The 141,020-nt window shown below is 47.0% G+C and overlaps 2 protein-coding genes and 1 long non-coding RNA gene across 6 annotated transcripts; 2 read left to right on the top strand and 1 right to left on the bottom strand.

The window, feature by feature from the left end:
• Window positions 1–61,106: 61,106 nt before the first annotated feature.
• Window positions 61,107–86,077, top strand: PSEN2 (presenilin 2). 4 transcript variants are annotated; one of them, XM_066546198.1, is made up of 12 exons: window positions 61,108–61,956; window positions 71,017–71,212; window positions 72,282–72,514; window positions 73,337–73,478; window positions 74,262–74,329; window positions 75,140–75,360; window positions 76,185–76,283; window positions 78,029–78,106; window positions 79,710–79,829; window positions 80,327–80,445; window positions 82,319–82,476; window positions 85,695–86,077. In XM_066546198.1, exons 2-11 carry the CDS (start codon window positions 71,069–71,071, stop codon window positions 82,472–82,474), a joined length of 1,380 nt encoding a protein of 459 aa, XP_066402295.1. In that variant the 5' UTR covers window positions 61,108–61,956; window positions 71,017–71,068; the 3' UTR covers window positions 82,475–82,476; window positions 85,695–86,077. The 4 variants fall into 4 exon arrangements, with proteins under 4 accessions (XP_066402296.1, XP_066402295.1, XP_066402293.1 ...); XM_066546199.1 differs by lacking the exon at window positions 85,695–86,077 and having other exon boundaries at window positions 61,107–61,956; window positions 72,285–72,514; window positions 82,319–84,741; XM_066546196.1 differs by lacking the exon at window positions 85,695–86,077 and having other exon boundaries at window positions 61,109–61,956; window positions 82,319–84,741.
• A 9,518-nt stretch (window positions 86,078–95,595) lies between these two features.
• On the bottom strand, window positions 95,596–96,453 carry LOC136555176 (uncharacterized). The gene is made up of 2 exons (XR_010783436.1): window positions 96,396–96,453; window positions 95,596–95,898 (listed from the first exon to the last, which is right to left on the bottom strand). It is a non-coding gene; the product is annotated as an uncharacterized lncRNA (long non-coding RNA).
• A 106-nt stretch (window positions 96,454–96,559) lies between these two features.
• Window positions 96,560–139,929, top strand: COQ8A (coenzyme Q8A). The gene is made up of 15 exons (XM_066547771.1): window positions 96,560–96,673; window positions 108,135–108,329; window positions 110,471–110,881; window positions 111,860–111,926; window positions 120,059–120,133; window positions 126,364–126,486; window positions 130,027–130,112; window positions 131,179–131,319; window positions 132,383–132,464; window positions 133,719–133,812; window positions 134,617–134,758; window positions 136,183–136,290; window positions 136,999–137,064; window positions 137,796–137,882; window positions 138,545–139,929. Exons 2-15 carry the CDS (start codon window positions 108,153–108,155, stop codon window positions 138,836–138,838), a joined length of 1,953 nt encoding a protein of 650 aa, XP_066403868.1. The 5' UTR covers window positions 96,560–96,673; window positions 108,135–108,152; the 3' UTR covers window positions 138,839–139,929.
• The last annotated feature ends 1,091 nt before the right edge of the window (window positions 139,930–141,020 follow it).

Genomic DNA, 141,020 nt, shown 5'->3' with positions numbered 1-141,020 from the left:
ACAGCTCATGTCCTCCATGCCCAGTTAATCACAAGGTCCAAGGTTGTGTGGGGATGAGCTACAGGTCTGAGTTGTGCCCATTTCTGTTTTGTTTCTGTCAATGAAGTCCCTTTAGTTTTGTGCATGCCAGAGGAAGCAATTGAGGTGCAGCAGGTCTCTCTGGCAGGAGCCAGGGGATGGTTTTGGCTCTTGCAAAGATGAATCTGTTCCCTTTAGGTGCCAATCCTTCCATCTAAACTGGAAGGATAACAATAGAAAAAAAATGCTTTGGAAGGATTTTTCCTTGCTAGTGAGTGAGTTTCTACTTTAAAGCAATCCAAAAGTGCCACCATCCCAGCAGAAGATGGAGGCCAAGAAGAAGAAGGAGAAAGGCTGGACATGGCCAGATTCCTCCATCTTGCCTCCTGAAGCCCCATGCTAAAAACTTCAACAATCTATTTTTCACCCCGTGATAAATTCACCATCATCCTACTTAAACTTTCATGGCTTGTCAATCCTCCTACAAGGTTGGTCATTTTTTCCATGGGTCAAGATCAAAGGCACAGGGGTCTTGGGCTCTGTGCCAAGGTCTCTGAGCCCCCTGGGCAGGTTCTGGAGCCCTCCGGGGCAGCCAGAGGAATTTCCTGGGTTCCCACAGGTGAGCCCCAGGCAGGGCTCAGCCCTTGGGCATGGTCAGCACAAAAGTGTTGCTGAAGATCACCATGGGCTGAGGGGAGCCTTGTGCTGCCAGCTCCTCTGTCCATGGGCAGGGTGGGAAGGGTGGGTTGGGCATGGCCAAGATTCAGTGACCGCCCACAGGAAAAATCTCAGCCTTGTTGTTCTCTGAATTTTCAGGAAGGAAAAAACCCTGCCTGTAGGTATGTAGGGGGATAGACTAGAAGAAAATAAAGATAGAGTAGAAAGTAATCTCAGCCCTAAGGAGTTGCAGCTGGGCCAATGATCAAAGATTGGGAGCAGGCCTGACATTACCAGGCCACGGCTGTAAGCAGTGAGAAGAAGATGCTCTAAAAGAGTGGCTGGGTGAGAAGGGCACTGGAGTCAGTTGGCTGCTTTGCGAGGAGAAAGAGGCAGTGCTCTGAGGAGCTGCCCATGCACAACAGCAGGAAGGTCTGGAACTTTTGTGATAAGGAGACAGCAGTATGGAACCCCTGCAATGAGATGGCAGCACAGGTCAGCTTTGGCTTTGGAGCTCCTCCTGGGGCAACTCAGGGAATTACTGGGATGGATTCAGGTCCAGAGCAAGCAGGGTTGATGCCAGCTTGCCTATTGCTGCAGTGTTTCGTGGGCAGATGTTAAAAAGGGCAATCACTTGTTTTTCAAATTTTTAAAAGTGTAATAGTAATCAAATGGTTATAAAAATAGTAATACAATTAGAGTAATAATAATTTGGACAAATTGAATTAGGACAATCTGAGACAATAGAGACAAAGAGTTAGGGACAGTCCGGGTACCTTTTTCTGGGCAGCAGGAGCCCGAAAAAGGACCCACGTTAACAGAGGATTAACCCTTAAAAGCAGCAGCCTGTTGCATATTCCTACACTTCATCCATGATGCATAAATTCCATTCAAACACGGGATTCTGTCTGGTCAGTGTCAACTTCTTCCTCTGAATCCTAACAGCGCCTTCGAGGCAGGAAGAAGTTGGTTTCTTCTGATAAGAGGGCAATCAATTCTTCTTCTCTGAAAGATTGAGGTGTCCTGTGGCTGCTATCTAGCTGCAAGTCCTTTCTTTTTAAAGAAAGAACCCTACGTGGCATCGTTTCTATTTTAACATTTATTATAACCTGCAACTATATTGAACACAGTACTTAAGAGAATTAATACAGCATTACGTTCTAACACAACATATATAATATTCATTTTAATCTTTGCAAAAAGCCACTCATAAAATACATGCATTTTTCACAGCAGAGTAGGCAGATAAGACGTCCTAAAAAGGAACAATTGGCCCAGCTGCCACCATCAGCGCTGAGAGCTTTGGCTGTCCTGCTCTCCCTGCCCCACTCGTGCTGTGTGGGCTCCTTGCTGCTCCTTCCCCCAGGCCCTTGGGAGGGAGGGACAGCTGAGGTTGCTGGCTGGCTCACGTGTCCTGGCGGGTGTTTTTATTTTTTTAATTTTATTTTTCAAATTTTGTTTTTATTTTTTTCATTTCTGTATTTTATTTTTGGAATTATTTACGTTTCCTTAAGGGTTTTTAGGGTTTCTTTACCGGGGCTCTACGCCGTTTGCGGAGGCTGCACGCCGACTGCGCAGGCGCGCGCCGTTTGCGCAGGTTCTACGCCGTTTGCGCAGGCTTTACGCCGATTGCGTAGGCTCTACGGCAAATGCTCAGCCGCTCGCCTGCTGCTCAGGCGCGCGCCGTTTGCGCATGCTCTACGCCGGTATCTTAGGCCCTACGGCAAATGCTCAGCCGGACGCCGACTGCGCAGGCCCACGCCGATTGCGGAGGCTGTACGCCGACTGTGCAGGCTCTACGCCGATCGCGCTGGCTGCACGCCAAATGCTCAGCCGCACGCCGACTGCGCAGGCGCACGCCGTTTGCGCAGGTTCTACGCCGTTTGCGCAGCCTCTACGCCGATTGAGCAGGCTGCACGCCGATTGCGAAGGCTCTATTCCAAATGCTCAGCCGCACGCCGACTGTGCGGGCTCTACGCCGTTTGCGCAGCCTCTACGCCGATTGCGCCGAACTTGGAACAATTTCCAGCACCTAAAGGGCTCCAGAAGAGCTGCAGAGGGACTTTTTACAGGCACGTGCAATTGTAGGACAAGGGGGAATGACTTTAAACTGACAAAGGAATGTTTTCAATTGGATAGTAGGCAGAAATTCTTCACTGTCAGGGTGCTGATGCTCTGGAGCATCTTGCTCAGGGAAGTCTGACCTTGGTCCCTGGTGTTCTTGCCTTCTTCTAGCCATTCAGTGGTGGCTGGGAGCTGGGATTAACTTCTTAAAACAATGGAAAAAACTTGAATCTATGAATTTGATGCGTATTGAATATTGGCCTTTAAAGCCTGCTTCTTTTTTCTTTTTTTTTTTTTTTAATAATAATATGTAGAGCCTCTTTGTCTGGTATTGACTTCCATCCTTCCATTCCTGGGACATCCATGCCAGAGGAGGTGACCCTTTGTCAAACACCTGTCCTTTTAGGGTCAGGTGTTCTTAGGAGCTCAAGATTAGACTTAATTTACTGCAGACTGCTCAGACCTTGCTGGGAGGTGGCAAGAGATCAGCCAAGAGTATCAGAATGATCCCCTCTGGCCTATTTGTATTTCTGTACAAGCAGTGATGGTCTTTCCTCTAAGCGCCTCTTGGCTTCAGGTGGGGCTGGAAAAAACAGAAATCTCCCAGACATCCAAGTGAATGAAATGAATAATGGATTGAAGAAGTAAAATTGCTTGACATAGGGTCAAGTGAGACAGTGTGGCACGTCCTGCTGGATGGGAGGGAGGGAGGGAGGCAGCGGGGGTGCTCTGACACTCCTGCCCAGGCAATGCCTGGCCACAAAAACTGCTCCGGTATTCCTGAAAGGCTCTGAAGTGTGTCCTGTCCACAGCTCATGTCCTCCATGCCCAGTTAATCACAAGGTCCAAGGTTGTGTGGGGATGAGCTACAGGTCTGAGTTGTGCCCATTTCTGTTTTGTTTCTGTCAATGAAGTCCCTTTAGTTTTGTGCATGCCAGAGGAAGCAATTGAGGTGCAGCAGGTCTCTCTGGCAGGAGCCAGGGGATGGTTTTGGCTCTTGCAAAGATGAATCTGTTCCCTTTAGGTGCCAATCCTTCCATCTAAACTGGAAGGATAACAATAGAAAAAAAATGCTTTGGAAGGATTTTTCCTTGCTAGTGAGTGAGTTTCTACTTTAAAGCAATCCAAAAGTGCCACCATCCCAGCAGAAGATGGAGGCCAAGAAGAAGAAGGAGAAAGGCTGGACATGGCCAGATTCCTCCATCTTGCCTCCTGAAGCCCCATGCTAAAAACTTCAACAATCTATTTTTCACCCCGTGATAAATTCACCATCATCCTACTTAAACTTTCATGGCTTGTCAATCCTCCTACAAGGTTGGTCATTTTTTCCATGGGTCAAGATCAAAGGCACAGGGGTCTTGGGCTCTGTGCCAAGGTCTCTGAGCCCCCTGGGCAGGTTCTGGAGCCCTCCGGGGCAGCCAGAGGAATTTCCTGGGTTCCCACAGGTGAGCCCCAGGCAGGGCTCAGCCCTTGGGCATGGTCAGCACAAAAGTGTTGCTGAAGATCACCATGGGCTGAGGGGAGCCTTGTGCTGCCAGCTCCTCTGTCCATGGGCAGGGTGGGAAGGGTGGGTTGGGCATGGCCAAGATTCAGTGACCGCCCACAGGAAAAATCTCAGCCTTGTTGTTCTCTGAATTTTCAGGAAGGAAAAAACCCTGCCTGTAGGTATGTAGGGGGATAGACTAGAAGAAAATAAAGATAGAGTAGAAAGTAATCTCAGCCCTAAGGAGTTGCAGCTGGGCCAATGATCAAAGATTGGGAGCAGGCCTGACATTACCAGGCCACGGCTGTAAGCAGTGAGAAGAAGATGCTCTAAAAGAGTGGCTGGGTGAGAAGGGCACTGGAGTCAGTTGGCTGCTTTGCGAGGAGAAAGAGGCAGTGCTCTGAGGAGCTGCCCATGCACAACAGCAGGAAGGTCTGGAACTTTTGTGATAAGGAGACAGCAGTATGGAACCCCTGCAATGAGATGGCAGCACAGGTCAGCTTTGGCTTTGGAGCTCCTCCTGGGGCAACTCAGGGAATTACTGGGATGGATTCAGGTCCAGAGCAAGCAGGGTTGATGCCAGCTTGCCTATTGCTGCAGTGTTTCGTGGGCAGATGTTAAAAAGGGCAATCACTTGTTTTTCAAATTTTTAAAAGTTTAATAGTAATCAAATGGTTATAAAAATAGTAATACAATTAGAGTAATAATAATTTGGACAAATTGAATTAGGACAATCTGAGACAATAGAGACAAAGAGTTAGGGACAGTCCGGGTACCTTTTTCTGGGCAGCAGGAGCCCGAAAAAGGACCCACGTTAACAGATGATTAACCCTTAAAAGCAGCAGCCTGTTGCATATTCCTACACTTCATCCATGATGCATAAATTCCATTCAAACACGGGATTCTGTCTGGTCAGTGTCAACTTCTTCCTCTGAATCCTAACAGCGCCTTCGAGGCAGGAAGAAGTTGGTTTCTTCTGATAAGAGGGCAATCAATTCTTCTTCTCTGAAAGATTGAGGTGTCCTGTGGCTGCTATCTAGCTGCAAGTCCTTTCTTTTTAAAAAAAGAACCCTACGTGGCATCGTTTCTATTTTAACATTTATTATAACCTGCAACTATATTGAACACAGTACTTAAGAGAATTAATACAGCATTACGTTCTAACACAACATATATAATATTCATTTTAATCTTTGCAAAAAGCCACTCATAAAATACATGCATTTTTCACAGCAGAGTAGGCAGATAAGACGTCCTAAAAAGGAACAATTGGCCCAGCTGCCACCATCAGCGCTGAGAGCTTTGGCTGTCCTGCTCTCCCTGCCCCACTCGTGCTGTGTGGGCTCCTTGCTGCTCCTTCCCCCAGGCCCTTGGGAGGGAGGGACAGCTGAGGTTGCTGGCTGGCTCACGTGTCCTGGCGGGTGTTTTTATTTTTTTAATTTTATTTTTCAAATTTTGTTTTTATTTTTTTCATTTCTGTATTTTATTTTTGGAATTATTTACGTTTCCTTAAGGGTTTTTAGGGTTTCTTTACCGGGGCTCTACGCCGTTTGCGGAGGCTGCACGCCGACTGCGCAGGCGCGCGCCGTTTGCGCAGGTTCTACGCCGTTTGCGCAGGCTTTACGCCGATTGCGTAGGCTCTACGGCAAATGCTCAGCCGCTCGCCTGCTGCTCAGGCGCGCGCCGTTTGCGCATGCTCTACGCCGGTATCTTAGGCCCTACGGCAAATGCTCAGCCGGACGCCGACTGCGCAGGCGCACGCCGATTGCGGAGGCTGTACGCCGACTGTGCAGGCTCTACGCCGATCGCGCTGGCTGCACGCCAAATGCTCAGCCGCACGCCGACTGCGCAGGCGCACGCCGATTGCGGAGGCTGTACGCCGACTGTGCAGGCTCTACGCCGATCGCGCTGGCTGCACGCCAAATGCTCAGCCGCACGCCGACTGCGCAGGCGCACGCCGTTTGCGCAGGTTCTACGCCGTTTGCGCAGCCTCTACGCCGATTGAGCAGGCTGCACGCCGATTGCGAAGGCTCTATTCCAAATGCTCAGCCGCACGCCGACTGTGCGGGCTCTACGCCGTTTGCGCAGCCTCTACGCCGATTGCGCCGAACTTGGAACAATTTCCAGCACCTAAAGGGCTCCAGAAGAGCTGCAGAGGGACTTTTTACAGGCACGTGCAATTGTAGGACAAGGGGGAATGACTTTAAACTGACAAAGGAATGTTTTCAATTGGATAGTAGGCAGAAATTCTTCACTGTCAGGGTGCTGATGCTCTGGAGCATCTTGCTCAGGGAAGTCTGACCTTGGTCCCTGGTGTTCTTGCCTTCTTCTAGCCATTCAGTGGTGGCTGGGAGCTGGGATTAACTTCTTAAAACAATGGAAAAAACTTGAATCTATGAATTTGATGCGTATTGAATATTGGCCTTTAAAGCCTGCTTCTTTTTTCTTTTTTTTTTTTTTTAATAATAATATGTAGAGCCTCTTTGTCTGGTATTGACTTCCATCCTTCCATTCCTGGGACATCCATGCCAGAGGAGGTGACCCTTTGTCAAACACCTGTCCTTTTAGGGTCAGGTGTTCTTAGGAGCTCAAGATTAGACTTAATTTACTGCAGACTGCTCAGACCTTGCTGGGAGGTGGCAAGAGATCAGCCAAGAGTATCAGAATGATCCCCTCTGGCCTATTTGTATTTCTGTACAAGCAGTGATGGTCTTTCCTCTAAGCGCCTCTTGGCTTCAGGTGGGGCTGGAAAAAACAGAAATCTCCCAGACATCCAAGTGAATGAAATGAATAATGGATTGAAGAAGTAAAATTGCTTGACATAGGGTCAAGTGAGACAGTGTGGCACGTCCTGCTGGATGGGAGGGAGGGAGGGAGGCAGCGGGGGTGCTCTGACACTCCTGCCCAGGCAATGCCTGGCCACAAAAACTGCTCCGGTATTCCTGAAAGGCTCTGAAGTGTGTCCTGTCCACAGCTCATGTCCTCCATGCCCAGTTAATCACAAGGTCCAAGGTTGTGTGGGGATGAGCTACAGGTCTGAGTTGTGCCCATTTCTGTTTTGTTTCTGTCAATGAAGTCCCTTTAGTTTTGTGCATGCCAGAGGAAGCAATTGAGGTGCAGCAGGTCTCTCTGGCAGGAGCCAGGGGATGGTTTTGGCTCTTGCAAAGATGAATCTGTTCCCTTTAGGTGCCAATCCTTCCATCTAAACTGGAAGGATAACAATAGAAAAAAAATGCTTTGGAAGGATTTTTCCTTGCTAGTGAGTGAGTTTCTACTTTAAAGCAATCCAAAAGTGCCACCATCCCAGCAGAAGATGGAGGCCAAGAAGAAGAAGGAGAAAGGCTGGACATGGCCAGATTCCTCCATCTTGCCTCCTGAAGCCCCATGCTAAAAACTTCAACAATCTATTTTTCACCCCGTGATAAATTCACCATCATCCTACTTAAACTTTCATGGCTTGTCAATCCTCCTACAAGGTTGGTCATTTTTTCCATGGGTCAAGATCAAAGGCACAGGGGTCTTGGGCTCTGTGCCAAGGTCTCTGAGCCCCCTGGGCAGGTTCTGGAGCCCTCCGGGGCAGCCAGAGGAATTTCCTGGGTTCCCACAGGTGAGCCCCAGGCAGGGCTCAGCCCTTGGGCATGGTCAGCACAAAAGTGTTGCTGAAGATCACCATGGGCTGAGGGGAGCCTTGTGCTGCCAGCTCCTCTGTCCATGGGCAGGGTGGGAAGGGTGGGTTGGGCATGGCCAAGATTCAGTGACCGCCCACAGGAAAAATCTCAGCCTTGTTGTTCTCTGAATTTTCAGGAAGGAAAAAACCCTGCCTGTAGGTATGTAGGGGGATAGACTAGAAGAAAATAAAGATAGAGTAGAAAGTAATCTCAGCCCTAAGGAGTTGCAGCTGGGCCAATGATCAAAGATTGGGAGCAGGCCTGACATTACCAGGCCACGGCTGTAAGCAGTGAGAAGAAGATGCTCTAAAAGAGTGGCTGGGTGAGAAGGGCACTGGAGTCAGTTGGCTGCTTTGCGAGGAGAAAGAGGCAGTGCTCTGAGGAGCTGCCCATGCACAACAGCAGGAAGGTCTGGAACTTTTGTGATAAGGAGACAGCAGTATGGAACCCCTGCAATGAGATGGCAGCACAGGTCAGCTTTGGCTTTGGAGCTCCTCCTGGGGCAACTCAGGGAATTACTGGGATGGATTCAGGTCCAGAGCAAGCAGGGTTGATGCCAGCTTGCCTATTGCTGCAGTGTTTCGTGGGCAGATGTTAAAAAGGGCAATCACTTGTTTTTCAAATTTTTAAAAGTGTAATAGTAATCAAATGGTTATAAAAATAGTAATACAATTAGAGTAATAATAATTTGGACAAATTGAATTAGGACAATCTGAGACAATAGAGACAAAGAGTTAGGGACAGTCCGGGTACCTTTTTCTGGGCAGCAGGAGCCCGAAAAAGGACCCACGTTAACAGAGGATTAACCCTTAAAAGCAGCAGCCTGTTGCATATTCCTACACTTCATCCATGATGCATAAATTCCATTCAAACACGGGATTCTGTCTGGTCAGTGTCAACTTCTTCCTCTGAATCCTAACAGCGCCTTCGAGGCAGGAAGAAGTTGGTTTCTTCTGATAAGAGGGCAATCAATTCTTCTTCTCTGAAAGATTGAGGTGTCCTGTGGCTGCTATCTAGCTGCAAGTCCTTTCTTTTTAAAGAAAGAACCCTACGTGGCATCGTTTCTATTTTAACATTTATTATAACCTGCAACTATATTGAACACAGTACTTAAGAGAATTAATACAGCATTACTTTCTAACACAACATATATAATATTCATTTTAATCTTTGCAAAAAGCCACTCATAAAATACATGCATTTTTCACAGCAGAGTAGGCAGATAAGACGTCCTAAAAAGGAACAATTGGCCCAGCTGCCACCATCAGCGCTGAGAGCTTTGGCTGTCCTGCTCTCCCTGCCCCACTCGTGCTGTGTGGGCTCCTTGCTGCTCCTTCCCCCAGGCCCTTGGGAGGGAGGGACAGCTGAGGTTGCTGGCTGGCTCACGTGTCCTGGCGGGTGTTTTTATTTTTTTAATTTTATTTTTCAAATTTTGTTTTTATTTTTTTCATTTCTGTATTTTATTTTTGGAATTATTTACGTTTCCTTAAGGGTTTTTAGGGTTTCTTTACCGGGGCTCTACGCCGTTTGCGGAGGCTGCACGCCGACTGCGCAGGCGCGCGCCGTTTGCGCAGGTTCTACGCCGTTTGCGCAGGCTTTACGCCGATTGCGTAGGCTCTACGGCAAATGCTCAGCCGCTCGCCTGCTGCTCAGGCGCGCGCCGTTTGCGCATGCTCTACGCCGGTATCTTAGGCCCTACGGCAAATGCTCAGCCGGACGCCGACTGCGCAGGCCCACGCCGATTGCGGAGGCTGTACGCCGACTGTGCAGGCTCTACGCCGATCGCGCTGGCTGCACGCCAAATGCTCAGCCGCACGCCGACTGCGCAGGCGCACGCCGTTTGCGCAGGTTCTACGCCGTTTGCGCAGCCTCTACGCCGATTGAGCAGGCTGCACGCCGATTGCGAAGGCTCTATTCCAAATGCTCAGCCGCACGCCGACTGTGCGGGCTCTACGCCGTTTGCGCAGCCTCTACGCCGATTGCGCCGAACTTGGAACAATTTCCAGCACCTAAAGGGCTCCAGAAGAGCTGCAGAGGGACTTTTTACAGGCACGTGCAATTGTAGGACAAGGGGGAATGACTTTAAACTGACAAAGGAATGTTTTCAATTGGATAGTAGGCAGAAATTCTTCACTGTCAGGGTGCTGATGCTCTGGAGCATCTTGCTCAGGGAAGTCTGACCTTGGTCCCTGGTGTTCTTGCCTTCTTCTAGCCATTCAGTGGTGGCTGGGAGCTGGGATTAACTTCTTAAAACAATGGAAAAAACTTGAATCTATGAATTTGATGCGTATTGAATATTGGCCTTTAAAGCCTGCTTCTTTTTTCTTTTTTTTTTTTTTTTAATAATAATATGTAGAGCCTCTTTGTCTGGTATTGACTTCCATCCTTCCATTCCTGGGACATCCATGCCAGAGGAGGTGACCCTTTGTCAAACACCTGTCCTTTTAGGGTCAGGTGTTCTTAGGAGCTCAAGATTAGACTTAATTTACTGCAGACTGCTCAGACCTTGCTGGGAGGTGGCAAGAGATCAGCCAAGAGTATCAGAATGATCCCCTCTGGCCTATTTGTATTTCTGTACAAGCAGTGATGGTCTTTCCTCTAAGCGCCTCTTGGCTTCAGGTGGGGCTGGAAAAAACAGAAATCTCCCAGACATCCAAGTGAATGAAATGAATAATGGATTGAAGAAGTAAAATTGCTTGACATAGGGTCAAGTGAGACAGTGTGGCACGTCCTGCTGGATGGGAGGGAGGGAGGGAGGCAGCGGGGGTGCTCTGACACTCCTGCCCAGGCAATGCCTGGCCACAAAAACTGCTCCGGTATTCCTGAAAGGCTCTGAAGTGTGTCCTGTCCACAGCTCATGTCCTCCATGCCCAGTTAATCACAAGGTCCAAGGTTGTGTGGGGATGAGCTACAGGTCTGAGTTGTGCCCATTTCTGTTTTGTTTCTGTCAATGAAGTCCCTTTAGTTTTGTGCATGCCAGAGGAAGCAATTGAGGTGCAGCAGGTCTCTCTGGCAGGAGCCAGGGGATGGTTTTGGCTCTTGCAAAGATGAATCTGTTCCCTTTAGGTGCCAATCCTTCCATCTAAACTGGAAGGATAACAATAGAAAAAAAATGCTTTGGAAGGATTTTTCCTTGCTAGTGAGTGAGTTTCTACTTTAAAGCAATCCAAAAGTGCCACCATCCCAGCAGAAGATGGAGGCCAAGAAGAAGAAGGAGAAAGGCTGGACATGGCCAGATTCCTCCATCTTGCCTCCTGAAGCCCCATGCTAAAAACTTCAACAATCTATTTTTCACCCCGTGATAAATTCACCATCATCCTACTTAAACTTTCATGGCTTGTCAATCCTCCTACAAGGTTGGTCATTTTTTCCATGGGTCAAGATCAAAGGCACAGGGGTCTTGGGCTCTGTGCCAAGGTCTCTGAGCCCCCTGGGCAGGTTCTGGAGCCCTCCGGGGCAGCCAGAGGAATTTCCTGGGTTCCCACAGGTGAGCCCCAGGCAGGGCTCAGCCCTTGGGCATGGTCAGCACAAAAGTGTTGCTGAAGATCACCATGGGCTGAGGGGAGCCTTGTGCTGCCAGCTCCTCTGTCCATGGGCAGGGTGGGAAGGGTGGGTTGGGCATGGCCAAGATTCAGTGACCGCCCACAGGAAAAATCTCAGCCTTGTTGTTCTCTGAATTTTCAGGAAGGAAAAAACCCTGCCTGTAGGTATGTAGGGGGATAGACTAGAAGAAAATAAAGATAGAGTAGAAAGTAATCTCAGCCCTAAGGAGTTGCAGCTGGGCCAATGATCAAAGATTGGGAGCAGGCCTGACATTACCAGGCCACGGCTGTAAGCAGTGAGAAGAAGATGCTCTAAAAGAGTGGCTGGGTGAGAAGGGCACTGGAGTCAGTTGGCTGCTTTGCGAGGAGAAAGAGGCAGTGCTCTGAGGAGCTGCCCATGCACAACAGCAGGAAGGTCTGGAACTTTTGTGATAAGGAGACAGCAGTATGGAACCCCTGCAATGAGATGGCAGCACAGGTCAGCTTTGGCTTTGGAGCTCCTCCTGGGGCAACTCAGGGAATTACTGGGATGGATTCAGGTCCAGAGCAAGCAGGGTTGATGCCAGCTTGCCTATTGCTGCAGTGTTTCGTGGGCAGATGTTAAAAAGGGCAATCACTTGTTTTTCAAATTTTTAAAAGTTTAATAGTAATCAAATGGTTATAAAAATAGTAATACAATTAGAGTAATAATAATTTGGACAAATTGAATTAGGACAATCTGAGACAATACAGACAAAGAGTTAGGGACAGTCCGGGTACCTTTTTCTGGGCAGCAGGAGCCCGAAAAAGGACCCACGTTAACAGATGATTAACCCTTAAAAGCAGCAGCCTGTTGCATATTCCTACACTTCATCCATGATGCATAAATTCCATTCAAACACGGGATTCTGTCTGGTCAGTGTCAACTTCTTCCTCTGAATCCTAACAGCGCCTTCGAGGCAGGAAGAAGTTGGTTTCTTCTGATAAGAGGGCAATCAATTCTTCTTCTCTGAAAGATTGAGGTGTCCTGTGGCTGCTATCTAGCTGCAAGTCCTTTCTTTTTAAAAAAAGAACCCTACGTGGCATCGTTTCTATTTTAACATTTATTATAACCTGCAACTATATTGAACACAGTACTTAAGAGAATTAATACAGCATTACGTTCTAACACAACATATATAATATTCATTTTAATCTTTGCAAAAAGCCACTCATAAAATACATGCATTTTTCACAGCAGAGTAGGCAGATAAGACGTCCTAAAAAGGAACAATTGGCCCAGCTGCCACCATCAGCGCTGAGAGCTTTGGCTGTCCTGCTCTCCCTGCCCCACTCGTGCTGTGTGGGCTCCTTGCTGCTCCTTCCCCCAGGCCCTTGGGAGGGAGGGACAGCTGAGGTTGCTGGCTGGCTCACGTGTCCTGGCGGGTGTTTTTATTTTTTTAATTTTATTTTTCAAATTTTGTTTTTATTTTTTTAATTTCTGTATTTTATTTTTGGAATTATTTACGTTTCCTTAAGGGTTTTTAGGGTTTCTTTACCGGGGCTCTACGCCGTTTGCGGAGGCTGCACGCCGACTGCGCAGGCGCGCGCCGTTTGCGCAGGTTCTACGCCGTTTGCGCAGGCTTTACGCCGATTGCGTAGGCTCTACGGCAAATGCTCAGCCGCTCGCCTGCTGCTCAGGCGCGCGCCGTTTGCGCATGCTCTACGCCGGTATCTTAGGCCCTACGGCAAATGCTCAGCCGGACGCCGACTGCGCAGGCGCACGCCGATTGCGGAGGCTGTACGCCGACTGTGCAGGCTCTACGCCGATCGCGCTGGCTGCACGCCAAATGCTCAGCCGCACGCCGACTGCGCAGGCGCACGCCGATTGCGGAGGCTGTACGCCGACTGTGCAGGCTCTACGCCGATCGCGCTGGCTGCACGCCAAATGCTCAGCCGCACGCCGACTGCGCAGGCGCACGCCGTTTGCGCAGGTTCTACGCCGTTTGCGCAGCCTCTACGCCGATTGAGCAGGCTGCACGCCGATTGCGAAGGCTCTATTCCAAATGCTCAGCCGCACGCCGACTGTGCGGGCTCTACGCCGTTTGCGCAGCCTCTACGCCGATTGCGCCGAACTTGGAACAATTTCCAGCACCTAAAGGGCTCCAGAAGAGCTGCAGAGGGACTTTTTACAGGCACGTGCAATTGTAGGACAAGGGGGAATGACTTTAAACTGACAAAGGAATGTTTTCAATTGGATAGTAGGCAGAAATTCTTCACTGTCAGGGTGCTGATGCTCTGGAGCATCTTGCTCAGGGAAGTCTGACCTTGGTCCCTGGTGTTCTTGCCTTCTTCTAGCCATTCAGTGGTGGCTGGGAGCTGGGATTAACTTCTTAAAACAATGGAAAAAACTTGAATCTATGAATTTGATGCGTATTGAATATTGGCCTTTAAAGCCTGCTTCTTTTTTCTTTTTTTTTTTTTTTAATAATAATATGTAGAGCCTCTTTGTCTGGTATTGACTTCCATCCTTCCATTCCTGGGACATCCATGCCAGAGGAGGTGACCCTTTGTCAAACACCTGTCCTTTTAGGGTCAGGTGTTCTTAGGAGCTCAAGATTAGACTTAATTTACTGCAGACTGCTCAGACCTTGCTGGGAGGTGGCAAGAGATCAGCCAAGAGTATCAGAATGATCCCCTCTGGCCTATTTGTATTTCTGTACAAGCAGTGATGGTCTTTCCTCTAAGCGCCTCTTGGCTTCAGGTGGGGCTGGAAAAAACAGAAATCTCCCAGACATCCAAGTGAATGAAATGAATAATGGATTGAAGAAGTAAAATTGCTTGACATAGGGTCAAGTGAGACAGTGTGGCACGTCCTGCTGGATGGGAGGGAGGGAGGGAGGCAGCGGGGGTGCTCTGACACTCCTGCCCAGGCAATGCCTGGCCACAAAAACTGCTCCGGTATTCCTGAAAGGCTCTGAAGTGTGTCCTGTCCACAGCTCATGTCCTCCATGCCCAGTTAATCACAAGGTCCAAGGTTGTGTGGGGATGAGCTACAGGTCTGAGTTGTGCCCATTTCTGTTTTGTTTCTGTCAATGAAGTCCCTTTAGTTTTGTGCATGCCAGAGGAAGCAATTGAGGTGCAGCAGGTCTCTCTGGCAGGAGCCAGGGGATGGTTTTGGCTCTTGCAAAGATGAATCTGTTCCCTTTAGGTGCCAATCCTTCCATCTAAACTGGAAGGATAACAATAGAAAAAAAATGCTTTGGAAGGATTTTTCCTTGCTAGTGAGTGAGTTTCTACTTTAAAGCAATCCAAAAGTGCCACCATCCCAGCAGAAGATGGAGGCCAAGAAGAAGAAGGAGAAAGGCTGGACATGGCCAGATTCCTCCATCTTGCCTCCTGAAGCCCCATGCTAAAAACTTCAACAATCTATTTTTCACCCCGTGATAAATTCACCATCATCCTACTTAAACTTTCATGGCTTGTCAATCCTCCTACAAGGTTGGTCATTTTTTCCATGGGTCAAGATCAAAGGCACAGGGGTCTTGGGCTCTGTGCCAAGGTCTCTGAGCCCCCTGGGCAGGTTCTGGAGCCCTCCGGGGCAGCCAGAGGAATTTCCTGGGTTCCCACAGGTGAGCCCCAGGCAGGGCTCAGCCCTTGGGCATGGTCAGCACAAAAGTGTTGCTGAAGATCACCATGGGCTGAGGGGAGCCTTGTGCTGCCAGCTCCTCTGTCCATGGGCAGGGTGGGAAGGGTGGGTTGGGCATGGCCAAGATTCAGTGACCGCCCACAGGAAAAATCTCAGCCTTGTTGTTCTCTGAATTTTCAGGAAGGAAAAAACCCTGCCTGTAGGTATGTAGGGGGATAGACTAGAAGAAAATAAAGATAGAGTAGAAAGTAATCTCAGCCCTAAGGAGTTGCAGCTGGGCCAATGATCAAAGATTGGGAGCAGGCCTGACATTACCAGGCCACGGCTGTAAGCAGTGAGAAGAAGATGCTCTAAAAGAGTGGCTGGGTGAGAAGGGCACTGGAGTCAGTTGGCTGCTTTGCGAGGAGAAAGAGGCAGTGCTCTGAGGAGCTGCCCATGCACAACAGCAGGAAGGTCTGGAACTTTTGTGATAAGGAGACAGCAGTATGGAACCCCTGCAATGAGATGGCAGCACAGGTCAGCTTTGGCTTTGGAGCTCCTCCTGGGGCAACTCAGGGAATTACTGGGATGGATTCAGGTCCAGAGCAAGCAGGGTTGATGCCAGCTTGCCTATTGCTGCAGTGTTTCGTGGGCAGATGTTAAAAAGGGCAATCACTTGTTTTTCAAATTTTTAAAAGTGTAATAGTAATCAAATGGTTATAAAAATAGTAATACAATTAGAGTAATAATAATTTGGACAAATTGAATTAGGACAATCTGAGACAATAGAGACAAAGAGTTAGGGACAGTCCGGGTACCTTTTTCTGGGCAGCAGGAGCCCGAAAAAGGACCCACGTTAACAGAGGATTAACCCTTAAAAGCAGCAGCCTGTTGCATATTCCTACACTTCATCCATGATGCATAAATTCCATTCAAACACGGGATTCTGTCTGGTCAGTGTCAACTTCTTCCTCTGAATCCTAACAGCGCCTTCGAGGCAGGAAGAAGTTGGTTTCTTCTGATAAGAGGGCAATCAATTCTTCTTCTCTGAAAGATTGAGGTGTCCTGTGGCTGCTATCTAGCTGCAAGTCCTTTCTTTTTAAAAAAAGAACCCTACGTGGCATCGTTTCTATTTTAACATTTATTATAACCTGCAACTATATTGAACACAGTACTTAAGAGAATTAATACAGCATTACTTTCTAACACAACATATATAATATTCATTTTAATCTTTGCAAAAAGCCACTCATAAAATACATGCATTTTTCACAGCAGAGTAGGCAGATAAGACGTCCTAAAAAGGAACAATTGGCCCAGCTGCCACCATCAGCGCTGAGAGCTTTGGCTGTCCTGCTCTCCCTGCCCCACTCGTGCTGTGTGGGCTCCTTGCTGCTCCTTCCCCCAGGCCCTTGGGAGGGAGGGACAGCTGAGGTTGCTGGCTGGCTCACGTGTCCTGGCGGGTGTTTTTATTTTTTTAATTTTATTTTTCAAATTTTGTTTTTATTTTTTTCATTTCTGTATTTTATTTTTGGAATTATTTACGTTTCCTTAAGGGTTTTTAGGGTTTCTTTACCGGGGCTCTACGCCGTTTGCGGAGGCTGCACGCCGACTGCGCAGGCGCGCGCCGTTTGCGCAGGTTCTACGCCGTTTGCGCAGGCTTTACGCCGATTGCGTAGGCTCTACGGCAAATGCTCAGCCGCTCGCCTGCTGCTCAGGCGCGCGCCGTTTGCGCATGCTCTACGCCGGTATCTTAGGCCCTACGGCAAATGCTCAGCCGGACGCCGACTGCGCAGGCCCACGCCGATTGCGGAGGCTGTACGCCGACTGTGCAGGCTCTACGCCGATCGCGCTGGCTGCACGCCAAATGCTCAGCCGCACGCCGACTGCGCAGGCGCACGCCGTTTGCGCAGGTTCTACGCCGTTTGCGCAGCCTCTACGCCGATTGAGCAGGCTGCACGCCGATTGCGAAGGCTCTATTCCAAATGCTCAGCCGCACGCCGACTGTGCGGGCTCTACGCCGTTTGCGCAGCCTCTACGCCGATTGCGCCGAACTTGGAACAATTTCCAGCACCTAAAGGGCTCCAGAAGAGCTGCAGAGGGACTTTTTACAGGCACGTGCAATTGTAGGACAAGGGGGAATGACTTTAAACTGACAAAGGAATGTTTTCAATTGGATAGTAGGCAGAAATTCTTCACTGTCAGGGTGCTGATGCTCTGGAGCATCTTGCTCAGGGAAGTCTGACCTTGGTCCCTGGTGTTCTTGCCTTCTTCTAGCCATTCAGTGGTTGCTGGGAGCTGGGATTAACTTCTTAAAACAATGGAAAAAACTTGAATCTATGAATTTGATGCGTATTGAATATTGGCCTTTAAAGCCTGCTTCTTTTTTCTTTTTTTTTTTTTTTAATAATAATATGTAGAGCCTCTTTGTCTGGTATTGACTTCCATCCTTCCATTCCTGGGACATCCATGCCAGAGGAGGTGACCCTTTGTCAAACACCTGTCCTTTTAGGGTCAGGTGTTCTTAGGAGCTCAAGATTAGACTTAATTTACTGCAGACTGCTCAGACCTTGCTGGGAGGTGGCAAGAGATCAGCCAAGAGTATCAGAATGATCCCCTCTGGCCTATTTGTATTTCTGTACAAGCAGTGATGGTCTTTCCTCTAAGCGCCTCTTGGCTTCAGGTGGGGCTGGAAAAAACAGAAATCTCCCAGACATCCAAGTGAATGAAATGAATAATGTATTGAAGAAGTAAAATTGCTTGACATAGGGTCAAGTGAGACAGTGTGGCACGTCCTGCTGGATGGGAGGGAGGGAGGGAGGCAGCGGGGGTGCTCTGACACTCCTGCCCAGGCAATGCCTGGCCACAAAAACTGCTCCGGTATTCCTGAAAGGCTCTGAAGTGTGTCCTGTCCACAGCTCATGTCCTCCATGCCCAGTTAATCACAAGGTCCAAGGTTGTGTGGGGATGAGCTACAGGTCTGAGTTGTGCCCATTTCTGTTTTGTTTCTGTCAATGAAGTCCCTTTAGTTTTGTGCATGCCAGAGGAAGCAATTGAGGTGCAGCAGGTCTCTCTGGCAGGAGCCAGGGGATGGTTTTGGCTCTTGCAAAGATGAATCTGTTCCCTTTAGGTGCCAATCCTTCCATCTAAACTGGAAGGATAACAATAGAAAAAAAATGCTTTGGAAGGATTTTTCCTTGCTAGTGAGTGAGTTTCTACTTTAAAGCAATCCAAAAGTGCCACCATCCCAGCAGAAGATGGAGGCCAAGAAGAAGAAGGAGAAAGGCTGGACATGGCCAGATTCCTCCATCTTGCCTCCTGAAGCCCCATGCTAAAAACTTCAACAATCTATTTTTCACCCCGTGATAAATTCACCATCATCCTACTTAAACTTTCATGGCTTGTCAATCCTCCTACAAGGTTGGTCATTTTTTCCATGGGTCAAGATCAAAGGCACAGGGGTCTTGGGCTCTGTGCCAAGGTCTCTGAGCCCCCTGGGCAGGTTCTGGAGCCCTCCGGGGCAGCCAGAGGAATTTCCTGGGTTCCCACAGGTGAGCCCCAGGCAGGGCTCAGCCCTTGGGCATGGTCAGCACAAAAGTGTTGCTGAAGATCACCATGGGCTGAGGGGAGCCTTGTGCTGCCAGCTCCTCTGTCCATGGGCAGGGTGGGAAGGGTGGGTTGGGCATGGCCAAGATTCAGTGACCGCCCACAGGAAAAATCTCAGCCTTGTTGTTCTCTGAATTTTCAGGAAGGAAAAAACCCTGCCTGTAGGTATGTAGGGGGATAGACTAGAAGAAAATAAAGATAGAGTAGAAAGTAATCTCAGCCCTAAGGAGTTGCAGCTGGGCCAATGATCAAAGATTGGGAGCAGGCCTGACATTACCAGGCCACGGCTGTAAGCAGTGAGAAGAAGATGCTCTAAAAGAGTGGCTGGGTGAGAAGGGCACTGGAGTCAGTTGGCTGCTTTGCGAGGAGAAAGAGGCAGTGCTCTGAGGAGCTGCCCATGCACAACAGCAGGAAGGTCTGGAACTTTTGTGATAAGGAGACAGCAGTATGGAACCCCTGCAATGAGATGGCAGCACAGGTCAGCTTTGGCTTTGGAGCTCCTCCTGGGGCAACTCAGGGAATTACTGGGATGGATTCAGGTCCAGAGCAAGCAGGGTTGATGCCAGCTTGCCTATTGCTGCAGTGTTTCGTGGGCAGATGTTAAAAAGGGCAATCACTTGTTTTTCAAATTTTTAAAAGTGTAATAGTAATCAAATGGTTATAAAAATAGTAATACAATTAGAGTAATAATAATTTGGACAAATTGAATTAGGACAATCTGAGACAATAGAGACAAAGAGTTAGGGACAGTCCGGGTACCTTTTTCTGGGCAGCAGGAGCCCGAAAAAGGACCCACGTTAACAGAGGATTAACCCTTAAAAGCAGCAGCCTGTTGCATATTCCTACACTTCATCCATGATGCATAAATTCCATTCAAACACGGGATTCTGTCTGGTCAGTGTCAACTTCTTCCTCTGAATCCTAACAGCGCCTTCGAGGCAGGAAGAAGTTGGTTTCTTCTGATAAGAGGGCAATCAATTCTTCTTCTCTGAAAGATTGAGGTGTCCTGTGGCTGCTATCTAGCTGCAAGTCCTTTCTTTTTAAAGAAAGAACCCTACGTGGCATCGTTTCTATTTTAACATTTATTATAACCTGCAACTATATTGAACACAGTACTTAAGAGAATTAATACAGCATTACGTTCTAACACAACATATATAATATTCATTTTAATCTTTGCAAAAAGCCACTCATAAAATACATGCATTTTTCACAGCAGAGTAGGCAGATAAGACGTCCTAAAAAGGAACAATTGGCCCAGCTGCCACCATCAGCGCTGAGAGCTTTGGCTGTCCTGCTCTCCCTGCCCCACTCGTGCTGTGTGGGCTCCTTGCTGCTCCTTCCCCCAGGCCCTTGGGAGGGAGGGACAGCTGAGGTTGCTGGCTGGCTCACGTGTCCTGGCGGGTGTTTTTATTTTTTTAATTTTATTTTTCAAATTTTGTTTTTATTTTTTTCATTTCTGTATTTTATTTTTGGAATTATTTACGTTTCCTTAAGGGTTTTTAGGGTTTCTTTACCGGGGCTCTACGCCGTTTGCGGAGGCTGCACGCCGACTGCGCAGGCGCGCGCCGTTTGCGCAGGTTCTACGCCGTTTGCGCAGGCTTTACGCCGATTGCGTAGGCTCTACGGCAAATGCTCAGCCGCTCGCCTGCTGCTCAGGCGCGCGCCGTTTGCGCATGCTCTACGCCGGTATCTTAGGCCCTACGGCAAATGCTCAGCCGGACGCCGACTGCGCAGGCCCACGCCGATTGCGGAGGCTGTACGCCGACTGTGCAGGCTCTACGCCGATCGCGCTGGCTGCACGCCAAATGCTCAGCCGCACGCCGACTGCGCAGGCGCACGCCGTTTGCGCAGGTTCTACGCCGTTTGCGCAGCCTCTACGCCGATTGAGCAGGCTGCACGCCGATTGCGAAGGCTCTATTCCAAATGCTCAGCCGCACGCCGACTGTGCGGGCTCTACGCCGTTTGCGCAGGCTCTACGCCGATTGCGCCGAACTTGGAACAATTTCCAGCACCTAAAGGGCTCCAGAAGAGCTGCAGAGGGACTTTTTACAGGCACGTGCAATTGTAGGACAAGGGGGAATGACTTTAAACTGACAAAGGAATGTTTTCAATTGGATAGTAGGCAGAAATTCTTCACTGTCAGGGTGCTGATGCTCTGGAGCATCTTGCTCAGGGAAGTCTGACCTTGGTCCCTGGTGTTCTTGCCTTCTTCTAGCCATTCAGTGGTGGCTGGGAGCTGGGATTAACTTCTTAAAACAATGGAAAAAACTTGAATCTATGAATTTGATGCGTATTGAATATTGGCCTTTAAAGCCTGCTTCTTTTTTCTTTTTTTTTTTTTTTAATAATAATATGTAGAGCCTCTTTGTCTGGTATTGACTTCCATCCTTCCATTCCTGGGACATCCATGCCAGAGGAGGTGACCCTTTGTCAAACACCTGTCCTTTTAGGGTCAGGTGTTCTTAGGAGCTCAAGATTAGACTTAATTTACTGCAGACTGCTCAGACCTTGCTGGGAGGTGGCAAGAGATCAGCCAAGAGTATCAGAATGATCCCCTCTGGCCTATTTGTATTTCTGTACAAGCAGTGATGGTCTTTCCTCTAAGCGCCTCTTGGCTTCAGGTGGGGCTGGAAAAAACAGAAATCTCCCAGACATCCAAGTGAATGAAATGAATAATGGATTGAAGAAGTAAAATTGCTTGACATAGGGTCAAGTGAGACAGTGTGGCACGTCCTGCTGGATGGGAGGGAGGGAGGGAGGCAGCGGGGGTGCTCTGACACTCCTGCCCAGGCAATGCCTGGCCACAAAAACTGCTCCGGTATTCCTGAAAGGCTCTGAAGTGTGTCCTGTCCACAGCTCATGTCCTCCATGCCCAGTTAATCACAAGGTCCAAGGTTGTGTGGGGATGAGCTACAGGTCTGAGTTGTGCCCATTTCTGTTTTGTTTCTGTCAATGAAGTCCCTTTAGTTTTGTGCATGCCAGAGGAAGCAATTGAGGTGCAGCAGGTCTCTCTGGCAGGAGCCAGGGGATGGTTTTGGCTCTTGCAAAGATGAATCTGTTCCCTTTAGGTGCCAATCCTTCCATCTAAACTGGAAGGATAACAATAGAAAAAAAATGCTTTGGAAGGATTTTTCCTTGCTAGTGAGTGAGTTTCTACTTTAAAGCAATCCAAAAGTGCCACCATCCCAGCAGAAGATGGAGGCCAAGAAGAAGAAGGAGAAAGGCTGGACATGGCCAGATTCCTCCATCTTGCCTCCTGAAGCCCCATGCTAAAAACTTCAACAATCTATTTTTCACCCCGTGATAAATTCACCATCATCCTACTTAAACTTTCATGGCTTGTCAATCCTCCTACAAGGTTGGTCATTTTTTCCATGGGTCAAGATCAAAGGCACAGGGGTCTTGGGCTCTGTGCCAAGGTCTCTGAGCCCCCTGGGCAGGTTCTGGAGCCCTCCGGGGCAGCCAGAGGAATTTCCTGGGTTCCCACAGGTGAGCCCCAGGCAGGGCTCAGCCCTTGGGCATGGTCAGCACAAAAGTGTTGCTGAAGATCACCATGGGCTGAGGGGAGCCTTGTGCTGCCAGCTCCTCTGTCCATGGGCAGGGTGGGAAGGGTGGGTTGGGCATGGCCAAGATTCAGTGACCGCCCACAGGAAAAATCTCAGCCTTGTTGTTCTCTGAATTTTCAGGAAGGAAAAAACCCTGCCTGTAGGTATGTAGGGGGATAGACTAGAAGAAAATAAAGATAGAGTAGAAAGTAATCTCAGCCCTAAGGAGTTGCAGCTGGGCCAATGATCAAAGATTGGGAGCAGGCCTGACATTACCAGGCCACGGCTGTAAGCAGTGAGAAGAAGATGCTCTAAAAGAGTGGCTGGGTGAGAAGGGCACTGGAGTCAGTTGGCTGCTTTGCGAGGAGAAAGAGGCAGTGCTCTGAGGAGCTGCCCATGCACAACAGCAGGAAGGTCTGGAACTTTTGTGATAAGGAGACAGCAGTATGGAACCCCTGCAATGAGATGGCAGCACAGGTCAGCTTTGGCTTTGGAGCTCCTCCTGGGGCAACTCAGGGAATTACTGGGATGGATTCAGGTCCAGAGCAAGCAGGGTTGATGCCAGCTTGCCTATTGCTGCAGTGTTTCGTGGGCAGATGTTAAAAACGGCAATCACTTGTTTTTCAAATTTTTAAAAGTGTAATAGTAATCAAATGGTTATAAAAATAGTAATACAATTAGAGTAATAATAATTTGGACAAATTGAATTAGGACAATCTGAGACAATAGAGACAAAGAGTTAGGGACAGTCCGGGTACCTTTTTCTGGGCAGCAGGAGCCCGAAAAAGGACCCACGTTAACAGAGGATTAACCCTTAAAAGCAGCAGCCTGTTGCATATTCCTACACTTCATCCATGATGCATAAATTCCATTCAAACACGGGATTCTGTCTGGTCAGTGTCAACTTCTTCCTCTGAATCCTAACAGCGCCTTCGAGGCAGGAAGAAGTTGGTTTCTTCTGATAAGAGGGCAATCAATTCTTCTTCTCTGAAAGATTGAGGTGTCCTGTGGCTGCTATCTAGCTGCAAGTCCTTTCTTTTTAAAGAAAGAACCCTACGTGGCATCGTTTCTATTTTAACATTTATTATAACCTGCAACTATATTGAACACAGTACTTAAGAGAATTAATACAGCATTACGTTCTAACACAACATATATAATATTCATTTTAATCTTTGCAAAAAGCCACTCATAAAATACATGCATTTTTCACAGCAGAGTAGGCAGATAAGACGTCCTAAAAAGGAACAATTGGCCCAGCTGCCACCATCAGCGCTGAGAGCTTTGGCTGTCCTGCTCTCCCTGCCCCACTCGTGCTGTGTGGGCTCCTTGCTGCTCCTTCCCCCAGGCCCTTGGGAGGGAGGGACAGCTGAGGTTGCTGGCTGGCTCACGTGTCCTGGCGGGTGTTTTTATTTTTTTAATTTTATTTTTCAAATTTTGTTTTTATTTTTTTCATTTCTGTATTTTATTTTTGGAATTATTTACGTTTCCTTAAGGGTTTTTAGGGTTTCTTTACCGGGGCTCTACGCCGTTTGCGGAGGCTGCACGCCGACTGCGCAGGCGCGCGCCGTTTGCGCAGGTTCTACGCCGTTTGCGCAGGCTTTACGCCGATTGCGTAGGCTCTACGGCAAATGCTCAGCCGCTCGCCTGCTGCTCAGGCGCGCGCCGTTTGCGCATGCTCTACGCCGGTATCTTAGGCCCTACGGCAAATGCTCAGCCGGACGCCGACTGCGCAGGCCCACGCCGATTGCGGAGGCTGTACGCCGACTGTGCAGGCTCTACGCCGATCGCGCTGGCTGCACGCCAAATGCTCAGCCGCACGCCGACTGCGCAGGCGCACGCCGTTTGCGCAGGTTCTACGCCGTTTGCGCAGCCTCTACGCCGATTGAGCAGGCTGCACGCCGATTGCGAAGGCTCTATTCCAAATGCTCAGCCGCACGCCGACTGTGCGGGCTCTACGCCGTTTGCGCAGCCTCTACGCCGATTGCGCCGAACTTGGAACAATTTCCAGCACCTAAAGGGCTCCAGAAGAGCTGCAGAGGGACTTTTTACAGGCACGTGCAATTGTAGGACAAGGGGGAATGACTTTAAACTGACAAAGGAATGTTTTCAATTGGATAGTAGGCAGAAATTCTTCACTGTCAGGGTGCTGATGCTCTGGAGCATCTTGCTCAGGGAAGTCTGACCTTGGTCCCTGGTGTTCTTGCCTTCTTCTAGCCATTCAGTGGTGGCTGGGAGCTGGGATTAACTTCTTAAAACAATGGAAAAAACTTGAATCTATGAATTTGATGCGTATTGAATATTGGCCTTTAAAGCCTGCTTCTTTTTTCTTTTTTTTTTTTTTTAATAATAATATGTAGAGCCTCTTTGTCTGGTATTGACTTCCATCCTTCCATTCCTGGGACATCCATGCCAGAGGAGGTGACCCTTTGTCAAACACCTGTCCTTTTAGGGTCAGGTGTTCTTAGGAGCTCAAGATTAGACTTAATTTACTGCAGACTGCTCAGACCTTGCTGGGAGGTGGCAAGAGATCAGCCAAGAGTATCAGAATGATCCCCTCTGGCCTATTTGTATTTCTGTACAAGCAGTGATGGTCTTTCCTCTAAGCGCCTCTTGGCTTCAGGTGGGGCTGGAAAAAACAGAAATCTCCCAGACATCCAAGTGAATGAAATGAATAATGGATTGAAGAAGTAAAATTGCTTGACATAGGGTCAAGTGAGACAGTGTGGCACGTCCTGCTGGATGGGAGGGAGGGAGGGAGGCAGCGGGGGTGCTCTGACACTCCTGCCCAGGCAATGCCTGGCCACAAAAACTGCTCCGGTATTCCTGAAAGGCTCTGAAGTGTGTCCTGTCCACAGCTCATGTCCTCCATGCCCAGTTAATCACAAGGTCCAAGGTTGTGTGGGGATGAGCTACAGGTCTGAGTTGTGCCCATTTCTGTTTTGTTTCTGTCAATGAAGTCCCTTTAGTTTTGTGCATGCCAGAGGAAGCAATTGAGGTGCAGCAGGTCTCTCTGGCAGGAGCCAGGGGATGGTTTTGGCTCTTGCAAAGATGAATCTGTTCCCTTTAGGTGCCAATCCTTCCATCTAAACTGGAAGGATAACAATAGAAAAAAAATGCTTTGGAAGGATTTTTCCTTGCTAGTGAGTGAGTTTCTACTTTAAAGCAATCCAAAAGTGCCACCATCCCAGCAGAAGATGGAGGCCAAGAAGAAGAAGGAGAAAGGCTGGACATGGCCAGATTCCTCCATCTTGCCTCCTGAAGCCCCATGCTAAAAACTTCAACAATCTATTTTTCACCCCGTGATAAATTCACCATCATCCTACTTAAACTTTCATGGCTTGTCAATCCTCCTACAAGGTTGGTCATTTTTTCCATGGGTCAAGATCAAAGGCACAGGGGTCTTGGGCTCTGTGCCAAGGTCTCTGAGCCCCCTGGGCAGGTTCTGGAGCCCTCCGGGGCAGCCAGAGGAATTTCCTGGGTTCCCACAGGTGAGCCCCAGGCAGGGCTCAGCCCTTGGGCATGGTCAGCACAAAAGTGTTGCTGAAGATCACCATGGGCTGAGGGGAGCCTTGTGCTGCCAGCTCCTCTGTCCATGGGCAGGGTGGGAAGGGTGGGTTGGGCATGGCCAAGATTCAGTGACCGCCCACAGGAAAAATCTCAGCCTTGTTGTTCTCTGAATTTTCAGGAAGGAAAAAACCCTGCCTGTAGGTATGTAGGGGGATAGACTAGAAGAAAATAAAGATAGAGTAGAAAGTAATCTCAGCCCTAAGGAGTTGCAGCTGGGCCAATGATCAAAGATTGGGAGCAGGCCTGACATTACCAGGCCACGGCTGTAAGCAGTGAGAAGAAGATGCTCTAAAAGAGTGGCTGGGTGAGAAGGGCACTGGAGTCAGTTGGCTGCTTTGCGAGGAGAAAGAGGCAGTGCTCTGAGGAGCTGCCCATGCACAACAGCAGGAAGGTCTGGAACTTTTGTGATAAGGAGACAGCAGTATGGAACCCCTGCAATGAGATGGCAGCACAGGTCAGCTTTGGCTTTGGAGCTCCTCCTGGGGCAACTCAGGGAATTACTGGGATGGATTCAGGTCCAGAGCAAGCAGGGTTGATGCCAGCTTGCCTATTGCTGCAGTGTTTCGTGGGCAGATGTTAAAAAGGGCAATCACTTGTTTTTCAAATTTTTAAAAGTGTAATAGTAATCAAATGGTTATAAAAATAGTAATACAATTAGAGTAATAATAATTTGGACAAATTGAATTAGGACAATCTGAGACAATAGAGACAAAGAGTTAGGGACAGTCCGGGTACCTTTTTCTGGGCAGCAGGAGCCCGAAAAAGGACCCACGTTAACAGAGGATTAACCCTTAAAAGCAGCAGCCTGTTGCATATTCCTACACTTCATCCATGATGCATAAATTCCATTCAAACACGGGATTCTGTCTGGTCAGTGTCAACTTCTTCCTCTGAATCCTAACAGCGCCTTCGAGGCAGGAAGAAGTTGGTTTCTTCTGATAAGAGGGCAATCAATTCTTCTTCTCTGAAAGATTGAGGTGTCCTGTGGCTGCTATCTAGCTGCAAGTCCTTTCTTTTTAAAGAAAGAACCCTACGTGGCATCGTTTCTATTTTAACATTTATTATAACCTGCAACTATATTGAACACAGTACTTAAGAGAATTAATACAGCATTACGTTCTAACACAACATATATAATATTCATTTTAATCTTTGCAAAAAGCCACTCATAAAATACATGCATTTTTCACAGCAGAGTAGGCAGATAAGACGTCCTAAAAAGGAACAATTGGCCCAGCTGCCACCATCAGCGCTGAGAGCTTTGGCTGTCCTGCTCTCCCTGCCCCACTCGTGCTGTGTGGGCTCCTTGCTGCTCCTTCCCCCAGGCCCTTGGGAGGGAGGGACAGCTGAGGTTGCTGGCTGGCTCACGTGTCCTGGCGGGTGTTTTTATTTTTTTAATTTTATTTTTCAAATTTTGTTTTTATTTTTTTCATTTCTGTATTTTATTTTTGGAATTATTTACGTTTCCTTAAGGGTTTTTAGGGTTTCTTTACCGGGGCTCTACGCCGTTTGCGGAGGCTGCACGCCGACTGCGCAGGCGCGCGCCGTTTGCGCAGGTTCTACGCCGTTTGCGCAGGCTTTACGCCGATTGCGTAGGCTCTACGGCAAATGCTCAGCCGCTCGCCTGCTGCTCAGGCGCGCGCCGTTTGCGCATGCTCTACGCCGGTATCTTAGGCCCTACGGCAAATGCTCAGCCGGACGCCGACTGCGCAGGCCCACGCCGATTGCGGAGGCTGTACGCCGACTGTGCAGGCTCTACGCCGATCGCGCTGGCTGCACGCCAAATGCTCAGCCGCACGCCGACTGCGCAGGCGCACGCCGTTTGCGCAGGTTCTACGCCGTTTGCGCAGCCTCTACGCCGATTGAGCAGGCTGCACGCCGATTGCGAAGGCTCTATTCCAAATGCTCAGCCGCACGCCGACTGTGCGGGCTCTACGCCGTTTGCGCAGGCTCTACGCCGATTGCGCCGAACTTGGAACAATTTCCAGCACCTAAAGGGCTCCAGAAGAGCTGCAGAGGGACTTTTTACAGGCACGTGCAATTGTAGGACAAGGGGGAATGACTTTAAACTGACAAAGGAATGTTTTCAATTGGATAGTAGGCAGAAATTCTTCACTGTCAGGGTGCTGATGCTCTGGAGCATCTTGCTCAGGGAAGTCTGACCTTGGTCCCTGGTGTTCTTGCCTTCTTCTAGCCATTCAGTGGTGGCTGGGAGCTGGGATTAACTTCTTAAAACAATGGAAAAAACTTGAATCTATGAATTTGATGCGTATTGAATATTGGCCTTTAAAGCCTGCTTCTTTTTTCTTTTTTTTTTTTTTTAATAATAATATGTAGAGCCTCTTTGTCTGGTATTGACTTCCATCCTTCCATTCCTGGGACATCCATGCCAGAGGAGGTGACCCTTTGTCAAACACCTGTCCTTTTAGGGTCAGGTGTTCTTAGGAGCTCAAGATTAGACTTAATTTACTGCAGACTGCTCAGACCTTGCTGGGAGGTGGCAAGAGATCAGCCAAGAGTATCAGAATGATCCCCTCTGGCCTATTTGTATTTCTGTACAAGCAGTGATGGTCTTTCCTCTAAGCGCCTCTTGGCTTCAGGTGGGGCTGGAAAAAACAGAAATCTCCCAGACATCCAAGTGAATGAAATGAATAATGGATTGAAGAAGTAAAATTGCTTGACATAGGGTCAAGTGAGACAGTGTGGCACGTCCTGCTGGATGGGAGGGAGGGAGGGAGGCAGCGGGGGTGCTCTGACACTCCTGCCCAGGCAATGCCTGGCCACAAAAACTGCTCCGGTATTCCTGAAAGGCTCTGAAGTGTGTCCTGTCCACAGCTCATGTCCTCCATGCCCAGTTAATCACAAGGTCCAAGGTTGTGTGGGGATGAGCTACAGGTCTGAGTTGTGCCCATTTCTGTTTTGTTTCTGTCAATGAAGTCCCTTTAGTTTTGTGCATGCCAGAGGAAGCAATTGAGGTGCAGCAGGTCTCTCTGGCAGGAGCCAGGGGATGGTTTTGGCTCTTGCAAAGATGAATCTGTTCCCTTTAGGTGCCAATCCTTCCATCTAAACTGGAAGGATAACAATAGAAAAAAAATGCTTTGGAAGGATTTTTCCTTGCTAGTGAGTGAGTTTCTACTTTAAAGCAATCCAAAAGTGCCACCATCCCAGCAGAAGATGGAGGCCAAGAAGAAGAAGGAGAAAGGCTGGACATGGCCAGATTCCTCCATCTTGCCTCCTGAAGCCCCATGCTAAAAACTTCAACAATCTATTTTTCACCCCGTGATAAATTCACCATCATCCTACTTAAACTTTCATGGCTTGTCAATCCTCCTACAAGGTTGGTCATTTTTTCCATGGGTCAAGATCAAAGGCACAGGGGTCTTGGGCTCTGTGCCAAGGTCTCTGAGCCCCCTGGGCAGGTTCTGGAGCCCTCCGGGGCAGCCAGAGGAATTTCCTGGGTTCCCACAGGTGAGCCCCAGGCAGGGCTCAGCCCTTGGGCATGGTCAGCACAAAAGTGTTGCTGAAGATCACCATGGGCTGAGGGGAGCCTTGTGCTGCCAGCTCCTCTGTCCATGGGCAGGGTGGGAAGGGCGGGTTGGGCATGGCCAAGATTCAGTGACCGCCCACAGGAAAAATCTCAGCCTTGTTGTTCTCTGAATTTTCAGGAAGGAAAAAACCCTGCCTGTAGGTATGTAGGGGGATAGACTAGAAGAAAATAAAGATAGAGTAGAAAGTAATCTCAGCCCTAAGGAGTTGCAGCTGGGCCAATGATCAAAGATTGGGAGCAGGCCTGACATTACCAGGCCACGGCTGTAAGCAGTGAGAAGAAGATGCTCTAAAAGAGTGGCTGGGTGAGAAGGGCACTGGAGTCAGTTGGCTGCTTTGCGAGGAGAAAGAGGCAGTGCTCTGAGGAGCTGCCCATGCACAACAGCAGGAAGGTCTGGAACTTTTGTGATAAGGAGACAGCAGTATGGAACCCCTGCAATGAGATGGCAGCACAGGTCAGCTTTGGCTTTGGAGCTCCTCCTGGGGCAACTCAGGGAATTACTGGGATGGATTCAGGTCCAGAGCAAGCAGGGTTGATGCCAGCTTGCCTATTGCTGCAGTGTTTCGTGGGCAGATGTTAAAAACGGCAATCACTTGTTTTTCAAATTTTTAAAAGTGTAATAGTAATCAAATGGTTATAAAAATAGTAATACAATTAGAGTAATAATAATTTGGACAAATTGAATTAGGACAATCTGAGACAATAGAGACAAAGAGTTAGGGACAGTCCGGGTACCTTTTTCTGGGCAGCAGGAGCCCGAAAAAGGACCCACGTTAACAGAGGATTAACCCTTAAAAGCAGCAGCCTGTTGCATATTCCTACACTTCATCCATGATGCATAAATTCCATTCAAACACGGGATTCTGTCTGGTCAGTGTCAACTTCTTCCTCTGAATCCTAACAGCGCCTTCGAGGCAGGAAGAAGTTGGTTTCTTCTGATAAGAGGGCAATCAATTCTTCTTCTCTGAAAGATTGAGGTGTCCTGTGGCTGCTATCTAGCTGCAAGTCCTTTCTTTTTAAAGAAAGAACCCTACGTGGCATCGTTTCTATTTTAACATTTATTATAACCTGCAACTATATTGAACACAGTACTTAAGAGAATTAATACAGCATTACGTTCTAACACAACATATATAATATTCATTTTAATCTTTGCAAAAAGCCACTCATAAAATACATGCATTTTTCACAGCAGAGTAGGCAGATAAGACGTCCTAAAAAGGAACAATTGGCCCAGCTGCCACCATCAGCGCTGAGAGCTTTGGCTGTCCTGCTCTCCCTGCCCCACTCGTGCTGTGTGGGCTCCTTGCTGCTCCTTCCCCCAGGCCCTTGGGAGGGAGGGACAGCTGAGGTTGCTGGCTGGCTCACGTGTCCTGGCGGGTGTTTTTATTTTTTTAATTTTATTTTTCAAATTTTGTTTTTATTTTTTTCATTTCTGTATTTTATTTTTGGAATTATTTACGTTTCCTTAAGGGTTTTTAGGGTTTCTTTACCGGGGCTCTACGCCGTTTGCGGAGGCTGCACGCCGACTGCGCAGGCGCGCGCCGTTTGCGCAGGTTCTACGCCGTTTGCGCAGGCTTTACGCCGATTGCGTAGGCTCTACGGCAAATGCTCAGCCGCTCGCCTGCTGCTCAGGCGCGCGCCGTTTGCGCATGCTCTACGCCGGTATCTTAGGCCCTACGGCAAATGCTCAGCCGGACGCCGACTGCGCAGGCCCACGCCGATTGCGGAGGCTGTACGCCGACTGTGCAGGCTCTACGCCGATCGCGCTGGCTGCACGCCAAATGCTCAGCCGCACGCCGACTGCGCAGGCGCACGCCGTTTGCGCAGGTTCTACGCCGTTTGCGCAGCCTCTACGCCGATTGAGCAGGCTGCACGCCGATTGCGAAGGCTCTATTCCAAATGCTCAGCCGCACGCCGACTGTGCGGGCTCTACGCCGTTTGCGCAGCCTCTACGCCGATTGCGCCGAACTTGGAACAATTTCCAGCACCTAAAGGGCTCCAGAAGAGCTGCAGAGGGACTTTTTACAGGCACGTGCAATTGTAGGACAAGGGGGAATGACTTTAAACTGACAAAGGAATGTTTTCAATTGGATAGTAGGCAGAAATTCTTCACTGTCAGGGTGCTGATGCTCTGGAGCATCTTGCTCAGGGAAGTCTGACCTTGGTCCCTGGTGTTCTTGCCTTCTTCTAGCCATTCAGTGGTGGCTGGGAGCTGGGATTAACTTCTTAAAACAATGGAAAAAACTTGAATCTATGAATTTGATGCGTATTGAATATTGGCCTTTAAAGCCTGCTTCTTTTTTCTTTTTTTTTTTTTTTAATAATAATATGTAGAGCCTCTTTGTCTGGTATTGACTTCCATCCTTCCATTCCTGGGACATCCATGCCAGAGGAGGTGACCCTTTGTCAAACACCTGTCCTTTTAGGGTCAGGTGTTCTTAGGAGCTCAAGATTAGACTTAATTTACTGCAGACTGCTCAGACCTTGCTGGGAGGTGGCAAGAGATCAGCCAAGAGTATCAGAATGATCCCCTCTGGCCTATTTGTATTTCTGTACAAGCAGTGATGGTCTTTCCTCTAAGCGCCTCTTGGCTTCAGGTGGGGCTGGAAAAAACAGAAATCTCCCAGACATCCAAGTGAATGAAATGAATAATGGATTGAAGAAGTAAAATTGCTTGACATAGGGTCAAGTGAGACAGTGTGGCACGTCCTGCTGGATGGGAGGGAGGGAGGGAGGCAGCGGGGGTGCTCTGACACTCCTGCCCAGGCAATGCCTGGCCACAAAAACTGCTCCGGTATTCCTGAAAGGCTCTGAAGTGTGTCCTGTCCACAGCTCATGTCCTCCATGCCCAGTTAATCACAAGGTCCAAGGTTGTGTGGGGATGAGCTACAGGTCTGAGTTGTGCCCATTTCTGTTTTGTTTCTGTCAATGAAGTCCCTTTAGTTTTGTGCATGCCAGAGGAAGCAATTGAGGTGCAGCAGGTCTCTCTGGCAGGAGCCAGGGGATGGTTTTGGCTCTTGCAAAGATGAATCTGTTCCCTTTAGGTGCCAATCCTTCCATCTAAACTGGAAGGATAACAATAGAAAAAAAATGCTTTGGAAGGATTTTTCCTTGCTAGTGAGTGAGTTTCTACTTTAAAGCAATCCAAAAGTGCCACCATCCCAGCAGAAGATGGAGGCCAAGAAGAAGAAGGAGAAAGGCTGGACATGGCCAGATTCCTCCATCTTGCCTCCTGAAGCCCCATGCTAAAAACTTCAACAATCTATTTTTCACCCCGTGATAAATTCACCATCATCCTACTTAAACTTTCATGGCTTGTCAATCCTCCTACAAGGTTGGTCATTTTTTCCATGGGTCAAGATCAAAGGCACAGGGGTCTTGGGCTCTGTGCCAAGGTCTCTGAGCCCCCTGGGCAGGTTCTGGAGCCCTCCGGGGCAGCCAGAGGAATTTCCTGGGTTCCCACAGGTGAGCCCCAGGCAGGGCTCAGCCCTTGGGCATGGTCAGCACAAAAGTGTTGCTGAAGATCACCATGGGCTGAGGGGAGCCTTGTGCTGCCAGCTCCTCTGTCCATGGGCAGGGTGGGAAGGGTGGGTTGGGCATGGCCAAGATTCAGTGACCGCCCACAGGAAAAATCTCAGCCTTGTTGTTCTCTGAATTTTCAGGAAGGAAAAAACCCTGCCTGTAGGTATGTAGGGGGATAGACTAGAAGAAAATAAAGATAGAGTAGAAAGTAATCTCAGCCCTAAGGAGTTGCAGCTGGGCCAATGATCAAAGATTGGGAGCAGGCCTGACATTACCAGGCCACGGCTGTAAGCAGTGAGAAGAAGATGCTCTAAAAGAGTGGCTGGGTGAGAAGGGCACTGGAGTCAGTTGGCTGCTTTGCGAGGAGAAAGAGGCAGTGCTCTGAGGAGCTGCCCATGCACAACAGCAGGAAGGTCTGGAACTTTTGTGATAAGGAGACAGCAGTATGGAACCCCTGCAATGAGATGGCAGCACAGGTCAGCTTTGGCTTTGGAGCTCCTCCTGGGGCAACTCAGGGAATTACTGGGATGGATTCAGGTCCAGAGCAAGCAGGGTTGATGCCAGCTTGCCTATTGCTGCAGTGTTTCGTGGGCAGATGTTAAAAACGGCAATCACTTGTTTTTCAAATTTTTAAAAGTGTAATAGTAATCAAATGGTTATAAAAATAGTAATACAATTAGAGTAATAATAATTTGGACAAATTGAATTAGGACAATCTGAGACAATAGAGACAAAGAGTTAGGGACAGTCCGGGTACCTTTTTCTGGGCAGCAGGAGCCCGAAAAAGGACCCACGTTAACAGAGGATTAACCCTTAAAAGCAGCAGCCTGTTGCATATTCCTACACTTCATCCATGATGCATAAATTCCATTCAAACACGGGATTCTGTCTGGTCAGTGTCAACTTCTTCCTCTGAATCCTAACAGCGCCTTCGAGGCAGGAAGAAGTTGGTTTCTTCTGATAAGAGGGCAATCAATTCTTCTTCTCTGAAAGATTGAGGTGTCCTGTGGCTGCTATCTAGCTGCAAGTCCTTTCTTTTTAAAGAAAGAACCCTACGTGGCATCGTTTCTATTTTAACATTTATTATAACCTGCAACTATATTGAACACAGTACTTAAGAGAATTAATACAGCATTACGTTCTAACACAACATATATAATATTCATTTTAATCTTTGCAAAAAGCCACTCATAAAATACATGCATTTTTCACAGCAGAGTAGGCAGATAAGACGTCCTAAAAAGGAACAATTGGCCCAGCTGCCACCATCAGCGCTGAGAGCTTTGGCTGTCCTGCTCTCCCTGCCCCACTCGTGCTGTGTGGGCTCCTTGCTGCTCCTTCCCCCAGGCCCTTGGGAGGGAGGGACAGCTGAGGTTGCTGGCTGGCTCACGTGTCCTGGCGGGTGTTTTTATTTTTTTAATTTTATTTTTCAAATTTTGTTTTTATTTTTTTCATTTCTGTATTTTATTTTTGGAATTATTTACGTTTCCTTAAGGGTTTTTAGGGTTTCTTTACCGGGGCTCTACGCCGTTTGCGGAGGCTGCACGCCGACTGCGCAGGCGCGCGCCGTTTGCGCAGGTTCTACGCCGTTTGCGCAGGCTTTACGCCGATTGCGTAGGCTCTACGGCAAATGCTCAGCCGCTCGCCTGCTGCTCAGGCGCGCGCCGTTTGCGCATGCTCTACGCCGGTATCTTAGGCCCTACGGCAAATGCTCAGCCGGACGCCGACTGCGCAGGCCCACGCCGATTGCGGAGGCTGTACGCCGACTGTGCAGGCTCTACGCCGATCGCGCTGGCTGCACGCCAAATGCTCAGCCGCACGCCGACTGCGCAGGCGCACGCCGTTTGCGCAGGTTCTACGCCGTTTGCGCAGCCTCTACGCCGATTGAGCAGGCTGCACGCCGATTGCGAAGGCTCTATTCCAAATGCTCAGCCGCACGCCGACTGTGCGGGCTCTACGCCGTTTGCGCAGCCTCTACGCCGATTGCGCCGAACTTGGAACAATTTCCAGCACCTAAAGGGCTCCAGAAGAGCTGCAGAGGGACTTTTTACAGGCACGTGCAATTGTAGGACAAGGGGGAATGACTTTAAACTGACAAAGGAATGTTTTCAATTGGATAGTAGGCAGAAATTCTTCACTGTCAGGGTGCTGATGCTCTGGAGCATCTTGCTCAGGGAAGTCTGACCTTGGTCCCTGGTGTTCTTGCCTTCTTCTAGCCATTCAGTGGTGGCTGGGAGCTGGGATTAACTTCTTAAAACAATGGAAAAAACTTGAATCTATGAATTTGATGCGTATTGAATATTGGCCTTTAAAGCCTGCTTCTTTTTTCTTTTTTTTTTTTTTTAATAATAATATGTAGAGCCTCTTTGTCTGGTATTGACTTCCATCCTTCCATTCCTGGGACATCCATGCCAGAGGAGGTGACCCTTTGTCAAACACCTGTCCTTTTAGGGTCAGGTGTTCTTAGGAGCTCAAGATTAGACTTAATTTACTGCAGACTGCTCAGACCTTGCTGGGAGGTGGCAAGAGATCAGCCAAGAGTATCAGAATGATCCCCTCTGGCCTATTTGTATTTCTGTACAAGCAGTGATGGTCTTTCCTCTAAGCGCCTCTTGGCTTCAGGTGGGGCTTGAAAAAACAGAAATCTCCCAGACATCCAAGTGAATGAAATGAATAATGGATTGAAGAAGTAAAATTGCTTGACATAGGGTCAAGTGAGACAGTGTGGCACGTCCTGCTGGATGGGAGGGAGGGAGGGAGGCAGCGGGGGTGCTCTGACACTCCTGCCCAGGCAATGCCTGGCCACAAAAACTGCTCCGGTATTCCTGAAAGGCTCTGAAGTGTGTCCTGTCCACAGCTCATGTCCTCCATGCCCAGTTAATCACAAGGTCCAAGGTTGTGTGGGGATGAGCTACAGGTCTGAGTTGTGCCCATTTCTGTTTTGTTTCTGTCAATGAAGTCCCTTTAGTTTTGTGCATGCCAGAGGAAGCAATTGAGGTGCAGCAGGTCTCTCTGGCAGGAGCCAGGGGATGGTTTTGGCTCTTGCAAAGATGAATCTGTTCCCTTTAGGTGCCAATCCTTCCATCTAAACTGGAAGGATAACAATAGAAAAAAAATGCTTTGGAAGGATTTTTCCTTGCTAGTGAGTGAGTTTCTACTTTAAAGCAATCCAAAAGTGCCACCATCCCAGCAGAAGATGGAGGCCAAGAAGAAGAAAGAGAAAGGCTGGACATGGCCAGATTCCTCCATCTTGCCTCCTGAAGCCCCATGCTAAAAACTTCAACAATCTATCTTTCACCCCGTGATAAATTCACTATCATCCTACTTAAACTTTCATGGCTTGTCAATCCTCCTACAAGGTTGGTCATTTTTTCCATGGGTCAAGATCAAAGGCACAGGGGTCTTGGGCTCTGTGCCAAGGTCTCTGAGCCCCCTGGGCAGGTTCTGGAGCCCTCCGGGGCAGCCAGAGGAATTTCCTGGGTTCCCACAGGTGAGCCCCAGGCAGGGCTCAGCCCTTGGGCATGGTCAGCACAAAAGTGTTGCTGAAGATCACCATGGGCTGAGGGGAGCCTTGTGCTGCCAGCTCCTCTGTCCATGGGCAGGGTGGGAAGGGCGGGTTGGGCATGGCCAAGATTCAGTGACCGCCCACAGGAAAAATCTCAGCCTTGTTGTTCTCTGAATTTTCAGGAAGGAAAAAACCCTGCCTGTAGGTATGTAGGGGGATAGAATAGAAGAAAATAAAGATAGAGTAGAAAGTAATCTCAGCCCTAAGGAGTTGCAGCTGGGCCAATGATCAAAGATTGGGAGCAGGCCTGACATTACCAGGCCACGGCTGTAAGCAGTGAGAAGAAGATGCTCTAAAAGAGTGGCTGGGGTGGCTGGGTGAGAAGGGCACTGGAGTCAGTTGGCTGCTTTGTGAGAAGAAAGAGGCAGTGCTCTGAGGAGCTGCCCATGCACAACAGCAGGAAGGTCTGGAACTTTTGTGATAAGGAGACAGCAGTATGGAACCCCTGCAATGAGATGGCAGCACAGGTCAGCTTTGGCTTTGGAGCTCCTCCTGGGGCAACTCAGGGAATTACTGGGATGGATTCAGGTCCAGAGCAAGCAGGGTTGATGCCAGCTTGCCTATTGCTGCAGTGTTTCGTGGGCAGATGTTAAAAAGGGCAATCACTTGTTTTTCAAATTTTTAAAAGTGTAATAGTAATCAAATGGTTATAAAAATAGTAATACAATTAGAGTAATAATAATTTGGACAAATTGAATTAGGACAATCTGAGACAATAGAGACAAAGAGTTAGGGACGGTCCGGGTACCTTTTTCTGGGCAGCAGGAGCCCGAAAAAGGACCCACGTTAACAGAGGATTAACCCTTAAAAGCAGCAGCCTGTTGCATATTCCTACACTTCATCCATGATGCATAAATTCCATTCAAACACGGGATTCTGTCTGGTCAGTGTCAACTTCTTCCTCTGAATCCTAACAGCGCCTTCGAGGCAGGAAGAAGTTGGTTTCTTCTGATAAGAGGGCAATCAATTCTTCTTCTCTGAAAGATTGAGGTGTCCTGTGGCTGCTATCTAGCTGCAAGTCCTTTCTTTTTAAAAAAAGAACCCTACGTGGCATCGTTTCTATTTTAACATTTATTATAACCTGCAACTATATTGAACACAGTACTTAAGAGAATTAATACAGCATTACTTTCTAACACAACATATATAATATTCATTTTAATCTTTGCAAAAAGCCACTCATAAAATACATGCATTTTTCACAGCAGAGTAGGCAGATAAGACGTCCTAAAAAGGAACAATTGGCCCAGCTGCCACCATCAGCGCTGAGAGCTTTGGCTGTCCTGCTCTCCCTGCCCCACTCGTGCTGTGTGGGCTCCTTGCTGCTCCTTCCCCCAGGCCCTTGGGAGGGAGGGACAGCTGAGGTTGCTGGCTGGCTCACGTGTCCTGGCGGGTGTTTTTATTTTTTAAATTTTATTTTTCAAATTTTGTTTTTATTTTTTTCATTTCTGTATTTTATTTTTGGAATTATTTACGTTTCCTTAAGGGTTTTTAGGGTTTCTTTACCGGGGCTCTACGCCGTTTGCGGAGGCTGCACGCCAAATGCTCAGCCTCACGCCGACTGCGCAGGCGCAAGCCGATTTCGCAGGCTGTACGCCAAGTGCTCAGCCGCACGCCTACTGCGCAGGCGCGCGCCGTTTGCGCAGGTTCTACGCCGTTTGCGCAGGCTTTACGCCGATTGCGTAGGCTCTACGGCAAATGCTCAGCCGCTCGCCTGCTGCTCAGGCGCGCGCCGTTTGCGCAGGCTCTACGCCGGTATCTTAGGCCCTACGGCAAATGCTCAGCCAGACGCCGACTGCGCAGGCCCACGCCGATTGCGGAGGCTGTACGCCGACTGTGCAGGCTCTACGCCGATCGCGCTGGCTGCACGCCAAATGCTCAGCCGCACGCCGACTGCGCAGGCGCACGCCGTTTGCGCAGGTTCTACGCCGTTTGCGCAGCCTCTACGCCGATTGAGCAGGCTGCACGCCGATTGCGAAGGCTCTATTCCAAATGCTCAGCCGCACGCCGACTGTGCGGGCTCTACGCCGTTTGCGCAGGCTCTACGCCGATTGCGCCGAACTTGGAACAATTTCCAGCACCTAAAGGGCTCCAGAAGAGCTGCAGAGGGACTTTTTACAGGCACGTGCAATTGTAGGACAAGGGGGAATGACTTTAAACTGACAAAGGAATGTTTTCAATTGGATAGTAGGCAGAAATTCTTCACTGTCAGGGTGCTGATGCTCTGGAGCATCTTGCTCAGGGAAGTCTGACCTTGGTCCCTGGTGTTCTTGCCTTCTTCTAGCCATTCAGTGGTGGCTGGGAGCTGGGATTAACTTCTTAAAACAATGGAAAAAACTTGAATCTATGAATTTGATGCGTATTGAATATTGGCCTTTAAAGCCTGCTTCTTTTTTCTTTTTTTTTTTTTTTAATAATAATATGTAGAGCCTCTTTGTCTGGTATTGACTTCCATCCTTCCATTCCTGGGACATCCATGCCAGAGGAGGTGACCCTTTGTCAAACACCTGTCCTTTTAGGGTCAGGTGTTCTTAGGAGCTTAAGATTAGACTCAATTTACTGCAGACTGCTCAGACCTTGCTGGGAGGTGGCAAGAGATCAGCCAAGAGTATCAGAATGATCCCCTCTGGCCTATTTGTATTTCTGTACAAGCAGTGATGGTCTTTCCTCTAAGCGCCTCTTGGCTTCAGGTGGGGCTTGAAAAAACAGAAATCTCCCAGACATCCAAGTGAATGAAATGAATAATGGATTGAAGAAGTAAAATTGCTTGACATAGGGTCAAGTGAGACAGTGTGGCACGTCCTGCTGGATGGGAGGGAGGGAGGGAGCGAGGCAGCGGGGGTGCTCTGACACTCCTGCCCAGGCAATGCCTGGCCACAAAAACTGCTCCGGTATTCCTGAAAGGCTCTGAAGTGTGTCCTGTCCACAGCTCATGTCCTCCATGCCCAGTTAATCACAAGGTCCAAGGTTGTGTGGGGATGAGCTACAGGTCTGAGTTGTGCCCATTTCTGTTTTGTTTCTGTCAATGAAGTCCCTTTAGTTTTGTGCATGCCAGAGGAAGCAATTGAGGTGCAGCAGGTCTCTCTGGCAGGAGCCAGGGGATGGTTTTGGCTCTTGCAAAGATGAATCTGTTCCCTTTAGGTGCCAATCCTTCCATCTAAACTGGAAGGATAACAATAGAAAAAAAAAATGCTTTGGAAGGATTTTTCCTTGCTAGTGAGTGAGTTTCTACTTTAAAGCAATCCAAAAGTGCCACCATCCCAGCAGAAGATGGAGGCCAAGAAGAAGAAAGAGAAAGGCTGGACATGGCCAGATTCCTCCATCTTGCCTCCTGAAGCCCCATGCTAAAAACTTCAACAATCTATTTTTCACCCCGTGATAAATTCACTATCATCCTACTTAAACTTTCATGGCTTGTCAATCCTCCTACAAGGTTGGTCATTTTTTCCATGGGTCAAGATCAAAGGCACAGGGGTCTTGGGCTCTGTGCCAAGGTCTCTGAGCCCCCTGGGCAGGTTCTGGAGCCCTCCGGGGCAGCCAGAGGAATTTCCTGGGTTCCCACAGGTGAGCCCCAGGCAGGGCTCAGCCCTTGGGCATGGTCAGCACAAAAGTGTTGCTGAAGATCACCATGGGCTGAGGGGAGCCTTGTGCTGCCAGCTCCTCTGTCCATGGGCAGGGTGGGAAGGGCGGGTTGGGCATGGCCAAGATTCAGTGACCGCCCACAGGAAAAATCTCAGCCTTGTTGTTCTCTGAATTTTCAGGAAGGAAAAAACCCTGCCTGTAGGTATGTAGGGGGATAGAATAGAAGAAAATAAAGATAGAGTAGAAAGTAATCTCAGCCCTAAGGAGTTGCAGCTGGGCCAATGATCAAAGATTGGGAGCAGGCCTGACATTACCAGGCCACGGCTGTAAGCAGTGAGAAGAAGATGCTCTAAAAGAGTGGCTGGGGTGGCTGGGTGAGAAGGGCACTGGAGTCAGTTGGCTGCTTTGTGAGAAGAAAGAGGCAGTGCTCTGAGGAGCTGCCCATGCACAACAGCAGGAAGGTCTGGAACTTTTGTGATAAGGAGACAGCAGTATGGAACCCCTGCAATGAGATGGCAGCACAGGTCAGCTTTGGCTTTGGAGCTCCTCCTGGGGCAACTCAGGGAATTACTGGGATGGATTCAGGTCCAGAGCAAGCAGGGTTGATGCCAGCTTGCCTATTGCTGCAGTGTTTCGTGGGCAGATGTTAAAAAGGGCAATCACTTGTTTTTCAAATTTTTAAAAGTGTAATAGTAATCAAATGGTTATAAAAATAGTAATACAATTAGAGTAATAATAATTTGGACAAATTGAATTAGGACAATCTGAGACAATAGAGACAAAGAGTTAGGGACGGTCCGGGTACCTTTTTCTGGGCAGCAGGAGCCCGAAAAAGGACCCACGTTAACAGAGGATTAACCCTTAAAAGCAGCAGCCTGTTGCATATTCCTACACTTCATCCATGATGCATAAATTCCATTCAAACACGGGATTCTGTCTGGTCAGTGTCAACTTCTTCCTCTGAATCCTAACAGTGCCTTCGAGGCAGGAAGAAGTTGGTTTCTTCTGATAAGAGGGCAATCAATTCTTCTTCTCTGAAAGATTGAGGTGTCCTGTGGCTGCTATCTAGCTGCAAGTCCTTTCTTTTTAAAGAAAGAACCCTACGTGGCATCGTTTCTATTTTAACATTTATTATAACCTGCAACTATATTGAACACAGTACTTAAGAGAATTAATACAGCATTACGTTCTAACACAACATATATAATATTCATTTTAATCTTTGCAAAAAGCCACTCATAAAATACATGCATTTTTCACAGCAGAGTAGGCAGATAAGACGTCCTAAAAAGGAACAATTGGCCCAGCTGCCACCATCAGCGCTGAGAGCTTTGGCTGTCCTGCTCTCCCTGCCCCACTCGTGCTGTGTGGGCTCCTTGCTGCTCCTTCCCCCAGGCCCTTGGGAGGGAGGGACAGCTGAGGTTGCTGGCTGGCTCACGTGTCCTGGCGGGTGTTTTTATTTTTTTAATTTTATTTTTCAAATTTTGTTTTTATTTTTTTCATTTCTGTATTTTATTTTTGGAATTATTTACGTTTCCTTAAGGGTTTTTAGGGTTTCTTTACCGGGGCTCTACGCCGTTTGCGGAGGCTGCACGCCGACTGCGCAGGCGCGCGCCGTTTGCGCAGGTTCTACGCCGTTTGCGCAGGCTTTACGCCGATTGCGTAGGCTCTACGGCAAATGCTCAGCCGCTCGCCTGCTGCTCAGGCGCGCGCCGTTTGCGCAGGCTCTACGCCGGTATCTTAGGCCCTACGGCAAATGCTCAGCCGGACGCCGACTGCGCAGGCCCACGCCGATTGCGGAGGCTGTACGCCGACTGTGCAGGCTCTACGCCGATCGCGCTGGCTGCACGCCAAATGCTCAGCCGCACGCCGACTGCGCAGGCGCACGCCGTTTGCGCAGGTTCTACGCCGTTTGCGCAGCCTCTACGCCGATTGCGCAGGCTGCACGCCGATTGCGAAGGCTCTATTCCAAATGCTCAGCCGCACGCCGACTGTGCGGGCTCTACGCCGTTTGCGCAGGCTCTACGCCGATTGCGCCGAACTTGGAACAATTTCCAGCACCTAAAGGGCTCCAGAAGAGCTGCAGAGGGACTTTTTACAGGCACGTGCAATTGTAGGACAAGGGGGAATGACTTTAAACTGACAAAGGAATGTTTTCAATTGGATAGTAGGCAGAAATTCTTCACTGTCAGGGTGCTGATGCTCTGGAGCATCTTGCTCAGGGAAGTCTGACCTTGGTCCCTGGTGTTCTTGCCTTCTTCTAGCCATTCAGTGGTGGCTGGGAGCTGGGATTAACTTCTTAAAACAATGGAAAAAACTTGAATCTATGAATTTGATGCGTATTGAATATTGGCCTTTAAAGCCTGCTTCTTTTTTCTTTTTTTTTAAATAATAATATGTAGAGCCTCTTTGTCTGGTATTGACTTCCATCCTTCCATTCCTGGGACATCCATGCCAGAGGAGGTGACCCTTTGTCAAACACCTGTCCTTTTAGGGTCAGGTGTTCTTAGGAGCTTAAGATTAGACTTAATTTACTGCAGACTGCTCAGACCTTGCTGGGAGGTGGCAAGAGATCAGCCAAGAGTATCAGAATGATCCCCTCTGGCCTATTTGTATTTCTGTACAAGCAGTGATGGTCTTTCCTCTAAGCGCCTCTTGGCTTCAGGTGGGGCTTGAAAAAACAGAAATCTCCCAGACATCCAAGTGAATGAAATGAATAATGGATTGAAGAAGTAAAATTGCTTGACATAGGGTCAAGTGAGACAGTGTGGCACGTCCTGCTGGATGGGAGGGAGGGAGGGAGGCAGCGGGGGTGCTCTGACACTCCTGCCCAGGCAATGCCTGGCCACAAAAACTGCTCCGGTATTCCTGAAAGGCTCTGAAGTGTGTCCTGTCCACAGCTCATGTCCTCCATGCCCAGTTAATCACAAGGTCCAAGGTTGTGTGGGGATGAGCTACAGGTCTGAGTTGTGCCCATTTCTGTTTTGTTTCTGTCAATGAAGTCCCTTTAGTTTTGTGCATGCCAGAGGAAGCAATTGAGGTGCAGCAGGTCTCTCTGGCAGGAGCCAGGGGATGGTTTTGGCTCTTGCAAAGATGAATCTGTTCCCTTTAGGTGCCAATCCTTCCATCTAAACTGGAAGGATAAAAATAGAAAAAAATGCTTTGGAAGGATTTTCCCTTGCTAGTGAGTGACTTTGTACCTGTAGGAGCATCGGGGGGTGGCACGGTCGGGACAGACGGAGACGAGAGATCTCTGAAGCCAGGTCATGGAACTTGGGGTTTATTGCCGAGGGCCTGGGTGCAGGGGCCTTTGGGAACTTGGGGTTTATTGCCAAGGGCCTGGGTGCAGGGACCTTTTGGAACTTGGGGTTTGTTGCAGAGGGAACTTGGGGTTTATTGCCAAGGGCCTGGGTGCAGGGGCCTTTGGGAACTTGGGGTTTATTGCAGAGGGAACTTGGGGTTTTTATTGCCAAGTGCCTGGGTGCAGGAGCCTTTGGGAACTTGGGGTTTATTGCCAAGGGCCTGGGTGCAGGGACCTTTGGGAACTTGGGGTTTATTGCCAAGGGTCTGGGTGCAGGGGCCTTTGGGAACTTGGGGTTTATTGCCAAGGGCCTGGGTGCGGGGGCTCTTCATCAGCAAAGAGAAGTGCTGCTAATAAATTTCATCTGGTTAATAAACAGTCATAAGACAGCATGTAGCTCCTGATTAGTGCCTTATGTAAAGCTGAGGCTCCAGGTTACTACGAAAGTTCTGCTCCTTGCTGATGCTCTTGGGAGTGTTGTGTAAGAGCTGAGCTTTCTGACAGGCAGCCAGTGTGTGAGGTGAATCTGTGTCTGGCCCCTGGCAAACAAACACTGAGCAGGGAGAAACCTCCTTTGTGGCAGGTAAGGTGTGCTGGTGGGAGAGGGCAAATAGAGGCAGCAAGTGTGGAAGCTGTGCTGAAGGAAAAGCAAGTTTCTTTAGTGCTGCATTGTGCTGATAGCTGTGCCTGCAGCAGTGCCAGTGACTTGAACTGAAGGGATTGTCATGGCTGGGTGAGGGCAGGATAAGTCTACTGTTGGGAGGAGATGGAGCCTCCCTGCTCTGAAATCTGCTGAGTCCTCTTCAGACTTTCAGTCCTTTGCAGTGTGGTGTTCACTGTTTTCTTCCCCCCTGCTCTGCTCATCCCCACAGCCTTGGGTGGTGCCTGGCTGTGCCCTCCTGAGCGCTCCCTTGGGCAGCGGCCATGATGGCGTTCATGAACAATTCGGACAGCGAGGAGGAGCCCTGCAATGAGAGAACATCCCTGATGTCTGCAGAGAGCCCTCCTGTTCCCTCCTACCAGCATGGCCTGCCAGCCTCAGAGGCAGGGCAAGCACAGGCACACAGGGTAGGTGTGTGGTGACAGAAGCAGTCCTGCTACCCCTCCATCCCTCCTGCCAGGCTGGATTCTAGGATTGGCTTTGGTGTTGTTTCACTGATGTCACACGCAGCCAGCAGCAGCACTGCCTGTTGCCACTTCCTCCACTCTGACTTTTCCCCATATGTATAGTCCTCCCTTTTCCTTCCTTTTGATCAAGATTCCAAATCAGGCTTTTCATCAGGACCTGATGCAGATAGGACTGTCGCAGGACATCCTTTGTAGCCTTCTTGTCTGCTCTGGTCAGATGCAGCTGATGGTAGAACAGAATCTAGTCCAGCTGCCAGCAAAGCAGCAGGATAAAGCAAGCACAGCATTGCTGAGAGAGGAGGAACAGGTCAAGCTTTTGTCACCTCAGGTGATATTTTTTTTCTGTCTGGTTCTGGGCATCTTGCCCTTCATGGCCATGTGTCTGTCTAGATATGTGTATTTGAAGAGCGTGGTGGTGTTCACAGGGGTCCCAGGACGAGGGAAGAGACGAGAATCTTGACTCCATGTTTCAGAAGGCTGATTGATTATTTGATGATATATTAAAGCTATACTAAAAGAATAGAAGAAAGGATTTCATCAGAAGGCTAGCAAGGAATAGAAAAGAATGGAATGATAATAAAATCTTGTGACTGACCAGAGAGTCTGAGACAGCTGGACTGTGATTGGCCATTAATTAAAAAAAGCCACATGAGCCCAATCACAGATGCACCTGTTGCTTTCCACAGCAGCAGATAATTATTGTTTACATTTCGCTTTTGAGGCCTCTCAGCTTCTCAGGAGAAAAGATCCTAACAAAAGGATTTTTCATAAAATATGTCTGTGACAGAAGAGGTCCTTAGGTATTCATGGCAATGGTTTAAAAACTCTTGCAACCTGTTTGCAATGGAACTGAATGGAGTTTGTAATTGTATTGTTCAGTTGGTACCTTTCTATTAGGACTCAGCTGTGATGCTGTGGTGGCCTACAGCAGCCTGGTGAGATATGATGGAATCAAGCTTTGAACACAAAGAAAAGAAGCATCTTACACATTTACAAATATTTCTTTTCAGAAGAGGCGAGCGGGCAGCAGCCGTGGCCCAACCACCAATATTGCCGGTGGAGAAACGTCGGGCTCGGGTGTTGCAGTGAGAGAAAGCATCCTGGAAAATGAAGAGGAGGAACTGACTCTGAAATATGGAGCAAAGCATGTAATCCTGCTCTTTGTGCCTGTCACCCTTTGTATGATTGTTGTCGTCGCCACCATCAAGGCGGTGCGCTTCTATACGGAGAAAAATGGGCAGCTGTAAGTGGGCTCTGATACAGCCTCAGCATGTGGGACCCCCTGCCCCACACACACGCTCTGTGCATGCAGAGCGCTTCCCTGGCAGGCTGGGAGAACCTTGGCACAGCTACAGGTGGCTGTAGGAACATACCCAGACCTTACTGAAGTACGCTGTGCTCACCTGTGTTAAGTTTTCCCCACAGCTGCATGGTACTGATGCCTGAGCAGTGTCATTTGGGCTGCCCTGAACGAGGCCTGTGAGCTGCATAATCATGAAGCTGCTTCATTCTGCAGCAGAAAAGGCCCAGGCTGAGCTCCTCGACTGTTCACTCACTAGCTGGCAGCAATGAGGGAATAGCAAAAATGTCACCAGTTATGATGAGGACAGTAGAGAAACCCAGGAGCAGAGTTCAGAGAGAAAAGGACGTAAGGTAAGGAGACCAAGCTAAGTCCAGTGTGGTGAATGTTCAGTTTATGTGCAATGGGAAGAGCTCTGAGACCTTTTCCTGTGCTGTGAGCGCAGGGCCATCCTTCAGAATGACTCTGTGGGCACTTCAGAGATGGAGATCAGCACTGGCTGTGAGGCACCTCAGGGGCAGGGAGAGAACAGTGATCTAAACCCACTGCCATGCCATCCTAAAGGCCAGTGGAGGCAGTGGCACCCCAGAACGCCTTGATGTCAAACATGTGGATGGCAGCTGGAAATGGAGCCACATTTCCAGGGAAGTGAGTGAGAAGGCAGGGAGTGCTTGGAAATGTGGGACATGGTCTCTCCCTCAGCACTTCCCTTTGCATTCCCCATCCTTTCCCAATCAGCTCCATCAGTTTGACTTGTTTATTCCTGCCAGGTGCCAGTTGAGGGCACATCTCAATGTCTTGAGGCATGAATGGGGGCAAGGCTGGATGCTTGATCTGAGCACTGGGTTTTATTCCTTCCTGACCTCCTTGCATTATTCCAGCGCTGGGGAAATGAAGAAGGGGTCATTTGGAAAATCTTTGATCCCTGTAATTTGAGCTCCAATCTGTAGAAATTTAGCAAAAGAAGTTGGACATTCAGAGGGTAAAAAGAGAAAAAAAATGCTTTGGAAGGATTTTTCCTTGCTAGAGATTGAGTGTCTACTTTAAAGCAATCCAAAAGTGCCACCATCCCAGCAGAAGATGGAGGCCAAGAAGAAGAAGGAGAAAGGCTGGACATGGCCAGATTCCTCCATCTTGCCTCCTGAAGCCCCATGCTAAAAACTTCAACAATCTATTTTTCACCCCGTGATAAATTCACTATCATCCTACTTAAACTTTCATGGCTTGTCAATCCTCCTACAAGGTTGGTCATTTTTTCCATGGGTCAAGATCAAAGGCACAGGGGTCTTGGGCTCTGTGCCAAGGTCTCTGAGCCCCCTGGGCAGGTTCTGGAGCCCTCCGGGGCAGCCAGAGGAATTTCCTGGGTTCCCACAGGTGAGCCCCAGGCAGGGCTCAGCCCTTGGGCATGGTCAGCACAAAAGTGTTGCTGAAGATCACCATGGGCTGAGGGGAGCCTTGTGCTGCCAGCTCCTCTGTCCATGGGCAGGGTGGGAAGGGCGGGTTGGGCATGGCCAAGATTCAGTGACCGCCCGCCCACAGGAAAAATCTCAGCCTTGTTGTTCTCTGAATTTTCAGGAAGGAAAAAACCCTGCCTGTAGGTATGTAGGGGGATAGAATAGAAGAAAATAAAGATAGAGTAGAAAGTAATCTCAGCCCTAAGGAGTTGCAGCTGGGCCAATGATCAAAGATTGGGAGCAGGCCTGACATTACCAGGCCACGGCTGTAAGCAGTGAGAAGAAGATGCTCTAAAAGAGTGGCTGGGGTGGCTGGGTGAGAAGGGCACTGGAGTCAGTTGGCTGCTTTGTGAGAAGAAAGAGGCAGTGCTCTGAGGAGCTGCCCATGCACAACAGCAGGAAGGTCTGGAACTTTTGTGATAAGGAGACAGCAGTATGGAACCCCTGCAATGAGATGGCAGCACAGGTCAGCTTTGGCTTTGGAGCTCCTCCTGGGGCAACTCAGGGAATTACTGGGATGGATTCAGGTCCAGAGCAAGCAGGGTTGATGCCAGCTTGCCTATTGCTGCAGTGTTTCGTGGGCAGATGTTAAAAAGGGCAATCACTTGTTTTTCAAATTTTTAAAAGTGTAATAGTAATCAAATGGTTATGAAAATAGTAATACAATTAGAGTAATAATATTTTGGACAAATTGAATTAGGACAATCTGAGACAATAGAGACAAAGAGTTAGGGACAGTCCGGGTACCTTTTTCTGGGCAGCAGGAGCCCGAAAAAGGACCCACGTTAACAGAGGATTAACCCTTAAAAGCAGCAGCCTGTTGCATATTCCTACACTTCATCCGTGATGCATAAATTCCATTCAAACACGGGATTCTGTCTGGTCAGTGTCAACTTCTTCCTCTGAATCCTAACAGCGCCTTCGAGGCAGGAAGAAGTTGGTTTCTTCTGATAAGAGGGCAATCAATTCTTCTTCTCTGAAAGATTGAGGTGTCCTGTGGCTGCTATCTAGCTGCAAGTCCTTTCTTTTTAAAAAAAGAACCCTACGTGGCATCGTTTCTATTTTAACATTTATTATAACCTGCAACTATATTGAACACAGTACTTAAGAGAATTAATACAGCATTACTTTCTAACACAACATATATAATATTCATTTTAATCTTTGCAAAAAGCCACTCATAAAATACATGCATTTTTCACAGCAGAGTAGGCAGATAAGACGTCCTAAAAAGGAACAATTGGCCCAGCTGCCACCATCAGCGCTGAGAGCTTTGGCTGTCCTGCTCTCCCTGCCCCACTCGTGCTGTGTGGGCTCCTTGCTGCTCCTTCCCCCAGGCCCTTGGGAGGGAGGGACAGCTGAGGTTGCTGGCTGGCTCACGTGTCCTGGCGGGTGTTTTTATTTTTTTTTTTTTATTTTTCAAATTTTGTTTTTATTTTTTTCATTTCTGTATTTTATTTTTGGAATTATTTACGTTTCCTTAAGGGTTTTTAGGGTTTCTTTACCGGGGCTCTACGCCGTTTGCGGAGGCTGCACGCCAAATGCTCAGCCGCACGCCGACTGCGCAGGCGCAAGCCGATTTCGCAGGCTGTACGCCAAGTGCTCAGCCGGACGCCGACTGCGCAGGCGCGCGCCGTTTGCGCCGGTTCTACGCCGTTTGCGCAGGCTTTACGCCGATTGCCTAGGCTCTACGGCAAATGCTCAGCCGCTCGCCTGCTGCTCAGGCGCGCGCCGTTTGCGCAGGCTCTACGCCGGTATCTTAGGCCCTACGGCAAATGCTCAGCCGGACGCCGACTGCGCAGGCCCACGCCGATTGCGGAGGCTGTACGCCGACTGTGCAGGCTCTACGCCGATCGCGCTGGCTGCACGCCAAATGCTCAGCCGCACGCCGACTGCGCAGGCGCACGCCGTTTGCGCAGGTTCTACGCCGTTTGCGCAGCCTCTACGCCGATTGCGCAGGCTGCACGCCGATTGCGAAGGCTCTATTCCAAATGCTCAGCCGCACGCCGACTGTGCGGGCTCTACGCCGTTTGCGCAGCCTCTACGCCGATTGCGCCGAACTTGGAACAATTTCCAGCACCTAAAGGGCTCCAGAAGAGCTGCAGAGGGACTTTTTACAGGCACGTGCAATTGTAGGACAAGGGGGAATGACTTTAAACTGACAAAGGAATGTTTTCAATTGGATAGTAGGCAGAAATTCTTCACTGTCAGGGTGCTGATGCTCTGGAGCTATTTCATGGCACAGTGTCAATAATCTCTCAGCACTCCGTTAAGGGAGAGGCTTTCAGGGCATGCAGCTCTTGTTGGTTCATGACTGCCTCCTAATCCTCATTTTCACCGTGTGCTGATTCAAGGTCTCCCAGTGCTTTTTGCAGAGCACAACTGTTTTCCAGTTAGGACTGCCCAGGGAAAGGGGTGCTGGGCTGAAATGCACCATGAGAGGCCAGCAGGGGCAGTGAATCCCTAAGGCCATTGCTCAGGGGTGCTTATTTACCCAAATTGAAAATGAATCTGCTGCTGGGAGGAGGGGGAAAACCTTTTTCCACGTTTAACCAGAAAGGAAGAGGAATGCATATTGCTAAAGGACGGCAATGATTCCATAATGGACACAAAGCTGAGTCTAGGAGACCTTGATTTTTGGAAATACATTGAACTGCTCCTCTAAAGACTTAATTTTAGATGCTGTCAGCACCCACAGTGAGGCGGTTTGTAGTTTTTTGTTTTGTTTTTTTTTCCTGTGGAGGGATGAAATAATTATGTAAAAACCAACTCAACCCGGCAAATATTGGCAGTGCCATGACAGAGAGCAGTGCCACACTGAAAGCAAGCTGATGAATGATGTTTGTTTAAACTTGCAATTGAAGAAAACCAAAGCCCAAGCCCTCTTCATTTGATGCTTGGAAGGGCTTCACACAGAGGGCCAGAAGTGTTGGCACATCTGGAGGGGATTCTCTGCCCTGCAGTGACAATTGTGGGGCCCTCCCTTGTGAAAGGGGATGAGAACTTCATGCCCTGCACTGCTCTGCACCTTTGAACAAGGCCAGCTCTTGCTGGTGTGTGATACTGGGGCTGTGAAGGTGACCCCCCCCTGCCAGCAATGCCAGGTGGATGCTCCTGAGCCCTGGGCTCTGCAGGCTTGCACAGGAAAATGCTCACTCCTGAGCCTGGCTCCTGGCTGAGAGGTTTTATCTGGGTGTCTGTCAGTTCATGTCTGTGCTTCACCTGTTGTAGTTGCTCAGATGAAGAAGTCAATCTTTTCTAAAGTTCTAATGTGAGAGCTAAAATCCCTCTTGTAATGCAGAGGCAGCAGCAATTTGCCAGCCGAGCTCCATCCTGGGGCTGTGCCCATGTCCTGCCAGGGGGTTTGGTTGCTGCTGGCCCTGCTGGCACAGAGACCTTGTCCTTTGCTGGGGCATTCCAAGGAAAGGGAGGAAGAAGGGCTCAGAGTCCATCTTGGGTGATGCTGCTCTTCCATGGCTGCCAAAAGGAAGGGAATCTGCTGGCTTCATCTGCAGAGCCCCAGGCTGCCAGAGATGGGAAGGGACGATGGTGATGCTGATGATGGCTGAAGGTGCAAAGCCTCTGTTTTCTGTGCTGTGCACCACAAGGCTGGTGCACAAAATGCTCATCAAATGCAGAAATGAAGCTCATTCAGGCAGTTGTCTTTCCAGGGTGTCAGTCTGTCAGTGAAAGCTGTACCCAAGCTGGCCTCTCCCAAGCAGTTCTGTATTTTGGGAGGGTTTACAAGCTCTATTTCCATTGGGACATCAGTTCAGCCCAGCATGCCTGGAGCCTGCAATTCCTGATAGACAAACAGCTGTGCTCTGCTTCCCCCACTCTGGCCAGGTCTTGCTTCTCCCTCCCCAGACACTCCAGGGGGACACAAAACCTGCATTTGTCTCGGTGAAAATGTGCTGAGGGTGGTGAGAAGTTGCACTCCAGGTTTTTTCCAGCACAGGATGCAGAAATGTCCTTTTGTGCTCTCCATAACCAGCAGCAGTTGGAGGCTGCAGGAGTGTTTGGAAGCAGCAGGGCTGTGTTTGCTCCAGTCTTCCTGATTTCCCTGAGGGATCTGCTTTTGGCTTGGCTAGAGGTTGGTGTTGGGGCTACAGGAATGTTCAAGCAGCTTCAGCTCTTAAAGCCTTTGGAAAGGATCTGGTTTTGCTCCAGCTCTGAGCTCTCCATCCTTCCAGAGCAGCCTCTTAAACCAACTCCTGCTGGTCAGGGACAGACCCAGTGCCTTGTTTGCTCACTTGTGAGGAAACAGCTCTGCAGAAATTCCCAAGTCTCTCTGTAAACAGCTCCTCACTGAGGTGCTGCCCTTCAGGCTTTGGTTGTGAAGGGTGTGAGGAAAGCAAGCAGCTCTGAAGCAGATGAGCCCCCTCTTGCCTGTTGGAGTGTTGGATAAAGCAAAGATGAACCTTCAAGGTCCCTTCCCACCCAAACCAGTCCATGGTTCTTTGGCCTGGAGGCAAGGGTGCACCTGTCACCTCATTTCTCTCCACAGAGAAAAGCAAGGCACAATTCTTCCCAAGAATATTTCTGGGATTCACATTCTCTGAACCTCGGAGGAAGGAAAAACCATTCTTATCTCCTTTGCTGTGCCTGTGTTTGTGCCAAAGTTGAATGCAACATGGCGATTGTTTACCCACAGTGGTGGTGTTTTGTGTCCTTGGCCTGTCAGGGCCAGGGGTGTGTGTGTGGGGACTGTTGGGTGACAGTCACAAGTTCTGTGCAGTGTGAGCAGGGTTGAGTGCTTGGCAGGTTCAGTTTAGGTGTAATGTAATAGTATAATAAAGTCATTAATTAGCCTTCTGATAAGGCAGAATGCAGACTGGAAATATTTGCACATATGATACTAAAGCACACATAGGCCACCTTTCTGAGAGACAAAGACACAAGACTTGGCCCATCCCTAACTTAGGACACAGCTAAAAAATAAGAGAGATTTTTAACCTATTTTTGAAGAACTCTCTAAAACTAATGGCAGATGATCCAGCTCTTTTATCTGGCAAGCTTCCATGCAAAATTTCCTGCTGATGCTGGCTCAGAGAGATGGAGATTTGTGAGGAGGGGGAAGAACAAAGTGCCATAGGGCTTTATTGGATGAGCCTTGCAAAGTTTCTGCAAGCTTCTCTTGCAAGGTTGATGAACCTTGTGCTTGTTAACTTCAGTTCTGCTCAGTGTTTTAACCCTGCTTTATCTCCTGTGGTCCAGATGACAACATTTACACAGCTTTAGAAAATTCAGTGGGATGCTCTTCAAACAACGGGTGACTTTGCAGCAGTGAGGGCAGCAAGTTGATGGTTTTACCTCAATCTATAGTTTTTCAATATTGCTCTAGAAATGCTTTTCTGTGAAATGTCTACTTTGGTTCGATCATGCAAATTTAGTGCTGGCTGGTGCTTCCATAAGATGAAGAGTAAGAATAACTCAGGAATGTTTCATCATTTGCCTCTGCACTGGTCAGAAATGGTAATTTGAGCTCCAATCTGTGGAAATTTAGCAAAAGGATTTGGACATTCATAGGATAAAAATAGAAAAAATGCTTTGGAAGGATTTTCCCTTGTTAGTGAGTGACTTTCTACCTGTAGGAGCATCGGGGGGTGGCACGGTCGGGACAGACGGAGACGAGAGATCTCTGAAGCCAGGTCATGGAACTTGGGGTTTATTGCCAAGGGCCTGGGTGCAGGGGCCTTTGGGAACTTGGGGTTTATTGCCAAGGGCCTGGGTGCAGGGGCCTTTTGGAACTTGGGGTTTGTTGCAGAGGGAACTTGGGGTTTATTGCCTTGGGCCTGGGTGCAGGGGCCTTTGGGAACTTGGGGTTTATTGCCAAGGGCCTGGGTGCAGGGTCCTGGTGGGAGCTGCCAGCCACAGCTGAGAGCAGGCCCGAGAGAAGAGAGGGGTAGAGAGGATGAGAGGGTAAGAGCATAAAAGGGTAAGAGAGCAAAAGCATAAGAGAGTAAAAAGGCCTAAGCAACTAAAAGGCAAGAGAGCAAAGTTCCTGTTACAATACAATAAATCTTCTGTCTTGAATATTCTGATTCTAACTAACCTATCTAATACTATATACAAATCCTATAGCATTTACATACAACCTATAGAATCACTACATTACCATACTGTGTTACATTTTAAACCCTAAAAACTCCTCTTTTGACCCCTTCTGCTGAGCTAGTAGGGTCTGCTCTGACCCTTGGACCTGTCTGCAAGCAGAGGAAGTGTTTCATCAAAAGGGGATTACCTTCAGCTGGCCACACCATTGTTTCCCTTCAGTAACTAAGGGATCTCAAAGCTTGCTTTCATTTCAATCTCACTTATAGTTTCTATATTCTCAAAATCTTTTGCCAGGCAATCATATTTATAAGGCTTTCCTGTTTCATCTTCCCCAACATCTCTCCAGTTCTGATGAACAACTAAGGTATTAGACACTGTCTTCCTCATAATTCTTTGCACACACTGAAGTATACAGGGTACTGCTACTAATACTACAATTGTTACTATTAGAATAATCAAGCCTATTTTACAGAGTTCCTTTAGGCAAGGTGCAAAGCTCCAACCATCAAACAAACTGTCTAGCCAAGATGGGTCACCTACTGTAATTTGGTTAGCTAAATCCTTTAGGTTCTGTAGCTGTTTATGAATGGAAACAGAATGATCAGATAAGTTCATACAACACAATCCTTCAAAATCTTCACAACCATGCCCATGTGCTAGTAAAAGAAAATCAATGGCAGCTCTGTTTTTTTAGAGTGGCATGTCTGACCGCTTCTTCATCTGTCAACAAGTCACTGATTGCAGTAGAGGTGGCATTTACTTCTTTGCTGAGCCAACACCCTAACTTGTTTAATTGTGTCAATGCAGCTGAGGAACCCCACTGAGGTAGGAAAATGCTTGCAACAATTGATTTTTCCAGAGTTCCATGGGTGAAAATCACTATCACAGTTGCTTTCATATTGATGTCCCCAGGAGGACCTAATCTTTCTGCTTTTCTTTTTGACTACCCCTTTGACACTGGGAGCAATCATTGTAAGTTGTGCCAAGGCACAAGGGCCACCATCTGTTTTTGAGGGTATACCTTGCCAGGCCCTGTCTGCCCAGATGAGCCAGATTCCTCTAGGGAATTGAATAGGAAGTTTGTTAAAGCGACCTGTGTGAGGTTTGTCACATGGAAGAAGCTTAGTTTGATTATGCCAAGAAGTCATATTGCTATAAGCTGGGTGATATGGGGTAACGTTTAAATGAGGGCTGTCTTCTCCTAGGAAATGAAAGAAGTAACAGGTTTCCATAGTTAATGAGCCTAGGATTTCTAGTTCTTGAAGGTCAGATTTATCAGCTTTAGAATTATCAGCTTTAGAAATAGAAGTTTGGTGTTTCTGGCTGGGAGTTGGGGAAATGTGATGATCATCATATGGCCAATATTTATCAAGAGTAACATTCCAAAACCTTTTGGAAAAGGTACTCCAACTAGACAGGTTGGAAAAGGTTTGTCAGGGCTTGTGTCAGATAGACAGATGGTATTGGAGCCTGCAGACTTGGCTAAAGCAACCCAGACATTTGTCTTTGGTTGATTTACAGGTAAAGCTTCTGCTTGTGCTGCCTGTGCAGCTGCTTGTGCTGTTTGAGCTGTAAGAGCCCTGTCAATTTTTTCTCCTAGAGTTTTTCCAAGTTCATTTGCCTGGATAGTTGCCACTTGCTGTGGCCTCCCAATTTTGTTACAGGCATCAATTGTTTCAGGCCCTGTGGGTTTTTCTTTTCCTAGGGCTTTGATAACTCTTTTACATTCTGCATTGGCATTGTTTTCAATAATGTCCCGTATCATTATTGGGCGAGCTATATCATCGCCGCATTGTCTTTCTGCTGCTTGGATTACCAGGTCCACAGATGTGGTAAATGGTTCAGACAAGTCTTGGCTAATCAGATTATAGGCTTTTCCAAAACTTCCTGCAGGCTGAATTTGCAAAAAGGCTCTGGGAGCCATCTTTTTAATGTCATCTAAGGCTGTTTTGGGTAAATTCACTTGATTATCATTCTGATCATCAGGAGGGTCACCAGTCAGCTTAGACATGGCAAGGGTACAAAGGTCTGCATCAGTACTTTGTATAGAAGTGGCCAGTACTCCTGTAAGCAGTCTTTTCCATTTGAGTTCCCATAGCCTGTAGTGTGAGTCTGTGAGAATTACACTAGCAAGATTTTTACAGTCATTTGCTGTGAGTGTGTGTCCTTCCAGGGTACTTTTCAGCAGTTGCTTAAAATATGGGGAGCAGACAGCACTGTCCCTTATTGCTTTTTGCAATTCTTTTATCTCATGAGGTGGGATAGCCACCCATGTTCTAGGACAGGCATAGCTAGAGGATTTAGACTTTCTTCTTTGCCAATCTGGGGTCTGACTTCATGCCAGTCTGTCTGATTTTTTGTGAGCTTTTTAATTTTGGGATTAATGCTGACGAATTTACAGGGTTTAATGTCTCGTTTTGGGTCGAGAAATCTGTCCCAAACACTGGGGGGACTCTGGAGCTTTTTGGGAAGAGTTCTTTTTCGATTTTTTTTTTTTGTGTTGGGATCAAAGGGTTGGTATTTGCAGGGGACAAAATAATTCTCTGTCTGTCCTGTATTTATTAAAGCAGCTGTCATCTTCCGCCCTCCACCTCCTCGTTGCACGGTTTGTGTGCATGGCTGCGGCTGTGCGGGCGAATCGTGACACAAAGTAGTCCCGCTCAGTGCTAGGAGTGTGGAAGGCGAAAACGCGGTTGGGTGTTCGGGGAGGTGCGGACGCGATCCGGTGCGGCTTGGGTCGGCTGCGGGATGCGGCGGCGGAGGCAGGGAAGCGGGGGGGGAGGGTACAGGACGTGGCAGCGGAGGCACATTCGGCATCGGCTGTGCAGGGTTGCGTGCTGCGACGGGATCTGTCGGTGAAGTGGCTGTGCCCGGGTCCTCAAGGTCCGGCAGAGGGAGAGACACGGAGGGATACAAGCAAGACCCTGCTGTATTCTGCCGCCTGCTCTGGTGCCGTGTATAGACACGGTGGCGGCGGAAGTGGCGTGGCAGGGCACAGGGATGCCGGCTGTGGCTGGACAGCGGCATGCAGCGGCTCGGAACCGGGAGGCTGTGCCAAAGCTGCGGCGAAAGCAGTGCCGGGAGGGGGGGGGGGCGGAGAGAGAACTGCTGCGTGCGGCTGATCCCGGAAGCAGCGCTGCGATTGGATGACTCGGCGCGGAGTGATGTTGCTGGTGCGGGGGTTGTAGCAACCGCGCATGCGTGGGTTGCGTCCCTTGGTCACCGTGGGGAGCCGTGACGGGCGGGTTGGGGAGCGCGGGAGGTGGCGGAGCTGCGGAAACGGGAGACGGGGCTGGGCTGCGGTCGTGGAAGGGAACGACGGCACGTCCGTGGCTGCAGGAGGCGGCGGAGCCGCGCCATCCAGCAGCTCGGAAGCGGGAGGCTGCAGTGGGGAAGGCGCGGCTCGGCCCGAGGCCGCGGTGGCGAGCGGTGGCGGCAGGAGCGGGAAGGCGACCACGGGCGGTGGCGGGGCGGCCGCGTCAGCGGGAGCTGATGCCGGGGTGGCGGGAGGCTGCTGCGGGGGGGCCATGGCGAGCGGTGGGCTGCTCGGCGGCTGGACCGCGGCGTGCAGTCGCTGGGAGCTCGTAAACCGGGCTGGGGTGGCTGCCGCCCCGGCGGGCAGGGACGGGAGAGGCTGCAAGCACCGGTGTAGACGCCGCGGCGCCGGCACGGGGTGGTTCGGGGGGCCGGGGCGGCCCGGTCCCAGCGCAAGCGGTGCGGTGCCGGGACGGGGGGATGGCGCCGAAACGCCGGCAGGGACGGGGTTAGCCACGGGCGTCCGCACTGCCACGGAGCCCGTGGGCAGCTCGGGTTGTGCCGCATGCGCTTGAACGCCGGGGGCGGGGGCAAGGTTCCCGCGGCAGCGGGCACAAGGGGCGCCGGGGACACCAGCGCGGCCGTGCCAGGCGTGCTCGGCACCGCAGATCCGGGAGCGGCGGGTGACTACAAAGACGCGACAGAGACGGACGCGGGCGGGACTTCGGCCACCATGGGCGCTGTGTCGGCGGGGGCGAGGGGGACTTGGGGGGGCGGGAGGAGCGGCCGCACTCGCGGGGGGCGGGTAGGACCGGCAGGGGCAGGAGGGGCGGGGCCGCGGTTAAACTGGTGGGCGGGGTCGGGGAGGCGGGATTAGGGGGCGGGGCCGGGAGAAAGGCGAAACCGGGGGTGGAAACCGCGGCAGCCGGGACAGCAGGGGCCAACGGGATGGCAAAGGCGGGGATGGCGGGAGCGGTGGGAGGGGCCGTGGGGTCCGGTGGGGAGGCTGGGGCAGGGCGGCAGCGGTGAGCAGGACTGCGCTACCGGAGCTGTGGGGTCCGACGTGGAGGTGGGGGGCGTGTCCCGTTGTTGACTCGCGGCGGCAAGGGGGGGGACTCGCAGCAGGGGCGGAGCTGGGTGGGGCGAGGGCTGCTGGCACTGCCCTTGCAGCAAACGGCTCAACCAGCGCCCTGCAAGCTGGGACCAGCACCACAGTAGCCATAGCCTGGAATAAGATACTATTAAAGTGCTTTATTCAAACTGTGTCCCAAAAGGCTCGGGTACAGACAGTCCCGCTTTACGGCACCTTTTATGACAGTCATGCTTTATGACACCTTTTGCGACAGTCGTGCTTTACGGCAGCTTTTGCGACAATCTCGCTTTACGGCAGCTTTTGCGACAGTCGCGCTTTACGGCACATTTTACGACAGTGGCGCTTTACGGCAGTTTTTCGACAGTCGCTCTTTACGGCAGTTTTGCAACTGTCGTGCTTTACAACACTCCTGTTTATTGCAGTTGTGCTTCATGGCTCTATATGGTTTTTTTTTTGTTTTTCATTTATTTTAAATTAATTTTTGTTTTAAATTTTAAGTTGTTTTTTTTTTTTTTTAATTTTTCTCTTTTAAAAAAATTTTCTTTTATTTTATTTGGTGCTGCCCAGTCAGCTCAAGCCAGTGATTGTGGTGGTGTTTGAGGGTCCCCAGGATGAGGGAAGAGATGAGAATCTTGACTCCACCTTTCAGAAGGCTGAGTTATTATTTTATGATATCTATTATATTAAAGGAAAATTCGATATTAGAACTATACTAAAGAAAGAGCAAGGAGACATCCGAAAGCTGGAAAGGAATGAATAATAAAAACCTGGGACTGCTCACAGCCTTGACACAGCTGGACCATGATTGGTCATCAAGTAGAAACAATGCACAGGAGACCAATCCAAGATGCCCCTGTTGCTAAACCATCTCCACAGCCTGCAGAGAGTTATTGTTTCCATTTCTGTTCTGAGGCTTCTCAGGAGAAAAATCAGTGCCAGGTGATGGCACAGGCAGCATGGGCTGGCCGAGGTCACTGTGTCATCCCTGCCAGCCCAGGTGTCACAGCAAGGAGGAGAGAGCTCACCCTGTGCTCACATAGCCCTGCCAAGGGACTGGCTGCCAAAACAGAGCCGTGCCATGGATGCCAGTGTCTGCATGGCAGAGAGAGGACATGAAAAGCCACTGAGGAAGCTGCCACCTCCTCCCTGAGCTCTGCCCGCAGGCCGGGCCATGGGCAGCCACTTTGGGAAGGCTGCATTTGCTGCCCATCAGCTGCTCTGTGTCTGCCAGGAATTTCAACAGCCCAGGTTTGGGTTGGTGCTGAGCAGAGGGCAGGGAGGAGAAAGGGAGAAGGCTCTGCTGCACGGCAGGTGGATCCAGGCAGGGCCAATCTGGGGAGCAGCCTTGTCTAACAACAGCATTTCATTTTCCAGTTCTACCACATTTCATTTCATTTCATTCTTCACTTCTGCTAGAACTGCACATCCACAGGTTTCAAATATCCCCCTCAGTCCCAGCAGCCTGCTTGAAGATGCTGTGTCTTTATCAGACCCTTGATGGTCCTTCTGAAATGTGAGTCTCACTGGCTGCATCCAAACCTTGTGCTTGGAGAGCATTCCTAACTAAAGCAATTTGGGCCTATGGGGAAGAAGGGGAATGCAAAGCATTTCCTAAAGCATTTTCTACTGCAATTTCATTGTGAGGAAAAGCACCTGAAGGATGATGTGGGGATTAGGATTGAGACAAATCTGAGTTTGGTGGGTCAATTTTACTTTGAGAGCTTGAGAAACACAGGAAGCCCAAGTGATGATCCCAGAGGGTTGAACACAGAGGTTTCATCCTCCCAGATATACAAGGGCCTTAACCTTAAAACCACTGCCCTCCTCAGCACGGAGCTGTCTCAACGCTGCATTCATGTTTTCTCCTCTTTGTGCATGTGTAGAATTGCAATCCCTCCTGGGGAGGAAGCTTATTCCAAGTAAATTCCTAAACAATCAGCTGAAAAAAAAACCTGAAAAGTTCTTTCACTTGATTTTCTACTCCCTGCCAAATGCATGTGCATGCCAGGTCTTGAGCCTGGTACTGGAGCTGAGCCTTGAAGGAGGAATTGTCTACACAAGGCTTCTCCTTCACTTTTGGGATCCGGTGCTGATTTCAACCAGGTCTGGTGAGAGAAGTGATCATAAATACACCACGTTTCTGTGTGGCTCATGAAAAATGAAGAGCAGGTTTGGCCCAAGGCAGGTGGTGTGGTCAGATCCTGTCTGCTCTGCGTGGAGTTTTTGGTCTCTGGGGACCTCTTGTGTGGGGCAGGAGTTCATGTTGCCAGCATCTCTTGCTGGGCTTCACTCCCACATCCTCCACTAATGATTTTTGAGGGTTATCTGGCTGCACTGGCCAAAGATGCTCTGCTAAGTCACCTTCTCCTTCAATTCTTCCAGGTCTCATCAGCTTTCATAGCCTTGTATATTTTTAAATCCTTTGATATTTGAAACACTGTTCCCCTGCAAGGCCTTCTCCTACATCCCAGCTTCTCAGAAGGCCCAAGGGGACAGGGTTGGCCAAGGGTGGAGCTGTTCTGGGTTTGTTGGTGGTGCCTTATGGTGAAAAGTGTGTTCAGAGCTGCTCAGCAACTTCTGCCCATCACTTTGACAGGGAAGGAGTGTAGTGGGATATGATAAATCACTAAATTGTCACTTCTAAATGCTGCTTGCAATGAAAACATTGTGCATAAACCCTCCTGAATGGTGTTAAATTTGTCTGCTATATTTCTTCCCTCCCACCCCACCACTGCTGCTCTAAGTATGATCCCTTAGTAGCTCAGTCTTTCTTTGTGTTTTGTTTGACATTTATGCCCACTTTCCCCAAATCTCTTGGGGTTCTTTCTAAAATGTGATATTGATTTTTTTTTCTTGGTTTAAAAAATACCCCTGAAATACACACACAGACACACATACAAAAGAAGCAGTTCTCCATGGGCTCAGCCCTGAGTGGTAAAGGAAAAGCAACAGGAAGGATGGTTTGTAGTGCTGTAGAAAGTCTCTGCAAGGCTTAAAGGAGCATCCCATTTCCACAGATAGCTTTTTTTTTTATTTTTTTTTTTTATTTTTTTTTATTTTTTTATGTGTTATGGTGCAGGGAAGATCTGGAAAGAGTGCAAGTCCCTCATTCCAGTTTGGATGTTTTGTTCTTAGAAGTGTTCTTTCAGCTCTTGGAGAGCATAGTTTTGGATTCATCCTCACATTCTCCAGTCTTGGTGGTTCTGTTGGTTTTTTATTTCCCTTTCTCTGCCCTTTTCCCTGCCCTCACTCCCCTGATGTCTGCAGGGGATGTGATTCAGGCACTCAGACAGCAGTATGGAACCCCTGCAATGAGATGGCAGCACAGGTCAGCTTTGGCTTTGGAGCTCCTCCTGGGGCAACTCAGGGAATTACTGGGATGGATTCAGGTCCAGAGCAAGCAGGGTTGATGCCAGCTTGCCTATTGCTGCAGTGTTTCGTGGGCAGATGTTAAAAAGGGCAATCACTTGTTTTTCAAATTTTTAAAAGTGTAATAGTAATCAAATGGTTATAAAAATAGTAATACAATTAGAGTAATAATAATTTGGACAAATTGAATTAGGACAATCTGAGACAATAGAGACAAAGAGTTAGGGACAGTCCGGGTACCTTTTTCTGGGCAGCAGGAGCCCGAAAAAGGACCCACGTGAACAGAGGATTAACCCTTAAAAGCAGCAGCCTGTTGCATATTCCTACACTTCATCCATGATGCATAAATTCCATTCAAACACAGGATTCTGTCTGGTCAGTGTCAGCTTCTTCCTCTGAATCCTGACAGCGCCTTTGAGGCAGGAAGAAGTTGGTTTCTTCTGATAATGGAGCAGTAAATTCTTTTTCTCTGAAAGATTGAGGTGTCCTGTGGCTGCTATCTCGCTGCGAGTCCTTTCTTTGAAAAAAGTATCCTACATAGCATAGTTTCTATTTTAACATTTATTATAACCTGAAACTATATTGAACACAGTACTTAAGAGAATTAATACAGCATTACTTTCTAACACAACACATATAATATTCATTTTAATATTTGCAAAAAGCCACTCATAAAATACATGCATTTTTCACATGAGTGAGGAATGTCCCAACTTCCTCAGCAACAGGCCCAAGTCAATTATACAGTTCATCTGAGTAGTTATGGGGAACTTAATTAGAAACTTTTATTCTCTTTTTAGTTCTTTTTTTTTTTCTTTTCCATGTGGATTTTGAAAATATGTTAGACATTTGCTTCCCTTTTTCCCAGGACAGAGCTCATTTCAGTTCAAGTCATTGTCTTCAAAGAGAGCAGGGCAGTGTGAACTCACAGTTTTCCAAGCCACATGAAGAGGTTTGCTGATTGCTCGGAGCCTGGGGATTGCCTGAAGGATTTGTCCCAAGATCTGAAAAGCCAAAGAGACACCAACAATCTTAAAGGTAAAATGCTGCTATCTCCCAAATTTAATCCTTTAGCAAAGCTATAAAAAGAACTTGCACATAAAGAGGCAGGAGAAGCTGTCTGAGAAAGACATTGGTCCAGAGGACACCATGGCAGCAGGAGCTGTGCTCCCAGGAAGGCACAGGGCACTCCCACTGGGCTCCTGCTTGATGGGACCTGTGCCTAAAAGCAAGATTTTGTTGCATTCCATTGACTTGGGTGCATCTCTGACTGCTTTGTGACTGCACACTACCAGATTTAACTCCTGTTCCCTTCCCACCACTTTGTCCCTGTCTGTTTTGAGAGAATCTTATATTTAGCTCAATATCCTTCAGAAAGAAGCCATCTACACAGCTCCTGTGATGCTGTAGACCTGGAAGGAATGGACCACGAGGTGAATCTCAGGTCTGTGCAACAGCTTGGGGGATCTGTACTGAGTGAACATTCATGACACATCTTATGCTATCCCCTTAGCACAAAGCTGAGCTTCCAAGGCTCAGACCTACAGACAGCCTACAGTCTAGGGGACTTTGGATCTGTGCTTAGCTCTGTTTTAGATAGAAGGATACACCACACTCTGAACTGTCTGCTTACATCAGAGGCATCAGAGATACACCAATGTGGGAACACTCTTTAAAACCCACACAGGAGAGTGATGCCAATACATGATTCCTGCCTGCAGGTGGCACTCAGTCATGAGCCCTGGCTGCTTGCTAAGCCTTCTCATGAATGAGATCTCCTTCAGTTATGAGAAAAATGTTAGCTTTGGTACTCAGCAATGACCTTTCCTTGAGGGACTAAAGATCTGTGGAGTGGGATAAACTGAGCAAGACTCCTGGAAAGTACTGTCTATTCCAGAACAAAACTCTGGTGTGCTGGGCCTGACCCTATTCATATCTTCTGTGCAAGCACAAGAGGTTTAAATGTTATTTTGACAGATGGTGTCATGTCTGTTTCCATTCAAAAGCCAAGGAAGCATCTCTGTTTGGATTTGTGTCAGTAGTCCTGTTTCCGGGTATTATTTACATCTCCTGAAATAAAACAGTCACAATTCCTTGGATATATTTGAAGGACTGCAACAGTTTATGACCAAAACCTCCCTGAGATTTTCCTACCATAAACATCTCAGTACCAAAATGGAACACATTAGGGCAATCCCAGAGAATGTCCCCCTGTACTTCAGAACAACCTCCCAAGTCATGAAACTGTGATGCAGCTGGGCCTGTGATTTCCTTGGGAATGAGCACAAATCTGCATTATCTGGGAGAGATCCTTTCAGGAAATGACTGCACAGATCTGTTTAAAAAAAAAAAAAAAGAAAAGAAAAGAAAAAAGCAGAAATATTTTTGATGTCCATAACATACAGAACAAGGCTTTGCTCAAAGAGCCTGTTAACTTGCTCCCAGGTCAGATGCTTTTCATGTGATGCAGCTAGGAAAAACCATGTGAAAAGGCATTCTGACTGAAAGCAGCATGGAAATAACACTCATGGATGGAGAGGCCAAAATAATTTGTCTTCCTATTACCCACTTTAGGCTACAGAAGAGGAGCACTGAGCTAAGATAGATTTTTGCCTCATGCTACAAAGGAGGCAGGCAGGATATGCATTGTGAGAAAGACAGCTGGGTTTTACATCCCCATGTTCTTGTGCTTCCAGGAAGGTTGAAGTACATGATTTTTTTTCATAAAACCCTTTGCTAGGTTGCACAAGACCTACACCTCTTTGCATTTGTCCATCGGGGTGAGAGTAAAAAGAGGGGATTTAATGAGAATGTGGAAAGAAGCAAGGAATTTATTTGTCTCTAAATTTTAGTCCAGACTAGGCACCTATGAGCCCTTCAGACAGCAGAGCAGCACTTTTGAGATACAAAAAGCTGCAAGTTTAGCTTCTAAAGCTGCTGATAAAGGGCAACTGGGCTTGTAAAACCAGTTCCCATCCCTTCAGCCCCTAAAAGAAGGAGCCTAAGAACAATTTCCCTATGTTCTGCACAGATCTATGGCAGGCACAGCTGCACTGACAGCTGCTAATGAGGTGAAGAGCAGCACAGTTCAGACTGTCAACACTTTGGCTTTGAAGTTGTAAAATGTTTTAAAACAGATAAATATTTTTACTATTGTCCCAAATTTGCATCAGATAATTTTGCTCCATGTAAAAGTAAAGGGGAGTAAAATCATTGTCAGTTGTGGAAAATCTGAGTGCAGCCAAAATTATTCCTTCCCCCAATGTTAAACTTAACAAAGCAGCATCCTTCACATGTGTGAAGGATTCAATCCATCAGAAAGATTCCCATTAAAAAAATCTTCAGCTGGATCAAGTGTCCAGTGAAAAGGAACTCAAGAGTTCAGCACAAAGACCAAAGGTAGACACAGCCTTTGAGGGAAACCTGCTAGAAAGAGCTCTGACAGTGAAGAGCTCTTGGCTAGTGAAGAACACAGCCAAACACAGAATTTATCAATTTTCCCAGACTGACTTTACCTTGGCAAAGGTAAAAAAAATAATAGGCAGCTCTCTGGGGCTCTGAAGAATTTTCCGTGCAACTCAGTTCTGTGTGCAATGTTCAAAATAAGAATTATGGATACAAGGATGTCACTGATGTTGAGCAGGGACTTTGGGGAAAAGAATGTGATGGCCAACTTAAGATTTGGGATCTGCAAAAGATTCCATTTTATCCAGTGATTTATAGTGGGGTAGTTCACGTGTTTGTACCTCATCTCTCCTTCATTACCATCTTACTCTTCATTCCCTCTGTATACAGAATCATCTTGGGTGGCATGGAGCAAAGAGGAGTGTGAATTTCCCTGTGTCTGTGCCTGAGGTTCTTCCTGAAATGACAACAGCAGCAGAGGGAAATTGCCATGACTCCAGCTCGTGTCTCTGCCCCCACAGATGATGAGCAAGTGCTACAGAGCTGCCAGAATCTTAATTTCACTTGGCTGCTGCTTGATGAAGCAATAGGAACAGAGGCAGGAGTGGTTTTCTTCTGACTGAAGAAGCAATTTCATATATCTACTGGATTATCTTGCTTACTATCATGCCTTTTTTTCTTCTTTTAATTTTAAACAAAAACGCTTACAGTCTGAAAATACAAACTTCCCACACCCATTGCAAACAGGACGAAATTGTAATTTTCCTTATTCACCCCTCTGATCTCTATACTGAGCAGGGTCAGACAATTCCAGCAGAACTATTCTTTGGCCATTTCCTCTGGTTTCTCTGTTTACTCCTCCACATTTCTCTCTTATTATTTATTACTCCTTTTATTTCCATCAGGATCTGCATGCTTGCCTATCATTTTATTTACTGAAGGGATACGTTGATGTGCATTTAAGCCTTCCAATACTTGAAAGGGGTCTACAAGAACGACAGAAATTGACTTTTACAAGGGGATTTAGTGACAAGACAAGGGGGGGATGGATTCAGACTGGAAGAGAGTAGGTTTCGGTAATAAACTAGATATTAGGAGCAAGTTCTGTACTCTGAGGGTGGTGAGGCGCTGGCACAGGCTGCCCAGAGCAGCTGTGGATGCCCCATCCTTGGAAGTGTTTAGGGACATCTTGGACAGGACCTTGAGCAACATGGCTTGGTGGGAGGCTCCAAGCCATGCAAGGGCTTGGCACTGGATGACCGCCCCTTCCACCGCCAGCCATTCCCGGACTCCGCCAGCCCCGAGGCTGGGGCACGGCCCGCGCCCGCCCCGCCATGGTGGCGCCGCCGCCTCACAGGCTGCGACCGAGCACCGGGCGGGCGGCGACAGCCGCCTTCCTATTGGCCGAGCCTCTTCCCGTTCTTCTCTCCTATTGGAGAAGAGCGGCTCGTAGGCGGGGGTAGCCGCTGAGCGACGGCTACGGCCACGAATGGGCGGGCGCGGCCGTCCCTCCCGGCCGGCGCTGGGGCGGGAGCCAATGGGAGCGGCGGGGGGCGCGTGCGGTGCCGGGAGCAGGTAAACAGCGGGGCCGGCCGGGGCGCGGGACTGGGACCGGAATGGGAATAGGGATAGGGATGGGAATAGGAATGGGAATCGGGGTGAGAATCAGGATGTTGCGGGCTATGGATGTGATGGGATGAGACGGGACGGGACGGGCCCGGCGTTCCTGCGGGGTCTCGGGGTCGCCCCGCTCCCGGAGCTGCCTGTGTCTCTGTGTGTGTGTATATACGTATAAATGCATGTTTACGTATAGGTGCATATTATATATAAAAAACGACATATTTCCACGTGAGTTAGTGTATGTGCGTGTGTTAAGATACCTGTACACCTATTTCTCCTGGGCGGTGGCGGCGTATCCCGGCTTTCATTTGGAAGCGCCCGGAGGCAGAGGGAGGCAGAGAACTCCGGGCAGAGTTCTTTAAGCGTTCGGAAGGGCAGCCGGGCAGCGAGAACATTGCATGGGAGAGGAGCTCCTCTGGCCTCCTGCAAAGCCTCTGCCTGCTGGGCTGGGGCTTCTCTTGGGGCTTGCTTGTTTTTTGTTTTTTGGTTTTTTTTTTTTTCAATTTTCTTTAATGTTGTCGGTGTCGCTGGCCGTGCACCTTGGATGCGCAGGGAAGCAGCCCAGCCCCGCTGTGTCCCTTTGTGGGCGCAGGGAAAAGCAGCCACTGGGCCAGGACACAGGAACTCAGCCCGACACAGGTGTCCTTGTGTGTCCCCGAAGTGTCACCTCCAGCCCCTGTGCTGGCTCTGATGCCCTCGGCAATAGTGGGACTGATGCGAGTTGCTGCTCCCGCATATGAGAAGTGTGAGCTTTGAGGTTTTACCTGTGTGGGGCTCTGGTGCCTTTGTGCTGTGACAAGGAGCGTTTGGGCTCAGTGCTGGCAGAATAATCCTGACCCTCCTGGGCAGGGTCTGATTTCAGCTCTGCCAGCAGAATCGCCCTTTGGGGCTGCATCTTGTGCCTTTCTTGTGGGACAAGAGAAAGCAGTGCTGGTTCAGCCACAATGTAGAAAGAAAGCTACGGATCTTTACAGCTTCCCATAGCATCTTGTGCTTTGTTATTTTTGTGTTCTGGGGTGGAAAGTGAATGGTGTTTGCACTCTGGGATGGTTTGTTCCAAGTCCCCTGGCATTTTAGCAGCACGCCCATTCTGGCTATTTATTAGCAAGAGCATGGAAATCTTTCCTCCTAATTTTGGCCCCACCATTTCTGATTTCTTAAGTGTATTTCCTTCTCCTCATAATTATCAACAGCAGTGGTTGCTGCAGCCAAAACTTAGGAGAACATCAGGCTGTCAGTATCATCTCAAAGCTTTCTCTTGATCTAAATATAGCAAAGAAAATACATTTTTCTTAATATAATTGCCATCAAAGAGAACAATATGGATAAGAAGGAATTTTAACTCTCAAGTGGATAATTAAGTATTCTGCCAGGCTATAGCAGCCATTCTGTGCTGTATATTGTAGAGGTGTTCTTTGTGATGGATGAAATGCAAAGCAAAGGATTTAGATTGTTTGCAGTGTGAAAATAAAAGGCAAACTGAGGCTAGATCTTAATGTTAGTGAACTGGCCCAGTTTAGTCAAAATCCATGAAGCTGGTTTTTTGCAGTTGAGGAAAGAGGTCTCTTGCATGAAGGACATCTGGAAAGAGAATTGGTGACTCCTGTTTCCCTTCAGGATTCACAGGATTGCTGTAAAGCAGGAGTAATTGTATTCCCACCTCAGCTCTTGTAAGAAGCACTTTCTACTGGCCTACTTTTTGTCCCCTTTCATTTTTTCCATAGAGTTTTGAGAGTTGGGTCATTTTGCTCTTATGCATTGTATGATTTTTTTTGAATGAGACCTGATGGTTTGAGAGGCAGAGAGGAGAACCTTGCCTGATAGAACTTAGTGCTTCACTTTGATAATGGCCTGGAATTTTGTTTAATGTATTTGGTAGATCATGCTCTCAAGCTTTCTGTGAATACAGATACAGCTTATATTTATCTCCATGTTTTCCATTTCTGAGCTGTCCCTCTGCCTTTTTCAGCTCAGCCTAGAAAAACAGTCAATATGCACAGGCATATTTGCTGTCATGAGCATGAGTAGGAAAGAAGCTGCCTTGCTTTCCATCGTGGTGTATGCAGCACCTTTTGGCAGGCAGAAATCGTTTCCACAAGGCCCTTTTCCTTAGTTTTAGTAGTGGAGTGAGACCAGAAAACAGTGTGGCTTTGTAACACCCCTGGCTTAGCTGCCTGGTGCTCTCTGGCTCCTGTTTGTTTGTCAGGCAAGTCCCTGGCTTTCTGTTCTTTCCCTCTGCTCAGCCCAAAGGGTGCTGTCGTGTGTGAGGGTGACCAGGCAGGTCCTTCCTCCCCTGGAGGACACATTGCTCAAACCACAGCTCTCTCAGGCAGCCCCCACAGCCTTGGTGCCAGTCCCAAGGGCAGCTGTGATCAATAAATAGTGCTATTAGACAAAATCCCTGCTGGGTCTGTGGTGGGGCACACGGGGAGAGCCAATGTTCCTGCCCCTGTAAATTCAACTGTCCTGCTTAGGTAAGAGCCACAAAGCCACACTGCCAAGGGTTCTGCAGGGCTGAGGTGAGGATGGGCTGCCTGTCACCTTCAGGCTCACTCCTGCTGGAAGGGGGATGCACAGTGCTCTGTGTTTGCTCCCACAGCCACTGTCAGGGCCTGTCCTGCTGGCTCCTGGCTCTGTGACAGCAAAGGGAATCTGGTGCCTCCCTGGCTTTCCAAAAGCAGGACACAGCTGATGAGCACCTGGTGCTGATGAGAGTTGGAGGGTGGTGAGACGAGCCTTTGGCAGGACAGTTCAGATCAATCTCAGGCAGCTGTGACTTTGGTGTCAGCCACAGGAGCTCCTGTAAAGTCTTGGATCCCTTGGGGTGTGTTTGTGTCAGCCCTCACTGGAGCCATGGCTGTGTAAACAAGGCACACTGAAGCTGTGTTCAGCTCTGGATCTGCTTGCTGAGCAGAAGTATCACGGCACCTCTGCATGTCCATATCCTTGTTGGGGGAGCCTGGGAGGGCAGTGATTGGCACAGAGGTTTTGCTGCTGGTTTAACTCCTCCAGTGGGCATAAGTAGGGTATTGAAAGTGGGCTGACTGGCTGTCCCTTCCAAGTCCTCTGCAGAATTGCTCTCTTTATGTAGCAAAAATGATTTCTTAAATAATGTGAGAAAAAGTTCTTCGGTATTTTGATAGGGTTGTTGAAACCTAAATATTGGTCCCAAACTATCAGTGAATAAAGCTTTATTTATTTCCTCCCTGGTGTCTGGCATGAGCAGAAGGCTTTGAGAGTTATTTAAATCCTGTAGGTCACAGATCCTGTGGCATGAATAACTTATCCTGTTCCTCATCCAGAAGTATGTCATGATTGAATGACTGTGGATCTGGCTTCTTTAAAGACCTAAATCCTAGAACTGGAGCAGAGTCTGGTGTCCCAGCTGTAAATTGTGAGCCCTCAGGTGCTCAGTCAAAAGAGTGAGCAAATTATTTATAAATAACAAATTCATTCAATAATTATTAAATAATATAATAATAGAACTATTTAGATATAATTTATTAATATAATAAACATTTAAAGATAAAATCATTAAATAAAGGGTGTTAAGCATCCAGAGAGGAGATCTTGGTCTCTGTAAGAAATAAGCACACAAGTGTTAAGCAGCTCACTCAGTAGAACAGGATGACTATGAAGCTGACAGGCCTGGTGTGAGGGTTAGCCCTGCTTCTGTTTCCCATAATGTACCACTTTTATCACCAGAGGAGGAACAAAATGATATGAAAAAGCAAGAGAAGCCAGGGGAGGAGCAGATGTCTGAAAAATGTTTCACTTGGGTGGATTGAGTTGATGTTGTAAAATTTCTTGAAGGTGCAGATGTGTTGAGGAGGCTGTGAAAGAAAGGAGGGGTCTCCTACACCTCCCTCTTTCCTTCCTGCAAAGTGAATTTCAGTTCCTTTAGTGAGAAGCAAGAATATCTCACAGATCTTCAAAGCAAATACTCTGATGTCAGGGTGTGCTGGTTGGGCTGTGAATGTATGATTCAGATTTAAGTGACTGTGTCCAAATCACGTGGCTTCTTCAGCTTCCTCTTCTATTTCCTGAGACACAGGAACTTGGGTAAGGTTCTGTAGAGGAGAGTTCTGGTAGATATAACTGCTGACAATGCATTAGAGGTATGGTTTTGCTCATGGACAAGTGGCTGGGTATCAGAAAAGTGATTAATTACTTGCTTTGTTGAGCTGACTTAATAAATGCTAAAAGGAATTTTCCTGTTAGTTGCATGTATAACTTCCTGAAATCCTGATTTTAAGGCTGTTCTGCCATATTTAGGGTAGTGCACCTTCTCCCTCTGGTGTCTAGAAAGAAGAGCTGTTCCTTTCCTTTCTGCACTCTGTCACTGCTTTGCCTGCTTTTCTGCATAGCAGTAGGTGAAAAGAGGCCAAGCATTTCTAGCCCCCACATTTATTCTCTGTGTTTTTGCCCATTCAAGTAATTTTGCTTTTAATCACAAGACAACATAAGGAAAAACCCACAAGTGGCTCTCCTAAAAGGAGACAGGTGTTTCCCTTGCTATGCAAACCTCTTCATCAGCAAAGAGAAGTGCTGCTAATAAATTTCATCTGGTTAATAAACAGTCATAAGACAGCATGTAGCTCCTGATTAGTGCCTTATGTAAAGCTGAGGCTCCAGGTTCCTACGAAAGTTCTGCTCCTTGCTGATGCTCCTGGGAGTGTTGTGTAAGAGCTGAGCTTTCTGACAGGCAGCCAGTGTGTGAGGTGAATCTGTGTCTGGCCCCTGGCAAACAAACACTGAGCAGGGAGAAACCTCCTTTGTGGCAGGTAAGGTGTGCTGGTGGGAGAGGGCAAATAGAGGCAGCAAGTGTGAAAGCTGTGGTGAAGGAAAAGCAAATTTCTTTAATGCTGCATTGTGCTGATAGCTGTGCCTGCAGCAGTGCCAGTGACTTGAACTGAAGGGATTGTCATGGCTGGGTGAGGGCAGGATAAGTCTGCTGTTGGGAGGAGATGGAGCCTCCCTGCTCTGAAATCTGCTGAATCTTCTTCAGACTTTCAGTCCTTTGCAGTGTGGTGTTCACTGTTTTCTTCCCCCCTGCTCTGCTTGTCCCCACAGCCTTGGATGGTGCCTGGCTGTGCCCTCCTGAGCGCTCCCTTGGGCAGCGGCCATGATGGCGTTCATGAACAATTCGGACAGCGAGGAGGAGCCCTGCAATGAGAGAACATCCCTGATGTCTGCAGAGAGCCCTCCTGTTCCCTCCTACCAGCATGGCCTGCCAGCCTCAGAGGCAGGGCAAGCACAGGCACACAGGGTAGGTGTGTGGTGACAGAAGCAGTCCTGCTACCCCTCCATCCCTCCTGCCAGGCTGGATTCTAGGATTGGCTTTGGTGTTGTTTCACTGATGTCACACGCAGCCAGCAGCAGCACTGCCTGTTGCCACTTCCTCCACTCTGACTTTTCCCCATATGTATAGTCCTCCCTTTTCCTTCCTTTTGATCAAGATTCCAAATCAGGCTTTTCATCAGGACCTGATGCAGATAGGACTGTCGCAGGACATCCTTTTTAGCCTTCTTGTCTGCTCTGGTCAGATGCAGCGGATGGTAGAACAGAATCTAGTCCAGCTGCCAGCAAAGCAGCAGGATAAAGCAAGCACAGCATTGCTGAGAGAGGAGGAACAGGTCAAGCTTTTGTCACCTCAGGTGATATTTTTTTCTGTCTGGTTCGGGGCATCTTGCCCTTCATGGCCATGTGTCTGTCTAGATATGTGTATTTGAAGAGCGTGGTGGTGTTCACAGGGGTCCCAGGACGAGGGAAGAGACGAGAATCTTGACTCCATGTTTCAGAAGGCTGATTGATTATTTGATGATATATTAAAGCTATACTAAAAGAATAGAAGAAAGGATTTCATCAGAAGGCTAGCAAGGAATAGAAAAGAATGGAATGATAATAAAATCTTGTGACTGACCAGAGAGTCTGAGACAGCTGGACTGTGATTGGCCATTAATTAAAAACAGCCACATGAGACCAATCACAGATGCACCTGTTGCATTTCACAGCAGCAGATAATTATTGTTTACATTTCGCTTTTGAGGCCTCTCAGCTTCTCAGGAGAGAAGATCCTAACGAAAGGATTTTTCATAAAATATGTCTGTGACAGAAGAGGTCCTTAGGTATTCATGGCAATGGTTTAAAAACTCTTGCAACCTGTTTTCAATGGAATTGAATGGAGTTTGTAATTGTATTGTTCAGTTGGTACCTTTCTATTAGGACTCAGCTGTGATGCTGTGGTGGCCTACAGCAGCCTGGTGAGATATGATGGAATCAAGCTTTGAACACAAAGAAAAGAAGCATCTTGCACATTTACAAATATTTCTTTTCAGAAGAGGCGAGCGGGCAGCAGCCATGGCCCAACCACCAATATTGCCGGTGGAGAAACGTCGGGCTCGGGTGTTGCAGTGAGAGAAAGCATCCTGGAAAATGAAGAGGAGGAACTGACTCTGAAATATGGAGCAAAGCATGTAATCATGCTCTTTGTGCCTGTCACCCTTTGTATGATTGTTGTCGTCGCCACCATCAAGTCAGTGCGCTTCTATACGGAGAAAAATGGGCAGCTGTAAGTGGGCTCTGATACAGCCTCAGCATGTGGGACCCCCTGCCCCACACACACGCTCTGTGCATGCAGAGCGCTTCCCTGGCAGGCTGGGAGAACCTTGGCACAGCTACAGGTGGCTGTAGGAACATACCCAGAGCTTACTGAAGTACGCTGTGCTCACCTGTGTTAAGTTTTCCCCACAGCTGCATGGTACTGATGCCCGAGCAGTGTCATTTGGGCTGCCCTGAATGAGGCCTGTGAGCTGCATAATCATGAAGCTGCTTCATTCTGCAGCAGAAAAGGCCCAGGCTGAGCTCCTCGACTGTTCACTCACTAGCTGGCAGCAATGAGGGAATAGCATGTTCATTTGGATGAGTGTCTCATTTCCTGGTGATATTTCTGGTTCCTAAAGACTCGTGGTGTGGATACGTAATTCCATCCAGCTCCTGCTGACAGTGCCTGGCTGCTGGGGCTGTAACTGCTTCACATATGGGATGGAGAAGGGGGGACTGTGGTCCCTTGAGCTGAATCAAAGGAAACAAAATAAGGTGGTGAGAAGGGATAAAAGAGTCCAAGACTCTCCTACCAAGTGTGGAAAGAAAGGGTGTCCCCCATTTCAGAACAGCACCTGGGAACCCAGCTCCTCTGGAAGAACGTGCTTTTGACAGAGACCACTAATCATTAGTTGATAATTAACTTGAGCCCAGCCTACATCTCATGTTTGCTGTCCTTGGCAGGTCTACCTCCCTTTCTTTCCCACACGCAGAGAGGTCTGGTTTTATCTGGGACAGATAATTAGAAGACAATATCTATACTTTATATTGCTTTTGCTTGATCCTGCAGGATCTACACCCCTTTCAGCGAGGACACCCCATCTGTGGGCCAGCGTCTCTTGAACTCGGTGCTGAACACCATTGTAATGATCAGTGTCATCATTGTCATGACTGTGTTCCTGGTGCTGCTCTATAAATATCGCTGCTACAAGGTAAAGCACCTGTGCCAGAGCCTTTTCCATCTCTGTGCTGTGAGCCTGGGATCAAATGGGCCTTGCATGGCAGTGAGAGACACAGGCACAGCAGGAATCACACTGTGCAGAAGTCTTTGTCAGTGGTGATGGAGCTGTGGCTCTGAGTAGGCTTTGCTATTATTTTGTCACTAATGGTAGGCCCTTAAAAACAAGGTCTGATACTTTGTGTGAGTCAGGTCTGAGTCTTCTGCATCTGATCCAAATGTTTTGCCATTTGTACTTGTACCACTTACTGTGGATGCTTCTATTAAGACATTTCACACAAGCTTTGTGGGAACTGGTATTATTTCTGCCTTCTGGAAGCTCTGGTAGAAGAGCACAAGGCTTGGAGAGAAAGGCACATTCAGGTTCTATGGTGCTCAGGGAATTCTTATGTGTGGTACCAACCCAGCATTTGAGCTCTGTCTATTCCTGCTTTTTAAACTTGTCCCAAAGACAGAGTTTATTTTACAGCCTTGGGCAAACCCTTCCTCCTTCCTAGCAAACAGAAAGAATGTGCTCACCTGTATGAGCTAGCAGCCAGTATGAATACCCATGAAAATGCTTTGGCCAGAGACTGAAATAAACCCAAACCAGCTGAAATGCTAAGGGACAGAATACAAAATGAAAGTGGGAGAACTGGGAGGGACTGGCTGTCCCTCCTCCTTCACTGAGTGCAGAAGGAGACTATTGGGCTGCAGTTCTGTCACCTGTGCAGGGGTAACAGCCCCTACAATCACTGTCTCTTCTTGCCCTTGGCAGTTCATCCATGGCTGGCTGATCCTGTCCTCCCTGATGCTGCTCTTCCTCTTTACCTACATTTACCTCGGGTAAGTGGGAATGGTGCAGGTAACCTGGCAGTTCAGGGCTCCTTCACCTCTTTGCTGAGAATTCCCGCTTTGAACAAGAAAAGGAATGTCTTCCCTTCTCCAAAGGCATATTTAAGTGTTGTTAGAAGAAGATAGCTGTCTTTTTTAAAAACTGGAAAAGAAGATCTTTAATAGTCAATGCTCAGTTTTACAGAATCCCTGAGAAGTGATACTGTGAGCATGAAATGAACAGGCTGAATCTTGTGTTACAGAGGCCCTGGATTATACTTTGAGAAGCATGTGGAAAGGCACTTCATGTGCCAAGTTACTTTCCTGATTTGTCTTTTTTCTTAGACAACATTGTTTCAAGCTCATTCCCTTAGCTCCCAGCTCAGGTGAAAGGAAACTTTTAACTTGTGGATGAGACATTTGTTAAGACATTTTCATTTTTAACTGTGAGCATATTGCACCTGGTGGTGGGATGACACTGACAGGATTTCTTTGCTGTAGAAAGTCATGTAGCCACAGGCCTGTGCTCATTTAAGACTTGAAATCCTGCCTGCTCAAACCCTTGGAATTGCTGTTGAACTGAGGACTAAGGCAGTGGGGTGCTGGTCTGTAACACAGCACATCCATCTCAGGCAGGAGGAGCAGGGCTCAGAGCAGCGAGTAGCCAAAGGGCAGGTTCCCCTTTCATGATGAGAGTTGCTCTATTCTGCTTCCTCCTGGTGTAGCTGGGGGCTTTTTTGTTTAGCTACAGCCTTACCTTTTGTTTAACTTTGCATGTCACTTGCTTTTACTGCTTAGCTAAATTTTCTTGTGGTATTCCAGGGAAGTATTGAAGACTTACAACGTGGCCATGGATTATCCCACTTTGTTCATAGTCATCTGGAATTTTGGAGCTGTTGGAATGATTTGCATCCACTGGAAAGGTCCCTTGCAGCTCCAGCAAGCTTATCTCATTATGATCAGTGCTCTAATGGCATTGGTGTTCATTAAATATCTACCTGAGTGGTCAGCATGGGTGATTCTAGGTGCAATCTCCATCTATGGTAAGTCTGGGTTGTGACTCTCAAGGCTTGGCTCCTGGAGAGGTTACTCTGTGGCAGTCTCAGGACTCTGTATGTCCTTCCAAAAAAACAACTTTATGGTGCTAAAAGCTTTAGAAAGTGCCAGATGGGCAATTAATTTGACTCCCTGTCTTGTCTCTTGCTAATTGTTCGTGTAGGTAGTGTACCTCAGCCAGGTCTTTCAAAGTGGATCACCAAGTCAGGGAAGGACTGAACCTCACCTCACTGCATGGTAGGGGTGGCTGGATTTTTATCAGTAGCAGACCTGACAGTCTTGCAGGTTTTGTTTATTGTTGTCAAGAGATCATGGATTTTGGTGTGAGTTCTAAACTTCAAGAGAACCTGCAGAACAAGAGGGAGGAGATGTGATGGAGGAGAGAGGGTAGGCAAAGAGGTACTGGCCTGAAGGCCTTCCTGCATGTGAAACCAGAGCCAGGGTATGAAGTGATGGAGTGTGGAATGTGAACAAAGCACCCCCACTCCTCCTCTAATTAAATTTAACATCTCAGTGAAATGCTGCCATCAGCTTTCAAAGAACTCATGTGGTATTCTCAAGGGGCTTTTTATAGGATTAACACAGTGAAAACTCTTATTATTATATTAAGGCTTGGAGGTGGTATTTTAAGTGAACAACACTTTCAGGGACTTAAAACAGCTAAAGTTATGCAAAGTGGTGGAAAGTGCCATTCAGGAAATCATCTGGTTTATATGGATAGATGTAAATGTAAGGGGAGAACATCTTAAAGATAAAGAACATAAAATATGCATGACAGTTCAAGATGAGATTGGTCCTTTTCTTTCTGCAGATCTGATGGCTGTTCTGTGTCCCAAGGGGCCACTGAGAATGTTGGTAGAAACTGCACAGGAGAGAAATGAGCCCATTTTCCCTGCATTAATCTATTCCTGTGAGTAAGATTAAAATGTTAATGTTTTTAGCCTGATGAAAATCTTTGTCTGTGTCAAAGCAAAGAGCACTGTCTTAGGTATTTTCTTGCCTTAAGAATGGTGCCCAATTATGTTCTGGATTTTGTAGAAGGCCTTGTTTACCACTTACAATGTTGCTAACTCTAATTAGCCAAAGGGAGCCCACATTTACCTTGTGAAGCTGTATGTTCAGAAACAGACTGATCCTTTCATGAATACAGTGCAGAATATGCTTCTTTTTTTCTGCACACAAAACCCTGTGTGAGGTGGGCAGCAGTGTTTGCCAAGTTCTGTGATGAGGTGATGCTCACTCAATGCATTTATTCATTGTGTGTGTGCTTTACAGACACACTTTAAACATGTGATGAGGCTCCATGCTTCCTGCAGCCCCCTCTGTACTGTACAGATGCCAGTGCTTAGAAATTTGCTTTGTTGTTCATTGTTTGGCTCCTCACTCTGCAAAGGGCTGCATTCAAGTATTGCTCTGCAAACAGAATCAGTCATCTCTGCCCTGGTTTATTTGGGTTCTTTAACTACCACAGTGGCTGGTGCCCTTGTCAGAGGTATCCACATGCCTAAGATAAGATTGTTGGAAGGCAGAAGACTCAACACTCATGGGACCTGAACCTGAGTGTGCTTCATGGACCTCAGTGACTTTTTCATTACATCACTTGGAAGATGAAGGGTTATTCCCAAATGTTTGGTGCTAAGATGAGGATGCCTACAACTTGACTGATTTTTTTTTCTTCAAGTATTTAATGTTACATAAATGCTTTTATGTGTTCCAAGCAGAGTCTCAGCTCACCTCAGCTACCTTCCCTTTTACAGGAGATTCTGTTACCCTGACCTGAGACAATCCTATATGAAGTCTTTCCCATGCTTTAGTTAACAAACAAGAACTTCCCTAAAGGAGAATGCAGTTCAGCAAATAATAAATACTGAACAAAAAGTTCTTGTGCAGAATGTCAGTGTCTCCATTGCAAGCTACATTCTGTGGCTCCCTCTAGATGCAAAAACATCACCTTGGCTGAGCTCATCATGGAAAAGCAGGCACTGGGTTTGCCTTGGCTTATTTTGTTTACCTTAGCTTCTATAAAATCAGGGAGACTGATGCACACTTAAATAAAAAGCTGATTTGAGGTCCCTTCTGCTGATTTTGGAAGGGTTTGTATTCCTTTTCAATTTAAGGATCCCAAGAATAAACCCTCAACCATCAGTTGCTATTGGAACCCAAACAGAAATATGCAATATTTTGACAGGATGGAACCACAACAGGCAGAGAGAAAACTTGGATTCTGACAGCTCCTGTAATCCCTCACTTGTACCTTTAGCAGAACATGAGCAAGCTGTGCTAGTTAACCTCTGGTTACCTTTTGTATTACCATCATTCCCTGGGAAATTGTTTTCTTCGAAGAGAAGAGGCAGAAATCAGGAAGAAACCAAAGGATTTGTAGACCCTAGTTCTGGAATTTTGCTTCCTATAATCCACAGAGAACATTATATTGACTCTTAGCTACTTGTGCCCTGGAACTTTCTTAAAAACTGAATGGATGCATTGCCTTGGCTTTCTCCCACCTTGCTGTCTCAGTTCCTAGGGAAACCAGGTGAGTGTTTTAGAAGCATTTACAGGGGCAAGGGTTTGTATTTTTAGGGACAGCTAAATACTTATTTCCTCTGAGCTATAGTGGCCAATATTTTATGCAGCTGATTACTTTCTTTCTTCCAGCTGCTATGATGTGGACAGTTGGAATGGCAAAGCCAGACACAGCAGCAAGAGGAGCAAGTCAGCAGACATGGGATGCAGGTTTGTTTGCATGTTCCTCTCCCATACAGAGCACTGTCCTACAGAAATAATGAATATGTTTGAGACTGAATGTAAACATAAGCCCCCAAATCCTGATGGATGAATTTTTTTTTCAGCGTTGTTACCTGCAGAACTCAGTGATGTTCATAAACCTGCTGTTAGGACTGGCAGCAAAGATGAGAAGACAGTGTAGGAAGCTCCAGTATTCAGGCCACTTTTATTTTAAAAAACCCCAAACAAACAACAAATTAAGCAGAAGTGTTGTTCAACTCACATCTTCAGTGTACTGAAGTCAAAGCTGAAAGGGAGCTAGTGGGGAGTTACATTTTTCCATACTGGGGATGGTAAATTACAACATAGGCTCCTAAATATAATACTGATGGGCTGGTGAAATTCAGTGTTGCATTCAGACCAGTGCCATGGTGTACCTCTCTGTAAGTATTCTATGGCTCACCCAGCTAAAGAAAATAAATATCTTTACCCTTGGATAAAGCCTAAAGTTAAAGACAGTTACCACCAGTAGCTTTTGTGATTCAAGTTTACATTGTAGCTGGTTCTGCAGTAATTTGGGTACCTTTGCTTTTATCTTCTTGAGATGCAAATTAAGCTGCCTTAAACTCAGTTTTAAAGTGACTGAATCAAATCTTGCATGTAGTTTTGTGAGGATTTGCCATCTAGTCCTGTTGCACTTCAGAGATGACAGTACTTTAGAATGTAAAAGCAATAAATGTGTGCAAAGGTTTGATAACTGAACATGCTGCTCATTTCAGGATGAAGCAGATGACATACCAAGGAATGGCAGGGACACAATCCTGCTGGGAAATGGGGCACAGAGCAGGCACAGACTACATGCTGAGGGGTACAGAATGCTCTGTAGAAGCTTTTGTCCCAGATCTGCTTGCACCTGCAGCAGCAGCAACCTGTCAAACTGACATGGACTGAAGCGTTTGTAGGAGCTTCTGAAAAATAGGAGTTGTCAGATAAAGTCATATATCACAGACTGGCTGCTTCTAAAAGTACTGCCAAAGGCTCTGTCAGATGTGCTTTAACAGAGGGGGGGAAAAGTGAAATTTGTGGACAATGAAATGTGTCTTGCTTTCTACATGTGAGCAGTCAGCTCCGAGAATCTCAGTGCGACTCAGGACTTCTCTCACAAATGGCAGTCCTCTTAGTCATCTATTTTGGGTGTATGACTGGTTAGGGAATACCTGAGCACCTCCACCCCAGAGGTATAACACTGTGGGAATACACATTAACTTTGCTGGGTTTGCCTTGTCACTGTGGCCTGTGCAGAGCAATGTTATTTCTGTGTACCTGCTCCCTTGTTAAAGCCATTGAGCTCCTGGGTGGCTGCCAGAGAAGCTGGGAACACCCACACTTCCAGCTGTTCCAAACAATAACACACATGTTTCCCTCAAAGCCACTAAATGTCTCTCTCCTGATGGTTACATCTCCAGGAGAAAAAGGGCTCACCCACTGCAGGCCGGCTTCACAGGAGTGTGGATTTCATGGGCTAAAACATGTTATAAATGTAGCTCTCTCTTGTGTTTCTTGGTTTTTTTTTTTTGGTAATCCACTCTTGGCCTGTTTTTGTGGAACCAAGCTGAGGATGGCAGAAAACAGCTCAGGAGCCCTTCTCATGCAGAGTCTCAGATGTCAGAGACGACGAGTCCTGTTCCAACCCGCCCCGTCACTTCTTTAGAGGAGCTCGAGGAGGAGGAAAGTAAGGGAAGCTTTATACCTTCTTTTCAGTGTAATTAGAGCCTGACATTTTTAGTCTTTGTGCTTAACACTCTGTTCCCTAGTTTGGTCTAATCACAGTTAATCTGAATAGCTGTGCTTGCTGAGCAATGAAGATCTTGAGTCTGACTGTGTATTACCTCTTGCTGCTGCAGAATCTGTTCTGGGATTGTGGTTCCAGTGACATCTGTTGGCTACATGTACAATTTAGAACAGTGCCTTCTTCCCCCTGACTCCTGTCCCTCTCTGTCCTTGTGCTTCCTCAGCTGGTTCAGGGAAGCACCTCAGAGAATGAGGGAGAACAAAGCAGTTAGTGGGAAGAGGGGTGGAAGTCTCAGCCTCCTCAGGAATGTGTGGGTCCAGGTTGGTAGCCAGGACTAGGAACCTTTACCTGCTCCCCAGGGGACAAGAATTTGTTCAGAAGGAAGCAAAACAGGAGGCTGAGAATTAACACTTATTTTGTTTTTCCACTTCTTTTAGGGGGTGTGAAGCTGGGCCTTGGAGACTTCATATTTTACAGCGTGCTTGTTGGGAAAGCAGCTGCCACAGCAAGTGGGGACTGGAATACCACACTGGCCTGCTTTGTAGCCATTCTCATAGTAAGTGAGCAGCTTTTAAAAGCTCTGTCACAGCCTGTTCAGCACAGAATTGTTGCCAGAAGTACCAGCAGCTGAGCACTGCTGAATCAGTCCAGGTAACCTGCTAGGTATTTAGGAATACTCTGTCTCTAGATAGGCACTACAGCAGAATGATCCAGACTAATCAGAGCAGAGCCAAGTGTGGATGTGGTGGGGGTGAAACAGCCCCAGGGAACTGCTGGTGTGTTTGCTTCAGCCACAAGAGTCAATATTTGGAACTCCACACTGATTAGCAAGTGTAGTTGAAAAGCTTAGCTCTGTTATGCTAGGGGGAGCTGATAGATAAGAGGGTAAGGACCTATCTTATTCTACTATTTGAACTGGAAAAAAATGAGAAGGAAGGAGACTTAGATCCATGGAAATTATCAGTAAGGGCAGGTGACTAACATACTGTAGCTGCTAAAGAGTTGGTCCTGCCAGGTCTAATGAAGACACACTGTTAAGCTTCCACCTGAGTGGAAAATAATTACTATGCACTTGCTGTTTACCTCAACATCCTCATGGAAATTAACCAGAAAGACAACAGCAGGATTTTTAGAATGTAAAAGAAAATTGATTACTGTGTCCTTCTTGGGCCTCTCTTTTCCTACGTAGATCCCAAGGACAGTGCCAGTGGCTGTCACTTGTGAAAATTGTGCATCAAAAAGCATGCAAACTAGAAATGAGCTGCCTTCACTGGAGTCTGTTCAGTGTAGCTTTCTGACCCCACAGCTCAGAGAAACCCATGGGATCACCAAACTCCCTTTGCTGCAGTCCAGCATGGGGGCATCCCTTTGCTGGGGGAAATATTCTTGGTCATCCATCTTGTGAGGCCAAATGCCCCATTTTGCGTCTTTTATGGTACTTTTAAAACTTGTTCCATCTCCTTTTGCAGTTTCATAATCTTGCTGCTACATGGCTTTCTGGTTCCCAAAAATGTCCCCCCAGTTTCCCAGCAGTAAGCACATCTCAAAAGGGAGATGAGATTTAAAGAGCAGGTGTAGGCCAGATATGGTCCATGAGAGAGTAAGAACAGAACTACAGGCCCAGGTAGATTGTGAACAAGTTTACAGTCTAGAAACACTGATTAAAAAAAAAAAAAAGAATTTTAAAAATCCTGTCTGCTGATCTTTAGCTAGTGGATATTTTTGGAGCCCAGTGTCTTTGAAGTTTTGTCATCATGGAAGAATTAAAAAGGGCTCTGATGAGAGAAGGAATCTAGAGGTACTTAGCCACAGGATCTACTCAGAATATACAATAGCTTCCTCACATGCTCCAAAAAGCAGATCTTGGCCTGCTATTCAGGTAAAACCAGAATTCACCCATTGTAATAAGCAATCCAGCCAAAAGAACAGCAGTGGATTTTTGATTTTGTTTTGGGTTTGGGGTTTTTTTTTGTTTTTCTTTCTTTTTTACCCTAAGGGACTTTGTAAACTGGGAATGTGTTATAAGTATTAGAAACCTTCAGTGGAACTCCTATCTGTGCAGTTCACCAGGATTTAAGTGCTTTTGTCTGCTGGATCACTACTTCATTCATAATGGCACAGAACAAGGAATAAAATAATGTGTAAAGAAGTTAACCCCTTGGGGTCAGCTGTACCTCTGCATTTGCTGTTCATACCACTTTCTCAGCAGAGATTTCTGTGCTCAAGATTGCTGAGGAAAAACCTGGCCAGCTTGTGTGAAAGATGAAGCTGTGGGCACATCCATATTCTGCTGCTGGTAGCTCAGGCAGTCTGCAGTGCTCTACAGTGCATTTAGATAATTATCTGTATGTTGGCTTGTTGGTGACAGGTGAATTTCTGGTTGTTGTACTATTACCTCCTTGTGATTCTTATTCTGTTCTCTCTGACAGGGTTTATGCCTAACACTTTTACTACTGGCTGTTTTTAAGAAAGCACTGCCTGCTCTCCCCATCTCCATCACCTTTGGCTTGATCTTCTACTTCTCGACAGACAACCTCGTGCGACCGTTCATGGACACCCTGGCCTCCCACCAGCTGTATATTTAGAAGTGAGAGTTAGAGGATTCTTTTTCAAGCTTTGCTGTGAAGTATGGTACAATGTTTGGAATAGGTCATAAAGTTTTTACACTTAGTGCCATATATTTGTAAGGAAAACACTAATTCCTTGATATGCCGTGTACTAAAAATCTAATAGTTACATGTTGAACTGAGATTTTTCACAGGACTCTTGGTGAAAAGCCTGGCTCCTTGCTGATGTCAGAGTGTTACTTTTATTTTATTTGAGGTGCACAGTGGCTGTTGTGAGCACAGAACCCTGTATGTGGCATGGAACACTGGAGAGGTGAGGGGTCTGATCTTCCAGGAGCTAAGTAAGGTGTTTTAGCCCTGGAACTCCAGTCATCTTCTACCATAATCTAGAATTTCTAAGTTTTCACTTAGAACTTCTAAGCCTACACTTCTGAAGTGTTGTGCAAACACGAGGTGCAAGTGATTGGAAAAGCCCAACTGGGAGCATGCACAGAGCAGTGTGTGAGCCATTGGAGAAGTGAGGCTGAACTCTGCTGTGCACACAGCATCTGTTGAAATGCCCTAAAGGCCCATTTATCCTGACCTCAGTTAGACACGGTGAGCCAGGAGGGATTGAGACAGGATGTCAGTGCTGGGATGGTGGAACATCAGGCTCTGAGCACATCCACCAGTGCAGCAAGCAGCTGATGGAGGCAGGGCTGCCCCTTGCAGCACATCAGATCCTCAGCGTGCAGAAACAGATACTGCTCTCTCCTCCCAACGTTTTATTTTTTAGGAAATATTTTTCTGGGTCATGACTACAATCCTGAGGTGACCCTAAGGTGGAAATGACTAAACAACTCCAGTAAATCAGACCTGTAACTTAATTCCTGTGTTTCTGGTCTCATTTCTGTGCATTGTTCTAACTACTCCAAAGGAGGATTTACCTTCCCTTTATTAAGAGGTCCTCTCTTACACTGACTGAGACTTGGTTTACCTAGGTTTTTGTACTGTTTAAAGATTATTTTTTTAATTAAAAATTTTCAAATAGCTATTTAGTGTCAAAGGAACTCTTTTGGAAATATCCAGTCATAGTTTGTATCAAAATATTGGGGTGCAAACTTCAATCTGTTGTTACATTACTTTTAGGAATAGCTATACACCCTCAAGTGAGTTCATTAAGAAAATCACAGTGCTTGATGTCAGTAAAAAATACTTAGGACAGACTGAACCTTCATGTTTTGTCCACCTTTGAAAATAATTTTATTTCTACTCTTTGAGTCAGTTTTTCAATAGCTGCCAAAGTTCTGTGATTTTATTTTTTTTTACCTGTGTCTGTTACTCAAACAAGCTCAGTTTTCTTTGACAGCTGATCAGTGTCAGTAAATGTTAGATTATGTGAGAATTCATGAATAATGCAATGTCTTTGAGAGACACAGAATTTAATTTCTGGAAATACTTCTTAGCAAAGGCTTTGAATTACACAATTTTATGTAGTGCTTTTTCCAGTAGACCTGTTCAAGCTCATCTGCTTTGATAATTAACAAGGATATCACACAGGTGATTCAGACTAATTTTTAAAAAGTGCATAAGTGTTTTTACAAGGGGGGTGTGTGTGTGTGTCTCAGTCTGGACAAGTCAGTAACTCTTGCTCTTTGTTAGTTTTCCATCCTCATTTCTCACATTTGCAATGTTTGGACTTAACAACTGCAGAGTTAACTATTACTAAAAGGTATTTCCTTTGGAAATGTAAATCAGTAGAGCTTTGTTTGCTGATTTTTAAGGTTATGTGAGAGTTGCTTTTTCTATTTGTTTGTTAGTGTTTGTTCTTTTTAATTAAAACAGTTATGGGGCCAAATCAGACTAGAATCACTGGGAAACGTGATTGTACTTTTTGCATTGCATGGTGTAGAGAGGATATTAATTATTTGTATATACTGAAAGAAAAATCCTGCTTGGTTTATCAGGTTTGTATTTCTATGAAAGCAGAGTTAATACTTGGAGGAAACTGGCAAGGGACCCTTCACATACTGAAGGATCACCACTGGTTTTCTGCAGATATCCGATTGCCAAAGACTGGCCTTCCACTGACCAATTCTGCAGAACTTACAAGAATTTTAATTTAAAAGGTAACTGAGCAAGAGATTCTGGCAGTGCAACAGAATGTATAGTCCTGGTGAGTGAAAGGAGTATATCATGGATATACTGGAGTGGTTATAAATGTATAAAGTTCATATGTATTTACTACAAATATATATTTGTGTTTGTGTGTCCATATACACACAGACATGCAAATTTTAAAATTATGTGGAGTGATTTCTCATCTTTTTGGACGTTTTCACCTGTGCATAAAGTGAAGTTTTGTTTGTGATGTTAAAATTGTGCAGCATGGCCTAAGATGTGAAATGCAGAGAGCAGGATTTACCCTACTCACAGCTGGCTGCTACATGAGATACTGACTCAGTGACCTGGCACCTTGAATCAGCAAAGCATTTGTCTGCCTAATGTCTTCATTCACTGGTGTCAACTTGCTGCATGCTCTGAACCAGCACAGCTGCCAGCTACACTGAGGTGACACCTTCCTTGGTGCTGGTGTCACTCAACACCTGAAGTCCTTTAGGAGGTGCCATGTGTTGGGATTTTCCTGTGTGATCCTGCTCACACTCACCCCTCCTCTCCAGTCTGAAATGAGTGTTTCATTGCTTCTACTCTCAAATGTACCTTGGGCATACATCAGTCTTGAAGATCTAAGACTGAAGCCAAGTCCACGAACAAAAATGTAGTGGTGAGCCTGCCTAATGCAATCCCCCAGTGAAACTTCTGGTGGGAGGTGTGGGGTTGTTTTGCTGAAGTGTCTGCTCTGTGTCAAAGACTGGAGATGAGCCCCGTCCTCAGAGGATGCACAAGAAGCATCATAGTCATAATGAAAAAAACAGAAACAGGATAGTCCTTGCAGAAGCACACAGTTTTCATTTGATACTCATGGTCTGATTCATCAAACCTGACTTCAAGCTCTTTGTTCTTGCCCTCAGAGGTACTTCCAGCTAATCCCATGGTGGATGCTTTCCTCTTCCTTGTAACTCAGACTGTGGTTTGTTTAAATTGAATATAGAGTTATTTTTCTTTATTGTTTCCCTCAGTCCCCGATCTCAGTTTCTGCTTTAGAGACGCTCCTTGGCAGCCACGGGAGGGCAGTAGGTCCATGTGGAGAAGCACCAGCCATTTTAAAGTACTCTGCCCTGTGCCCCTTGTTTTTCAGAGATGCTGAAGGCCCTGCAATCTCCCTCGTGGGAGGAGAAAAGAGAAAGGCAGGCACCCCACGCCCCAGCACAGCTGTAGTTTTGGTCCAACATGGGAGAGGCTTTCAGTGAGAACAAGCTCAAGCTGAACCAGAATTCATTTAAAGCCAGCTGCTTTCAGTGTGATGCCATGTTCAGCACTGCAGTCCTGGGTGAGATGCTGCTGTTACACTCCGTTTTGTTTGGGTTCTCTCCCCCTTTTCTTTTTTAAATAAATCATCCAGTCCTAGTTTCATTCCTCAAAGTCCCAAGCATAAGTCAGGGGCTCCCCCAGGCATTGCTAAATTCAATTTATTACATAAAGATTTCTTCTGGGCATCTTCAAGAAGGAAAGGAATAATTATACTTACTGATTTGTGATTCTTCCTCTTCCAGTCTCCTATCCCAGTAGGTCTTGCTAATCTGGGAGGAAAAAAGAACATACAGCTTGTCCTTCCAGCTCTTGGCACTGAGAGATCTAGGGACAAGCTAGATAATGTTGGATAGGCTTTGAGCAACATGGTCTAATGGAAGGTGTCCCTGCCCATGGCAGGGGGTTGGTACTGGATGGTTTTTAAGGCCCCTTCCAACCCAAACCATTCTATGATTCTCTGTTGTTTGTGCCTCAGGAGGACCAGGGGTATCTTTATTTTCTTGAACCTGGTTGTTTTGTAAGAAAGCAGTCTGGAGAGTTGTGGTATCTTTGCCAGAAATTCTCCTACAACACTGTTTGTATGCCCCCAACACACACTGTATTCCTCATTGAATTTACCCTTTCTTCCTCAGTCAGGTAAAGTGATGTGAGCTGTTCTCATTCTACAAGTGGGAAACAAAGCAAGACAGTAAATCATGGAATCATAGAATGGTTTGGGGTGGGAAGGGACCTTAACATCATCTAGTTCCAACCCCCTCATATGGGTAGGGACATCTTCTACTAGATCAGGTTGCTTCATCCAGCCTGGCCTTGAACACTGCCAGGGTTGGGCAGCCACAACTTCTCTGGGCAACCTGTGCCAGTGTCTCAGCACTATCACAGTAAAGAATTTTAATAATCTAATAACTAATCTAAACCTACTGTCTTTCAGTTTGAAGCAATTCCCCCTTGTCCTATCACTACAAGCCCTTGTAAAAAGGGGGAGGGAGCACTTTTCCTCTTTCTTTTGGGCTCCCTTTGGGTACTGGAAGGCCACATGACCATGCTGGGTTTGAGCTTGGATACATAAGGAAGATCTGTCCACATCAGATCATGGTATCAAACACCATCACACAAATAAATTACTGTTACTTCTTTTTTGCATATTGCTTTGCTGCAGGTTTGCTATTACCCACCTTTTGCCACTCTTAAATCCAAGATGTTTTCCCTGAGCACTGAAGGAGTTAAGCAAACATGAACTGTTATCTTCTTTGTGCAACACATTTCACAGGTGCCCAAGAGCACAATTTGGGAGGTGTCAGTGCTCCGCACTATTTGTGGCTCACTATTAAAAAGATCTAAATTACCAGAGACTTTGAAGTGGAACTAGCTAAACTCCTTGATACAGAAACCTGAGACAGGTACAGGGCCAAGTGGATGGAGTGGGAGTTTTCCAAAACTGGGAAGTGTTTGAGCCCTATCAAATGCAGCCTGAGGTAAGTGACAGCTCCCACAGCCAACTCTGGATTAGATCTGTGCTGAAATAAATGCCAGGAAGCCTGGCACTCCTGAACTTGCCTTGCAGAAGGGGGTGGAGTAGGAAAAGCATTAGGCCTGTTTTCCCCTGGATCACTGGTTTCTATGCTTTCAAGGAGACCTTGCTCACCCTGGTATAAAATATGAGTAACTCCACAGCTAACTTGCATTCAAGCAGATCAGGAACAATGCATAAAGTGAAAGTGTGGAAATCTGATCCAGCCTATTTAACTTATGCCATGCCATCTTCAACCTTTACAAAGCTTAAGCTACAAGCATTTAAAATTCTCCCTGACTTCACTGAGCTGCATTTGTGTATAAAAGAATATGAACCTTCCTTCAAAACTGGTGTAAGACAAGCAAGATCCCTGGAGCTGAAGGTAGGATTCAGGATTATTTTAAAAGCTACCTATCCTAACTGTGTACCAAGAGTTAGTAGCAATAAAATGCCAGTAGCATTAACAGAACTGTTCTAAACAGGAATGTCATCCCTCCATCAAGCCAGAAAAGACACGCCCTCTCTTTAAGCCCCTACTAAATACAGTCTTTGTGATATTCTGGGAAGTTCAGATTTGAGCTATTTTTGTTCTCCAGCTATTGTGCTAATAGTCTTCTTCTCGAGTGTTCTGTGAGTTTCAAGGGGCATGACAACTGTTCAACTTTCTTCTTTAATATGGAAAAGAATTGCCCTGATTCCTGTCTGTGTGATTTGTGTGGGCAAGCAAGAATCAAATGGCAAGAGGGCTTAAATAGGATGGGGAAATGAGGGCATTTAGCATGTAAAGGGTTAAGATACCTTCTCTGCTACTCTTGTGTGCACATGCTATGTACCACTGTCATGAAATAGGAGCGCTGCTGCAGAACAGTGAGAACATCTGTATTTCAGGAAAGGAGTAACAGTTCCTATGCTGGGAAAGCAGAGCAGCAGCTAAACTGCAGCCAAAGCTGCTGCAGTGCACTGAGTGGATGGTGCAGGGTGTAGTCACTGTCCAGGCTGCCTCCTCAGATGCTGTGTTTGGTGGGACTGCTGAAGGAAAGGGACATCTTTGCGCTCACATCTTTGTGCTCACACCTTGGGCTCCTGCAGGCTAGAAATCTCACAAGTGTCTGCAGAGAGTGAACCTGCAGTGCTGGTTCTCAGCACTGCTGTGCCTGAAGGCAAACCCTTTTCCCTGCACACTAGCACAGAGCAGGTTGAAATTCCTCCTGCTGTGCTTCCACTGAGGCTTTCCAAACACTTCTTTAGGCATTAGGAGCACGACAGGGCAGAAGAATGCCATTAACCCTATTTTACAGATAGGAGTTGGATAATTTGCTCAGGGTCAAATGAAGGGCTTAACCTGGATGTCTGGAGCATCTCTCAATCAGTCACTCCTAGCAGAGGCTTGTTAATTGCTGGTGTCTCCCTCTTAGTTGCACTCTGGTACGTGTCAGTCAGGATGTTCTGCCCCCACCTGGTCTCCCTGTGTCCAGGTATGCAGACACAGATGTAGATAGCAGAGGTTAGGTTATGCAGTCCTGCTCAGTTGGCCTCTGGAATTGGATTGATAGCCACAGCAAAGCAGGAAAAGAGTCAGTCAGCATCCTAAGGTAGCAACAATCCTGCTTTCCCATACTGGTTTTGGCTTTTGGTTTTTGAAGCTGCAACATCCCTGCAGACTGGCTGCTAGAAGTAAATTGTCATGACTATCTGTGAATCATCATCTGGCAAGTGGATGGAGGTTTGTCCATTTGCCACACAGGCAGTCAGAAACACCCTGCAGCTTTCCAGTCTCCATCCCACACCTTGCTGTGTTTGGAACAGCGAGGCAGGAAGCTAGGAAGCCAAAACAAGTACTGGCTTTCATGGCAGTGAAAGAAAACAAGGTGTCTTGGGGATGATTCCAGGCTAGGGCAAGGTGGCTCACTGCTCTCCAGCTCTGTGAGACATGGCAATGCTGTGCCAAAAGCTGGGGCAGTGGCTGAGATTGGCAGCACACTTTGCCATTAACCAGCAGAACTATGATGACTAGTGTTAATTCTTAGTTTCCAGTAAAGTGTTCAGAAATAACTCTGTTTCTCCCATGTGCTCTGGCTCCAGCCTGTCCTCCCATTTAGAACAACTCTGCCCAAATTGTTCAGATAACCCTTCTGTCCTTGGCAAAAGGCTTTTCAGAGTGGCTAAATGCAGGCAAAGAACTTGTTCCTGTTTGCCTGGCTTTAAAATTAATTTGCCATGTTTGCCCAGGGGGTGAATGGCTTTGCCAGTTATCATCTGTAAAGTGAATCCTGGCTGGAAGCTACAAAGAACTGAGCCTTCCCACCTTGTCCATGCAGGATGGGTTCAGGTACCTGTAAACAATCAGGTGCCAAGGGGAGAGAGCAAAACACCAAACTATGCAAGCAAATGCAATTTACAACGAGCAGAAACAACTGATCTGTCCAGTCCAGACAAAGAAGAATTACAGACTGAGTAATGTTTAACTGAGTCCAGCAGAGAAACAGAAATGCCACGTTCTTGAGGCACACAGCTGCAAATCAGGCTACTGCACTCTTCATCTCATTCAAAATGGCTTTGCTCAACACCCATAAAAAGCACTGTTGTGCAACAGGATTTGAACTGGCAAGGATAACATTGTGAATGTTTTACTGTGTAAATTGCTAAGGTGGCAGGGTGCCTGTCCTTGCCCTGCACTGTCCCACACACTAACCTAAAAACAAGGACAGGTATCCCTTTCACTTAGTGCTTGCATCTGCACCTCTTCCCCTGGCACTGTCCTTCTCTTAATGTACTCCACTCCCATGGGCTTGTGTCCATTTTCCAAAGCCCCCAGGAGCCACTTGGCACCCCCATGAAGTCTGGAGGAGAGCTGGGTGGCTGAGGCACAGCCATGCCTGGTGTGCTGGTGTTCCCATGGTGCTGCACAGCCCTTGCTGGCAGCCTCCTGGCACTGAGGGACACAGCGTGGCTCGGGCTTGTCGTGGCTTGTCACCACCTCACCCTGACAGCAGCACCTAGATTGGTTTTCTTTCATCATCCTCCCTCCCTCCCTTCCCCAAAGCAGCTCCTTTCTGGGTGATATGGAAAGGAGGGAGGTGTGAGCAGGGGCACAGAGAGGCAAGGCAAAACTAAGGGGGCAAAGGGAAAGGTTTTGTGTCTTCTTCACCTTCCCTTTTTTCAATTAGGGGACAAGACAGCCCTTCAGCAGTCCCCTCTCCTCCACAGAACCTGGCAGGCACCTCTGCTCACCTCCTGCCAGCCCCACTGGCATTCCCTGCCCTCTCCAGCTGTGCAGAGCAAGGCTGCTCACTGAAAGCTCCAGAAGGAAAACAGGGATGGGAATGATGAAATTTCTCTGTGGTGACCAGTGACATGACCTGAGGGAATGGCATAAAGCCATGTCAGGGGGGGTTTAGGTTGGATATTAGGAAAAGGTTCTTTAGGCAGAGGGTGGCTGGGGACTGGAACAGGCTCCCCAGGGAAGGGGTCACAGCATCAAGCCTGACATAATCCAAGAGGTGTTATCAATACAGTCAGGCATATGGTATCAATCTTGTGGTGTCCTGTGCAGGCCCAGAAGTTGGAGTTAATGATCCTTGTGGGTCTCTTCCAACACAGCATATTCTGTGATTCTAGGAAATATCTGTCCTGCTCCCTGCACTATCTCTTCCTCTTGGACAGAAAATATTCATCTTGAGAACTGCCACACCACCCCCTTTGGACAGCACTAAATCATCTTAAAATTAAAGTGCTAACTGAAATGGCACCTTGTCTCTGTCCCTTTGCAGTGAGTGGAGAGAGAAAAAGGAAGGGCAAGTGCAATGAATGCCAGAATGCTTTGGGATGAAAATACACAGTTCAAAAACCAGAACAGTACTAAGCTTAACAAAAATAGCTCGTCATTTGGATCCTGTGATGATACTGGATGTGCATCTACCATTGACTGAGTCAGTGAGATGCCATTTCTCTGAGAGCTCTTGCTCTCATTCTTGGCCATAAAAAAAGCTATATAAATAACATATGGTACAAACAGCATCACTGACACCAAAGTTTTGAAATACCTCCAAGCTAACTACTAAAACCAAGCCACCTGTCCAGTGACTTCCACTTGAGCTGTTACACTTCATCATCCCTGTATTATTATGTTGATGGGACGCCATAAATCTACAGAGTCAGAGAAGACATTCCATCTGCCCTGAAAAAATTACCCTCTAGAGAAGATGAGTGAACTCAAGGCAAAACCCCTCAAGAGGTAGCTCATCTTAGCCTCAGAAGTTGCTTGGAAAAGGAGGACTGAGGGAAACACTTCCAGAGCAGCTTTTGCTTTGTGGTTAGCTGTGTGAACATGAGAGAAGGATGGTGATGTATATTAGAGATTCTTAGAATCATTAAGGTTGGAAAAAACCTCCAAGTTCATTGAGTCCAACCATACATATTGTGGTTGGAGAAACAGCTTGGGCCTGTCCTATGCAAGAGAATTTCTGAGTGTTCTCTGAACAGCCTGGACATTTGTCAACCTAATTACATGACCAACTGCTGCTTAATTGAGGCTCCATTACCTTTTTTTTCTGCAGGTCAGTAGTCTGCCTAGTAATTTTCTGTTGCAATGGAGGCCTTCTTACTGCAGGGCCCAAAGATCCGTCCAGGCTCTGGTTCTCTAACAACTTCTGTTTGCAGAAGTTTAGCCCTTCTGGCTCATTCCTCTCTGTGTTCCTCTCTGGGAACGTGTTCCACTTTGTACAAGGCTTTGAGGAAGTCAGCTTTCCCCAGACGCTTCAGTCAGCACTGGCAAAAGTTTATTTGGGTGTTCTCTGGCACCCAGTAAATGGTGAGCTGATCTCTGGTGAGCAAAGAGACTCCTCTCAGAACTAACAGTGAACAGGGGCAGGAAGAAGATCCCACCCAAGGGACCCTGCTGGAAGTGACAGCCAGGGAGCCTTGGGCTTGCCCTTCCCAGTGCCCTTCTTGCTGCTCCTACCCCAGGCCTGCAGCAGAGCTGTTTATGCACCCCATGCAGCCCTTCATTCCAGAAAGATCAACAAGCAATATGGGGTGGGGATAGGGTGGCACAGCTGAAGCATCTGCTGTGGAGTCAGGACTTTCAGCTGCTACATGAGGCTTTCCTACTGACCTGCAAAATGAGGATATTTTGAGAATTAGATGATCCTGAACACATCATTTTAACCTTAGTAGGGAGAAGTCTCTGGGGGAGTGTGACTCTGACATAGTTAAATTGTAACTATTAGTTATAATTTAAATTTATTATAATTTTGATTTTATTTATATCTATCATGAGGATAGATAGATCATTGTAGTATTTATAGCTTTATAATAATTAATATTACTATAATCAAACTCATAATGTTTTTATTATAATTTAATAAAAGACTGATTTATATACTCCTCATAGTTGTAAGTTTCTTGCTAGAAATGCTCACAGAAATGTTTCTAGATAAGGCAGTATGTGGAAATTTGACTGAATAGAAAACTACCAAGCAAGCTACATGAAGAAAATGACAGCTGTATTGCAAAAAATGTGTTTTAGCTGATTTATTAATAATGTTCACTTCTTATTCTTATATCTAATCAAGAGACTCCTCAAAGTCTGGGAACTTGCTTTTTCACAGGACTACTTTGGCTTGCTCTGCAAATTCATCTCTGCACTGCACACACCTCCAAAAGAGTGCAGGTATACAGCACAAAAATTACATTGGATTTAGACACTGATGCAAAACCTTTTAACCTGCAACAACCTCATTCTGCTGTCACATGGATGTCAATGTTTAGGTATTTATAAAGAAGTTTCATAGAATCATAGAATAGTTTGGGTTGGAAGGGACCTTAAAAGTTTGACTAGTCCAACCCTCTGCCATGGGCAGGGACACCTTCCACTGGCCCAGGTTGCTCAGAGCCCCATCCAACCTAGCCCTGAACACTTCCAAGGATGGGGCAGCCACAGCTTCTCTGGGCAACCTGTGCCAGGGCCTCACCACCCTCATAGTAAAGAATTTCTTTTTAATATCTATCCTAAGTCTGCTCTCTTTTAGTTTGAATCCATTCTTCCTTGTCCTATGTCCCTACAGGACAAGGAGGAAAAAAGGACCTCCCTATAGGGACTAGATTTCTTCCCTCTACCCTGTGTGGAAGAACTTTATGAGTTAATGTTTGCCCAGCACATTCAGCAGATCAGCTTCTACACAAACCCTGCCCAGATTCAGGGCCTGCATGAAGCTGCTGTTTCACCTACACTGCTTTGGTGGAGGGCACAAAACCAGAATGGGGCAGCCTGGGCTGATCCCCACTGGGTTCCTGTCCATGTCTCCTGCCCCTGGAAAAGGCACAGTTTGCACAAGGCCTGACTGCAGATTTGTCTGGGATTTGGATGGGCTTGGAGGATTGCTCCATCCTCATTTCCTCTTGCTGAACTTTCCCATTAAATAATATGAGTAAGGCTGAAGAGAGAAGACAAGAGTATGCATAATGATTAGGGTCTCAGTGTGTGGGGTGCTGTTAAGTCTTCACAAGCAGAGAAGGGAACTTGAATTTGAATACCCCAAACAGCCAACAAGGCTTTACATAAACCACTGATACCCTTCCTGAAGAAAAGCATGACTCCCTGGTCTATTTCCCACGTACAACACTTCCTTTTTTCAGGATCAAAGGCTGTCAATCTCACAAGTGGTAGCACTAAACCAATCCCAAATACTGACAATATTATTTCTCTGTTACCATTTTTCCTCAGTTTACAGGGAGATCTGCCATGGAACAGCTCTCCAAGCACTTCATATATATCATGTTCAACTTTTTATTCAGGATTGTGGACAAAGTAGGCAAAATTAACCTCTGGATTCTGGATTGAGTCCTGGGGTGTCCTGTCCCTATTCCCCCTAAGAACTAAAAAGTAACAAAAAGAGACATACACTATTTTTTCCCGGCAGCTTCAGTCCAGCTTTCAGTCCTGCTTCTTTGCACTCCAAATTAGGTGGGAATACAGACACTTCTCTCTTCTTTATGTACAGAAAGAGCTCAACCTCAATGGGTCTTTTAAGGCTGCAGAAAGTGGCAGGAGAAGGTGTGATGCAAATTGAACACCAGTGGCAGAAATATCCAATGGTTTACCACGTGTGGATGAAGGGAACCAGCCAGGCCTGTCTTTGAGAGATGGGGAGAGCTTCACCCTGGGCTTGCTCTGCCTCCATCTCAAACTATGGCAGACTGCTCATGCAGAAACCCTCCAGTTCTCCGTGCTCAGCACTGTGAGTAAGATGTTTCACAATTAATGCCAAGCTGATGCAAGCAATGTGATGTTACACAGAAACTGAGCACTGCCATCCAAATCCAGCACAGGAATAGATAAAGGGGTGTCGTTAGAAAAGACACCTAAAACTTACCTCTTTCCAGATGAGGGCATATATGATCTTTCCTTTATTAGAAATAGTATGAACCTAACCACAAATGGAACAATTAATTTGTGTATATTTCCACAGGTGTGAATATTGAAATGAAGAAAATGAGGCATTTTTTTGACAAAACTTCTCAAGGCTGGTATCTTATTTCAGTTATGTTTTTGCTTCATCTACATATTGAGCCTCCATCCCTTATCAAAGTATTGTGTTTGCCCTTTCCATTTCAGATATATTTTGTCTACACACAGCCTGTGTGTTCAGCATTTAATTCAATAATGTGTCTTTCCCAGGGAACTGTTTCTTTTTTCACCTTTCAAATTCAAATCCAGCCTTTTTAGTCCTGATTGGAGCTGGCTTCTAATTCGATAATGTTTGGGTGATGAATATTGCTAAATTTATTTGTAGCTGTCTGTTCAGTGCCTTTCAGAGACCTTCTCTGGGTTTACATGGGAAACTGAGAGGGGCTTGGGGAGATGCAAATTTTTTTTTTTTTTTAACACGAAGGAATATGTGTAATACTTGAACAATATTTGGTAAATACCACCCAAACAATCTTTGGTCTGATCAGCTGGAGATAATAATTGTCTCCCTCTACAGAGGAGGACAACTTTGGCAATAGCAGATTGGCAGTAATATTCACAGGTTTTGTACAGTTCAACCTCTCTACACACTTAGAGCAGACCATTTATCCACTTTCCTTCTTCACAAATCCACAGCATCCACAACTCCTACTGACTTAGATACAGGTCCTCTGGTGTGGATTTAAGTGCTCAATTCAAGCTACTAGTTAGCTGAAAAGGTAAGCCAAAACAAGCAATTGACAATGGTGAAATTAAAGCTCCGGGCTGTTTATTGGTCACTCCTGCAAGTTATGCTACAACTGGAGAAGGATTACGAATCCTGTTTGGTTTAGGAAGGAACGAATGATTTCATCTCCAAACCTCATCCGAATGTACTCCTGCACTGATGCAGCCATGTGGCAAATGCCCCAGAACGACTGTATTGTTATTTTTCAGACGGGAAAGTTGCTGACAGCGGCGGGCGCCCACCAAGCATCCGGACAAGCGCGGAGCTGCTGTCGCTGTGAGCCCCTTGCAGCCTCTGCGCGACACCGCATCCCTGCCATCGACCTAAGGGGAACAAGGCACCGCGTTTGTTTCCAAGGTGCACACGAGCATTTCCCAACAACCCGACCAGTTCCCTATGCCTGCGTGACACGATGCTTTGACAAGCCACACAGGCAGCCACAAACAAAGCTTTCCCGGACAGGGAGCGCCACGAATCGGGAGCTGCTCCCTTCGCCTGGCATTTCCCTGGAGCCTGCCGGGCGCGTGGCTCCTGCCCATCTCCCCATGCACATTAACGGGAAATGTGGGACCGCCGGAGCAGCGACCCCCGGCCTCCTCGAGCCCACCTCATCCTTTCCCACCGCGGGACCACCCTCCCCCGCCCCGCCCCCTCCCACTGACACCGCGGCCGGGCGGTCCCCGTTCGCTAGAGAAGCCCAGCCCGGGGGGGAGCCAGCCCAGCGCGGACAGACGGCGGCTGTCGCCGCCCCGCTCGCAGCACACGCTCCTCACGCCTCACCCGGCCACCCGCGCCCCCCCCCGCCCGCCGCCGCACGGACCTCACGGGCCTCACGTCCCCCTGCAGCCGCCGCGCGCGCCGCGCCGAGCCCGCCCCGCATTGGCCGGAGCCCCGCCCGAGCCCGCCGCCCATTGGCGGAGGCGCGGGGCGCACGGGCTCCGCCAATGGGAGCGCGGCGGAGGCGGGGCGAGCGGCCCGGCCGCGGCCGGGGGCGGTGGCGGCGGTAAACAGGCGTGCGGGCCCGGGCCGCGGCCGCCGAGCCGAGCTGAACGGACCCATCCGAGCTGAACCGTGGCCGCTGGGCTGTGCCGGGCCAGGGTATGGGAAGCGACCGCGGCAGTGGAGGGGCCAGGCTGGGCAGGGGTGGCCTGTACCGGGCTGTGCGGCGGGGTGGGGGCAGCGGTGCCCCCGGCAGCGGCGCCCCCGGCAGCGGCGGTGCCCTTGGCAGCGACGGTGCCCCGGCTGTGGGAGCTCGCCCGTTGCCATGCGGGGGAGCGGTGCCGGAAGGGATGCGTGGATGCGGACGGGTGATGGCGGCACCGGCGCTGCCGCGGGGAGCACACCCGTGCCCGGCGCGGCGCCTCGGGCCGGGGTCGCTCGCCTGGGGCTCGTTCCCCGGCGGGGGAATGTGTGTGGGGTCCGGCGGCCGATGGCGGCAGCGGGGCTGCGGGGCTGCGCCCGGGCAGGAGGAGCCCGGGGCTGCGGCCTTGCCGTGCCCTTGGCCGCGTCCCGGCGGGGCGAGAGCGGGGCCGGCCGGGTCCCGCCTCCTGCCCGCGCTCGGCAGCGCCGGGCCGGGAGCGGGGCCGGCGCCTCAGCGCAGCCGGGGAGATGCGCGGGCTGAGCGGGGAGCGCAGCCCACGGGGGATCGGGAAAAGGGTGGAATTCCCGCTCTGCTCCGTAGGGAATGCGCCCTGCCCGAGGATATCGCGCGGACCTGGTGCCGCGCTGCTTTCCGCGCTGCTTTCCGGGCTGCTCCCGCTTGCAGCCTCGCTGCTCTCTGCCGCTGGGACCGATCCGCGCGTCTGGCTGGAGACGGCTGTAAAATAAAGATGTTGGTTGTTTTTTAAAGCTTTGCTTGTAGCTGAAATGGGGGTAAAAAACCCCCTGTGAGCCCCTTGGTAAAGTGCCTGAGGAAATGATCTTTCTTTCTATAGGCAAACAGGCTTGGGAGGTCTTTGTAACAATGTGAACGGGAACTGATGGGGAGATACTTAGTTTTAAACAGACACCGAACAAGCGACCTATAGATAACTACAAATATGAAAGTTTAGTTTCAAACAACATTGTATAATGTTGTTTTCACGGTTACTGATCATTTTGATTTTTGCAGGACTGTATCATAAGAAATAACACTATTTCTAATAGCCCAACAAGGTTATGTGCCACCCGGCAGGGATGTAGGTGGGGAGATTCTCTGTATTCCCCTCCATACAATGAAAATCCATGCTTTGTGGTCACTGTTAGGAAATTAAAGCTTTTCTTTCAACAACTGAGAGTATCATTTTCCTAAAAAGAATTGACCTAACAATTTAAGATTTTTTTTCTGAGTTGCTTGTCTTTTAATTATATTGTTTTACTAGACTCAGGTGTATTAATTAAGAATATGCAGAATAAGTCTTAGCACTGGGTGTAGGAGGGTAGTGGCCAAAGTCAATAGTAGCTCAATAAAAGACTTAATAAAACAAGGGATTAAGATGTTGTTCTTTATGCAGACTGAATGCAGATTGGTGTCTAAAGGTATATTGGTAGTTTTGCATTTCTCTGTCATGGGGTAAGAACATTTAGTTCACAGGAACTGCAGCTAGCAAGAGCAAGCAAGAACCTTCTTGCTCTTAGACCAGGAGAGTTCTTTTTGTATTTTGTACATGTTTTTTTCATTGCTGTTAAGTAGCAGTGACATTGGTAACCTTGAATAAAGTATGCTTAGAATAAACAGCTTTATATTGTCCAGTCTTACTTGAGATGGGGGAAAAAAGTTGGCTGACCTGCTGTGCTTTGACAGTGTCTCCCTTTTAATAACGAGGCAGTGAGATGAGCAGAAGAGAAGGCCAGATGTGGAGAATTGCCTCCTTTACTATCTGAGTACTGATCACCTTGTTTCATTCCTGCCAAGGGGAATTCTGTGCAGTGCAGCTCTGGTTAATTCATTTGTGATAATAATAGCTCAATGCATCCATGCAGCAAGACCTGGACTTTTTTTGGCTTCTAGTCTTCCAGTAGTCCTTTTAAAGGCAAGTGATGATCTGTTGTTTCACACCCTGTTTGCCAGGCTGTATTGTTTTTCTGGAAACTGAGAGGGAGCAAGGGACAAGAGCTGAATTCCTGCTTCTTAATTTTTTCTGTTAAAACCAGTTGATTGCTTATGGAGTTGGGATTTTTGTAGGTAGAGGTTGGTGGTTTTTTTCTGTCTGCATGTGTTTTTTCTTCATTGTTTTAACCTGGGTGCAAGGGATGATGTGTGTTTCATGGTCTTCATGGTCTGTCATCTTGTGTGTCAGTGTGCATGGGATAAATTGTTTGATCCAGGTGGTTTGCCACATGCATCTCAGGACTTAGCTTGGTGCATGAATAAGCATTTCTCCTTTTCCTTAAATCTGTCCTGCTGGGTGAGCAGTCCAGCCTAGGATGGAGGCAGTGAGTCTGAGCAGTATTTAGCAATCACATCTCCAGTGTGATGTAGGTGTTCTCATCTTCTCCCTTGAAAACTGTAAGAGAAAGAAGTCTGGAGGAGGAGCCTTTTTGCCTTAAGGAGCTGTATATTCTGGAGCAGAGTAGCTTCTCTTTCAGCTTGTTTTATAAAAGTGCTGCCTTGTGCTATAGGTGCCTGCTTTCCTTCAGGATCTGAAGAAGAAAATCAGTTATCTGCATGTGGAGCTAAAATACCAGTTGGCAGTGAAGCTCAGTAGTTTGAGGGCGTGGGTTCAATCACTGCTTTCTCACCCAGCAATGAAAACTCGTTTTATAGGCACATTCCTATCTTAACATTAATCTTAATCAATTTTTGACTTTAGCTTCTCAGTTGTTTAGATGCCACTTGTTTTGTTCCTCTTACCTCCCCTTCCCCTGTATGGTAGATGGCAAAATTAAATCAGTCTGAGCTGGTGACAAAGACCCAAGAAATAACTGAATACACAAGTTTTGCCCTTTCTTTGCACAGTTGTGTTTCTGCACTTTATTTTAATGGCATTTTAATGGCTTTTGTGTTTTGTCAATCAGTAGAAGTATGGAGCTAAATAAAGCATGTTCAGTTCCCAGCTATCCAGTCTCTGAAATGTTCTGTGTGCTTCTCACAGCATAGAAAATGACATTACTTGCTCTCAAAAACTTAGCTGTCAGTCTGTGGAGCTGGTTTTTAGAAACTTTACAAGTTTATATGTTTACTTAAACAAGTCTGCATGCATATCCACAGTTTAAAAACATTTTTTTTTTTCTGGAAGCTGCAGAAGACTTTGTCTTTTTTGTGAAGACTGTAGATTCTGTATGTGGAGGCATGGGGAAAGATGATCTGTATGGTCCTAGAGCTGTTTTGTGATGTGCAGGTGATAACTTCCACTTACAAAGTTCTCCTGCTGTGTTTGTTTTTCCTCTGTAGTTTGTCCTGGTTTTTGGTGTAGATTAGATTTTTATGTGGCTCCTTTCTTTGCTATTCATGCTTCCTTTTTAACCAGTTGCATGCCTTGGGTTTTTTTCTGGGTCTGCTGAACAAGTGAAACATGAAAGGGTTTGGGGCATTGTTCTGAAATGTCACAGCTCTCCTGCTGTCTGGATTGTGCCATTTGGAGGGATTAAATCCTCATCCTAATTTGATTTGGCCAAAGTGCTCCTCAACAGAGTACTTGGGATTAGAGAAGAGATGGCAGAAGAATGACTGGGCAGTAAACTGCAAGTGGACTGAGTGTTTCTTTTAGAGAACCCTTCTGAAATCAGTAAGCCTGATAAAATTTTACATTGCACAGCAAAGCATTGTGGAGCATGGCCTTTCAGAACTCACTTGGAGTTTGGGGATTTTTATTTTTTTTAACTGTATAAGCTGCAAAAAGCTTTGGTTTCTCTAGTTTGGAAAGGCAATGTATTTATACTATGCAAATGTGATTTCATAAAGTCTATACATGGAGAGCATAAACAATTGTAGATTACAAATTCTGTATCAGGTGTGAGAGCTTGCAGGTTAGGCTTAGCTGTAAGAGAAACATAGAGCTCATTACTCTCATGTACCCTAGTGTCAAAAGTACCTTTGTGTGGGGAGCAGGAGCAAACAGAAATAACTTGTCTGTGGCAGAGCTGCCATGCAGGAGCTGTAGGTTCTGACAGACCATGTTCCCCTGCAGCACAGAGATCATCTCAGGTCTTCTTTTTTTTGCCTATGGTCCTCTTGTTGCAGGGAGGATTTGGCACAGCCAGAAAAATGGAAGCTCTCACAGCCAGGGCTCTGGTGTGTCAGGGGGCTATGAATAGAGCAGGATGTGCTGTAAGTTGCTAAATTGGAGCTTAACCCCAGTTTCTAGGGCAAGGTTGGAAGCCATGAGATCGATGCAGACAGGAATGCCTGCAGGATCAATAGTGGGATCAGTGGCGCTGGGGTTTGCCTGCTGCTCCCAGAGGGGACAGCTCAGCACAGGGGGTGTCTTTGCCACCCAGAGAGACCTGTGGGGGTGCCACTTACAGACTTGGGGAGTGCTGTGCAAGGCTCTGTCCTGGTGTACACAAAGGGTGACAAACAAAATCCCTTCTTGTTCCTGAGGAAGAGCAGCTAGACACAGCTCAGTTACAGGCTGTGTCTAGCTCTTAGAGAGGTTCTGACTAGAAGCCACTGCCACAGTGGCATTTAATGGTGACTGTTGGCAATATATGGCTTAGGTGGTCAGCAAACCAGCTCTAAGTCCTTGTTTGTGTTTGATCTACAGAGGTGGGTGTTTAGAGGATTCTTAGGGATAGGCTGTGTGCTGTGAGGATCACTATGGAGAGCCCTGGGATTGTTCCCAGCCCTATGCCTGACAAGCAGGGTAAGTTTGGGTAGATCACCTGTTCTCTTTCTCTAAAGTAGACAACTGTGGTATCAGTCCCTATTCCTGAGCTTTTTGAGAGTTATAAGTGAAGAGGATTGTGTGTTTCAAAGCAAGAGGAAGAGCTGCTATTTTTCTCAAGACTTGTGCATTAAGTAGTGGTGTATTTTGAGGCTAAAGGAATCTGCACTTGTTTGTGAGGCACAGCACTTTATCAGTTTCTAGTTCCTAAATTAACCTTGGTGTGCTTTTGGAAAGTCAAAACTTCCAGTAAAAACAATTGTACCATAACAGTATATACAAAAAATTAACTGCAAATTGATAACCTCCTTAATTTATACTTTATATTCTAATTCAGGGTACAATTTATACTTTATATTCTAATTCAGGGGAGCTCTGTTGATTCCTGTGCAGAACCATGCATCAGAGAGAGCTGGGCTTTGATGATCTCCTCTGCTCTGATGCTGAAGTGACTGAGAGAATAGGGCTGCTCTGCAGACTTGGGGAAGGTGTTTGTAGTGCTCAGATTTTGTTTGAAGGTCAGTGTTTGGGTTTGATCAGTGAAGAGCTTTAGTGTAACCTTTTTGTAATTACTGCTAGGTAGAGTTATTCCTTACAGATGTGGGAGATTTATCTTCTCAAGTAATGCTGTATGTTACCATTGATGGGGTGACTTGGAACTAGTGAACTGTGCTTTTGTGTAAACTTGCCATAAACCTAAATAAAGGTTTCATCTTGTAGTAGTTCTGTTCTTAAGTACATGCTTCAAATATTGCATCTGCCAGAATCTCAAATATTGCATCTGCCACAATCTCATGTTAATCTGTGTGCTCGGAGGTCATGCTCTATTTTGATTTTAATATACTGTTGTCCTTGTTGCTGAGTGAAAGATCTACATGCATGGGAAGTAACATGAATAATTCTGATGAACTCTGGATTAATGTGACTAAAGTTACACTTAAGGCTTTTGAGCTAAGCAGAGGATCCAGTGCAATGCACTTATAAGCACAGCCCACTGCATAAACTGAAGAGAAAACCCTTTTTTTCCCTTGTCCTCTTATTCTTTCTTCCTTTCCTCTTGGTAACAGAGGTAATACAAAGATTGTGTGTTGGGTATAAATACAACTCCAGCTTGAAATCCATCCCCATGGCCCAAAACTTTTTGCCTTGCAATTGGGATAAATTGATTTTTTTAAAAATTATTATTATTTTGGGCCCCCAACTGCAAAGACTTAATTCTCAGGAGCAGATAGAGATAACATTTTTGGGGACCAGTGAATGAGCAGTGACCTTAGCATCACAGCAACTGAGTTGGATCTACCTCAGTGTAGCAGCAAACAGAGTGTGCCCAGGGTAGGATTTATTGGTGTACTGTGCCAAGGCATATCAGGAGTGACCTGTAGTGAGGCTTGTGCTCTCTTAATTGTGGTAAATCTTAATCGTGGCTAAATTATTTCCAGGTCTGTGTAGCTTATTTCCATCTGTGGGTAGAAGGGGACTGTGTTAATTCCAGGCATGTGGGCTGTGACTATGCTATTGCATTCCCCAGACATTGTCCAGAGAGAAGTAAACAGCACTGCTGGTCCAGAGCATTCAGGGATGTATCTGTGCCTAAAATAAAGCAGGCCTTGCTGAAGTGTCCAGGCATTCTTTTCACTCTTACGTGTGTCAAGCCATTTATGGGGAAAATTAGGTTTTGAACTAACTGTCATTTGCCAAAAATGAGTGCTAAGCCTTCTGAATTTTGTTGGAAAGAGGCATTTGTGTGCCCAGCAGCCCATTTTTATCAGTGTGGGTGCTGCTATTGTAGTGATTAGGGAGCAAACCAGTTCTGCTTGCCCTTCAGAGGTGTTTGTTTTAAATGGCATTGGCAAAGTGCTTTGTGGAAGGGTGCTTGTAAAGCAGCTTTCAGAGACTTGCTGAATTCAGCTTAAGGGGGCTTGAGTGCAGGCCACAGGGCAGGATCAAATCTAGGGGTCCTTACTTCTGTCACATCTTTAAAGACATTTCTTTTTGGAGCAGCAATGTATTGGAGTTATGGGGAAGGGAAGAAGGAAGGATAAGCAAGGTGGATTTTCAGTTTGGTTTGAAGGATGAGAGCAACTTCTTCCTTTTAAAATGCTGGTTTTGTGCCCTGCATGGTTAAAATTTGGGTCAGCTGCAACCCAAGGAATCCAGCTAATGAAAATACATCTAGGCAGGGACCTGGCAATTTGGTATCAAAGGAACTGGTGGGGAGGTGTGTGATGGAACTGAAAAAGGCCATGAATGAAAGGATCACATGAAAGGGTTGGTATGGCAACAAACATAAAAAGAAATGGGAAAAATTCTGTAAAAGAACAGTTACAGAGCAGCTTAATGAATAATAGTTACATTGAACTTAGTCTACTTTTGTTTCATGGCCATGGAACAATGTCCTGAGTATCTGGCCTTCTGCATCTTGTTTGTGGTGTTTATTATTGTTATTTCATTATGCTCTTGCCACACTTGCTCTGATGGTGTGGGTGGTTATAACACTGAAGCCAGGGTTTTAGTCCTTGTTTAGATACAACTAAGATAACAGTGCTTGTAATAAAGGATAATGGAGAGAGGGAAGATGTAGGGGCTGTTTTCTTGATATGTGGTATCTGATTATCTGCCTTAGTACCTGTCCAAGCTAGTATTATTTTATTGTTTATTTTCATTTATTTAGAATAAAAGTTGAAGATAAAGAAGGCAGCTAAAACTGCAGACCTGATGGAGGGAATATAGGCTGCTGTAAAACTGCTCTGATTTTGTTTGGGGGATTTTTTGATGTTTTTTCTTTGGTCAGTTATTTTGTGTTATGTTGTTTTGGTTTTCAAATTATTCAACAATGTTTGGTAGTAGAAGTTCCCATAAATTGAAAGAGGCTGTGTTGTCACGCACAGAAAACTTTCAGATACGTTTCTTGTATGATTAGAAATCTTGTGTTTAAACTTGGTCCATCCTATATATATATGTGTGTGTGTGTGTATGCATGTGCATATGGATATCTGAGTAAAACTTTTCACTGTACAAGCATCTGGAGGAAAGCTCGTGGAGTCTCAAGCAGGTCTGTGTGTCTGTAGGAGCACACATTAGCACATGGAGAACTCATATTAGCACATGGAAAAGAAAGGGAATAAATAGAAGAATGTTTTAGAGTGGGACAAATACATGATTTTCTCACTACATTGCCTTGTAGTGAGGCTCTTGGTTTCTGTTATTGGCCTCTGATAAGCTGAGTGATAAGCAAGCTGCACTTGCTTAGACCTTCAGTCCAGTAGTCTGGAATGTTGAAAAGGGGAGGAAACACTTGGCAGGCAGTGGCTCCAGAGAATGGTGGGTTGTGAGGCTGATTGCTGCTCACAGGAGGATCCCAGCACTGGTTTGGTTTTGCTGTTAGAGTAGGGCTCTGAATCAGGTGGCATCTAACCTGCAGGAGCCCTCTGCCCACTGTGTGTGCCTTGCCTGGTGTCTGAGGGTGCCTTGGCTCGAGTTTCCCAGTGCTGGAAGGTGTGGGGGTTTTCCAGGGGTTCATTCACCTGGGAGAAGCTTGCTAAGCCAAATCTGTGACCCTGCCTATTTTTGGAAAAGGGCTCAGGATCCACACTTGTCAGCCCTCTTCAGGCCAGGTCAGAGGCACTCTGACAGCTTGTGCAGACACCACTGACCTGTCCATGCCCTGTGCTAGCAGTGCCCCACTTTGCTTGTGCTAGATAGAGAATCCTCAGGGAGCAAGTCAAGTGTGATACAGACTTTGTACACTTGGACTAATTCCATTTGGAACCACTCCCTAAATCTCCTTCTGATAAAGCTTGCTTGTACTGTATTTATTGATTTAACAGGGTAGGAATAGAACTTGTCTTAGGGGGGAAAAATGCCTTGCCTGCTGTCTGTGCTGGGTATTAACACAAGTGTAGTTGTTTGGTACACTACCAAACTTCTCAGAAGTGTGTGCTTCCTGTCTCAGCTTTTGGGGTTTTGTCCTTGCTTGTGCTTATTGCCTTTTTGTTAAAAAAAAAAAAAAAAAAAAAAGTAATTTTCCTAATGTTTGGTTTTTGGTTTATTTTTTTGGTTTGTTAGTTGGTTGTGTTTTGTTTTTTTTTTTGTGTGTATGTAGTGTTTTACCTTCTTGATTATGTAGCATATATTTTATTTAGAATAGCCTGTCTTTTGGCAGCACTGCATAGGAGCATGTTGCTGATGCTTCTGAGCTAACAAACCACTTACCTGGTACCTAGGGTTACAGCTGCTGTGCAGAGCAAGTGGGGCTGATAAAATGGAAGTCAGAGAGAGATTGGTAAGAATTTGCCCTGTACAGTGTCTTGTAGCCAAATCTGTGCAGGGCAATAGGTCCTCTTTGCATGTTGATATATTTAGCAGTGCAGGGTTGAATGAGTGTTGTGCAATGTATGTTTTCTACTTGTGGCTGCATTCGCTTCCCTGAAATTTTGTTTGGAGATTTATTTATTTTAAAAAGCACATATTTAGCATATCCTAACTGGCACTTTATGACAAGGTCTTTGGCTGGTTTGGGGTGAAAGAAGTGTATAATTTTACTACTATTTATTAGTAAGAATACATGTTAAAAGTGGATTTGTTTTTGTGTGGGTTGTCCAAGTCTGTATTGGCTTACCTTTTGTTGCCCTTCTTGGTATGGAGGAAATGAACTTTTTTTGCACTCAAGCTTTCCTTGCTGTTAATACTTGTGATCACAAAAGCACTTATTTCTTAATAGTGGCAACCTTTGAATGGTCTCATTTCAGCTGGGACAGTATTGGGTTATTGGCTGATTTCTTTGACTGGCTCTGAATTGCAGGGACAGCCTGCAAATAAATGCTTTGGGTGAGATCCATGTGGAAATTTCCAGTGTGAAGATGTAGGGGTAGAAAAACACTTCCTGTTGACAGAGTAGATTTCCTTGCCTGACAGGCAACTTTTGAGTTTAAAAGTGCTTTATACAAGGTTAAAACAAATTGTAGTGGTTGAACTCAGAGAGATGCAGGAGTAACACTTCTTAGAGGTCTGGAGCATATGGATGGGTCTTGTAGTGAGAACCACAGAAAAATGACCTAGGTGGGCTTGAGTTTTATTTTTGCAGCTAACCTGTTATGCCCAGATTCCTTGTAAGCCCTTGACTGTCCTTTTAGTGCACTTACAACATGTAAGTGTAACACTCCTGGCTGCAGTGCTTGTTCCAGATTTTGATTACTGATAAAACAGTGGTTGAACAAATGTCCCAGTAACTGGGCTTTATCCTGCATTTGCATAATAATGTCTCTCTGAAGTTCAGCTGTAGTAATCTGTGCAGTTCCTGTGTGATTGCAGCAAATTTGTGTACTTAGACAGAAATTTAGCTTTAGCAGTCCATTCTTCTCCTTCATGACAGGTGCAGCAGACATGTTTGAGACAGGGCATGTGTTTCCTGAGAAGGTAACTGGATCCAGGTGCTTGTGGTCTGCAGCTGGATGTAATGCTTTGTGTGCTTTGACTCAAGACTACTTGTACCACATCAGTGTATTAACATTTATAGTTGAGTATATGTGCATGTTGACAGGTTATCTTCTAAAAATTGGTTGATAGCTGCGTACCTACCTAGGAAATAAATATATGGCCTTAGACTAGTGCTCTCTACCTATTGCAGTCAGAACATTTTTTTTTTTCCTCTCCAAATCATTAGGGAGACTGCTGTATGGGCAAGGTTGGAGCTTAGTCAACATCTTGTTCCAACTGCATGCCTCTGTGTTCTGTGTCAGTAAAGATGGGAACATGTGCAGCTGAGCCAGTCCTGGAACTGTGACCCTGTCTGTGCTTGAAGGGTGTAGCAGATGAGTGAAATAAGCAGGTGAAAATCTCCCCTGCAAAATGGTTTTGCACCCAAACCACTGGATTTCTTTTACATGAACCACAGTGATGTAGGAGAGCCACTGTCCTGAGCCTGAGCTTGGTTCCAGGCTGAGCCAAAGGAGTTGATGGAAATTACTCTTGTCAGACACACTCTGTCCTCCATCCTGCAGTGCCCAGTTTGTATTTGAAGACACTGAAGTGGCACAGGCTGTTCCAAATCTGAAATGGATCCTCTTGAAAAGGAAGAGGGGCTAAATCAAAAATTGACTGTAGTGCAGCACTTTGCAAATGCTGTAGTAGGTAGGTGTTGTGAGATGCTTAAACTTCCAGTTAGAAGTAGCAGAGTGAGTTACAAGTTGGGGAAAAAAACAGACTATGGAGCAGGCTGCCTTTGGAGGATGGACAAAGCTTAATCACTGGTGTGGGAGTAAAGAAATTCAGCTATGTAAAATGAGCAGGCACAACTGCAGGGCAGGGATGGAATGTGACAGTGAACTTCATCAGTGCTATCAGGACCTGAGAACATGTTCCAAGGCTCCATAATAATTAAAGGTCAAATGTTTATGTTTTTAATCCACTTCTAACATCTGGAAGGAATCAAGACAATCTTTGTAGTGTTTATGGACATTTACTGTCTTTGCTTGCCTTGGTGAATGGTAACTTGGATATTTGTGTAGAGTCCTGGAAAGTCATCCTAACTCTTGAGAACAAGGAGAATTCTCTTTTCCTGGTAAGATCAGCTGTCCAGGCCCTCAGGCTGGCCTGGGTGCTCCCTGGGCTGCAGACAGGTTCCCATGGTGGCTGCTTGCCAAAGCAGGAAGAGATTTTCCAGGCATCTGCTACCAGCTCTTAGGGGACATGAAACCTGCTGCAAACTTGTTCTTGACATCTTGTCTCTCTGCTCCCTCTCCCTTTTTATCTTTCAGCACAGAAATTCATCAGTCATGGCGGGTGATGCCATCATGGTCATGAGGGGCTTGACCAAGCTGAGTAAAGCCATCCTGGAGACCCAGGCAGGGCAGCTTCGGCAGGTGCTCCTCGGGGGAGATGCAGTCACCATTGCCAAGACTCTCCAGGCCACTGCTGAGCAACAGTTCAGCTCTGCCCTGGGCAAGGTGCAGGTGAGCAAAGCTCTTTGAGCACAGTCTAGTCTGATGCTTTGCTTTTTCTCCTGGTACTTTTTTTGGTTTTGTTGTGTGAGTGTCAGGGAACTCACGTCTTGAATGAGAGCCTAGTTCTGAAGTGTGGGATTGATAACAGTAATGTTGCAGTGCTCTGGGAATTCTTTGGAATTTGTGGTGTGTGGGAGGTGCTTGAACAGGAATGGGAGGGGAATATTAGTGTTTCCATTACTGAGTGTTTAAGACATGCTGAATAAGAAAAGTTCCCATCTTGTTAAAGATCAAACTCTTGCTAAGACTGGTCAGCAACTTTGTTATTTAGTCTCCTTTAAACTTTGGGCATTGATTTACATCTCTTTTAGAGTGCAGTGGATTTATCTCAGTGCTGCTTCCTTTCTTGGCAGAATTGGTGCACGTGATATTTTTCAGAGTGGCTCAGGTTCAGGTGTTTGCACATTCACCACTTACAGTCCAGGCTGGAATTTTGGTACTGGCTTTCAAATGAGGAACATAAGGAAAGGCAGACAGCAGCTTCTCTCATCAGAGATGGGATAGATTTATAAGAGCTTCACATCTGCTGTGCTGCCATCTTTTGAAAGCAAGGGGCTTATCTGTGGTACTTCTCTCTCATCATTCTCTGGAAGGAGTGTGTAGCTCAGATGATCATTTTTGAAGCAGAAAGTAAGGAATGAGATTTTGATGGTTTTTATGCAATGAGCAATCTATAGCTTCAGTCCTACAATCTGGGCCAGTGTTTTCTTGGTTCTGTTTAAGCTTGCAGTAGAACTAACTTGGATGTTTGTTTGTGGGACAGTGCTTTGTCTTGTCATTGCCTGCCTCTTGCACCCAAGAGATGTTCTGTTTCTGTGCATGTTTCTTTGCACAAGAGAAGCCCAATGAGCACAAATGCAGAACACTTGCCCTGCTTTAGGTAAAGGGATTGCAAGAGAAACTCCTGCCAAAGCAGAGCTCAGTAAGAAATATAAACACACAGCATTTTCTGTTTTGAAGAGAGGAAGATGTTTTATATTAATTGGCAGTGGTTTAGCTGTCTGGCATGTTTCTAAAAATTTAGTATGGAGGCAAGGGAACTTTCTTGCTTGTAATCACTGGTCAGTATTGTGAGCCACAGTTCCCATCTGTAAACATTTCTCTACTCCCCCACTGTGATGTTGAGGTTCAGAATAGTATGAGAGCTGCTGAATAACAGGAAAGACCGTGTTCTGCTTTTTTTCTAAGGAAGGGAAATGTAATTAGTATTTAGGAAAGAGCCCAAAATATGTTGCCTGGTTGCCTGACCACAGCAGGATTTAAAATCCTGTTGATAGCCTGTAACAGTCATCAGTTATTTTATGGTATTGCCACTGCTGAGATAGGTAACTAGAGATAATGCTCTGCTGTTGATTTTTATTTGTGTATTTATTTTTGACTGAAAAGTGTTAAAAAATAGCTGGACTTTGTGGGGCAGCTTTTGCGAGGTTAGGACAGAAAAGAGTGTCAGGAGAAGCTTGCCTGGAGTGTTGCTGTGCCTGATGCTGTTATCCTTGCTCCAGGCACAGAATTTTATTTATTTTGGGATGACAACACATAGTTTGGTGGTTGAATAATGGAATGTGTTTTGCAGTTGGCAGTGTTATGACTGTGAAGGGCTGAGCTTACTCTGCCTGTAAGTAGGTATCTGGTATTGCTTCAGGTGGCTTTGGGCTTGGAAGTGCTCATGTTGTGTGACTGAAAACAGGGTGGGAGGAAGGAAAACAACATTATTCTTATGTGATACTGCAGCTCCAGTCACCTGTTGTTTCTGAGCAGTGCACTGCTTCTAGTGAACTCCATATTTAGTGACCCTTTCTGGCAGTGTATGTAAAAACAGGGTGTCTCCAGTTATGGATATTTGAGAACCTGTTCAAGAATTTATCCCATCAGTGGAGTTAAAGGGTTGTCAGGGATTCCAGGCATCATCAGTGTCTCTTCCTTTTTTCCTGTCTTTTACTGTGAATGTCTGCAGTGCCAAAGTCTCTGTCTCTACAATTCGTTACTGTGGAGACGTGACACCCAGCTGCATGCTCATCTCTGAGGACCATGGGTGGGTAGGGAGCAAAGTTTAAGATCTTTTCTTCAAGTATTTCAATTCTTGTTTGCAGGAGCTTGGCAAACAGCAGGAGAACTTTACTGACCTTGGTGAGGATTTTGGGAAAGACTATGACTTCTCAGCCAGAGAGCCATCAGATGCTCCAGTGGACTTCTCCACTGCCCCTGGCAAGCCTCAGGAACACAGCACTGAAGGCCCTGCTTATTCCTACACAACAAATGGACCTTTTAGAAATATTGATGAGACTGGAGATTCTGGCATGGGTCAGAAGCCTTTCCCTCCCAAAATGGATGCAAGGTTATTTGGAGGCATTAGGGACCCTGGAAATCCTTTTGCTACTGCCTTTGGACAAAATAGAGCTTTTCACCAAGACCATTCCTCTGTTGGTGGATTAACAGCTGAAGATATTGATAAAGCCAGACAGGCCAAAACAGGTTCAGGACAGAAACCCTACAAGCAGATGGTATGTTGTTTTAATTAAGGATTCTCACTACTGTGGTGTCTGTACCAGATTGCCCTTACTCACCTTCTCCTATGTTTCTCTCATTTCTTCCTCTTCCACTATTTCCTTTTTTGCAGGGAAAAGAGGGAAGTGTCAGTGCTCATTAATCCTGTGATATTTGTTCTGTTAATAGCTTTTCAGTCTCTCTTTTCACACTTGCTCCCTCTATGTCAGATAATCTGATGTGAGAGGATGTTTAAAAAGTGTACGTAGGCTTAGAATTGGACCTAAGCTCCTCACAGTGGAGGCTGTGGCTTCCTGTGTGGCATCTTGTAGAGGTGGAGGCAGTTGTAGGGGTGGAGGCAATGCTGCCCTGAGCATAAGTAGATTGGAGAGTAGCATAGCTCACAATTTTCACTTTAGTGCTTCATGCCCTCGTGTGAGTGCAGAACCCACAGTGCAGATACTTGTCACCTGCTCTGACCTTGTGCTCCTTCCCCACATCCAGTATCAGATGCCACTGGGCTCACTCACTCAGGATATTGGATGTAACTGTACACTTAGCTGCTCCTGCTGCTGTGTGTGGGGGAGCTGTCCACAGTCCTGTGAATTACAGTTCCATGAATCCCATGGAACCCTCCGTGAGTTCTAATGCCATGCATGGAAGGGAGTTTGGGTTAGCTTTGTTTGGCTTCTCCAAGTTCAAAATACAAGGGCTGCTGAAAGTGAAAATGGGGTTTCCCAACATGGTTATCAGCTCTTCTGTCTTTCCCACCTTCCTGTCCTCTCCTCTGCTCAGTGTGCATTTCAGTTCAGGATGTGTCTGTTCTGATCTGTATTCCCTTGAAAATCCCAAGGGTTCAAGGAAAGCTTTCTGCAGCATGGAGCTGTTCAAGTGCTCTGGCTTGTGCTCTGACTTTGCAGGTGTCTGAGCATGTGCCCAGTTAATTTGTGGATTTCTTGTTTTGTTTTTCCCCTCTCTCTCTCTCTCCCCTGCAGCTCAGTGAGCGGGCCCGGGAGAGGAAGGTTCCGGTCACCAGGATCGGCCGCCTCGCCAACTTCGGAGGTGAGTGTGCGCTGCCAGCCTTGCCATGGCACTGACACTGCTGTCACGGCTGCCTGTGACAGGGCTCCTGCTCTGCACCACTGGGGGGTTGCCTCTGCCATCCTATTTGCAGTTCAGCTTGCTAACAGCAAAGTGCTTTCCCACAAACAGCTCCATCTGGGCTTTGTCATTGCTCTTTAGTTTGGGGCAGATGATTTGGGGGTGCACAGCAGAGCTGTCATGGTGACACCTCCATGTGGGCTGTGCTGTTCTAATGGGAGACTGGGGTGCAGGCTGTTCCCCAGCCTGTACAAATACCCTGGTCCTGCACATGTGATTGCACTTTGAGGAGACTCTCCCAGTCCTTACAGTTTGCTGTTACTGTCAAACAGAGACAGCTGGAGCAGCTGTTATTCGAAGTAATCTTTCCCCAATCTTATCCTTGCTACTTCTGTGAACAGTGTTTAAATATAAAACATTTCCTCCTGGTATTCCTTCTTGAGCATGGGGAGATGATAATAGTCAAGGTTTGATTTACTAAGCCATTGCTTGTAGACCATTTTCTCCCAGGAAGGATGTAAATTCTGAGCTTGTAAGATCAAGCTAGCTGAAACTTAAATGAATTCTACTTGCAGAATGGGACTTACTATATCAAAAAGCAGCTAAATATCTTAAGTAATATTGACAGATGATGCTTATGTAATGTATTGTATCCAAAATCATCAAAGGACTAAACATGTTCCTAAGGAATAAGGTATCACATATTGCAGGTGGAGAGATGAACACAGCTAGTGCTACTTAGGTAATCCTCCTTGGATGAGGAGTCTGTGTTTTGCTGTGGTTGGGTTTTTTTTGTGACTCTACTGTTTTGAGATGGTAGTGGCCTGTCTAGGTTGTGAACAGTCTGTTGTGGCTCTTGTGATTCTCTTCCACAAAATTTGATAGAGAAGCACATGTACAAAGTAGACATCCTTGTGTTAAAGATCCCAGAAGAAAGAAAAGTAACCTGTCAAATGTAATTCAAATCAACTATTATATTAAAAAAACAATTACTATGTCTCTGTGTGTCCTTTTGTCAGACTGATAGGCACACTAGGAGGAGCTGGGGCAGGGGCTGATCCTTGCAGTGCAGGAATAAACAGCAAGTGAATTTTGTGATAAGTTTTTCATGCTTGTCAGATCTCTTTGACCCTGTAATCTGTTGCAGGCACTCTGGCTTCACAGCATGCTTATTATTCCTTAGGGGAAGCAGGGTTTATGATCTGCTTTTTGGAGTAACAAGGCATTACTTTAAAACTCACTTACAATGTTCCTAAGCTCTGGTAGCACACAGGTGTCCATTCTAATCTAGCCTTCAATGCTAGGGGAAATATCCCAGCACTTTTAGCTGCTACCTTCTGAGTTCCTCTGTTGCTGCTTGCTGACAGCTGGTGGATGTGAAGTGGCAGATGACCAAATTTTCTGTGAACTTTGGGTTCCAGTGCTGTTGCTTTATGTTCCAGCTTTTGGCACCCAAGGCTGTTGTGGGAGGGAAGGCTAACTCATCCTTCCAGGGGAAGTATAACCTGTCTTCTCCTAACCTCAAAGTAAAAACCAAAACAAATAGCCCCATCAGACCAAAACCACTAAGAGAGAGTAGGAAAGAAAGATTGCTTATAAGCAGCATCTCCAGACATCTCTGTGTCATTTATTTTTTTTTTTTGGTCTTGCTACTCTTCTTCCAGTTGTCTGCTTCATGTGAGTAAAATGGCTGGCAAGAGAGAGTGCTTGCTTTTAGAGGGCTGCTGGGGGAAAATTCTTTTGCAGAAATTGTTCAGATTCTCTGGTCTCTGCAATCTCATGTCAGCATTCATTGCTTATCTTTCCCTCTGAATTTTAATTTGCAACAGCAAAGAGAAACAGTACTGTCATACAGTGGCTTAGCAAACAAAAAATCTGGTCTATAGGTAATTTATTTCAGTTTAAGATATCCCTTGGTATTATTTTGGGACTTTCTACAAGGACCTCTGGTAACAGGATGAGGGGTAATGGCTTTAAACTGACAGAGGGCAGGCTTAGATTAGTTATAAAGATTATTATTATAAAGGAATAAATCCTTTATTCAGAGGGTGGTGAGGCACTGGCACAGCCTGCCCAGAGAAATTGGGAATATCCCATCTCTGGAGGTGTTGAAGGCCAGGTTGGATGAGGGAGGATAAAGAAACATTGCAGGAAACATCACTGTTAACCTGTGGAATATTAGTGAGCCAGCTGTGTCCTCACTTCCTAGGACATTCAAATGATGAGAATCAGCCAAGGAATGGCAGAGGTGGGGGGTGATTATTTCCTGCTCTAATGCCTGGCTCTTTACATTGCCTTAGAAATAACCAAGGGCAGGAGGCTGCTCCATGTCTGTGAGGGAGTGTAGCTTAAAGCAAGTAAACTTTTTGTGCAGGAATTTTCTTGTGTGCTTTGGGATGCCATCTTCATTTGAAGACCCCAAAAAATCATTCTGGGAAATAAAGTGGTTGAGGTGGATTCTTCTACAATATCCACACCAGTCAAACTAGCATTTGATTTTTTTTTTAATAAAATCAACTTTCCCCTTTATTTCTATATTCAAACAGTATCATTTTAATGTTGGATAGGATGGAGTGATGTTGAGTAGGTCAAAACCAGAGTTCATATAACTGTTCCTGGGGTTCAGATAGCTAAATTCCCATGCTATTGGCATGATCCCATTCCTCCTCCTGTCTTTGAATGTTTTCTTTCATCCCCTTCAGTGTTATGGGAGTGTTCAGCTGTGTCTCAGCCATGATGTCCATCACTCTGGCAGTGATGGACAAATTAGCAACAGGAGGCAAAAATACTTGGACTGCTGAGTTTGCCTGGCTTCTCACTTCTTCTGTGGGCAAAGAGCATTTTACTGGAAAGATTGAAGATCATGTTTTCCAACACTTGCCTGTAATACTGAGCTAATACTGCTCTGTGACCAGCACAAGATCCTCTACTGAACTTCTTAGTCCTTTATATGTATTTTTATTTGCTTCTAGCAGCAGCCAGAGTGACTGCTGGTAGGTCTATTTATAGTACTAAATAGCATCCTTGATTTTTATTTATTTATTCTTCCCAGGATTGTAATTGACAAAACAGATTTTTCTGCAGTTTTTTGTTCCATGCTTGTTTTGTAGCCTGATGGGTCATCAGTTCCACTACTCAGTTCTTAATGTTTTTTTTTAATTTCCATTCTCCCTTCCTTGCCTTATTTGACTTTTCTAAGCTGTTCCTGTCTCCCTTAATCATATTCCTGGTTTCTAAGTTTATTATTTTAATGATATAATAAGATTCTTTTGCAATAAAGAAAATTCTGGAAGCTTGTGGTGAAGTCTAGATTTAATATGATTTTAACAAATTTGAAAAGAAAAAAATCAGAAACCTACTCTGTTGAGGTATGTTAGTAAAGTATATACAGACCTGACAGCTGCAGGATTCATGTGAGTGGATTGGGTTTGCTTGTCAAGGGTTTGGCTGCAGCGTGGCTTCTGGGAGAAGCTTCCAGAAACTTCCCCCGTGTCCAAGTCCAAGGTGGCTCCAAGCCAAGGCCATCAGCACTGGTGGCAGAGCCTCTGGGATAAGAGTTAAGAAGGGAGAAAAAAATCCAGAAAAAAATGCATCTGGAGAGAGGAGAGAGAGAAACAGCCCTGCAGGCACCGAGGGTGGGGAAGGAGGAGGTGGAGAAGGTGCTGCAGATGCTGGAGCTGAGATTCTCTGGCAGCCTGTGGTGAAGGCCATGGTGAGGCATCTGTGTTCCTGCAGCCCATGGAGGAATTCCACCTGCAGCCCATGGAGGAGCCCCCAGGGAAGAGATGGATGCTTGAAGAAAGCTGTGTGAAGCCCCCACAGGAGCAGGTTCCTGGCAGGACTCGTGCCCCTGGAGCAGCCTGTTCCTGAAGGATTGCACCCTGTGCTGCTGGGGCAGGCTGTGAAGAACTGCAGCCCATGGAGAGGACTCTCATTGGGGGAGTTTGGAGAACTGTCTCCTTGGGAGCACCCCCACACTGGAGCAGGGGCAGAGCGAGGAGTTCTCTCCCTGAGGAGGGAGGAGCAGAATTCAGGAGTAAAGTTAAGCTCAGAAAGAAGGGAGGAGTGTGTTATTCACATGCCCTCTGAACAGAGAGAGATTTCGCTTTCTCAGGATTCTCCTGAGAGAAGCTGTGAGAGAAGCAGAGAAAAGAATGATCAAAGCAATTCTTATCTCACTTGCTGCTCCTGTGTTTGTGCCCATGTGGAATGTGTTCTGGAGATTGTTTACCCAAGGTGATTGCTGGATTGCATTCTGGTGAGGGTGTTTTGGATTCATTGACCCACGTGTGGGTGTCGGGACTCTTGGGCAGAGAGTCACGAGTTTTTTGAGTTAGTTAGTGATAGTTCTTGTTACTGTGATATAGTGTAATACAGTTATGTTATAATATAGTATAATAAAGTAATTAATTAGCTTTCTGATATCCTGGAGTCAGATGCCAGTCACTCCCAGATGTTGAAGTTCTGTACATAATTCTTCCTGCTCAGGGGCACCTTGCAAACCTGACAGAGGAGTAGAAGGAATGTCTTTTATGATTTAGTATTAATTTCTCATTATCCTACTTTGATTTGATTGGTAATAAATTGAGCTAATTTCCCCAGGTCAAGTCTGTTTTCTCTGTGATGGTGATTGCTGAGTGATCTCCCTGTCCTTATCCTGACCCATGAGCCTTTCATTATATTCTTCATTGCCCTGTCCAGCTGAGGAGCTTTCAGTGTGTGCTGTGTGGTGATTGTGGTGTTTTACCTGACCAAAACCAGGGCACAGGCTGCTCCAGGGGAGGGTCTTGCTCCCACCCTGTGCTTGGCAGGCTGAGCAGTGATAACAGCCCATTCAGCTCCTGTTTGTTTTGTTTTGTCTCAATTGCTGAGCAAGAGGTTTTGCCCTGAACAAAACTGGTTCCAGATCATCCCTTGATAGGCTTGGTTTCAAGTGTACCAGATGCTGCAGATGCCTGGAAAATATTCTGAGAGCCACTCTACTGCTATAGAACCAAGTGGCATTTTCCAGGCCTGAAATAATCTGCATGAAGTGCAAAATGCAGGAGAATGACTTTATAGAGGTGCTTAAGGATATTATTTTTCCAAGGTGCTGAACAATGCCAGTTGAGCACTGCTGAGAAGTGTCCCAAAATGATTATTCTTGCAGACAAGGGAAGTGAAGGACATTAGGAGTGTCCTGTGCAAGTAGATTAGTGGCCCAGAGGAGGAGGCTGCTTTTGGAGCACTGCAGGTTCTTTGGAGGGTGATTTGTTCCTGGTAACAGGTGAACAGCAGCAGCTCAGCCCCACAGAGCTGCCTACTCATTTCCTCCCACTGCAGGGAGGAATAGGAAAGAGCAAGAACTTGGAGACAACTTGGGAGCTGAGATAAAGACAGTTTCAGAGGGGAAGCAAAGAAAGCTCCATGTTCAAGCAAAGCAGCAAGAGGAGTTCATTCAGGACTCCCTGCTAGCAGGCAGATGTCCTGTACTCCTGGGAAGCAGCACCTCAGCAGCTGGAGTAGTTACTTGGGAAGGCAAACACCTTAGCCCCAAACATCCACCCTTACATCCTCCTTTTTTTGCAAGCTCCGCTGCTAAGCAGCAGCAAACACTGTGATTATAGTTTAAAGATGTTTGAAGCCTTTGTTTAAACTTCAGATCTTTAAAGCTTAGCAGCTGTTTAACCATGCACTTGTTTTTGCCCAACTTTAGTTTATCTGAAACTGTTGTTGATTGGTGATTTGGGTTCATTTTTTTTTGGAAATTGGATAGAGTGAGCAGGGAGGAAGTTGTAAGAGCACCTTATTGAAAAAGCAGCTCTTTTTCTAGTGCAGTCTAAAATATTAGTACAGATGCTTAGCTGTGCACATTTATGAGAAGGAAGGTACAAAACACGTTCATTTGTAGTCTGATCTTGCCCACACTGATGTAAACCCAAGCTGCTTTTAAACAAGCTGTAACTTCTTCAGCTTTATTCTGCAAGACAGGGAAGAATCTGGTTCCTAGATTTTCATTTACCTTTGAAGTGGTTGATGTCTTAATGATGAAGAGATTAGAAACTTCAGATATGTTTTATTTTATGTCCAGGAAGTAAATCTGGTAATTTTTAATTTTAGACATTGAACATAGAGCCTGTAGAAGAAGATGTGATGTTTTTACTCTGAAACCAATTACTGCCAGTCAGTTCAGTCTAGCTCTGATAATGATCAAGCTGATTTATGGTGGGGAGCATTGTTTTGGAGGTGGTAAAAGTGGGATCAAGGCCAACAGACATGTTCTGTGAGTGGTATTTAGTCTAGAAAATCACATCTTATTGATGAGATACGTATTTATTGGCTTCCTATCTGACTCTTGGTACTTGCTCCAAGTTACTGTCTTGTATGTGGGATCTGATTGGAAATAATTGTGTATAGCATTTTAGTAGGTGTTTGTGCTGTGTTTGAAAAACCTTTTTGCTTGTTTTCTCTGAAGCCTAGGGGTATTTTTCTCACTTTGTTTAGCTAATAAAATCTCTGGATTTCTGGTGCAAAACACTTGTTAATTGGTGATGCATGGTTTGCCACAATTGAAGGGTCTACACAAGATAATTACTAGCATCAGACTTCCTTCAGTGCTGTGACTCCATAGAAAAACTTGCAGAAAATATAGAAATTTCTTTTTAAAACCCCAAACAAAAACCATCCCACAAAAACCCCCACCAAACCAACCAAAAAACCCAAACCCCAACCACCTTGTAATGTCATTGATGCCTCTTGTGCTTCACCTTATGCAGGATTCTCTGGCCCCAGTGCATGCAGTCTGTAAGATTAAAAGTGGAGCTGTTTGTGAAGCAGTCAAACTATACAAGCCTGAAATTGTACTGGGAGAGGGGGAGTTGTAAGTGCCTGATGGGAGAGAGGAAAAGCTCCAGGATCAGGGTCACCTTGTTTGTGGCCAGGCTTTCTCACTTGAGTCTACAAAACTTGTGCATGTGGTTCTTCCTGCACACGTGCAAAATGCCATGTGCTGGACAGCTCTGCTTCCTTCATTGTGCTGACTTTGTTCCCTGGTTCTTTCACCTGGGAAGTTTTCCAGCAGTGCCTTAAGGAGGGCTTGGGGTGCTTGGAAAGCAGGTGCACCCAGTAGTGTCAGCAGTGTGGGAGCAGAGCACAGCAGGATGCACCACTGCTGAGGAGATGTGGAGCAGCACCATCTGTTCTGATTGCTCATGCCATTTATTATCCAGAAAAAGAAACATTTTGATATTGGGAAGGCAGTGAGACCTTTGGTTGTACGGATTGCTGCATGATTCCATCTGTGCCTCATTTACTCTTCGGTGCCTTTGCTCTGGTTAGCAGAGGAAGATAATGCTGCTTTTGTAGTCCTAGCTGAACCTGTGGCTGTGAAACCACCCTGTAATTCACTGCTTGCCAGGGTGATAGTGCATGGGGAGTGCTGGTGCTTTGTCTCCTGGTTTTACTGCTCTGTGGGATTACTCCCCAGCCCAGCTCCTTGGACTGCAGGTTGCAACACTGCTGGTGTAAGGTGAGCCTTGGGGTAAAACATGTTTCTGTTCATCACAGTAAATGAGCTCATGGAAGGAAGAGGCAGCTAATGAGCACAATTAAACCTAAAGCTTGGACAGCAAGGTTGCACAACTTTACACTCTCTTGGCAGTGGCTTCATCCTAATGATGCTTTTCCTCCTGCTGTTGTGGCACAGTGGGCAGTGAGAGGGATTCTGTTCCTTCTTGAGAATTGTACTTTGAGAACCATGTTTGTGAGAGTTTTGGCTTCTTTTTCTTCCCTTTTTTTAAACTCCATGATTTGAGTCTACAGCAGGTCATCAGCCAGAGCACAAAGCTCTGAGTAACACTTGTGACATGCTTTATAAAAGCCAGATGTCCCAGACTGGCCTAGCCTATGATTCCTGGCTGGCATGCTGGCCTGAAGAAGTACAGGAGAAGAAAACTCTTCAGTGTCCAGTGAAGATGGCTCCATTGCAAAGGCCAGGATGTTCTAATAGAGCTGTTGTGCATTTGAATGTGTGGCTTAATTACCAAAAATGCTTCTGTATGTGGCTTGGAAGGTTTTTTCATTCTGACTTGAGTCTTTTTCTTGTTATTTTAAAGGACTAGCTGTTGGTCTTGGCATTGGGGCACTGGCAGAAGTGGCAAAGAAAAGCCTTAGACCTGAGGAACGCAGTGGTAAGCCATTTCCATGTCCTTCCATTTTCTTTTTATCTTCCTCTTTATTTTCTTTCTAGATACAGTTTACCTGCATTTGCAAAATTTGTATTCTTTTGAAGGCTGGGTAGTGGGACAGAATAACAGGGGATATGGGTAGTTCTTTTATTTTCAATATTATTCTTCATCTCTTGGCTCTTCTCCCATCTCAGAACACCACAGCCCCACCACATGGACAGAGGCCAGAGGAATATTCCAGAGAATGTGTTTGTGCCAGCACAGTTTGTACAGCTTTACTTTCCCATAGCCATCCCTGAGGTTCAATACTATCCCTGTGCCCATTCTTGGATTGTCTTAACAATTCTTTTTAAACTGTTCAGTGAAACAATGCATTTCTATCAGTACAGAAACTTTACAAGAGCCTGTGTGTCTGAAAGTTTTGTTAGTGGTTGCAGTCTGTTTGAAATTAAAGGATGTTCTGCCTAGGAGAAACTTGGAGGATGGCTGTTCTCTTGCAAGAGAGACAAAGCACTTTATGCTCCTGTTAAATGGGAATTCTCCATTTCCAATATCTGTCTTGTGCTGCCTTCTAAAGGATTCTCATAACATGCAAAAGGCTGTGCTGTGCAAATTGACCTGATCCTCCTTCCTTTCCAGCTTATGTGAAATTGGAGGTAAAATGTTCCTAAGTTGTACCCTGACCATGTTGTGGTAGCTTTCTTCTAAGCATATGTGTTGGTAAAATATTGTGGGGGGACTGTGGGTGAATGCTTTAGGGCATAGAAAATTCAGGTGTTTTTCTCTAGAAAACATGAGATTACTCTCAAGTTTGTGGTTCCATTCACTTGTTTGTTATCCAGAAAAAGCTTTGGTGGGATACTGCAGAATGTCAAGGTCTGTTGGAGTTGCTGCAGGCTGTTTGGTCTCCAGCTGGTCTCTCTGGTTTGGCTGGTGTGGTTGTGTGTTTAGGTTACTTCCAGTGACTGGAGGGAGCTGGTGAAAGGTTGAAATACTTGTAGCTAGAAGTAAAAATGAAGTCAAATTGTTCCTGGTTCAGAAGCATTACTTTCAGATAATGACAACTGCTGGGTCCTTGTAATTCTGATTCAGTTTCTGTCTTCACCCTGGTCATCTTTAGGGGTGGAAGAAGGATGGAAATTGAACCTCTCTTTCAGGAGGTACTGGAGTGGCTGAAAAATGAAGAAATTTGGAGGGGGGAAAAACACTGAGAAAACAAAGCAACTGAACAAAATAATCCCAACCAAAATAAATTCCCAAACCATAAAACAACACTTCAGGATATGAAACACATTCCCATTAGTGGGAGGCAGGAGTTGTGGACAATCCAGGACTCTGCTTGTATTTGGAATACCAAAATGTAAATATTAACAGCAAGGCAATACAGAGCAGCCCAGCAGAGAAAAAGCATCCTTGGCAAAGAGTTCTTGTTTCTCTCTAAGACCTGAGGTGTTTGAGGATGGGAGGGTTTCTTTGCTTTGATTTAAAAACATGCACTCAGGCAAACACAGCTCATCCTGTAGAGAATCCTTGAAGGCCTTTTGCTTTCAGCACCTGGCATGTTTGACAGGTTGTTGATACCTGTTGGAAGCTGATGATTTGTGTTGCTTTTGACAGAGGTGGAATTGCACAACTGTTGGTATTTCTCTGCTTGCCAGAGTGTTTTCTAATTAGGCACACCCTAAATGAAAACATGAGCTTGCAGAGCTCTGAAGTTTGAGGGAATAACATGAGCTTTTTTCCTCTCTCTTCCAGCATGAGAAGGATTAGTTTTATTTATTTTTTATTATTTAGAGAGCAGAAGACACTTTCTCCTTGCAATAAAGCAATTGCTAAAAAGTCTAAACTTTTTATCTTTTATCTTCTTGATGAGGAAACTACTATTTTTCTCTGTCATAAACCTGCTCTACAGTCTTGAATCTTGCTTTGGGAAGAGTGATTTTCTTGAATAAACCTTGATTAAAAAAGGTGGCCATGAGAACTGCCAACTTCAGTGCTAGGCAGGGAATAAGAAAATGACCTGGCTTTTATTTTTAGGTGTTTATTTGTCTTTCCTTGTTGCTCCCCATCTTGCTGTCAAGTCTGCTTAGATAAGATCTTGGAGCAGTGGTTGTGCTGTAGAGTAATATCAATAGTGGAACTGAGAATGGGCCAAGAGCAGCAAGTGAGGTGAGGCAAAATGAAACATTTCCATCATTGTACTCTTCTGGAGCTTCTCAGGCAAAAGCCACAGGAAGGTTTCCAGGTAAGTCAGCTACACCTCTAGCTGGTGTCCTTGGATGTGTTTTCCACAGTATTTTAGAGTGCTGGGTAAGGCTCCATGAATGAGAGCTCTCTCCATGGGCTCTGCTCCTGCAGAAATGCACAGCAGAGGATAGGCAGGTACACAGTGGGAGTCCAAGATTCCATTTTCTTGCTGTTTTTCTGACAATACCAGCCTGAGCTGTTCTTGGGGGCAATCTCATGACATAAGTGCCTTTACATTTCTTTAAAATGCACCCCTTTCCTGATTTCAGCTCGAGGCATTTGTTGCCAAGTTTTGTGGCTGCTAGCACCATGAGTTTGTGCTGAGACCTGTCTCTTTGGAGAATGACATATTGTCCTGTTCCTGGGAAGCTGCTGGAGGATGTAATTTCTCTCCCTACTGCTGCAATATTAATAGGCACTCCAGACTCAAACAAGTGGGCTGTGTGTATGCCCAAAGGCATGCCTAAGAATTTCACACTCTCACTGGCATCCAGAAGTAATGAGGAAGAGTTTTCTCTTGGTTGCTCTCCTCTTGCCTAGATAGTACAAATTAAAATGTCTTTACACCTTTAAAATGGAGTTAGAAACACTGGTCCTTTAGTCCCAACCCCTTTGCCAGATGCTCCTGAGCTACACATGATCCTGACAGCACAGCTTGTACTTCTTCTTTCCATTGCTGCTATCAGAGGGACTGCAAATTCCTACTCTCCTGCACATTCTCTAGCACTTCTGCTAGTGCTGATCTGTTTTTTCCAGCTCAGCTTCCCCATCTTTGTTTGGTAGCCACAGGACTCTTCTCTCGTACTTTGGATTGTCTCTTTTTCCATAAACAATTCACTTCTTAGGGACTTAGCCTAGAACAAATATGTCTGGTGCAAGAATTGGTGAATTTCTTCCTTTTCTGTCCAAACCTGATGTCCTGGACATAAATTCATTCTGCTGCCAAATTCTTGTGAGTAGGTGCAGTCTTTTGGTTGTTTGGTTTTTGTTTTTTTGTTTTTTTTTTTTTAATGCTTAAGGCCCTAATGCTGCCATCTTTAAGGGGTTTGGCTCATCTTATCTTGTTAGAAAAAGGATGACTGACTTGATTTCCAGTTTGAATTTTCCTGGTAGGCTGAAAATCCCCTCTGTCACTGGTGACCTTGATGGCAGCCTCAGTATTTAAAGTGTGTATGTAAATACACACTTGTATGTAAATACAGTAGAAGGCCCACACAGGGTGGGAATGGGAAAGCAGAATAAATTCCCAGGAATTAGAATGAGAGTGCCCAAATAAACAGCTGCTGTTACAAGTATAGAGACTGGGTTCAAGGACAACTTTGTCACTTATTAATGATCTGTCCTGGGCAGTTCTTCAGGCTCTGCACAAATGCCAGGCTGGACAGAGCCCTGACAGGCTGGCACCTGGCCTGGATTTGGACACAGGGGGATTTTCCTATGAAAGGCAGTCATGCCTTTGGGTTGTCAGTCTCAAGTGCTTAGGCCATGTTCTTAAATATTCCTTTGCCCCAAAGTTTCTATGGCAGATGGTCCTAAAACAAAGTCTAGTCCCTAGTTCTCCATTTGATGGTGGCAAAGGAGTGATGCAGCAGTGAGTTGCACACAGGTCTGGAGAGGTTCATGCTGATTCTGAATTTGGAAAGGAAGAAAAAATAAAAGTGGGTCAAGCAGTAGGGAGGGTGTCTGCCTGCTGCCTGTTCTGTGGAAGAACTCAAAGCCCAGGCACCTTCTGAGGTGTCCATGTTGCCACAGCTTGTATGTGACTCCTATTTGCATTTTTTCCTTTCCCTAGTGAAACAGGTGAAACCAGCTTTGTGATCTGAAGATGGGGAAGAAATAATGTGAGGCACCAAAAGGTGCCAGCCATCTTTTGGGTAAAATGTTAACTCACTGAAAATCGGTATATTTTTCCACGAACTTGTGGTGGGTTTAATTCCCCACCCCTTTCCACCCAGCCTTGGAAGGCTGTGTGTGTTTTCTTTCTGCTTGCCATTGACATAGCAGTGGCACCTAAGCAAGAGCTGCCCCTGTGCTGTTGGGCTGCCTGGTGCTCAGGTATTGCCCCTGGAGGCTTGGCTTCAGTGAGGAGCCTGCCAGCAGAAGAGGATTTGGGACTGCCTGTGTTTGGCCCTTTCTCTGATAAGAGTTAAAATTGTCAGGGTTCACTGGCTTCTGGATGTGGCTTTAATCATTAACTAACCCCTTTATTCTGCTGCTGACTCAAAGGAGGATGTTTTTGTGTGCAGTGCTGTGAAGGGAGATATGGTTTTCATACTTTCCCTAGGTCCTGTGTGTCATCTCATACAGGGATCTGCCTCTTCATTGCTAAGGATATAATTTTTCCTGATAGGACACTTGAGAGACAGCTTTTCAAGTGTGTAAAGCCAGATCCTTCTGCCCTGGGTAGCTCTACCTGTTCAGTCTTTAAGTCTCCTTACATCCATTATCCAGAGCAAAATGTGTTCCAAGGATTGCAATGTGCTGGAAGTGGTGAATTCTGGACCTGTCCTGCTTTTCCATATCTTGCTCTCAAGAGCAGGATAGCTGTCCTGTGTACTTCTGGTGGTTTTATTCCTCTTTTTCCTGTACATCTTTGGCTTAGGACAGGGATTTGTAGAGAGAATGTCCCACATGCACTCCCATCTTGCTGCTATCCCATGAAACAGATGAAAGAAAGAGAGGGGATGAAGGGCAGGAGAGCAGCCTGGAGCTGGCATATCTGTGCTCTGCCAGTGGAGAGTTCTGTGGAACCACTTCTGCAGGGAAGGTCTGTAAGCAGTCCAGCTGCTTGCAGGGACTGAAGGGTGTCTGTCAGATCAGTAACATGCTTGGCACCTCAAGAAAATGGTACCAAGTTGTGGGAGCTACCAGAGTTTAGACAGCAGCTGCTTCAGTCTGTGTCTGTTATTTCTCCTGTCCCCTGGCCAGTCTAAGTCCCTCTGTGTACCTTCCTGAGAGATCCAGGAGAGGATCTCTGGCTGCTTTGGTCAGCACAGGACACACCACTCATTTCCATCTGCTGCCTGAGATCTCCAGGGCTGTTTTCATCTGCTGTGCCTTTTTGGGTCCTGCTCATTGTTTATGGGGGCTTCAGCTGTTCTGTCTTCTGTTCCTCTAAAATATTCTAAAACCAATGTAGCTGCAAGATCAGCATGTGAGCTGTGAGCTCTGCAGCCTGGCTGCAAGGCTGCCCTTCCTCCTGCTTGGCTGCTGTCAGCAGGAGAGGTGGCTGCTGTCTGCCTGCCCCCTCTGTCCCTGCTCCACGGGGCATTGCCCTGCATGGGAGCTCTGGGCTGCTTCTCCCAAAGGGACCACAAACTAGAATCAGGGTCTCCTTCCCTTCTCCCTTAATAAAAATAAAGTAAAATTAAAGTGAAGTGCTTCTTATGCCACACAATGCCCCTGTTGCATATTTGGAACTGTGGCACTGGTGTGTGCATGGCTGTGTGACCTCTCTGAGCCTGTCAGACATGAGCTTTACACATGCTTGGGGACAGGAAAGTGTGTGTTTGAGTGTGTCTATTTTGGCCTTGTTCTGTCTAAGCTTCCACATTAAGCTTAGAAGAGGCCTGTTGGTCTGTGTTCTTCCAAGGCTTTTGAGGATTCCTCCTTGCTGTGGCTCACTCCCACTGCCCTTCTGAGGCTGTGGCTGTGCTGCAGCCCGTGGTGTGGGACTCGAGACACCTTTGCACAGTGTTTTAGGCTGTGCTGGCTGGCACAGTGAGTTCAAGCACCAGCATTACCCAGCATCCCAGACAGTTTGCAGAGCAGCACATTCTGGGAGGCTGTGACTTGCTGCTCCTGGCTCTCAAGCCAACAGTGTCAAAGTTGTCCCAAGGCACATGTACAATTCAGTCCTGGGTTGCAGTGAAGGCACTCAGTGTAGTCCTGGTTTGATTTCCCTAGGGAAGGGCAAATCTCCTGTTGACTGTGGGCTTGCCAAGATAAGGGTGTTCTTCATTCATACCCTCTCTCCTTTCCCTCAGGGAAGAAAGCAGTGATGGATTCCAGCCCCTTCCTGTCAGAGGCCAACGCAGAAAGGATCGTGAGGACCTTGTGCAAGGTCCGGGGAGCAGCACTGAAGCTGGGACAGATGCTGAGCATTCAAGGTAAGTGTCCTTAGCACAGGTCCTTAGTGCTGCCAGCTGTGACACAGGGTCAGCTGTGTGCAATCTGGCAGTGTCAAGTGAATGTGGAGACTCTGAACAAATGGCTTTCTCCTGTGAGAGCAGTGATGGAAATTTTGATTTCCATCTAATCCCAGTATGAAATAAATAGGTGGGTGCACTTAGACACCACCACTCTCTCAGTGTCCTTATTGTGTGTAACTGAAATTGGTTGACAATAGGGTGACACTGTGAATTTTAGTGTCTGTTACAAGCAATTGTTAAGAAGCAGAGCTGTATTACACTCTAATTGCAGGTGTCCTGCTAGAAAGGAGGAGGGTGACAACAAGAATGTGACCCTGTTCTTTGTTCACCAAAAGTGGTCAAGGTTATATCCACAATATTCTCCCATTATAGCAACCTGATTGTGGTTTACATGCTCTGTGGGCACTGAAGCTTTACTGGAAAGGCCAGTACAGCTGATAATCTTATCAGGTATAAAACACTTGTTTCCATCCTGAGAAGACTTCAAACTGCTGCTTAACCCCTCGAGCTCTGAGGCCAGTGACCACAGGTGAAGGCATGAGTGACATCAGTGTCTGCACTAAAATGTTAGGGAGTTGGCAGGTGTGCTCAGTTCAAACCTTATCTGAATCTTTCCAATTTGCCTTGCTGCCCAGCCTGATAGGGAAGGAAAGAACCAGCCAAAAATAGCTGTGAGACTTGTCTGGAAATAGCTTTCAATGTGTTTCTGAAATGGAGTAAGTGAGTGTTTGAAGTACTCATTTTGCTTGGCTTGTGCTTCTACTTTAATTTTTGTAGGTATTAGCTGATGAGACTGGATCTAGTAGATTATTAAATACTCTAATAGAGTAGGATTTTAGAGTTTAGAGTTTTTGTTGGGCTTACCAACAAAACAAGATCAGTTCACTGTCCCAGAGAGCCCTGACTGGCATTTCATTTGCTAATCAATTGGTTTAGGTGCTTGCCAGGCTGATGGCCACCTGGCAGAGCCTAGTGGGAGGCATCAGCTGCTGTGTCAAAGGCTGCCACCCACATGCTGTTTCCTCAGCCTCCAGAAACTGCCAGGTGCCACTGATGGCTCACAGTGCAGTTCCAGGAGGAGCTCCTGTGCTCCTTGCTTTCCAGTGCCTCTGGTATGTGGGCAGGGTATGTGCCTGGAAATCAGCTCTGCACTTAAACTCATCTACCATAGGTGGGATTAATTTCAGATTTTTGGGACACCACTGAGCTGTGCCTGCTGTGTGCCCAAGTGTGGTCACAGCTGCCCTAGGCCTGGATGTGAGTGCAGAGGAGGGAGCTATGAAAGGCTGTCTCTGAGGAGCAGAAATGCTCTGGATTTTTGTAACTTGCCTGCTGTCTCCTAACGTTACACTGCTCTGGCAGGAGTGTCAGATACTTGGTGATTGACTTCACTCTGGTGTCAGGAACAGCCTTCAGCAACCTCAGTGGTTGTACCCAGCCCTCATTTGGACTCTTGCTATAACTGTGTGGATTCTGCTGTGCCTGGCAAGAACACAGGCCCATTGTGACCTTGCTGGGGGACAGCTGTGGTGAGATAAATCAGTGCAGAGTGTCTGTTTTTTGGGGTGGCTGTTTGTACAGGAGGGTTTCACACAGGTCCTGCCACTTCACGGGCTTCTCTGGGGCCTGGTGAGTTTGAATTCACTGCTTCTGTCAGCAGGTCTGGCTGTTAATTGGGGGCAGGGGCTCCCTGTAGCTGAGCACAAGTCACAAAGCAGTGTCCTTAAAACCCCTGATGTCTTTTGGGGGGAATCAGTGGATTTGTGGGGACCCACATTCCTAAAGGTCCTGCACAGAAAAGATGCCAAAGGCCTGCAGTCATCCTGTGTTCTGTGAGATGGTGGAAAGGCAGCTGCATTTGCCAGCTGAGAGTGCCCTACCTTGGCTCCTGCTTCGTGTTTTGTTCCAGTAAGGCCTCAGCAGTTGACCACAAAGACGTAAAACCTTATTCATCAGCATGTTGTAAGCCTGGCAGAGCTGCTTCCACGGCAGGGCTGATTTTTGACATTGCTGCTGAGTTTCTGTACAGTCAGCCTGGACTTGCAGGTTCCTTGGCTATTTGACATTGTGCTCATGAACAAAGGCTGGGGGTGGTCAAGCAGCCCAGCTAAGGATGGATGCTCTCCCTTTGAGAGTTTTATGGATGTCAGCAGGGAGCAGAATAAAGGAGGTTGATCCTGAATGCCTGTGGCAGATGCTGATGCTTTGACACAAACAGCTTCTGGGAGTCGCTCTGAGGGAGATCCCTTCTCCTTTTGCCCAGTCACCCTTGGCAGTGCAGGTGACACACTGCAGCATGGTGGTTAATACCTTCACAGAGCCCTGAGAATATTTTGGAGCATGTTCAGAGGCTGGGCAGTGATACAGCATCAGTGACAGAGCAGGTGTTTCTTTCAGTGCACACGCAAATGCAATGTCTCACCTTCCTGCGGGTTTGCAGCGTCACACAGGAGCTCCACTCACTGTTCCTGCAAAGCCTGATCCTCTTCAAAACTTCCCTTGGCTCCACAGTGGGGTTTTGTTAGTACTTTTAAATGCTGCTATGGCTTCAGTGGGAATTTGTAAATAATGCTGAGTGTTAATGTCACATCTCTGCATTATTTATCTTTTTTGTCCATTCCTTTTCATCCTTCTTCCCAGGACAGTCCTCTTAAGGTCACTGTTTGTTTCTTGTTTCCTGGGATAGATATAAGGTGGTTCGTGCATGTGTATTTAGAGAGGAACAATACATTTTTGTTTGAATGTCACAATTGCATGTGCAGGTTCAGTTCTCAGGAATCAAGGCTTGTAGCCTGGATTTTTCCAATGCTGGGAGAGCAGCAGATAAATCTGATTCCTCTATAATCATTTATGAAATTAAAAGTTTGCCAGCAGTGGTGGTTTTTTCTGAGTTGTTGTAGAAGCCTTTGCTCAAGCAGAGGACTAATCTTTCAAGATGCCCCAGCCTCTCCTCTTATGAGTGTAAATATTTGCTTGCTAAATACTTCTGACTTAAAAGTTTGGGCTCAGCTGTGTTCTCTGCTGCCCATTTGTAGTTGCTCTGTGTTTGGGCAGTTGTTTACAGTGGCAGATGCTGAATCCTGGTTTCTCCAAGAGTTCAGCACTCGTCTAAGTGGTGTTTTACTATAGCACAGTATTCTAGAGGAGCTGCTGCCCCTTAAAATGAACTGGATTAAACCACACTGGGAACCTTGGAGCATTGGGATGGCTCTCCAGGGTTCCTTCTGTGACCTGTGTTTCCAGGAGGCAGTGGCCTCTCCTAGACCTGGATGCTGCCAGCCAGGAGATGATGGGCTGGTGTGTGACAGAGGCAGAGCACTCTGCTCTCGGCTCTGTCACCTGTCACCACACCAAAAGAATTAAAGAATTACTTCTAAAACCTTCACTGGGGTGTGCCTGGGGCAGGACAGGCTGACTTGTCTGAATGCAGGAGCACATTTCTTGGTGTGTGGAAGGATGCAATGCCTGCTCTGAGTGCTGTGTGCTTTCCCTTGGCAGATGATGCCTTCATCAACCCCCACCTGCAGAGGATCTTTGAGCGCGTGCGTCAGAGTGCCGACTTCATGCCCATAAAGCAGATGATGGTGAGGAATATTCCTGAGTGCCTGTCAGGGAAAGAGACAATGGACAGAAAAAATGTCACCTGTGACATGCCCTAGTAAGGGAGGTGGATGGGGATTTTATAGAATGTTTCCATAAGGTTACATATTTTCAGCTGGGGGTAAAGTGTGATTCCTTCTCTCAATTATGTGTTGTCTTTTCTCTCAAAAAATTGGAAGTTTGGGTCTAGACAGAGGGGAAAAAATGTGGGAGTTTTTCATGTCCTGAGATTAATGTTGATATGGAGCAGGATGCTGCCACAAATATGGTTATAGGGTGTTGTTGAGTGTAGCCTCCTCTTGTGTTTCCTCTTCTCTTTCTTGTGGGTCTTAAGGTGGTGTCTAGATATGTCTACATCCCATTTTAGAAACAGACTTACAAGCCTCAGTCTGATGGAAAATAACCAGCAGCTTTGTCCTTACCATTTTGGTTAACTTGCCATCAAGAAAACCCAGAATGAAGTGAACTAAGTTTGCTTTCCCCAGTGTTTATGTTCTCTGTAAATTAACGTGTAAAGAGTGATGCCAAAGGAACTGCCAGCACTACTTATCTTCTGAAAGACACTAAGCAGAGCTAGAACTTAAATATGGGAGTCTGGCAGGGTAACAAAAAAGATGTTAAAGCAGGCTGAGATGTTTAATTGTCAATATTGCCTTAAAGAGAGTCATGCCTGGATTGCTTCTCTTCAGCTTGGCAGCATGATGAAAGAGGAGAAATAGCTAACTCATTTTCTTTGCTCATTTTCTGGAAGACAGCAGGTGGCACCTAAAAGGGGATGTTTGTATGCCAAGGCAGCAGTGTTTGTGTTCAAGATTTCTGTCCCTTAAGGCAGAGCCCCACAGAGATCTGATCAGCACCTGTTGAGTGCTGGGGCAGCATTGCTGGCTGCCCCACTCCCTGCCTTGGTGTGCAATGACAAGGCACAGAGGATCATCTAGAAAGCAGGTTATAGGCACTCAGAACTCAGTCACCTTAGAGGAACGTGATTTCCAAGACTGAAAGTCTTAAATCTTTGCTTCCCATACCCTGATCCTTTCTATTTATTTGTAGAAAACTCTGAACAACGATCTGGGCCCCAACTGGAGGGATAAACTGGAGTCCTTTGAAGAACGCCCCTTTGCTGCTGCTTCAATTGGTCAGGTTCATCTGGCACGCTTGAAAAACGGGAAAGAAGTTGCCATGAAAATCCAGGTGGGCTTTCCAGAGCAGCCATGTCTTGTTTGTGCTCAGAGAAGGGCAGGGGAGCTATGTGTGTACTGCTAGAGAAATAAGAAACGTTTTAATGGAAGTGAAGAAGTCTTATGTAGTGCAAGCTGAGTGGAAAAGACAGGTTTTGCAGCTTGAGCCACTCTGAGTCCAGATGAGCAGGGGACATCCCATAGATTTTTCACTGCAGTATGGGGTAATGGTGCTGAGGCACTGCTTGTACTTTCAGGGCTGTAGGGAGGGTCCCACCTGCTCCCCAGGTCAGTCCCCTTTCAGGGATGTGCACATGCCCCAGGCCCCTTTCTGGGTGTCAGCAACCTCAGGTGGCTGTTTCCAACAAAATGACATTCTAGAGCTAAAGCTCCTGGTACAGCATGCTTTATAATCCCAAGGAGTGAGGTTCCTGCTGACTGAGCAGTATCCCAGGCAAAGCTGGTCAACTCACTGGTGGGTTTTTGTAGTATGGGGAGACTTTAGAAATATTATCAATGGGTGTGGGTGTCTTCTGAAGCCATTTGTGTCCCAAGTACTCTCTGAAGTCAGGCCAAGGTAACAGCAGCAGAAACTCAACCCTCTGGCATCAGCACACATTCTCCTCAGCAGTGCAGGCTCCTTCCCCTTGACAGACAGGGTGAGAACAGGATGAGGTGCCTTTGCCAGGACTGGGCTGGGGCCTCACCACCTGCCCTATTGCTGGGAATGACACTCTGGGGCTTCCAGGGCAGTGTGCTTTCAGCTGTGGGAAGGAAAGGACTGACTACCATGGCTGTTGTGAGATTTGTGTGTCTGAGAACCCGTCATGTGTTGGAAGAATTCCCATCAGAGGATCTGAACAGGCCATTCTGATTGCAGGGAGCTGCATCTGAGCCTTTCTGTCTGTCCCCTGGTTTAGATGCTGGGCTTTGAGTAAGCTTTTAGAGGACGGATGTGTGGCTCAGGAATACCCTGGCTTGTTGTGATGTGGGGGCAGTGGGTGCTGAGCCAGGTGTTTTATCCTGCCCTGGCCTCATCTAACCTCAACACTGCTCTCTCCCATTCTGTCCCACAGTACCCTGGAGTTGCCCAGAGCATCAACAGTGATGTCAACAACCTGATGGCTGTCCTGAGCATGAGCAATATTCTCCCTGAAGGTAAAAAGGCAGAGACCCTGTGTTCCCAGGTTGAGTTCTGCCAACCCCTTTCAAGCAGCACATTTCATGTGTCCCTCCAAAGACTGGGGAAAGGAACTTAAGGGTACTAAGTGTGCCCAGGAGCAGATTTCCTGCAGAAAGCAGGAGAGGCAGAGGGTGCAGGGCCAGCTTGGGGAGCCATGCTCTGTTCCCCTGTTGTGCTGCAGAGCTGTGCTGCCTTTGCTGGGGCAGGTGCCTGCTCCAGTGCCCACTTGGTGGGGTGGGAAGTGCAGCTGTGTGTTTGCTGGCCACGTGTGTGCACACACCTGCCAGAGTAACTGCACTTGTCTCTGTGTGTTCTCTATAGAGACAGACCCATAGGGATGCTTGGCAAAATACAAAGTGCCTGGGAATACTCACTTTTGATGGCTTTCTAGGCTTGGAGTGTGGGCAGTGTTCAGGTGAGGTAGTCTTGCTTTGTCCTGTTACTTTCTGGTACATTTGGCAGAACTCATTCTTCTCCATGTTCCCTTGTAGCTTTCCATGCCTGCCATTCTGTGCTCTCCCCAGATGTTCTCTATTCTTTCAGAGCTGTGGAGAACTGTCTGACTTAGAACTTGCTCAGTGTCCCAGCACATGGATAAGTCCCTTTTCCCACAGAGAATGCAGGACTTACCACTCCTTTTTCCAAATACATGCCTGCAGCAGCTGTAAATATTAGTGGGACTGTACAAAAGCTGCTCTAAAATCAGGCTGGGTGCTGACAAAATCTGGGACTGTTCTCTCTGGTGGCTGGGCAGGGCCCTGCAGAGGTTGCTGCAGCCCCAGCTGTGTCTGGCCCAAGAAGTAGATTGGTTTTCCAAATTCAAGACTAAGAAGACTGGGCTTGGCATCTCAGGCCCTGGCTACGTGCTGCTGCTGCAGTACACTGCATTAGTCATGCTGACTGTTTCTGCCTGCTGCCACTTGGAGGCAGCTATGGAGCTGTTTTTGCTGCTTTTGCCCAGTGTTTGGGTGCTTGTCTTTGGTGTGTGTTCCTGCACAGCCATGCCAGTAGCAGGAATGGACAGTTTGGGCTGTGGGGTGGGAGCTGGGAGAGGACAGAGCTCTGCTGTGGATGTACCTGGGCTGTGATTACTGCACAACCTGCATCTGGTTGGAAGTACACCATGGCTCTCTGGGGCCTCTGTGCTCCTCAGCTGCAGCTCTGGGAAGCTTAGCCTGAGGAGATCCTTTCTTCTAAGCCTGCTCTCTCCTGTGCTGTTTGACTTTCAGGTTTGTTCCCAGAACACCTGATTGAGGTTGTGAGCAGAGAGCTGGCCCTGGAGTGTGACTACCTGAGAGAAGCTGCCTGTGCAAGGAAATTCCAGTATGTTCCCACCATTGCCTTGAGCCCCTTCTGTGTGTGTGTGGGGGAGAGGCAGGAGGAGGTTGCTTAACTTGAGGGGTGGTGGGGAGCTGACTGCTGTGCCCTGCCATGTGGCACAGGGGAAGGGTGCGTGCTTGTGGCCTGAGCTGTCCCCCAGAATCACCACCTTGTCTCAGCTGGGCATGGCTTCAGTCAGCTGAGATGTGATCTCCTCCTCTGGTGCAAGTCTGTCTGTTGTGCCACATGGGAAGGTGCTGCAGTAACTCCTGAGGGTTGCAGTGCTCTTACCTCAGCCTGTTGTTAACCTCTCCCATCCTTCAGCCTAGGAGGTTTTCACTTCAGCTCTCTTAAAGCAGTTACCACCAGCAGTGCTGCCTGCTCCCTTGGCTTGCCAAAGCACCCAGATTATTTTTACGTGGTGCTGGATGCTCTTCCTGTCCTGCTGCAGAAGTGCCCCTGTGGCACTGCTCCCCTTGGCAAAGCAACTCTTCCCTGTGTGCAGTCTGGCCCTAAAACCAAGTGGGGTCAGCAAAAGAGCCCAGTGCCCCTTGATGCACTGGCCTGGAGCCTTCTTAGTATCACTGCTCTGGCAGGAGATGGGACCTCAGGAGCTGGCAGCAGCTCTGAGTCACTGGCAGGGTTTCTGCTGACTTAATCCCCACTGTAATTGCTGAGGAAAACATTTCCTGGCAGCCCCAGGCAGGGTGTGGGGAGAGGCTGGTCAAGGGCTGTGTGAGGTGTTGCTGATGGGTCTGTCTGCTCTCAGGGCTCCTAAACCTTTTCCTTTCCTTTCTCCACCCCTAGGGAGCTGCTGAAAGACCACCCCTTCTTTTATGTACCAAGAGTAATAGATGAGCTGTGCAGCAAGCACGTGCTGACCACAGAGCTGGTGTCTGGCTTTCCCTTGGATCAAGCTGAAGGACTGAGCCAGGAGATCCGAAATGAGGTGAATTTGGGATGTTGGGTTTCTGCCCTTGCTCAGAGCCCTGTGCCAGACTTGGGGGCATGCCTTGTGGCACAGCAAACCCTGAGCAGGACTGTCTGGAGCCTCTAGGAAGACTTGTTTAGGGAAGGTGGCAGTGACACTGGAGTCTCTCCAGGCTTATTTGGGCCTTGCAGGCACCAGCATTCAGCAGGGAGGGGCTGGAGGGGCTGAATGGCAAGGGCAGCTGAAGGGGAGGTAGCCTCACTGTGTGATGCCATTTCTGATGACCTTAATTTTGGGGGGACTGTCAGTAAGGGCAGAGAGGTCTTATGCAGCTGCTCTTCTGGGCAGGATTGCAGAATCATCCCAGTACAAGCAGCTGGGTGTCATTCCTGTAGGACAGACCTGTGCTACACAGGGCTGCTGGAAAAGTACCTGTCAGTAAACAAAAGCAGGGATGTGGGGATAGGTGGGTGTTGGTGCTGAATATAGCCAGGGATTGGAGTGCTGTGGTGGGACAAGCAGCTGTTCTAGCAGCAGAAATAACTGTCCTGGTATTTGGATGTGTGTGTGTGTGTCTCTTGGTGTGAGCTGTCAGCTGTTAGGCCACTGGGGAAGAGGGCAGAGTCTGTTCCCCTGGTTAAACAGATCTCAGTGTCACATTAGATTTGAAGCTGTGCCAGAGCTGGCTGGCTATTCTTAGGGACTGTCCCCAGCAATGAGCTGCTCCATCACCAGGACTCATTTAACAAGTCTCTGAGCTGGGGTGTTGCTGCAGGAACAGCCCTTCTTTCCTGTAAGCCACTGGCCTGGCTGACCCTCTGCCTTCTGACCCTAATGGCAGTGTCCTGTAGCAGGGCTGGGCTTGCACTTGGTGCTCTCTTCCTTCCACCTTGGATATGGTGTTTCACTCAGCTTTGCAGCAGCTGGAGAGGGGCAGAGTGAGGCTGGCAGTTCTGCTGAACAGGCTCCAGCTTAGCAATTCTCATAGAAAAGCTCTGCTGGAGTGTGTAATCCAGCAGGGGGGTTCTCAGGGACTGCTGCTCCGTGCCTGTTGGTCCCAAGGTGTGGCTCTCTGCTCCTCCCTCAAGCTGGCTCAGTGCTGAGCCCACAGGAATGCATGCTGGGTCAGGTATCATACAAGATTCCCATCCTTGCAGGCACCCAGTGTGTAGTCAATGCTGGAAAGTGAAAAGGCAGGACCAGAATGCAGCTGGATGAGCACTGGAGCATCTGTGCCATCTGCTGAGGACATCCCATGGCAGGGGTGGGCTGGGAGTTGCTGGTGCTGTGGTGAGAGGTGTTCCTTCAGCTCTGCATAGAGCAGATGGTTCCTGCTGGTGTGGCAATGTGTGCCCTGTTTGCTGATGCCCGCTCTAAGTTAGAGGTGTGAGTAGGGCTCACTGCCCTCCTGACTTGTTTCTTGTTTCTCCTTGTTGTACAAGATCTGCCACAACATCCTGGTGCTGTGCCTGCGGGAGCTGTTTGAGTTCCGGTACATGCAGACCGACCCCAACTGGTCCAACTTCTTTTATGACCCACAGCTGCACAAGGTAAGGCTGAGCAGCCACTCTCCTGCCTACACAAACATCAGTTTTCACCAGCTTTTGATTATTCTTTACTCCCACTCCCCACTTAATGAGTCCTGACTGGGCTTCTCTGAGTTTCCTGTCCTTGAGGCATGGGCAGATAGCACAGGGGAACCTCCCTTTGCCATGTGCCCTCTCTAGGGCTCAGTAGGAAAGCAGGGCTGCTGTAACCCTGGCCCTTGAGCAGTCACAGCCACTTCCTTAACCTCAGGATCTGTTCTGAAGGTGGGAAGCTGCAGCAGGCAGTGCTCTAGCAGGACACACCTGAGCCCAGGACACTTCAGTTAAATGCTCTTGTGCTGTGCTGAAGATAAGGGTAGCAATTCCTGCTCATTGGTTTGGCTGCTTGTCTGTGCTCCGTAGGGCAGATGGAATTGCTTTTTATTCCTGAGGTCTGTGCTGCAAAGTGCTGGGAAAAGGCTCAGTGCTGCTCTGTCCCTGCACATGGAGCCTGAGTGGAGCTGCCAGCAGAGCAGGTGTGGCAGTGTGAGCACTGGGCAGTGGCCTCAGCCCTGCTGGGCTGCAGACTGGGAATAAAGGAGTCAGGAGCAGTTGGGATGCAGAGGAGAGCTGGGAAAGCCAGCTGAGCTTCCTGAAGAACTCAGGAGGATTCTTAAGATCAGGTTCTACCAGAGTGGTGGAGTTAATACAAACAGCTTTGCCCACTTCCAGGTGGCCCTGCTGGACTTTGGAGCAACGCGAGGGTTTGATGAGAAGTTCACAGATGTCTACATAGAGGTGAGGACTTGCACTGTGCCCTAGAGAGCTGCACTCGATTTTGCAAATACTCTTATCTCTTAGCTGTTATCACTTTGTACTGGAATACACTTTGGGTGTGGAGGGAAGCAGGGCTGGAGGCAAGAGTGGTCTCTGTTCCTGTTTCATCCCTTGCCATGGCTGTCTGCAGATGTGCTGCAAGCTGCTGCCTCTCTGAGGTGGGATGTTCACAAAAGTGCACTGCAGTGATGCTTGCTGGGGGCCTTGGGCATCAGGGTGTATCAGAGCACTCACAATTCTGTGATTTTTATATGAGGATATGCAGGAATTGCTCATTCCCCACCTCTTCCTGAGATTTTCAGATTTTCCACAGATAGATGAATGGATGTGAAGTCAAACATGCTTCCTTTGTGATCACCATGTTCTGCACTGGTAACTGAGCTGCCAGGCCCAGCAGCTTCCACCTAAAGCTGCTCACAGTCAGCTCTGCTGTTTCTTTGGGGAGGGGCTGACTATTTGTGAAGCTTTTTTTGCTGTCTCTTACATTCTCTGGGCCATGTGCAGCCCTGTTGGGAAGAGGTGGATCTTTTAGCCAGTAGCTCTTAACCTGCCCAGCATGCAGGGCCCTGAGGAGAGGGCAGAGGCAAGGGAGTGAGCAGGTGGGTGGTGTTGATGTGTGCTCCTGTGGCCTGGGCAGCAGTCCTGTTGTTCAGTCTTCTCTTGGCTCTCCTGAAAGTATTTCTCCTTCTCAGGTAATCAAGGCAGCTGCTGACATGGACAGAGAGAGAGTACTGAAGAAGTCCATTGAAATGAAATTCCTCACTGGCTATGAAATCAAGGTATGGAGCAGAAAGGTCTGATTTTGGTGTTAGCCACAGATAAGGTGATTGCAGGTCTGTGAACTTCCCCAGACTTCTTGATGTGGTAAAAGTGTCAGTCCAAAAGCCCTTTTAATAAGCATGAGGAGGGCAAAAAAGGTTTTGGCTTTTGTTCTCACTTCCTTTTGGGAGCAGGAAAATAATGAGGATACAGCTAGCCCCAAAACCACTGTCCTTCCTTCTCTCCCTGTGCAAGACCTTGCAGCTGATGACAATTCTAAAGTTTTATGACTGGGAAGTCATAAAATATAGCAAAGTATCCAGTCACTTTGATTTTGTATTTTCAAAAGGATTTAGTTATTTTTTCTGAAAGCTGTTAAAGGAAAATCGATTTTCTCACATACTCCTTCCCACTGTGCACTTGTGCAAATGTGTTAGAACCAGCATGTTGTATGACTGGGAAGATGGTTTTCTGGAAGGTTTAGTTGCTCAAAACTGTATGAACTAAATGTTCCTCAGTCTTGCTGGGGGCTGGAGGTTCCCTTTGTCGTGGACAGGGCTGTTTCTCCTGAGCTGCTGCTGTTAGCACTGGCATTTCTTTTCCTCTTTCTTTGGTGGTTGTCACGGCTAGTGGTGTTATCCCTCTAGTTAAGTGTTACTTATCTCTCTTTCCTTTTGGGCAGGAAATGGAAGATGCCCACTTAAATGCTGTCCTCATCCTGGGAGAGGCTTTTGCATCTAAGGAGCCTTTTGATTTTGGCAACCAAAGCACCACTGAGAAGATCCATGGTTTAATCCCAATCATGCTGAAGCACCGGCTCATCCCCCCGCCGGAGGAGACCTACTCCCTTCATCGGAAGATGGGCGGCTCTTTCCTCATCTGCACCAAACTGAAGGCCAAAATTCCCTGCAAAAACATGTTCCAAGAGGCATACAGCAAATACTGGAGCAGTAGGGGCAAGAAGCCAGAGGAGTAGTAAGAAGGAACTTGTCTTGTTCTGGGGGCCTGGTTCAGCTGAGCCTTGCAGAGAGCGTTCCAAGCCTCCCCTGCATTGCTCCCCAGCCCTCCATCCTCTTGACATGCAGCAGCCCCATGCCCTGGAAGCCAAGGGTGCATTCCACGAGGACAAAGCTGCTCTTTCCTGCTGTGTGTGTCCTGCCTGGACTGCCAGCACAGCCCACAGCTTGCAGGAAACTCTTTGAGTGCTTCTGTGCTGCTTCAAGGCACCAGCTGACTACCTTGAATGCATTTGTAACATTGTGATGGTGGCTGCATATTGAGAGGGTTTTAAAACGAGTAGGGGAAGGAGGATGAGAGCAGAATTTAATATTGAAACCAATTTGTAATTGTCCACAAATTTTTTTAAAACCTTCCCTCTTTAAAGCTGAGGTGGAATTCAAGTAGTTTTCATACTGTGAATTTAGAGAATGAAATACCAAGGTGTTCACTACCACAGACACATCCAGCACCTCCCCCACGTTTTTGTAAGTCAAGTGGTGGCAGTCTGAGAGCCCTCCTGGATTCTACTGCCATTGATTTAATGCAAGGGGCGTGTGTGTACGTTGAAGTTTGACGCTTTCTGCCTCTTTCTGGCTTGCAAGCTAAACATAGGAAATATTTTAAAAGTCCGAGAATTGAATGCCAGTCTCTTTTAAACACACACACACATACACACTCTCACAACCCATCTCAGTTCTGGGAGTCAAACATGTAATCAGCAGAGCTAGATCTGAGCACAGCTAGTGGGATTCTGCACTGTCTGGTAGGTATCAGCTTTCCTGAGGGCGAGTTAGATAAGCTGCAACTCTGACCCCCACTGCTTGCTGGACTCCTGACTAAAACCTCCTCTGTGTGTTTCCCTGTGAGGCAGAACTTGCAGCAAGGCAAACAAATGTCCTGCCTCTGGAGAGCAGCTGCAGATCCAGCTGAAATGTCACACAGTTCAAACCAGACGCACAGTTTTAAACTCCTGGAGTCAAGCTAGGAAATTGACTTTTGTAGGTTTTTGTACAAAGCCTGAACCTGTACGACTTCCTGATGTCAATAAACAAGTGCTTGTGCCGTGGGCCTGCTGCTTGTGGCTGTGTCATCTTCTGGTGTGGGAACGGACACTCAGGTGAGCAGTGTCCTGTTCTGGGGATAAACAGCAGCTCAGCAGAAGCTGAGGCCTGTTCATGCCATGAAAAGCCCTGGTAATTTACTTGTTTTTTAATTATCCTTTGTTTTAATCACTCTGGTAGCAGCCTCCTGAACACAAGTCTCTCTGCCTTTCCTCCACTTGTGCAGGAGAGGCTGGTGGAGCTGAGGCTTCCCTGGTGCCTTACCAGGTGTCCTTGTCTGGCAAGTGCCAGGTGTTTATTTACCAGCAGGCTCAGCTGGCCCTACTCAGCTAACAGAGCCCAGGAATGCCCAGGTGGCCTGATCTTACACTCCAGCATGTGTGAAATCCTGACAGCTGACACGTCAGAGGGGGAGAACAGGTAAGTGAATAAATGGTCTGTCTCAGGAGTGACCTCTGAGAAACAGGAAAACAGGTTATGTATTATCTTTATTGCAAAGCCATAAACATATAAGCCACTTCATTTAAGACTTTATTGAAGAAGATGCAGTGCAGTTCAGTTCAAAATCCCAGTCAGATTATTCTTAACCTTTTGAGAAGAGTTAACTCTGCTGTTCAATGAAGTAATAATAGTTTTGCATCAAGCAGTTTATCAGTGTACAAAGTTATAGTAACTTCCCTTGTTTTGAGTTCTGATAGACATTGTTTAGTTTTTCTCCTTTGTCTCTAGACCTTGCAGCTGTAAAAACAGCAGAGTTGTTTGAGCTGTTAAATGCTTATGTTAAAGATTAAAAAGTAAAGTATAAAAAGCTGACAAGGGAATTATATTAGGTGAGCTTCAGAGCAGATTTTCTGAAACTGAAGATTCAAGGCCAGCATGTTCAGAGGCCTTGCAAAGGTGGCAGAGTAAGCTGGAGCATTGCAGTTCACTTTTCCACTTGCTCATGTCAGCCCAGATCTTGTGTATACCATGCTGGAGCAAGAGTGTTCAACTCCTGGCAAACATTCCCCTTCCCAAGAGGGTTTAGGAATGACATCCAGCTGAACAGTGCAGTTTGTTTTGCATTTGCCAGAGGGTAGCAACTTGCAGAAGCTGAGA

The sequence above is a fragment of the Molothrus aeneus genome, chromosome 3 (assembly GCF_037042795.1).
Source record: "Molothrus aeneus isolate 106 chromosome 3, BPBGC_Maene_1.0, whole genome shotgun sequence".
NCBI lineage: Eukaryota > Metazoa > Chordata > Aves > Passeriformes > Icteridae > Molothrus > Molothrus aeneus.
The sequence above is the reverse complement of the archived record's forward strand: the minus strand, read 5'-3'. Positions and strand labels throughout refer to the sequence as shown.

Bases quoted from the DNA above. Each gene is read 5' to 3' on its own strand.
- PSEN2 (XM_066546198.1), top strand. From the start codon at position 71,069: ATGATGGCGTTCATGAACAATTCGGACAGCGAGGAGGAGCCCTGCAAT. The intron at 72,515-73,336 runs GTAAGTGGGCTC...TTGATCCTGCAG, and splicing joins ACGGAGAAAAATGGGCAGCT to GATCTACACCCCTTTCAGCG. The intron at 79,830-80,326 runs GTAAGGGAAGCT...CACTTCTTTTAG, and splicing joins GGAGCTCGAGGAGGAGGAAA to GGGGTGTGAAGCTGGGCCTT.
- COQ8A (XM_066547771.1), top strand. From the start codon at position 108,153: ATGGCGGGTGATGCCATCATGGTCATGAGGGGCTTGACCAAGCTGAGT. The intron at 111,927-120,058 runs GTGAGTGTGCGC...GTTATTTTAAAG, and splicing joins CCGCCTCGCCAACTTCGGAG to GACTAGCTGTTGGTCTTGGC. The intron at 134,759-136,182 runs GTGAATTTGGGA...TTGTTGTACAAG, and splicing joins GCCAGGAGATCCGAAATGAG to ATCTGCCACAACATCCTGGT.